The sequence below is a fragment of the Pipistrellus kuhlii genome, unplaced genomic scaffold (genome assembly GCF_014108245.1).
Source record: "Pipistrellus kuhlii isolate mPipKuh1 unplaced genomic scaffold, mPipKuh1.p scaffold_m20_p_14, whole genome shotgun sequence".
NCBI classification, from domain to species: domain Eukaryota; kingdom Metazoa; phylum Chordata; class Mammalia; order Chiroptera; family Vespertilionidae; genus Pipistrellus; species Pipistrellus kuhlii.
Window position 1 is genome coordinate 30,465,188 of NW_023425449.1, and position 136,537 is coordinate 30,601,724.

General features: G+C 38.9%; 3 protein-coding genes and 4 non-coding genes across 9 annotated transcripts; 5 read left to right on the plus strand and 2 right to left on the minus strand.

Moving 5' to 3' along the window:
• The first annotated feature begins 3,413 nt into the window (after positions 1–3,413).
• Positions 3,414–36,213, plus strand: DNAJC5B (DnaJ heat shock protein family (Hsp40) member C5 beta). The gene is made up of 5 exons (XM_036437086.2): positions 3,414–3,530; positions 8,297–8,424; positions 28,180–28,393; positions 31,656–31,827; positions 35,698–36,213. The coding sequence occupies exons 2-5, from the start codon at positions 8,306–8,308 to the stop codon at positions 35,790–35,792; spliced, it is 600 nt and encodes a 199-aa protein (XP_036292979.1). The 5' UTR covers positions 3,414–3,530; positions 8,297–8,305; the 3' UTR covers positions 35,793–36,213.
• Positions 36,214–47,440: 11,227 nt separating this feature from the next.
• On the minus strand, positions 47,441–47,513 carry TRNAR-ACG. Its single transcript has one exon. It is a non-coding gene; the product is annotated as a tRNA-Arg (tRNA).
• Positions 47,514–47,812: 299 nt separating this feature from the next.
• Positions 47,813–47,906, plus strand: TRNAY-GUA. Its single transcript has 2 exons — positions 47,813–47,849; positions 47,871–47,906. It is a non-coding gene; the product is annotated as a tRNA-Tyr (tRNA).
• A 503-nt stretch (positions 47,907–48,409) lies between these two features.
• On the plus strand, positions 48,410–48,498 carry TRNAY-GUA. Its single transcript is given in 2 exon segments — positions 48,410–48,446; positions 48,463–48,498. It is a non-coding gene; the product is annotated as a tRNA-Tyr (tRNA).
• A 135-nt stretch (positions 48,499–48,633) lies between these two features.
• On the plus strand, positions 48,634–48,706 carry TRNAA-AGC. The gene has a single exon. It is a non-coding gene; the product is annotated as a tRNA-Ala (tRNA).
• A 5,801-nt stretch (positions 48,707–54,507) lies between these two features.
• On the plus strand, positions 54,508–95,578 carry TRIM55 (tripartite motif containing 55). 3 transcript variants are annotated; one of them, XM_045581446.1, is made up of 10 exons: positions 54,508–55,329; positions 55,864–56,036; positions 60,659–60,824; positions 63,052–63,147; positions 73,207–73,440; positions 73,784–73,806; positions 73,911–74,035; positions 75,286–75,560; positions 77,120–77,407; positions 78,709–78,848. In XM_045581446.1, exons 1-10 carry the CDS (start codon positions 55,162–55,164, stop codon positions 78,820–78,822), a joined length of 1,662 nt encoding a protein of 553 aa, XP_045437402.1. In that variant the 5' UTR covers positions 54,508–55,161; the 3' UTR covers positions 78,823–78,848. The 3 variants fall into 3 exon arrangements, with proteins under 3 accessions (XP_045437402.1, XP_036292938.1, XP_036292940.1); XM_036437045.2 differs by lacking the exon at positions 78,709–78,848 and adding an exon at positions 94,552–95,578 and having other exon boundaries at positions 54,511–55,329; XM_036437047.2 differs by lacking the exons at positions 77,120–77,407; positions 78,709–78,848 and adding an exon at positions 94,552–95,578 and having other exon boundaries at positions 54,516–55,329.
• Positions 95,579–98,016: 2,438 nt separating this feature from the next.
• On the minus strand, positions 98,017–100,137 carry CRH (corticotropin releasing hormone). The gene is made up of 2 exons (XM_036437088.2): positions 99,852–100,137; positions 98,017–99,078 (listed from the first exon to the last, which is right to left on the minus strand). The coding sequence occupies exon 2, from the start codon at positions 99,066–99,068 to the stop codon at positions 98,490–98,492; it is 579 nt and encodes a 192-aa protein (XP_036292981.1). The 5' UTR covers positions 99,069–99,078; positions 99,852–100,137; the 3' UTR covers positions 98,017–98,489.
• Positions 100,138–136,537: the final 36,400 nt, after the last annotated feature.

The following is a 136,537-nucleotide window of genomic DNA, read 5'->3' on the forward strand; positions in this document are numbered from 1 at the left end:
TGGCTGTATCTTCAGAGGATATATCAGAAGTCATATTTGTATAGGCATATGCTGCCATCCTATGCACTGTGTATGAAAGCATGTCAGCACGTCTCTTTTATTTCTTTAATTTTAGCACGAGGGCCATTGAACATGCTCTTTCACCTGCCTAGAATATATTTGATTCTACCAGCAACCTCAACATCTAATTTTTTTCATATCCCTGCTTGGTTATTTTTGTTCTGGGAGGCTTTCTTTGATCTTGCTTGTTCCACTGATTTGCATGGTCTTGTCTCACTTTTATATTTATTTGACTAATCATTTCATTAATATCTGTCTCTTTTGGTAGGCTGTAACTCTGTAACCCACAAACCCAGAATCTGTGGTTGGGCTTGTTTACTAGTATATATTTCTAGCATTTAGCCCCTGGATTTTAGTAGGTGACTAATTGTTGAATGACCAGATAAATAAGAAACTGTGTTTTTGCTCTTTAAAACATAGCTACAGTTCTACTTCACCTATGAGTTTTGCAATACTTAAAGAAATTTCAAAACTCATTTTTTCAATATTTTACAAATTAAAATGATATAAGAAAGTTAATTTTGCAAAATAATTTTTACTAAATAATTTATTACACTGAATTTGAAAAGCTGTAATTAAAAAAAAAAGTCACCCTTAATCTCATCATATTAACCCATAAACTTTTATTTCATCAAAGGATATTGTCCTAAATCTGCAGAGATCATGGAATTTAGATTTAAATGTCTTGGAATTTAGATTTAAATGTCCCCTCCCCCTAATTCTCTGCATGACAAAGGGCTGCTTCCTAAACTCTGCCTGGAAATTGGGATCTATGAGAAATAGCCTTTTGTTCCTTTATACTGTATCTAAAAACAAAACAAAACAGTGCCATCTAGAGATCAGAATGCTAAAATGTTCACACAGATAGCCCAAGGCTAGGTGTCAAGCTAAGCAGCACCTTTCAACTCTGCTGAGCTTCAGGAGACAGACAGACCTATTGTGTCAAATTTAGGAGTAACACCTGTCTCAGTTGACTTAAGACTTGTTCTGTCCATAGGATCTTACCTAAAATCACAGAACCTATTCTCTCATTTTTGCGTATGAGAGTTGAGTATTGTTTCAACAAGAAGTCCCTTAATTCTTTAAAACGCCCTCAGTCACCTTGACTAAGATGTGAGTAACTGTGACTTAGTTCTTATTGACTAAGATTAGGATAAAATGTTCAGATATAAAAATAGTTGAATTAAATACTGAGCAATTACAGTTTCCTTCTTATTAGTGTTACATTGTCTTTCCAGTAACTTTAAAGCAAATTATTATTTCTAGCCTTAGACCTAAAGAAAAGAAAATCTAGAAGAGCCTACTTTGACTTTGAATAGCAAAAGCAATCTTGAGAAAGAGAAACAAAGCTGGAAGCATCATGCTCTCTGGTTTCAAACTATATTGCAAAGGTATAATAATCATAACATATATTATTGGCATTAAAAACAGACACAAAGATGAAAGAGAATAGAGAGCCCAGACATAAAGCTACACTTGTGTGGCCTATTATTTTATGACAAGGGAACCAGAAATATACAGTGGAGAAAGAATGGCCTCTTTAATAAATAATGTTAGGAAAACTGACAGCCACATGTAAAAGAATGGAACTGGATTCCTGTCTGACACCAGACACAATAATCAACTCAAAATGGATTAAAAAACTTAAATGTAAAAGCTGAAACCATAAAACACTTAGAAGAAAAGACAGGCAATAGCTCCTTGACATTAATCTTGGCAATGATATTTTGGATTTGACACTAAAAACAAAGGCAAGTAAATAAAAAATTATCATGTAGGACTAAAATAAAACCATCAACAAAATGAAAAGGCAACATACCAAATAGAAGAAAATATTTGCAAATCATATATCTGATAAATGATTAATATCCCCAAAATACAAAGACCTCATACAACTCAACAACAAAACCCCCCCAAACAATCAGATTTAAAAATGGGCAGACAATCTGAATAGATGTTTCTTCAAAGAAGACATACAAATGTCTAACAGGTACATTAAAAGGTGCTCAACATTACTAATTATCAGGTAAATGCAAATCAAATCCATAATGAGATATTACCTCATACCTGTTAAAATGGCTATTATAAAAAGGTAAAAAATAACAAAGGCTCTTAAGGATGTAGAGAAAACATAACCATCTGTGCACTGTTGGTGGGATTGCAAATGGGCCTAATCGTTCTGAAAAAAGTATGAAGGTTCCTCAAAATATTAAGAATAGAACTATCATATGATCCAACAATTCCACTTCTTGGTATTTATCTGAAATAACCACAACAAACAGACGAAAAGAAAACACGAATTCTCCAAGATATATGCACCCCTATGTTCACTGCAGCATTACTTACAATAGTCAAGAAATGAAAATAACCTGTGTCCATCAATGGATGGACGGATAAAGAGAATGTGAGAAACACACACACATATACACACACTTACACTGGGGTCTCATTTGTCTATTTAAAAAAAAATGGAAATCTTGACATTTATGACAGCATGGATGGACCTTAATTGCATTATGCTAAGTGACATCAGATAGAGAAAAACAAATAACATACAATCACTTTTATATGTTGAACTAGAAGCCCAGGGCATGAAATTCATGCATGGGTAGGATCCCTAGGCCTGGCTGGTGATCAGGGCTGTTCAAGGCCTTCTTGCTGCTGGCCAGGACCCCCTGATGGTCAACATACATCATAGTAAACAATAGAACTCCAGGTCTCCTGGTTGAACTCCCATGGGGACACCTTGCATATTAGCCTTTTATATACATAGATAAGAAGAAAACTAACCAAACAGAACTCATAGAGAACAGATTGGCAGAGATGAGGGTTGGGGGTTGGGCAAAATGGATGAAAGGGATCAAAAGGTACACACTTCCAGTTGTAAAATATGTCATGGGGATGTAATATACAGCATGGTGCTTATAGTTAATACTATATTGCACATTTGAAAGTTGCTAAGAGAAAAAATCTTAAAAATTCTCATCACAAAAAAAAATTTTGGTAACTATGTAAGGTGATGGATGATAATTACACTTATTGTGGTGATCATTTAGCAATATATGTAAAAATTAATCATTATGTTGTACATATGAAACTAATATAATGTTTTGTTAATTATATCTCAATAAAAATTATAAGAATTCACTTTGCATGTCAGGAGATTAGCATATTTTCTTAAAGTTCTGGTGAAAATCTGGTGGCAGGTCCATTGTAGCATTTGGTTAAACCAAGTACCAGCTGACTAATGAACAAAATAGAGGTAGCATTATTTTGGTATCACTAGATGCCTTGTAAGGGCAACCTTTATGGTCATGCATGTTTTATTCTCTCTTTGTTATGTTTTCCAGAGGGATAACCAATTGGCTGATAGAGTAACAAATGAAAAGTAACTTAACTCCATTGACCTGCTTAACTCCGTATGGGAACGATGGAAAGGAGCAACTGTTTGCTTTGAAACAGTGGAATAGGTATGGAACAGCTCCTTTCGGTTCTGCCTTCCTTTATTTCTTTGCACAGCTATTTCCAGACCAGTTAAAAACGTCACATTGTTCCTGATTGAGAACACAGAATCGGAGTTGTAGGAACAGGTACTGTGCGTATTGTAACATTTCTGAGTTGTGTGTCTTGAGGTTGCTGTTTATATAAGTACCAGTGCAATTAAGAGAGAATTATTTTTCAATAGTAAATAAGTAATCATCCTAAGAATGATTATTATTTTAAAACAGAATTAGCAGTTTGAATGTGTGGCTAGTTTTAAGATACACAATTTGAATAAGGAGATTTTGCTCCAATAAATAGAGACCTATGGAGGAATTAAGGAATTAATAACAGAATAGTAGAACATGTTGGTTTCCCCAATCCAAGCCATTGAAAGTGTTTTTGCTGTTTGTAATGATTATCTCCCCTGACCATTTTCCTTTTCTCAATTATGAAGGGACCCTACCAAGAAAAGTATTGTTTGATTTCCCCCCCCCCTTTTCAGAATTCACATAATAGATATAGATGAAACTTCTTTTACTTTGAAAGGAACATTTCAAGGGAACATAAAGAATTTAGAACAGCATTTGTAGAGCCTTTAAAATATGCGCTTATTTTGAATCAGATACCTATCATCATCATCAGTGTGCTGAATCTTCTTTCAATTATACCTACAAGGGACAAGGTAGCCATATATGGTTTGGTAGTGATGATATAGTAATAAATGCTTTAAGAAATTATGATATTAATGAATTGTAATGCAGCTATAACTTATTTAAGTCCAGAAGATTAAGTATCAAGTACTGGATGGTCAAGATTAAATTAATAACTGCATGACAACATTTTTTACTTCATTGGATAGCTTATACATGAGAGACTATGAATAAATAATAATGAGTTGAATTTTGCATAGGAATATTAGGATTCAAAGGCTACAGAAAAAGAATTCATAAAATTATATTTTATATAAGGAGTTAAATAAGGGTATGATTCCATGATTTAAGGTTATTTAAGGAGAGCTTTTAGGGAATGTTTCCACTATTACTCTGTAGTTTGTATGTTCTCAGAGCATAATATATTTTTACACATTAAAACAACTAAGGTTTTCAATGCATTACTCTATTGAATTTGAAACTAAATGTTGTCTATATCAATAATATATGAAGAGTCTGGTTTCTAGCTCAGCAAGGAAACAGAAAAGGAGGTTGTTGCTGTTGGACGTTCAGAGAGCAATCTTGCAGTCTTTTGGTTGCTTTATTTTTCAGTTTGTAGTTAGCCAACCACTAACCACACTGACCAACTTTAATGAAAGAAATTTATCTGCCTGAAAGGAAATCTTCGGGGAATAAGGTAAAGAAGGTGATCCACAGAATAAAAAATTTCCAAACTCCCTATAACAACCCATTCTGAATATTATTCAATCCACATCACAGAGAAAAATCAGCTATCATATTTCACTTAGGTACAGATTACAATGTCATTAGATTTATAATTAAAGAGATGACTTGAAAAAAAATACATAAACCAAAGGAATAGCCAGTTATGATGTCTTTGCTGGCGTGAGTTTCCATGTATGAAATTATTTGAGAGATGCAATCTGCCGTCCTTTTTTCCATTGGGAAGAGGAGTGCGTAGAGGGATGGCCATTGGACAGGGAAGGATAAAACCCAGGCTGTTTCCAGTACTATTCTCCGGAAATGGTAGTCCCTAACTGACCTCATCTCTGTTGTTCTACACCTGAAATAACTTTGAAGGAGGCAGCGTTAGGGGGAAAAAAGTGTTCCAGTCAAACTGTCAAAACGTCTCTCTTCTTTCAACCCCCAAACCAGAAAATCTTCTTTCATTTAATTACCCAACAGGCATTTATTGCATACCTAATAAGTGCCAGGCACAATGCCAGAACTCAAAGCTGAATCCCTGTCCTCCAGAAGATTCCTTCTTGTTCAGTTTGCCCTGTATACACAGTACTAGTTTAACCCTGAACATTAGTTTTATTATTTGCTTTCAGTTTTGCACCCCATATTAATTTGCAATCTCCCTAAAGACCAGGCCTGCACTACAGATTTTGAAAAGTAAGTAACTGAATTGTCTGCTGTGGGTGTTAACATAATATGTTTAGCAGATTATCTTCAATACTATGTACATCTTTTTCCTGGATTAGTGACAGCAACACCCAAATATGACGGAATCAAAGCTGGTCATGGAGTAGGATGCTTTCAAAGTGAAGATTGTGTATGTCTGTGCCTTGTTAAAATTGATTTTAGGACTATCAGTTGATTTTTGGGAACCCTGACATATGTCTTATTTCATGATACAGATGAAGAGTGAATACATTTTCCCCTCAAATTATGACTTCCTTTTGAATGTTGAATAGGGAGAAAAATAGATAAAGCAAAGGTTACTATTTGCAATACTTTTCTTCTTAGTGCTCTTGACTAGCTATCTATGCTTTCTTTATGGAGGCATGTTGACCCAAATTTATCTCTGCTCCTTAAAAAAAAAAAAAAAAAAAAAAGTATTTTTATTGATTTCAAAGAGGAAAGGAGAGGGAGAAGAGAAACATTTATGATGAGAGAGAGTCATTGATCAGCACACCTCACACTAGAGATTGACCCAGCAACCCGGGCATGCACCCCCTACTGGGAATCATTGCTCTTTTTATCCATACTAGTAATGTCTACCCAATACATCTGAATCTGTTTGGTTTGAATATCTTAGTATACACTTGTAATTTCCCACAAAGTACTCATCCCCAAGTATCTAGAAGTCACATTCAATTGAAAGGAAGAGTACGGTACGTGCATTGATTTAAGAAAAAAACACACACTACAATTATCCTGGTAAGTTTTATGTTATATTTTACCAGAAAAACAAAACAACAGCAACAGAAAAACACACACACATAAAAACTACTTAGATTGTCTGCTCCTCTGACCATAAGTTCCTTGAAAATCATCATTCATATCTTGGCTTTGGGCCTTGTGTAGCAAGTGTTACCAGTGAATGAATGTGAACAAATGGCTATAGCAGGGCCCAGAATGTGGTGTCAGAGATGTGGAGACACTCATACTCAACTTGGGGAATCTATAGAAATAGTGGTGGCAGCAGCAGAGCCCAACGGATACATCCCAGTGTCAGGTGGGCTTGGTGGGAGCCCATTTTCCAGCTCTGCTCCCAGCAGGCTAATGACCAAACCAACACAGGCAAGAGCAGAGCTTTCCCAATGTTGCCTGGTGGATCAGGATGGTTTTAGAGGCCCCTGAGATGCCAGACTCAGTGAACATTGTACAGTGAGTGGTATTAAGTACAATCACTATGATTTTTAACCATCATCACTGTATTTTTCCAGAACTTTTTAATTATTCCCCTCCCCCCACCAAAAAAAACCCCAAAAAACTCAGTATCTACTAAGCAATAACTCCCCATTCCCACTCCTCTTCAGCCCCTGGTAAACTCTATTTTACTTTCTGTCTCTATGAATTTGCCTGTTCAAGTTACCTCATATTAGAGGAACCATACGATATTTGTTCTTTTGTGACTGGCTTAGCATATTTCACTTAGCATAATGTCCAAGGTTCATCCATAATGTAGCATGTGTCATAATTCCATTTCTTTTTATCATAGAAAAACATCCCATTGTATGTATCCACCACATTTTCATTAATCTCATTATGAACATTTGGATTGTTTCCACCTTTTAGCTTTTATGAATAATTCTGCAATGAACAATGGTGTTCATTTTTATTTAATATATTAATTGTATTTAGGCTCATTTTTTATCTTTATTTTTAGAAGTTTCCAATTTTTCAATAATAAGTAAATTACTTACAGATAGGGAAAGTCATATAGCTGGGTCATGGCAAGGCCAACATTCCAACCCAGAGGGTCTGACTACAGTGTACTCTCTGATTTATACACTGTGCCACGTTTAATAAAAATATTTAATTTTCCTTTGAACCTACTATATTCTGGGTATATCAAATGCATTATTTCTAAATCCTTAAGATATCTGTATGATGTATTTTTTATCCTTACATTAGGAGAAGACACTAAGGCTTGGAGAGGTTAAGTGGTGGATGCAGGAATGCCCCTAGGTGTGCTTGCTACTCTGCCTGACCCTTCCTAGAGCCAGAACATAGCAGAAAGATGGTTCCTTGGGACTTGGGATAGCACAACTCTTTCTGGATAGACTTCAGGGAAAGGAGCTATCTCAGGGGCAGAACCCATGAGCACTGTGGGGCCTCTGGTATCACATAGCTGCCCAGCAGTTCTACCCTGGCTCCCAGATAAGGCCAGGATTTTTTTCCTTAATACTTACTTACTTTTTATAAACTCTTGCCCTATGTTAGGCCAACAGGTCAAGGCAAAATGGGTGATTATTTCCATTTTTTGCTATCTTTGGAAAGCAGACAAAGGAGTTCTACAAATTCTATAGATTTATTTTTTTAAAAATCTACACACGCCAGACCTATGAGGATTGTTTCTCAATAATTCTGACTTAGTTGAATACTTATATAACATCTTGCTTCTATTTTGCCATATGGACAAAGCCATATTCCATTTGCATAGCTGCCTGTAGCTTTTCATACTAACTTAAATTCTCCTTATGGCAATCCTAACCCTTTAATCCCCTCATTTTGCAGCTGGTATAAAAATGTACTTCAGGTTGTCATTTTGCAAAAGGTCAGAAATGAACTATCTTTTAGGATCCAGTATGCATAACCTTCATGGCTATTTCCCCCTTTTGGTTTTACAGCTGGAGAAAATGGCATGTAACGTCCCTAACCAAAGACAGCGGACTATGTCAACCTCTGGAGAAGCTCTATATGAAATTCTTGGTCTGCAGAAGGGAGCATCAAATGAAGAAATTAAGAAAACCTACAGGTACAGAGGCAGTTCAATGATGACATTTTCTATACTACTAGAGATAGTTATTTTGTGATTGGCAAGGGCCTTCAATTAAAGATACTTGCTCTCTCCTAAGACCAGGTAATCTCAGTTTGGAAGCTCATGTTCCCTGTTCCATAAACACAGGTAGTTAGAAATAGAGAGGCAGACATTGATTTTATGAAAGAACTATCTCATGATGCTGGGCCTTAGGAAAGGGCAGCCTATGTTCTAAGCCTACAATGAGAGAGGTAGGGGTGAAAGAGGTAGGGGTGAAAGAAGTGGGGTGGGGGTTGGAGAGGGAAAGAGAGAAGTAGGAGGAGAAAGAAGAGGAGAAGGAGGAGGAGGAGGAGGAGGAGGAGGAGGAGGAGGAGGAGGAGGAGGAGGAGGAGGAAGAGAAGGAGAGATGGAGAGAGAGATTTCACTGTGAATGAACAGGAGTTGTGATTAAGCCCATAACCCATATAATATCGTTTCAACAAATCTTTTTTTTTTTTTAAAGGGGGGTTTGTTGTTGTATTGTATGCTATACTTTTTAACTCTTCAGTTTTGATCTTCCATATCTGATCTAGTTTCAGGTTAGCTATTTTTGGGAAAATTTGAAATACCTTTTTAGTTAAACCTCTAAGAATTTTTTTTAAAAAAGGATTGAGTACAAAAATAATTTACTTATTATAGAAAAATTGGAAACTACTAAAAATAAAAATAACATATATCCATAATTCTGTCTCTAATGATAATTATCATTGATATTTTTTCCTCCTAGTCTTTTTTTTTTCTGTTTAGATATTTTAAACTTAAATTGGATTAATCTATATTCTTTTTCACTTTAACAAGGTCCTATCATAAAGTTATACTGGTGTTATTAAATATTTTGATTTTTAATTATAAGGATATTCTCTAGTTACTTTGTTAGCTATTTTTAAAAACATGTAGTAGATTCTTTTAATTTTTCTCTAGAGTTAATTTCCTTGTACATAAAACATGATGTACATTTTCAATTATGTCCTTATTTATTGAGGAATAAAGTTGTGCTGTTAAAAAGAAAAATTAACCAAAATATAAATGAAAGTTTATTTTTAGTCAGTTACTTCTTATTTGACCTTGAATTAGGTTTTTAAAACTTATGGTTTTTGGTTGTTGTTTTTTTTTGTTTTTTTTTAGTATGTAAGTTTAGAATTTTTAAGTAGATAAATTTTTAGTCATTTACTGTATGGATTTTATTTTATTTGTCATGGCTAAAGGCCTTCCCAATTACAATATTATAAGAAATCTAGAGACCTGGTGCATGAAATTTGTGCATGGGTAGGGTCCCTAGGCCTGGCCAGCGATCAGGGCTGATCGAACCTTCCTTCCCCTGGCTGCCCTGGCCTTCCTTAGTTCTGTGCCACCTTCTGGTGGTTTGTACATCATAGTGGGTGGTTGAACTCCTAAGGGGACAATTTGCAAATTAGCCTTTTATTGTATAGGATTAACTCATTTCCTCTAATACATTTATGATTTTATATTTTTTATATTAAATCTTTGGTCAATTTAGAGTTTAACTTGAGGAATGAAGGTCTGATTTCACATTTATTTTTTCCTAAGTCACTAGCCCACCAAATTTTATTGAATTTCCTATTTTTATCTATTGATGAAAAAATTATTTAGCTTTGCATTGGAACCTTCACTATGTGGTAAACTGTAGGACCCAAAAGGCCTTCAAGGAGCATGTGTTGAAGAATAAGTGGCATTGGAGGACATTGCCATTTGAATCCAAACAGTTTTGTGAAAATGGTAAAGTTTGATTAAAGTATCAATTTTCCAGTTTATATTTTATTTAAGGTAGTGGGGAAAGAGTCTTTGCCATTTTATTGTGTCCTAGAGCTATCCAGGTGTGTTCTGGGAGCTGTTCAGCCCTATGCCTGGATATCCTTGGATGAGGATCACTAAAATTGACTTTTAAGGCTTTGGTGCTGAGGCATTGTGCTGGGGGTGGGAGTTGGGAATTAAAGTAATTGCATTATAAGCTTACTATCTACAAAGATTCTCTCCAAATTAAGAAAAAAAGTGATGTCTAACTAACTACCTTGTAAGTTTTAAAATCCACTTTACAAATGTGACTTTTAATTGCCTTTATTAATTTTGTAAACTAAAATTTCAGGTCATATCCTAATTAAGGCACTAATTATGCCGAGCTGTTTGCAAGTTTAATAATTACAACCTAAAGTCTTTTCATGTAGTCAACATCTTCCTATTAATTTTGTTTTAATGTCATACAAATATTATTTTTTCAGCTGATTAGGATACTAGCATGCTGCCAAAAGCATCTGCTTCTATCTAAATTACACATTTGTATTCTGGAAGTTATTCAAAGTGTATGAGCAGGCTGAAAAACTACTCATAATATCATTGTTATATTCAAGGATATGAATTAAAGCAGTCAAAATGTAGTGAAATTAAGAGTCAGTGAAATTTAATAAAATTACCAACTGTTGAATCCATGTGCTGCTTGACCTCTGTTGTAATCCTTGGTTGTGCTCTTGAAAACAAGGCTGAGTTAGAAGACATATTTTTTTCTTCATTTACATTTTATTTTTATTTTTTAATAGATAATATAATCACCTGATTAAAATGAGATAAAACAAATAGGTATATAAAAAAAAAATTTCCCCCATACATCACATCTCCAAGTTCTCTCTTGGGGGAAAGCAATTTCTTGTGTACCCTTCTAGAGAGATCATCTACCTATATAAGCATATATCCAGACTCTCTCATCTGGGCAAGACAGTACAGGTTTGTCTCTCTCTGATCCTCCCTGTTAAGCATGATTAAAAAGTCTTAAAAATAATGCAAGAGATAAGTAAAAAAGAACTCTGAAAGGTAGGAGAAAATGAATTGGTTAGGGACCACAATCTAGAAACTGCATGTTAAATCCAAAGTAGCTGCCCATTAAAATAAAAACATATAAATAGGAATCAGAGTCTCTTAATACAACAGTCAAAATGCCCACATAAATATCACTCATTGTACCAAGAACCAAGAAAATCACAAATTACAAGAGAAAAAATAATCATCTGACTTTCACACTGAGATGAACCAGATATTGGATTTATCTGCTAAGTATTTTAAAGTAATTATAATAAAAAAAGATTCAGCAAGCAATTACAAATTCTCCTGAAACAAATGAAGAAAAAAAAAATAGAAGTTAACCAAAGAAATAGAAATTATAAAAAAAGAACTAAGTGGATATTATAGAACTGAAAAGTAGCAGAAATGCTCCAACAAGCTCGAAGAGCTATGTAGTAGAGGGAGCTGACTGAGGATAGAATCAGCAACGTTGAGGACAGATAGATGGAACTTAGCCAGCCTGAACAACAGAGAGAAAATAAATTGAAAATAAAGAACAGAGTCCCGGGGACCTGTACAGCTATAACAAAAGATCCAACATGTATAGTATTAGAGTCCTAAAAGGGAAAGAAAAAGAGTGTTCAGAGAAATAATGACAAAAAATTCCCCAAGCTTGGCAAAAATCTATAAACCTACAGATCAAGAAGCTGAGTGAACCATAAATAGGATAAATCTAGAGAAATCCATGCCAAGACACATCATAATTAAACTTCTGAAAACCAAAGACAAAGAAAATACCTCAGAAGCAGACAGAGAAATAACACATTATTTATGAGGGAACATCAATTCAAATGACAGCAGATTTTTCATCTGAAACAACAGAGGCCAAAAAGAAGTGACACAACATTTTTCAAGTGTTAAAAATAAAGAGCTGTCAACTGTGAATTCCGTATTTGGTGATACTATACTTCAGAAATTAAGGGAAAATAAAAATATTTTCAGATAAACAAAGGAATCTTGGATCATCAGGAAGAGAGAAAGGAAAATGAAGAATGCAGAAATATGGGTAAATAAAATAGATTATCTTCCTCATGAGTTTTCTAAATTACATATGATGTTTAGTATAAAAATTATAATTATAACATTATCTGATACTCAAGACAATTATATCTAAAATTGAGGAGGATAATGGGACCCAGATGGGAGTCAAGTTTCTGCACTTTACTCAAATTGGTAAAATAACATCAATAGAATATCAGTAGACTGTGATATATATACATATGAAAATTTTATTCAAGTAAGCCACAGGAAGACAAGAAAAGGGAAATGGAGGAGTGAGAAACAGAGGGCACAAACAGAAAACAAATAATAAAATGATAGACTTAAGCCCTGACATAATAAGTATATTAAAGGTAAGTGGTCTAAGCATATATTATATTTTCCTTCCTTGTTACACAAATGGTGGTGTACTATAACTCCTATCCTGTACTTTGCATTGTTATCTTAACTATATACCTTGGAGATCATTTTCAGGAATGATCAGTTCATTAAAAGTTTCATTCTTTTCATATTGCAGCATCATGTACCATAACAAAGATGTCCTGTGATTTATAATCAGTTCCCTGTTGATAAATATTTAGGTTGTTTTAAATCAAGACTTCCTTTCAAAACCAACTTAGAGCTTCTCAGGAAAACCCCATGGTCCCAGAAAAGTAGATAGAGATGGGGAGAGGGAAACTATCTTTGTTCTGCCCACTTTCCAGTTTTTGCTATGTCCCTGTTCCAAATTCCTGGAGCAAGGATCTATAGATCCAGCTGGGTCAGACGCTCAGCCAAGCCCAGCTGGCTCTGACTAGAGCTCTGCAATCACAAATACCCAACTACCTTCACAAGGATGTAGGACCCAACTCTGTGGGAAGAAGAAGGGGCAATGTTCTCTAAGTGTGGGTATAGAGTCGGGAAGGAAATTACCATTATTTCTAGTTCTTTGTTCCCTTAAACATTCACATAAATAGCAGCCTCATAGACCTAGCTCGGCCCCTTCTTATGTTTATTTATAAGTCTTTATAATAAAATCTTTCTCTGATTAAAGCATCTATTTTTCATATGTCATCTTTTTTGCTATAATAGTATAACCATGTTTAATTTGTTAGCTGATAAATAGCAGTCCCCAGCTACCTCAGAGGGTGGCTGGGAGGAGTGACAAGAGGAAGGCTTCTGTGTCAATCCATCATGTACTAAAGCTCTTGTCTCACTGAGATTTTGTAAAGATAAATGAGATCTTTTTTTTTCCCCCTCTCAAAATGTGTGGAGCTCTTTGTGGAAGACTACGGTGAAAATGCCAGGTACAGTTATGAATGGATAGATATCCTCAGCATCCTTAAAAGTCTAAAATTATCCTGCCATTTGCTGCTACTGTTCAAAAACCATATATCTAGCATAAGTGATGTTTTGCTTCATGTCAAAAGTGCCATATCACAGGGTGAGACTCATCGTATGAGCCTCATCCATGGCCTTCATTATGGAATAAATATGCCTTTCACATTGTACAGTATAATAATTCCAAGGAGCTTAAAGTTGAAGGCTCATTTAATCCAATTTTTTCATGGCTGGGTAACACCACTTAATCATAACAGTGTTTGCATGAGATAAGCAAATATTTTTCCCTATTCTCCCACTGCCTAAGAGTCTTTACTCCCCCTTTTCATGCTGTCTGAAGGAGACACATTTTAGTTAATCAAATACACCTGGAAAGGTTAAGCGGTTACTTATCTTGCACATATTTGCTGTAACTTTAAACTGGCATGTTTCCCTCTTTCACCTGATTTAAGTGTCTCTCTGAGGCAACAGGAATTGGAGTTAGGATGTTGGGGAGGAAAAGGAGGGAGGAGGAGAGAGACACTAGTGAATGGTGGGACAACTGGCGAGAGGGTTGGTTGGTGACATAAGAGACTTAAAGCTTGTTCTCTAATCCCCAATACCAGGCTTTGACCCTTTTCAAGTGAGTCAAGAACTTGAGTTCCCTGTCACGTCTTCACCACCCAAGTCCTTTTAAGGGTTTCCCCTGTGAAAGTCTCCCAGGACCCAGGAATGAGTTCATCCTCATGTAGCAGTGTTGCTCCACAAACCAAGTTTCCACTCTGTTTATGATCCTGCTTTCATTCGCTCAGTGAGCATGTCCTTGGTCATTGCAGGCACAACTTGGCATGTTAGGCTCTGCTGCTGCAGCTCCACTGGTTCTCAGCTGGGCAGGGCTACTCTGCTGCTATTCTGTGCCACCCCACCAGGCCCGGCAGGGATAGCAGGTCTCCTTGCTAAATAGACCAAGTCTTCAAATAACTCTTCCAGGCCAAAAAGCCACCTCTGCTATTTATCTGGAAACTTAAGGGAATCACCAGTGCCTGCTGGTCTGTGCGCCACTAAGAGGTAGAGGCTGCCAATAGGGGATAGCTCCCTCCTTCTTGTGATACCCCCTATTAGAGCCTCCAGGGACTGTCAAAGTTTGATACAATAGAAAAGCTCCTTCTATCTTTTCTTATAGGTCTCTTTCTAAAGGACCCAAACATGTGCTCAGAGGTGAGTCAGAGACCAGCAGTAATGACCCTATACTTAGACTCTCCATCCTCTCTGACCCGTAAAGCTTTGCTCCTGGGTCAAGCTCATTATGCTGGGCTCTTTCTTTCCTGAGATGGCATTCTTTTCAAGGAATCTCTGCCACCCCAACTGGTTCATCAGATTTCCCAGCTGTGGCTGCCACAGAAGGGTATATGATGTGGATTTCTTTCTGGAAGGCTCTTTAGGCTTGGGGGACTTCTGAGAAGCTGCCTATAGGCCTCCAAGCATGCCTTGATGTGCTCAGACTCCCAGCCATGAATAATAGTAGGGCTGAATTGGCTCAAAGATGCATGCACCTCCCTACCATAGCACTATAACACACAAGGCTACTTGTTCTATATTCTCCTTAGTAACCTGAATGAAGTAAATACAGTTTGCTGCTCAGCAAGCACGTTAGGTGTGTGATTAGATCCTTCTTTTCTTGATACTGACTGGTACATAAAAATCCTTCAGTCCAAAGTCAGTAGATGTTGATCTGTACCTCATATAGCTACCTGATTATAGCAGAAACCAAGAAGGATGATGAGAGCACTTAGCAGCCACTAGTATGTCTAGAATCTCTCACAATCATTAATGGCCTTGTAACAGCAAGTTCTGTTCATTATGCTAGGCCAGTGGTTGGCAAATTCATTAGTCAACAGAGCCAAATATCAGCAGTACAATGAGTGAAATTTCTTTTGAGAGCCAAATTTTTTAAACTTCTTCTAATGCCACTATTTCAAAATAGACTTGCCCAGGCCTTGGTATTTTGTGGAAGAGCTACACTCAAAGGGCCACAGTTCTAGGCAAACAGACAAAAATCCCTGTACTCCCGAAGTCTATATTCTGGGCTGGGGAAGTAGGAAAGCTTAATAATAAGTAAATAAGTAAAACATACAGTCTATCCAATGTTGTTAAGTGCTGAGCAGAAAAGCAAAGCAGGTAGGAGGTGCTGGGAGTAGTGCTAGAAGTTATACATTCTCTTCAAGGTGTCCCACATAGATTTTAACACCCAAATCCCTTGGTTGCAGTGAATTCTAAGTATAAAATAGAAGTTAAGAACACAGGGCATGAAGTCAGAAAAATCTGCACTTAAATCCCATCTCTTAGACTCACTTTCTTCAAAATACAGATAATGTACTGAGCTCAGAGGACTACTGAGGATTAAGAGATGATACATGTAAAGTGTTTAGCCAAGGCCTGGCACATGGGTACTGGGTGATACAAAGAATACTTAAGAAGTCATACAAAAAATACACAAGAAGTAATAGAAATAGCCCTATAGAATGGCATTCCTCAAACTAGTTAGGGCCTGGGTGCAAGGAAACTTGTGTTTGTGTGTGTGTGTGTGTGTGTGTGTGTGTGTGTGTGTGTGATATTTAGATTTCTGTGACATTTAAATTCCATTGCATACATTTTAAAGGGTATTAAAACTGTTTTATTTTAATATGGCAATGTTTGTACTATGCTGAAAATTTTGTACTCTTCGCATCTGTTTATTCTCATAAAAAATTTAGACACTGCCCTGGCTGGTGTGCTCAGTGGTTAGAATATCAGCCCACACACTGAAGGGTTGCAGGTAAGGGCATGTATCTGGGTTGCAGGTTCAATTTCTGGCTCCAGTTGGGGTGCATGTGGAGGGAGGAAACCAATCAATGTGTCTCTTTCACATTGATATCTTTTTCTCTCTCTCTCTCTCTCTCTCTCTCTCTCTCTCTCTCTCTCTCTCTCTCTCTCTCTTTCTCTCTCTCCCTCCCTCCCTCCCTCCCTCCTTCCCTCTTTTCCTTCCCTCCCTGCTTCACTTCCTCCCTCCCTCCCTCCCTCCCTCCCTCTCTCTTTAAAAATCAAAGGGAAAAATATCTTCGGGTAAACATTAACAAATAAACAAACACAAAAATTAGATAACATGTTTAGAATGTGGAGAGAATGGTCTCTCAAAATTTTAAGGGGCATATAAGCAGAAAGTTAGAATCAAAGAGGGAATGCAGGAGAGAGGTAGGGAGGGACCCAAACATTATACCCAAAATGATTACAAGGGGTTGGGGCAAGGAGACCTGTGGGGGCCTTCTTTGAGGCCCTCTGTGTGTTCCATGGCCCACTGTGATGTCCATCAGAGCATCAGAGAGGTTTAAGTTCCTTCCTTTCCTGCCTCTCCCATTCCATCAGTTCTCTGAGAAAAGGCACTGTGCTTTGTCCTCCTCACTCTTCCAGCCTTAGCACTATGCTAATGGTACCAAATATAAGAATAAATTGGTCAGCAAATAGATTTGGCCTCTGTTTTCTCTCTTTAATTATATTCTCAGTTTCTTCAGGATCATCCTCAAAGGTTTTGTCACCTCACTGGATAGGGAGTTATTTACTGACCCAGTAAATAGAGAGGGCAGACCAGCAAGGAAAGGCAATGGTTTCAGTCTGGGACCTGCTGGGAACTTTGTAGGGTTGTGGGACCTTCCAGTGAAAAGCAGTTAGTGGATAAGAAAGTGAAAACTGTAGAAAATACAGCCAGTTATGCAATTTGGAGAATGTGAATCTTGAGTATTCAAAATCTCGTGTGTAACTTCAATGTTAGTTTTTATTTACACTGATAAGTGCATTGTTGAAGTTAGATAAGAACAAGGAATTGGATGCATAAAAGGGAGGCTGACTGCTTTCCCTTGGTGCAAGAAATTAACAAAATGCTGACTACTTTCTGAATGAGATCTAACTCTCCCTTAAAATATCAGAGACCATAAAATCAGAGTGAACTAGTTTTATACATCAGCACCTGGATCTCTGTGCCTCATTGATGAGCTTAGTTTCTGCTTGTTGGCAAGGTCCCAAATATCCTGGTATAGAGCAGCAGTAATTACATTGATTCTTCTATTCTATTTCATTAAATTTCACATTAAACTTTCTGGAATTCATCTTCCATCTCTAAAGAAGTGAGTTGCCTCAGAGTAGACGAAAGTGAGTCAAAAGTCATTTTCACAAGGATCAGGAAGGAGTGTCATTTCCATAGTGATTTGTGGCAACCCCAAGTGGTGGTGCTTTTACCCATCTTTATTAGCAATTACAGGTCATAACAGAGGCTGATGATGAATAAAGTATAAATGTCAGGGGAATACATAGCTAATAGAAGAATGGTAAATATTTACAAGGCAAGATGATGATTCAAGCTCACAAGATAAATTGAAATTAATCTCTATCAACCACTAATTTGTTTCCTGAATTCTAAAACCTTCCACTAACAACAAGAGAATATGAGGCTAAGTCAGAGTTATCTTCCAGCTCTTGCATACCCTCCCTTCTCCCATGGCAAATTTTTTAAAAATATATATATATTTTATTGATTTTTCACAAAGAGGAAGAGAGAGGGATAGAGAGCTAGAAACATCGATGAGAGGGAATCATCGATCAGCTGCCTCTTGCACACACAAACACCCCCCCCCCCCCCACTGGGGATGCACCCGCAACCAAGGTACATGCCCCTGACCGGAATCAAACCCGGGACCCTTCAGTCCCCAGGCCGACGCTCTATCCACTGAGCCAAACCGGTCCCGGCTCCCATGGCAAATTTTCCTCTTGATCTTATTTTTTCATGCAACTTCAACTTCACTGCTCCTGGGCACAATAATGATCACTGACTTCTTTTTCACTAATTTACTCAATACCTATTTAATATTGGATACTTACTCATATTATACCTATCCATATCTATAGTTTGTACCATTTAAAGAGCCTATCTTATAGAAAGTTAGATTTAGCAAGGTTTAAAAGATACATACTGGAAAACAAGCCAAATAAAGGAGTCAGTTGTGGATACAATGGATTAACTTGAACATAGGATTCATGTTAATCATTTAAATGAAAGTTAATGCTTCATTCCATCATTCATTCCTGTCCCAGGAACTATGCTAGGTTCTGGGATTATAATTATAAGTAAACCATGGTTACTGATCCCATGTAACCTGAGATCTAGAGGATGAAACAGGAATTAATCAAGTGATGACAAAAATGAGTGCCTAATTACAGTTGAGATACAGTTCCCTGAAGGAAAAAGCATGGTTCCACAAGAGTATATAACAAAGACAGCTGATCTGGATTCGGGATTAGAGAAGTCTTCCCCAAGAAAGTGAATGCAGTCTTAATTTTAATAAAGCTTACATGATGATTTGTAGTCATTATTATATTTGATTCTCATATTTCTGTATTATAGGTACTTTTATTATCTTCATTTTACACTTGAAGAAACAGGTTTGGAAATGTAGGTTAAGTAGCTGTCACACACAGTAATTACTGGCACTTGGGTTGCTTTACTCCAGAGCCCACGCTCTTAACCATAACACTTCTGAGTTTAAAACAACTGCCATGAATCCAAAGGATTCAAAGGCCAGAACCTGAGTGATGGGCCATATTGGAGGAGGATGCAAAGGTCAATATCTGAGAAGGAAGCCTGGAGATGAAATTCAGGGTTCTTAGTTCCAGGCTGGGATTTAAATACAGAAGTAGAGAAAGGATCCAGAATGAGCACCAAGCTTTAAGTTCAAGACAGTGTGAGGAAGTGGGGTCACTCTCAGCACTCCTAGGGAATGACTGCACATACCAGGTAATATGACATCTTTCCTTGCATTGAGGTAGACGTGGATTCTGGTATCTATGAGCAAAGTTCATATTATACATCTAATGGTTAAAATAGATCCACAAGGGAGTTCTTATAGGTCCTAAGGTAATGTAATGCACCTCTTGCAGCAATACTACTAAACCGAACTGCTTCTTAAGTCATCTTTTGATTTTAAAAAATCATGGCTTTACTCAGCAGATGTTACTTGCCATATACCCTATATCTTTAGCTATGCCTGATGGACTTGGTGCTTAATAACTAGTTGGTGAATAAATGCATGTATAAAAGCATAAATTAATAAATCAGCAAGAAAAAGCAACGCTTCCTGAGTGCTTTAGCAATGGGGATCAAACCAAATAATCTAATACACCCATAAGGAAATTATGTGAACATAAATTTGAAAGCAAGGAATGAAGATACAATACTGTTTGACCTCAATGAAAATTGTTACACCTTTTGCATATCAAATGTTCCTTAAGTCTGCTTTATGTCTATCAGTAATCTTAAAACAAAAGCATCTATAATAATAAAACCATAATATGCTAATTAGATTGATGTCCTTTCAGACATCCTTTTGGATGAAGCCAGGGCTGTGAGGGAAACCCAGGTCCTGGGTGCCAGAGGAAAGTATGTGCCAGCAGCCAGGAGAAGGAAGGCCTAGTAAATAATAAGAGTATACTTTCAAAGGGATGTGTTTCTATAAGTTCTAATACATTTTAGTGAAATTGATATTAAAACTATTGAAAGGTAGTGATGTCAGTGAAATTGATGGCATAAGAAACTCCAAATTTCTGATCCTTCATAAAAGCTTCTAAATATCTGAAAAAAGCTGTCAAAATAAATCTTTCCAGGATCTGGGAAACTAACCAACTATAAGACAATTTAGAAAGAAATTTAAGAAGACATTCCATGCTTATGGATTGAAATAATATTGTTAAAATATCCATATTGCCCAAAGCAATTCAATGCAATCTCTATCAAATTCCAAAAGCACTTTTCACAGAAATATAACAAAGAATCATAAAATAGGTATGGAACCACAAAAGACCCTGACTAGCCAAAGCAATACTGAGAAAGAAAAGCTGGAGGCAACACGATCCTTGACTTCATACCTTATTATGAAGCTATAGTAATCAAAACAGTATGGTATTGGCAAAAAAAAACAGACATACAGATCAATGAAGAGATCCCAGAAGTGAATGTGCTTGTATAGTTCACTTAATTTATAACAAAGGAGCCAGGAATGTACAATTGGGAAGGGACAGTTTCTTTAATAAATTGAACAGCCATATGCAAAAATAATGAACTGGACCACTATCTTACATCAGACACAAAAATTACTTCAAAATGGATTAAAGACTTGACTGTAAGAGCTGAAACCATAAAATTATAAGACTGAAACACAAGTAGACTCCTTGACATCAGTCTTAGTGATGATTTTTTTTTTGGATTTGACAATAAAAGCAAGACAACTAAAGCAAATATAAACAAATGGGACTATATCAAACTACAATGTTTCTGCAAAGCAAAGAAAACCATTAACTAAATGAAAAGGCAACCTACTGAATGGAAGAAAATATTTGCAAGCTCTATATCTGGTAATAATTTAATATCAGATATATAATACATACAACATAGCAAAAAAAAAAAAAAAAAGACAAAAACCCAACTGATTAAAAAATGGGCAAAGGATTCGAATAAACATGGTTTTCCAAAGACATATAGCTGGTACATGAGGTGCTCAATATCACTAATCATCAGGTAAATAATAATAGCAAGTGGCATTTTAACTTTTCAAAAGTTTAAGTATTTTTAACTCTCATTTAAAAAACATACTCAAGCATACTGCCTCCTAAAGTCGAGTAAAAATCTAGGATTATTTGCCAGGAATCATTGAAGTACAGTGGAGTCACTGTCTTGACCGCCACTAGAGGTCAGCACTTGACTCTCAATGTATTTCTACATGATGGAAAAGATCAATTTCCTAAAACAGATCACCATTTATGGTTCCTATTGTTATCTCATGCAATCTGTCTTGAATCACAAATGTGACTGTGGATCCAAGACAACACCCAATTTCCGGGATGAGATTGTAGGATATTCTATCTATAAATTTGAAGAAATCATAGGACTGTGTAATGTGCCTTCAGGGGGCCCTTTGCTTTTGGTATGATTCAGTTACTTGAGTTGTACATTATGGTATCAGGTGTTCAGAAATAATTGTGTAGCAGAGGTAGTACTGGTATAATTATTTGCTATTTAAATTCTATTATGTCCCTTGACTCTACACTAATCCTGGACCAGTGAATCCTGCTTCCTTGAGCCCCATTAATACTCTTGTTTCAGCTCTCAGTAGCATATTGCTTATTTATTTATTTATTTATTTATTTATTTATTTATTTATAGCTTTTTGTAGGGAATGAAATTGTACTGGGTACAAATACATGAAATGTTTGTAGGGGGTTTGAAAGAGTTGAGGGCTGATCAAGGGAAAAGATGTGATCAAGAAAGCCAGTAACACACAACATGCTTTATTGAGTGGTGTTTCCACAGGAATACGAGAGAGGGGAAGTGTCTCATAGAATGAGACCTTTCAGAGACTAACAGCATGGGGCCACCCTCAGAATGGGAAAAGGGCAAAGGCACTCCCAACGGAAGGAGAAGATGGGAAGGAGATTCACTATCTAGATGGTGTCACTCAGAAGCTTAGTGAGAAGTCTTGAAGTCAGAGAGCTCCAATGGGCCATGGCAGCTTGAGTCTTATAACCACATGGTTGTATCTTATCAGTGGCCAGCAGCTGTAGGGTGAGGTCTTGCAATATACAAAGCAGGCAGGCTCTAAAAAGCTAATAATCTTGTTTGGGTTATTTTTAAAATACTTGAATGTATAAAAATTGGAGTTTGATACAGTAAGTTTTTGAGCTAATGTGTCTTAGCCTGCAACCAAGAAGTAAACAAAGGCCTGGCTGGTGTGGCTCAGTTGTTTAGAGCATTGTCCCATGCACTGAAGGTTGCAGGTTTGATTCCTGGTTAGTGCACATACCTCTATTGTGGGCTTGATCCCCACTGGGGCCCCTATGGGCCACAACCAATCAATGTATCTCTCTCAATTGATGTTTCTATCTCCCCCTTTCCCTCTCTAAAACCAATGTTTTAAAAAGGAAACAAATGAACAACATAGAGGTCAACATAGAGTGCTCTGGCTCATTTATATAACAGTGGTATAAAGTTTTTTGCACAGTTTATATTTGAAAGGAGAAAACATAAACATAAAAAGTAAGCAGAAGTTTCTGAATTAAGACTTTCTGAGTATCACTGGGTAGGTAATTTGTACCAGTTCTCCCTTCTGCTGAGAACAACTAGAAAAACTAAAAAGAAAGTTCTGTTTCTAAATATACATCTTAAAATCAGTTGAGAGTAAAGAATTACTGCTGACTAGGTCATAATAGGGGAGAAAAGAAGCTGAGAGGCTGAGCAGGACTCTACAAAGGGGGGAGTTTTAGACCCTAGCCCAACAAGAATGGGAATCTTGCGATTCTATTTAGACTCCCAACTGCAGCACCCCAGGAGAAAGGGCAGCAAGATAGTAAGCCATCTGTGGTTGACAAAGACTTTGGTGAGCGCCTCCCAAACTATGCCCCCTGGTATTCATGTCTTTGTGGAGTCCTTTTGAATCTGGCTGGTTCTCTGACCTGATTTAACCCATAGAATGTGGAAGAAGTAATATTTTACTACAATTTTAAAAGGTTTAGCAGCTTCTACTTTTGCAACCTGGCTTAAGCTAGCCACTGAAAAAATATGACTATCCTGAGACCATCATGTTGTGAGGCAGCTCTCCTAGCCATGTGAAGAAGCAAGTCCCCAGCCCACAGCCCCAGCTGAACTCTAGCAGCAGTCAATACCACTTCCCAGCAGGTCAGCAAGGCCACCTCGGAAGCAGAACCTTCATCTCCAATTGAGCAGTCCTGGCCAAAGCCAGATACAGCCAGAAAAGTGTCCCCACCAAGTCCAACCCAATTACAACATTATAGGCAAATAAGTAAAATGCTTGTTGTTTTAACTACTAAATGTTACTGTAGTTTTATTACACATACAAAGATCATGGAAACACCAGTATTGCATGCATTGTAACCAAACTTTGAGCCATTAGTTGACCAAGAAAATCTCAATCCCTAATATTGGATTAAAATGATCCCAATTTTGTAAGTGCCTCCAGACATCTGAAAGTAGGAAATAAAAATGCTGTCTGGTATCAGATAACATCTTAGTTCTCCAAATACTTCTTTAAAAGTTTTTAAAATAGATATCTGGCACACAGAGATGATGAGGTACTCAAGCCAAGACAATATGAACAAGAATAGCAGAAATGAGGAAATAGAAACAGAACTGTGGAAACCTCAGGTATTAAAATGATCAGATGTAGCCGAAATTGGCTTGGCTCAGTAGATAGAGCGTCGGCCTGCAGACTGAAAGGTTCCGGGTTTGATTCCAGTCAAGGGTATGTACCTTAGTTGCGGGCACATCCCCAGTAGGGGATGTGCAAGAGGCAGCTGATCCATGATTCTCTCTCATAGATGTTTCTAACTCTCTATCCCTCTCTCTTCATCTCTGTAAAAAAAAAAAATCAATAAAATATATTTTTAAAAAATGATCAGATGTAGATTTAAAAATAACTATCAGGATCAAGAAAAATAAATTACAACAATGAGAATTTTCAGAGAGAATTGAAAATTATGAAAATATTTCAGATTTTAAAAATAAACAGGTGAGTTTTAAACTAAAAAATACAATGACCAAAATCAAGGACTCAAAGGTACAGTTTAACAGATTAGAGAGCTGACTGGAAGATAGGTCAGAAAACAAATAGAAAGAATTTAAAAAGGAGAGGAAACAATGCAAGAAAGATAAAATACATAGATGATCCATTAACATGGCCTTTGATAAATCCAATTGGAGTCTGAAAGGAAAGCAGAAAGAGAATTAAGGCGAAAGCCATTTGAAAGTATAATATATGTTAACTTTGCAGATTTGTCAATGATATTAATCCCTAAATACCAGAAGCCCAGTAAAAGCCAAGCAGAATTATTTAAATATATTTTATTGATTTATTTTTACAGAGAGGAAGAGAGAGGGATAGAGAGCTAGAAATGTCGATGAGAGAGAACCATCGACCAGCTGCCTCCTGCACACCCCCCACTGGGGACGTGCCAGTAACCAATATACATGCCCTTGACCGGAATCGAACCTGGGACCTTTCAGTCCGCAGACCGGCGCTCTACAACTGAGCCAAACCATTTTAGGCAAGCCAAGCAGAATTAAAAAAAAATTATACCCAAGCACATCACATAAAAACTGCAGAAAATCAAAGAGGAAAAGCCTGACATTCCAATCCCATAGAGATAGATTTGGACTAGAGCTACAGCAACATGGTCAGAATCAAGTCTTAGGTGACTCAGAAACCGGTAGAGTAGTAGGTAGATCTCACCTGAGTGTTAGGTGGTGTAAGGAAGAGAATTGGGAGGAACATTACAATTCTTAGAATTATTCCACTGCCTCAAAATAGATAGCTCTTAGGGACCTTAGGAAATTACAGCTATAAACCTATGTTTGTCTTATCTGTCACTCACTGAATCTACTATGAATTTCAGTTTATAGCTGTCATTGGATTTTAAAGTAGAAATAAAAATAAAGGCACTGTTGCTACTTCTAATATTAGTTATAGATGTACCAGTTTAATAGGTGACTAATGGAATAGAGAGATTTAAAACTACAGGCTATGATTTAATATTATGTCACTTTTAAGTATAAAATTAGAAAGTATAAGAAATATATTTAAAGTAAGTGAGTAAAGGGACATTTAAATGTACTCCAAGCACTTCCTTTCAACCCTAAATTCTACACGTTTCTGGCTCCATAGACAATTCCCAAGGGGGTAGTTCACTGATCAGCTATCTCCTTGAGCAATTGTGTAATTTTGGCAGCTGTCTTTGTTAGCCATATTTCCAGAGGATTCCTCAGAGCCAAGAGTATCTGCCAAGAGGAGTCAAAATGCTGCTGGCAACCACGAATTGGACTTGTGACAAATGGAGGTGTTCCAGTTCTCTGACTTTGCCAACTCCATTGTTAGAGGAATGTGATAAATGGTTGAGAGCATCTGCCCTTGTGAGCTGACAAAGATCCAAGCAGCTTAAAATATGATAGGAAGCCAGGCTTCTCTGGCCAACTCCTGGGCGGTGTGCATCAGTCTACAACTGAACACTAGAAACTAAGAAATGTATGTGAAGAGCCATTTTCCAGGGATTTCTTTGTTTCTATGCAGAAGTAGAGAAAGGATCCAGAATGATCTCTCTACCTCCATCTCCACTTGGAAGTCTAATAGGCATCTCAGAGCTGTCCAAAGGAGAATTCCAAATCCTAGCAAACCATTTTCTACTACTAAATAAATAAATAAATAAATAAATATAAAAAATGTCTTGCCAACCCTTTAATAGTAACTTCAAATTTCCCATTGCTCGGGTCAAATTGTTGGTGCATACGTGGGTCCTCTTTTCCTTTCACATTTCACATCCAATCCAGCTAGTCTTCAAAATATAGTATCCAGAATCCAACCACTTCTCATTACATTCTCTACACTACCACATTCGTTTGAATCCCTATAAATTTCTAAAAGAGTCTCTCTGCTTTCACCTTTGTCCTCTCCAAGACTGAATGTTTCTTCTAAAACTAAACTCAGATCATACCACTCTCCTCAAAACACTCCAATGGTTTCCCACATTACCCTAGACCAAAAGCCAAAGTCCTTACCATGGCCTGATAATAATCTGTGTGCCTTACTTCCTTACGTATAAAAATGTATAGGAGGCAGCATATTGGTGGTTAAGAGCATGTGCTCAGGGTTAGATTGCCTGTCTTCAAAATCTGGCTCTAATTGTTAGCTGTGTGAAATTGGTTAAATTATTTAACTTCTTGTTGGTTAAATTTCTTCATTTGTTAAATGAAATTATATACCTATCTCATAGAGTTTGGTGAATATTAATGAATTAATATTTATAACATCCTTACAATAATGCTGGCATATAGTAAATACAAAAGTTTTTTTAAATGCCAAAATAGGCATTTTGTGCTATTAGCACAAGTTCTCAACATAAATTCTGCACATAAAAATGTCTCCAGTGGTTCCATCTATAAGAATTTCTAGATACCCCAAACATTCCTCAAAAAGATAAAAAATGTTTTGGTTAATCAAATTTAAAAGGAACCATCATTTGTTTATTCTGAGTTCAAAGCTAGAATGGATTACATATAAAGATTTGCATTTTTAAATATTTTGTATTTTTTAAGCATCCTGACACTGAGCTACTTTATCATTCACTTCCTAACCTAACAATATTTTCATTCATAAAATTGGTGTGACTCCCCCCAATCCTCCGCCAACTTATTGTATAGCTTGCTATATAAGATATACTTTACTTTTCTGCCCTTATTATTGTGGTAAAATAAACAATTTACTCTAAAAGTGATAAAATAAACAAAACCATATGGTGTATTCCTACATATACCTATGATAGGCACAGAAGGGAGAATAAGTCATGTGGACTTTCCAGGAGAGAATCATAAAATTAATTGTCTTTGTATTGGAAAAACTACTATAGTCTCAATTCTATTCATGGATTTAATGAATATTTAAATCTCTCCAGAGAGGGCTATCAGCCAGAACCAGATTATTATAAGCTCACTTCTTACATCCACTTAACAGTTTTATTTGTACTTGAGTATAACTGAAGATAAAAAATATTCCCAATCAGCATCCCCCCGCCCCCAAACACACACACACACAAACAAGGCAGCACAATGCATACCCACACCCCTGACAGACTGCTTTATGGTCCACAGAGACAGGGCCTTTTTTACTCACAAGCAAATTTCTATGGATTATTTGAAGTGGAAAGACCAATTTGAAAAGAGGTAAAATATACATTTGAATACAAGGTAAGTTACAGTATTCAGAAAAACAAAAGGGATTTGTGGAAGATTTGTTGAGGGGGTTATAATGTATCTAAGGAAATATAAATTAGAAAAATGCTTGATAGGTGAATTTAACTTTTAGAATATGTTGTGTGAAGATTTGTTAATTCTGGAAAATTCTTCCAGTTGAAAATGAAATTTTTGGTGTAAATGGGTCCTGTTGCTCTTAAAGTTCCATGCATGTTGCATGGTGAGATGGGATAGTGATCAACTTCCAGGTAATAATAAACTTCAAGTACCTGCCAATAGCAAGATGTCTCAGCCCCAACAACCATGCATTTGAGAATCCCTTTGAGGATGTGAGAGGAGAAACAATACTAGTGTACCTACACATTACAAATAAGAGACATTTAATTAGCACTTGCTCAGTTAAATCAACGTTATCATTTCACAGTATTTATTTTTTAATCTTCATTCAAGGATATTTTTCCATCAATATTTAGAGTGAGTGGGAGGGAGAGGGAGAGATAGAGAGAAATATTGATGTGAGAGAGGCACCAATGTGAAAGAGATACCTCAGAATAGAACCCAGGACCTTTCAGTCCACAGTCCAACTGACGCTCTATCCACTGAGCCACACCAGCAAGGGCTCATTTCATAGTATTAGGTCAATAAAGGATGTACAAGTGAATAGTGCCCTTCTAAAATGCCATTGTAATTCTTGTCCAATGACATTTCCCTTACTTTTTTTTTTTTTTTTAAAGAAAGTTGGCCCTGAAGCACCATCCAGACAAAAATCCAGATGACCCAGCTGCTGCTGACAAGTTTAAGGAAATCAACAATGCCCACACAATACTTACTGACATGTCCAAGAGAATCATATATGACAAGTACGGATCGCTGGGACTCTATGTGGCCGAGCAATTTGGAGATGAAAATGTTAATACCTACTTTATGCTTTCAAGTTGGTGGGCAAAGGTGAATCATATTTTTTCCCCTTCAAAACCAATTTCCTGTTATATCATGATATTATCCACGCTTTTAGACTCGATTTCAAAGAAAGCCTAACCTTATATATTATTAAACTCTTGTAAATAAAAGGAGATATAGCTTTGATGGAAAATTGTTATTTGAGGATTGTTTTTGCTTTAGCTCATCAAATGATTGTAATATACAGCACAACTTAAAATAATTCCAGACCTTAATTATATTTGCATTTGAAGCTTCAAGTTAATTCTGACTGCCTTCTCTTCCTCCATAGTGACTAATTAAGAACTAACTCATTGCTCAAAACGGAAAATAATTTATTAGTGTGACGACTGTCTAATAAATTATTATTAACAAATTTAGCTATGTACTTTACTATTTATAACACAGAATACATCAGCAAACACAATACTTGGGAGAGTGTGTGGTAATGATGTCATGGGCTCACGTGGAGCCTGCGGTGAGGTAGTGAAGGAAATGAGGGGGAAAGGGGAGAATTAAGTAGTGGAGGAGAGGGAGTTGGAGAGACAGAGAGAGGGAGAGAAAAAAGATATCTGGTCAAGAAAACGCAACACTTTTAAGGACTTACTGCAATCAGAATTGATTTTTTATAGTAATTTTGTGCAGTTTCCTAGTAATCCCTACTATATGTATGTTTGGTGACGGTTTTATATTTGTTTATGAGTTTTAGTATCTTCTGATAAAAATGTATTTGCATATGAACATATATATAGCCCACCAGCATATTATTGGACAATTCACATACATGTGAGCAGCTCACACATTTTGTGAAATCATATGAACTTACACTTATGAGTTGTAATTAATAATTGATACAGCAGCTGATTTTCAAAAAGGCATGCTCTGTAGTATTCTGATTGCTACTTTCTTTCACTAAAATAAATGTTGCTAAATTGAAGAGTTTTATGTATGCAGGAAGAGAATGTTTTTGTACATAAGCAGGGAGAGAGTCTGCAACGTAAAGCCTCATTTGCCTTCTGCAGTCGCATACTTCCTTTTCTTGGGGATAACTAGGATTCCCCACCAAAATCCCCTTTCTCTATTGTTGAGGACTTGGGAGGGAGACAAGTTCTTGCCAAGCAGATCTGGTACTTGGAATGAGAGTGTACTTACTGACAATGTCATTTCTGATGATAGATTAAACGTTCCTATAACAACATGGGCTTTTTGTCGGCTTGCCTGGGGACTTAGCCTCCAGACATGACACTTCTCCCATAGGAAGGTCCATCTGGAGTTCTAGATTATTTGCACACTAGCACTTGATTGCATATGGGAGCCCACATGCATAAAAATTAGAATAGGTTCCTTTGCTCAGGAAATTGACAAAATTGATCAAAATTGATCAAAATTCATAGACAAGCAGATGTCTAATAGTATAAGAGGTATATAAAGTAATTCCTGATGTGGTTTTTTAAAAATAGGGCTACAAGAAATTCTACCTTCCCCTTCTGCCTGTGCCAAAGCCTAATTGCACAGTGCCCATGAGAGTGGCCTGGCACACAGAGATCATGTATTAAGTATGTACTGTACAAATAAATCTGTACTATTAAAATATGCATTTTAAAAATATTGGACACCCACTTGCACCTAGTACTGTGCTAAGCACTGAAAATGGTAAGACAAGACAGACAATCTAGTTGAAACAACTAAACAACAAAACAGTATATGAATCACAGAAAATTTTCAGAGAAGAGAAAATTCTGGGAATTGCATAGTAAACATTTTTAAAAGGATGAGAGAAGGAGCTTGTTGGGGCAATGACTCAAGAGTACTGCACAGGAGGGTCTTAGAGGCAGCTGTTGAGCAGGAGGATGTTACAGGTTTGTCTTTTCAGAATATATTTTTATTGATTCTCACAGAGGAAGGGAGAGAGAAAAAGAGATAGAAACACCAATGATAAGAGAGAATCATTGATCAGCTGCCTCCTGCTTCCCCCACACTGGGGATCAAACCCGCAACCCAAGCTGCCCTGACTGGGAATTGAACCGTGACCTCCTGATTCATAGGTAGCCATTCAACCAAGGAGCCACACCAGCTGGGCTGCTGTTTTATTTTTTTAGAGTAATTTACCTAAGTCTATGAAAATGTAGACTATTCAGAGCAAAAAGATGCTAGGTGTGAGGGTGTAACTAAAGCTCCCTCATTCTAAGCCACCCCAACAACTGAGGCCAGAGTCAGATAGATGGCGTGCTGGCCTGGGAAGCCGGGATGGGGCAGGTCAGGTTCCTCAGCCTAAAAGATTCCACCTTAAGTGGAATTGTAGACACACGCAGTGATCTTTATCCCCTCTGTTCCTTTTATTAGATAAAATTTGCATTCTGATTTAAAGATGTATAAACCACTTAAGCACCACGGTAGAAGTTTGTATAGAGTACAAAGGAGGGGAGGGGATCAGGAAACATGTCAAGGAGAGGATCTTGAGACGACTCTGAAACACAGAGTGGTAATTGTAACATGGCTAGGTGGGTACATCTAGGCAGATGAATCCACAGGGAGAGCAAAGCTCTGGCAGATATGGCAGGAACAGGGCATGCAGGAGAAGGGTTGGCAAAGGCCAGATGACCATAGTAAGGAGCTCCGGCCTTATTGGAGAGAGAGCAGAGTAGCTAGCTGCATGAGTTCAAGAGAATATATATATTTTGGGAAGCTCCAGCAGCAACACATAGGGTGGATTAGGAGGCATGGAAGTCAGTTATAAGGTTACTGAAACATAAAGAACAGAGATAACAGGACCCGTTCTCAAGCCCTACCAGCTAGTATAGAGACAGGGGAGAGTGTAAGATATAATGAGGAGAGAAAGTCTGCAGAGACTAAGAGGAATGTGGGTGAGGAAGAGGGAGTTGTCAATAGCTCCTCTGGTGAGAATGATTCTGTCTCCTCAGTTAGATCATGAGACTCAGAGATTTTTTTTGCTTGTTGGTTGGTTGGGTTTGTTTTGTTTGGTTTACTCTTAATAATGATCACCATAACTTAAGATTAAAAAAGAAAATGTCATGCATCATTACTTTGGCTACAAGCCATTTCCTCTGGGTTTTAACTTACTAGGTAAAACTCTATGTGGAATTTTGTTTCCAAGAAAACTAAAAAGAAAATTGCATGCAATAGGGATGAGAGTGCAGGGTGAACCACAGTGTCTTGAGGTCTCTGTAGGTACATAAGTACACACTTAATTTCTGGAGTTCTCACATACCCCACTACCCCTCACCCGTCTTGCTTTTCCTGTTTCTCCTAGGCCCTGTTTGTCATTATTGGCCTCTTGACCGGCTGCTATTTTTGCTGCTGTCTATGCTGTTGCTGCAACTGCTGCTGTGGACACTGCCGGCCCAAATCATCGGAGCCAGAAGAGGACTTCTATGTGTCCCCAGAGGATCTTGAGGAGCAGATCAAGACTGACATGGAAAAAGGTAGAGTACGATGAGAGCAGAGGTAGTGGGTGTCCCTTCATAGGCCTGGCCAAACATTAGGTCCCATGGTGATGGTTATCACTAAAGTGAGAGATATCCATCAACCATGTTGGGGGAACCCCACAGACTGTCAGCTTCTTTTGCAGAGGATGAAAGAATAGTTACTTTGAGCAGCAACAGAGAAAAACAGAGCCTGACACCATTAGAAAGAAATATGCTGATCTAGTCCAATATGCAAAGCTAGTATAATTCATGGTCTCATTACAGGAGCGTGAGCTCTGGGTTCAGGGAGGATTGGGAGTGCCCAGGGGTAGGAGAACCAAGGAAGAAGTTTCTCCCGGGAGAAGCATTTCAGGCTCTTACTTTAGGATCTTTATTCAAATAGAAGGAAATGGACATCAAAAGTCAGCAACCTGTCACTTTTCTTCTTTTTGATTATTTGATAATGAGTTTTGGGTAGATTTGGGGGAGCATGATCTTTTTCCCTTGAAATGTAGCTTCCTTCCAAACCAACACTTTAAAGCTTGCCCTAAACCAAAGCTTGCTCTGTGGACTGCACTATACTCTGATTCTTTGCATCACAATGAAACAAATTCCATGACATCAAGCAGCAGACTGCTTAAAGGCTTGCATGCATCTTTTATTCCCAATCAAATGTGTTGCTGAGTAGTATCCAGTTATTACCCATTCTGACTCCAGCTTCAAGGAAGGAGTCTTCAATCATGTGAATCATGCTTAGTCTCACACCATTTTAGGAATGGGGGGTCAGAAAGGATGGAAGGGACTTTCCTGTAACTTGTGACCCCTTCTTATGGGGTCCAGCAAATGGGGGTTGCTATTACAATTTTTTATTACTGCCCCTAGAGCCAAAGTGTGGGCCCAAGGTGAAATATTATTACTAATGTTCCTTCCCCCCCACCCCCTTTGCCTTACTTGGGATATAAAAAAATAAGTCTTTTAATGGAGGCATAAATATGAAAAAGCACAAGCAAGCAGTATTACTCACACATGGACTAAAAAGAGATATAAATATGCAAACTCCTCTTCAGAAAAGGGCCAGTGAATGGCCTTGGCATAACTTGTCTAAGAATGATGAGCCCAGAGTATTAATCCCAACTGCTCTTTGAGGCAGGTAAAATGTTGAAAGATCATGTCAGAGGTCTCTGGTCCCACTGTTCATCAGATCTCCCATAATATCCATCAATCCTGTCCAGTACTCACTCACTGACAGAGGATAGGAAGGGGAGCACTGTCATCGTCATCCACTGTAAAGAGCAACCTTAACTTGTCTTTTATACTGTGGAACCCTAAACTAGGTGAATTGAACTTAGATATCACAAATCCAGTGTTCACACTTCTCTGAAAAGCCTCAAGGTTTTCCCTTTTTTAATTTTTAAAATTCGGACTGGGGCTGGGGATGGAATCTGCAACCCAACTACATGCCCTTGACCAGGAATTAAACCTACGAATCTTCGGTGTGTGAGCTGGTGCTCTAACCATTGATCACACCAGCCAAGGCAAAGTTTTTCCTCTTTTAAATTAGATCAAAGTTCCACCAGGTCATTTCAGCGGACATTTTTTTGCAGATTTCTTTTCTGGAACAGAAATTCATCCTTGGTGCCAAATTCCAGCCAGGTTTCCTTCCTGCAGGGTGACTGGTGATAAGTCTATGTGTCTCACTGTTCTCAGTTCTGATGCCCCCCAGAGCTAGCAATTCCATTACAGAGGTCAGATTCTAGACTAAGTAAATTATGATCCCATTTTACTCTATTACTAAGTATCGCATGATCTCACTTATAAGCGGAATATTATGGAGAAAATAAACTGACGAATAAAATAGACCACCCTCCCAAAGAAGACTTAATCAAGAGGAAAAAGTTTTATTCCATTCCTATGTATTTAAAAGCTCCAATGCAGAATTAATTCAGGTTTTGTAGGGCTTGAAACTTATACAATTTGGGAGATAGTCCTCTTTACAAAAAAGAACACAAAATTACAAATGCAAAATTAAATCAGAAAGTAAATATTTATTTAGAATGAGAAAAAGAAATCCCAACAAAGTGCAAAGCTTAAAAACTGCCAAATAACATAAATATCACAAAATCCAGAAAAACAGCAGTAGTTTATTTATTTATTTATTTTAAAATAAATTTTTATTGTTCATATTATTACAAATGTTCCTTCCCCCCCCTTCCATTGCTCTCCTCCACCAGGTTCCCATCCCACCCTCTGCCCTTTCCCCACCCCCCATTGTCCTCATCCATAGGTGCACAGTTTATGTTCAGTCTCTTTCCACATCCCCCTCACCCCTTTTCCCCAAGAATCGTCAGTTCACTCCCCTTCCATACCTCTGATTCTATTATATTCATTCACCAGTTAATATTGTTCATCGGATTTTTTTTTAATTTCCTTGGTTTTTAGATTCACTTGTTGATAGTTACGTATTTGTTGTTCAAAATTTTTATCTTTATTTACTTTCTCTTCCGAAAGAACCCCCTTCAGCAATTCATATAATTCTGGTTTGGTGGTGATGAACTCCTTTAGCTTTTTTTTATTAGTGAAGCTCTTAACTTTCATTAACTGCAGTAAATCCACCACCACTACTCCTCAGTCTAACATTTCATTATGAGAATTCATGCCTTATTTGAAGTGAAGTACATGAGTTAGTCTCAGACTTTTATTCCACTAATTCAAAGACTTAATGTAGTTTACTGGTATAATTAGTGCAATTTAAGGCTTGTGAGGATGAAAATGAAGATTTCATGTGAAGACTATACTTTCTGGATCCTGATCCTATTAATGGGTTATGGTCTCTTCCATTCTGCAAAAGAAGGCCCACTTAAAGTTGTTTAAGAAAGGGCACTTGAAAGTAGCTACTAGTCACTTGGATATCAAGTTACTCGTGACAAATGATAAGCAGCATACATCAAGATTTGAGTCCGTTAGAAGGCACATGTAAGACATTGGAGCTTTTTCATATTTTATTCTATTTATTCTGAAATAGAATAAAATATAGCAAACATATTCTCACTTAGAGGATTTTTTATTATCCTATGTTTAATCTAATCACAAAATCCTAAGATTTTAGGTATCTACCTTCATCTTCCCACAATTTTTCTAACAGACTGAGGTGGGGGAAGTTTTCTGTCACTATTTCTTTCAGTATGTTTTCGATATCTTGCTCTCTCTCATCTTCTGGGACCCCCATATAGAGGGAGTAGGAAGGGAAGTAAGGATCATTGAAAAAGAAGAAGAATTTAATATCTTCCTTGGTGCCCTTTTTCTGGTCTATAAAGTGTGGTGAATGCTGAACAGCAAATGTAGTAAATGTCTCCGCGCCAAAACTCAAGACTAATAAATTTCCTTGCAGATTTAGAGGTGTGGTGATTTACAGAGCACATAACCATTTTGAGTACTGGCTTTATGTAGGGAGCTTCCTATTAGACTCTTTAAGCAAACTCTGGGTTTTGGCCTCTCTCCCAATGAGAGCCTTATATTATGCTATTGTGCACTGCACAATTCTAGTGGACATTTTTCATATAATATATATTATAGTCTATATAGTATGTAGTGGGCCTATCTTCATTCTCATAAGATGGTAAAAACTAAACCAAGTTCAGCAATTGCCTCAAACTGAAAGTTGGGTTCAGTGCTTTGGTTTTATATTTCTAAAGAAGTATATTTCTATAGAAGAGTAAGGACAGTGTCTCCTTCTTTCTGAAGTCCTTTAAATGATAACCATCCTCAATATCTTACAAATTGAATTGATTTGCCAATCATCATTTCAACAAAAATATCTACCACTTGCCCCATTAAAGAAAACATAGCATGATAAGAGGGTATTTATTGTTTTGCTTTGTTTATTTTTAGATTTGGACTTTCCAGTTGTTCTACAGCCTACAAATGCAAATGAGAAAACACAGCTAATCAAAGAAGGATCTCGAAGTTATCTCACAGACTCTTAATACTGAGCCCATTGAAGGTCTGCAGTACCTCCTCTTGGTTCACCCATACCTCCAGGTGGCCATGGGGAGAGGACAAGGGGCATGAAATGCTGTGAAATTTTCCACATTTGTATTTTATTTTTAGGTTAGGGAAAGACAACTTTCCCTATATAACTTTCCAGTATGCAAACTTACTCTTTGAGTAGAACTTCTACTGAAACATTCCATTTCAACGAATAAAGACTTGAAGAGTTGTTTTATGCTCCTTGCATGAGGTAAAACAGTGGCACTGGACAGGCTGTATGAGCTTGCCTTTTTGTGAGCCAGACCTCACTCCTTACAGACTAAAAAATTTTTCTGAAGCAAAGGCCACTTTTCATCTATCTAGCTAAATGCAATATTCATATTTGCCATAAATATCAGCAAAATATATAGGAGAATATAGGAGGAATTTTTCATGTGTGGAAAATATTTAATATGGCTACCGAAACATTTAAAGAGGCAGAAAAATTTATTAGGTAAAAAAGACAAACCATATTATTTTAAAGTATATTTTTGAAAGATTTAAAATTTTAACTTGTTGAAAACTGACAAAACCAGGAAAAAAACAGGTTTTGTGTGTGCTTTTAGACTGGCATAAAAACAAAAACAAAACTCCAACCTGGTTAAATGTTATAAATGATCCAGAAAATCATTATGAGCTCAAGCCAGTCCCAAACAATGTGTTGATTATTTTTATGTAAAAAATTATTTCTGTATAACTGGCCTAGATTAGCTACACTAAAGAAAAACAACAACACAAGAGGTAAAAAGTAGAATTCTAAATTCTATAGCCTAAATTTAAAGGCATATCACTTACCCCATTTTTGGTGGGATTAATTACATTGATGAGAAAATGTTTATCTCTGTGCATGTTAAACATTTAAACTTAGAGGTTATCTTTACATTCACTTATTTGATCCAGATATTCATTATGTGCTATTTCTGAACAGTATAGCAGCAAAAGTGTTTGCTTTTCAAGGTCTTTCTTAGATCTTTCTATGACATTGCATTTTCAAGATTTTGTGTTGTGTTTTTATATGATATTATAAGATGTCTTTTCCCCCCCCCCCCCCCAGTTTCTTATTTCCCTACCACCAAATAACAGTTAATTAAGGTTAAATATACATTGTGAGAATTGGTGTGATGCCTCTTACAGTTCTGATGTCATTAAAACTCTGCTCTAACTCTTGAGTTACTGGATTTTTTTTTTTTTAATTGACAGAATCAAGTAGAAAGGGCCTTGGTTTGAGAGTTAAGAAACTTTCTAATCTCAGTTCTAATTAATTATCCCTTTGATCAAGTGAGATAAGAATAATATAGCTAATCTCCCTATGACTCTGTTTTCATATCTGCTGTCATCTTTAGTAAGACCAGATGAAAGAGTTGAGGTTAAAGAACTCTAACAAGTCAAGTGTTTAACAAATATAAAGTGATCTTGCATAAATTTGTATATGTTGGTACTCATAGAAAAATGTGATGTGAATTTCTTCTGTATATAAACTCTCACTCAACAAGACCTATGAACATACTCAATACTAACAGCCCAAATGACAAGCTCAGAACTCTGAGGTAAATAGCTCTACCTGTGGATAATTTGAACCACTACATTTCTTTCCTGAAGACTGCAAAGGTCAGGCCTATCCTATATATATAATTAAAGGCTAATATGCAAATCGACCAAATGGTGGAATGACCGTTGCTATGACATGCACTGACCACCAGGGGGCAGGTGCTCAATGCAGGAGCTACCCCTGGTGGTCAGTGTGCTCCCACAGGGATAGCACTGCTCAGCCCGTGGCAGTGGTGGGAGCCTTTCCCGCCTCCTCAGCAGATCTAAGGATATCCAACTGATGGCTTAAGCCTGCTAGAGGGCGCAGGCTGGACTGAGGGATCTCACTGAGTGCATGTATTTTATGTACTGGGCCTCTAGTTTTATAATGACAACCTACACATAACAAATCTCAGCTTCTCTTTCTCTCCCAGACCTCATTTTTCTCTCTTACATGGAGTTTTTTACTTCCATTCCCAGCTTGCTCAAGGAGCTGGTACAAGGATGGTTAAGATGAGAACAGGACATGAATCAGAATCAGAATCAAATAGTGAAATTAAATTCCTAAAGGGGTCCTGACCAATATTTCTCACAAAGGCTAGTTTCTAGTTACAAGGATGTGTGGCAAATGCAAGCACATGAACACCGATAAATGAGGAAATGAATTACATAGAATGTCCCTTGGCTACAGACACAAATATCATCAACTCTTAATCTGAGGAGGAGCCACTTAAACATCTTTTGGAAGTCAAGGGGCAGCAGCTGCCGTCTGGAATCACCAGCAGTTATTCTGAATCCGCAAACATCTTAGCAGAGAAGCATCAAGGAAAGAAGGGTTATGCTGACCATGATACTCAGCAATTTTTGCATGGCCTTGGTTCATGCAGGGTCAAATGAACCACCCACTTTAGTGGCTCACTGTTTAATCCTGATCTCTAGGATACCTGCATAGGGGATTTCATATAAAGTTTTATAGTCCATCCATTTATTTTTGCTGTCTTACATTAGAACATAATAAAAATATGCATTTTTCTTCACCAAAATATGCATTTCTTAATTCTTTGAGAATAAATGACATTCTATTTCTATATTTCAAATGACATGTAGGCCAAAACACATTTGATATGGCCTCGCCTGAATATACATGATCATCTCACCTACAGAGAATTCCAATGAAGGCTACATGATCTCTGTGGCAGGCACAATAATGGCCTCCCAAAATGTGCATGTCCTAATTTCCAGAACCTGTGAATATATCACCTTTCATAGTAAAAAGAACCTTGCAAATGTGATTATTAAGAACCTTGAGATGGGGTGATTATCCTGGGTTATAAAACTGGGTTCAATCTAATCACATGGGTCCTTAAAAATGGAGAGAGAACCTTTCCTGGCTATGGAGAGAGGGAAAGATGTGAGTACAGAGGAATGGTCAGAAAAATGTACTGGAAGGAAGATCAAAGAATGGTCAGAGATATGATTTCAAGGGGGAAGAGGTTGGGGCCATGAGCTAAGGTATACAGGCAGCTCTAAAAGCTGAAAAGGTCAAGGAAATGGATTCTCCTCTAGAGCCTCCAGGAAGAAACACAACCCTGTTACCACCTTGATTTTAGCCCAGTGACCCTGTGTCAAACTTCTGACCTTCGGAAGTTTAATAATGAATCAGTGATCCCCACTTATTTCTTCATTGTCTCCTTGTCGCTTCTCTTCCCCATTTCTCAGTACTCCATCCCCTTTCCTGTCCCCCTCCCTCTCCCATTTCTACCTTTGTTCCACTTGACCTTCATTTCTCTTTTTTTATCTCCTAAACTCTCTGCTCACCACTGTCAACTCTCCAGCTTAACTTTTACTTGTCTTCTATTTATTTATTTTTTAATAATTCTTTATTGTTGAAACTTATATCCCCCTCCAGCCTGCCCCCACCCTCTGCCCCAGGCCCTCACCACTCCATTGTCTGTGTTCATGGCCATACATATGCTCAGTGGCCACATTATTATGATCTCTAAACACATAATAATCTGCCCCCCCCCCTCTCTCTCTCTCTCTCTCTCTCTCTCTCTCTCTCTCTCTCTCTCTCTCTCTCTAAGGGGATATGGATGGCTGGCCGGCCTGCCTGCTGATTGAACTCCTGGTAGAGGGGACAATTTGTATATTAGCCTTTTATTATATAGGATATACACTGAGTGGCCAGATTATTATGAGTTCAGAGATCAGTATATGCATACAAGGTCCTTGGTTGATTACCTCCCACTCACCTATCCTCCCTCACCTTCCCTCTGAGATTTCACACTCTGTTCCATGCTTCCATGTCTCTGGATCCACTCCATTCATCAGTTTATTCTGTTACTTGAATTCCACATATAAGTTAGATCATGTGATACTTGTCTTTCTCTGACTAATTTCACTGAGCATGATACTCTCTAGATCTCTCCATGCTAACTAAAAGGCATTTACTGGTCTCTTAGATAAACTGAACTATTATAAATATTCCACAACTGGTGAGGGAGGGAGAGATTGGAAACAGTCTGGGTAATAGAATATTCTTAAAGAAACATCTTTTTCCCCTTCAAACACAAATAATCACCATGCTACCATGTTTCCCCAAAAATAAGACATCCTCCGAAAATAAGACATAGTGCAACTTTGGGAGAAAAAATTAATATAAGACCCTGTCTTATTTTTGGGGAAACAGGATAATAAGCAAAGGGGGAACAAAATTACTTTTCAAACAATTCTCTGAGTGTATTGACCAATAGAAATAATTTATAATGACCACATTCATTATTAAAATGTACAATATTTAAATGTATTGAAAGGTAATTTATTGAAACATTATTTTTGTTTTATCCGTAGTGCTTTAGCAGAGTGAAAGGAATAAGTATTCTACTACCGAGTTTCATCTTTAAAAGTCACTCTCTTATTTCCACAGCATTAGAGGTTTAAAAAAAAAAAAAGTAGCCAGACACCTGGAAAATAATACCCAGGCTCTTGTTTGGGAGCTTGGGCTGTTTAGAAGGTCTATTAGAAATGTGTGCACTGAAATCTGAGGGAGAGAAACACCCTCATCACGAATGGCCTCTAGATTAAGGATGGGTTTGGGAGTTTTGTGGTGTGTGTGTGTGTATTTCCAGAGTAGCCCACACTTGTGTCCCTACAGGGGAGAGCTGCTATGATGAGGTAACACTTGGATATGGCTGGCTGACAAACTTTAGCCATGGCTTTGCAGCTATAATGAAAGATTCCTGTGCCAACATCTGGCTCCTCCAGGGAACCACACAGGGTTGGATACTAAGACCTCAGGGAAAAAACACCACCACCAGATTGAGGCAAGATTGGGGGCTTAAAACTCACTTGGAGGATAGAGACATACCCCCTGCTGATCCCTTACAACCAAAGGATGGGGAGGGACTCTCAAAACCTGGCTGAGGTATATTTCTTGCTATGGTATTTAACTGCAGCTCTGAGTCAGAGTTAGATTGATTTAGAAATGTAATGTACTTAGAGCATGGAGACTTCCCTGGACTTTTTCTGAAATGTCTCCATTTGTTTCCTGGACCACTCTGCTTAGAATTATAACACCCACCTAAACCCATTCTTCTCTATTTTTTTCTCCTTCCACCAACATACTTTTTGTCTTGGTTATTGTCTGTCTCCCACACCACAAGGGCAAATATTTTTTTGTCTGTTTTTATGTCCTGCTGAATCCTCAGTACTTAAAACAGTGCCCGATATAGGATAGACCATCAGGGACATTTTGTAAAATGAATAAGTTAACCTGCGGCATAGAATAGAGAAGTTCCTACTGCTAGAAACACAAATGCTGCCGGAATCCTTAGTTTTTAAGGGAGGCTTAGAATTAAATTAATGAGAAAATTAGACATGTTAGCTTGGCACCCAATCAAGGCTCTGATCCAATTACAGAGTTTTGTGTGTTTTTTTTTGTTTGTTTGTTTTTTTTTTTAAAGTTCAGCACCCTGCCCTCCCTTCTCACTGATAGAAAGAAAAATGTCTATTTCCAGGGTACCAGTTCTTCAAGCAGAGAAACCTCCTCCTGCTCTCCAAAAGCCCCCCTTTCCAGACTGCAGCCCTCCTATGCACCGAAGTCTTAATTAATCTTCACATTGTTCCTGAGCAGTTCTAGACTATGAAGCACAAAAAATTTAGATTATACATATAACCAGTTTCTGTTAAGCACACCCATTTCCTAATCGTAGATGGCTCAGATTGGCATTGATTTCCAGAACTACATTTTACATCTGTATTTTGTACCATGCTAAAAAACAAAGTAGGGAACTAATAAGTGCCTACTAGTTAGTTGATTAATTCTCACAATATATAATATTTCTGAGAAAAGCTTTTTTCCAAAAGGAGACTTAAACATCTTCAATGCCAGATGAATGGGTAGAAGTGGGACACAACTTGGAATTTTCATGCTGTTCCAGGGCTGTCCCCAAGAAGCAGAACTGAATTCCTAGAATCATATTATCAGCAGTTACAGATGTTACACATTCTGCTCACCACTGGGCTGTCAACTGAGCTTTCTAATAGACAAAAATCCAGTTATCAGCTTGCCAATGCCTGAGAGCCCACCAGACACATCTTTGTTCTTAGGGCCAGAAAGAAGGGTCTTACCTTGTGAGGGTTTTTCCCTTTACTTCTGAGCAATCTGCTCTGGTATCCAAGTATCTCTGCTCCTGAGATGTCCAAAATCATTTTTGTCAGTCAAAGTTTCATTTTTCCTGGTGAAGAGGAATTGGGGAACATTTTTAGGGGAGATTTTTACTTCAGTAATGAAATGCCAACATTTCAAGTTTTTTTAAACTATTTGTACACATATATGTTAACTATTTACAAAACTGTCATTTTTCAGGGGTACTTATTATAATTGCAGAAAGTAACATTTTAAAGCTAGTCTAGGTTTAAAAGTAACAAATGAAAGCCATCAGACAATGAAAATATTGACATATTGATTGACTTATTAGCATAACAGTTCTATGCAAAATGCCTTCATTTATAAAGTTTATTGTGCCCTAGCTGGTTTGTCACAGTGAATAGAGTGTTGGCCTGAGGACTGAAGGGTCCCAGATTCTGGTCAAGAGCACATGCTTGGGTTTTGGGCTCGATCCCCAGTAGGTGGCAAGCAGGAGGCTGCTGATCAATGATTCTCTCTCTTCATTGGTGTTTCTGACTATCTCCCTTCCTCTCTGAAATCAATAATATATATATATATATATATATATATATATATATATATATATATATAAACACACACATATATATATGTGTGTGTGTGTGTGTGTGTGTATTTAGAAAAAATAAAAAGTTTATTGTATTTAGGATGAATTTATTTGTAAACACAATAAAAAATTTTTAAAAAATAAAATAAAATGCTTAAAGGCACAGTGCAGAAGTGTTGCCTAGTGTTCCCTAAGTGTAAGAAGTTATAAAGTACCTTATGGAGAAAATATATATGTTAGATAAGCCTCTGTTTGGCTGTGAGTTCAATGTTAATGAATCAATAATACACTAAATACAGCGTTTAAACCGAAACACACACATAAAACAATGCATGTATTGATCACTTAATGAAAATGTTGTGTACAGAGGCTCCCAGGAACTTAACCCTATATTCCTCTAGGAGCAATATTCAGTATTCACTAAATCAGTATTTGTGGTAATTTTATAAAACCTAACTGCAAGTACCAAGAATCAACTACATCTCCCCTAGAGTTCTCCAGAATGGCTCCCTTTCTGATCTCAAAAACAATCTACGGTTTCTCACAAATAGATTTTTTTTTCTTTTTTTTTTTGACACAGCATATATTTACAGAAAGCCACAGATGAGAATTCAGTAAATTTGACTTCAGCCCCACTCCCTCAATCTGGGGGGTCATCCTAAAGAAATTATTATTTCTTGATAGAGCTTCCTGATCTGTAGAACAGTTTCCTTGAAAATGCTTTCTTATGCATATGTGTAAGGTACGTTTCAAGCTGTACCTTGACATAACTTCTGTGGAGCACCACTGTTAACAAAGTAAGAGAGTTCTAGAGGTAAGAGAGTTCACTTTAATAAATGGAACATTCTTTTATTCCCAGAATGTCCTGGTCATCGTCTGACCAAGTCTAGCCTCAAAAGCCACCTTTCAACCTCCTTCCTCCTAGGAAGCAGTCCAGTAGTCCACTCTCTATAATTCAATTGTTTAACTGGGGACAGGGGGACCAAGTAATACTAAGGAGAGAGTCCTGACTGTTGACTCATGATATCTGAGACCTCATCTGCCATTGTGCATTGTTATTGAAGGTAAGTCATTTCACATCTCTGGGTATCAGTTCCTCTATTTTTAAACCATTTCTACTACATGCAAACAAAAATGCAAACAATACAAAAGAATGCAGGAAAGAACCAAATTTCTCTTTCCTCACCATCCCTATATTAGTTTGCTAGGATTACCATAACAAAATACCAGACTGAGTAGCTTAAGCAATAGAAATTTATTTTCTCATAGTTGCAGAGGCCAGAAGTGTAAGATCAAGATGTCAGGGGTAGGGAGTCAGGGGTGGGGAAGGGGGGTTTGATTTCTTATGAGGTCTCTCTCCTCGGCTTGCAGATGGTCATCTTCCTGCTACGTGTTCACATAGCCTTCTTTCTACGTGTGCACATTTGGTGCCTCTCTTTTTATAAAAACACTAATCACATTGGTTTATGGCCCACCAAATCAACTCCTTTTAATTACCTCTGTAAAGGCCCTATCTCCAAAAACGGTCATATTATGAGGTACTGGGAGTTAGGGTTTTAATATTATAATTTGGGGGGTGGGGGATCTCAAATTAGCCTGTAACACATGCTATCAATTGTGCCCAATTTCAGTTTGCTGTCATTTGGACCATGAGCTCTTTATAAAGCTCTTTGTTTCTTTTTTGGTTTTTAGAAATTCCTAATCCTATATAATAAAACCCTAATATGCAAACCAACCAAATGGTGGAACAACTGGTCATTATGATGTTCACTGACCACCAGGAGGCAGATGTTCAATGTAGGAGCTGTCCCCTGGCGATCAGTGGGCTCCCATGGGGGAGCACCACTCATCCAGAAGCCAAGCTCACAGCTGATGAGCACAGTGGCAGTGGCGGGAGCCTCTACTGCCTTCGAGGCAGTGCTAAGGACTCCTCAGGAGATGTCTGACTGCCGGCTCAGGCCTGCTTGGTGGACATCCCCCAAAGGGTCCCAGACTGCAAAAGAGTGTCCCTCCCCCAAGTGCACAAATTTTTGTGCACTGGGCCTCTAGTTATCTTTATAATTACCTATTTGCACGTAACAAATGGCTCCTGTTAACCTCCTTAATGACGGTGAGGGGCTGGAGATTTATTTCATCAAGCTCTGTTGATGTAGTGATTTGGTATATAATCACAGAAATCAAAATCTCAGGTTTGTTGATTGTACCTTCTGTTGTTTTTCCATACTGCAAACGTCTTTTTTCTTTCTGTATATCTTTATGATCTTTTCACTGGGATCCTAGGAAGGAGGGGATACAATCATATATTCCCAACCATAAGCCTAGAGGTGAGCTGCCCTGATGGTTGCATATAATTTTGACTCCGGACACATTTCATGGGACAGTGGTGTGCATCTAACTGAGGCCAGACAAAGAAGAGTTTTGGCTGAAAAAGAGAAGTGAGTCTCTAGTTGATAAAGGTTAGTCCGTTTGGGTTGCTCTAACAAAAGATATACCACAGATTGGGTGGCTTATAAACAATATTTATTTCTCACAGTTCTGGAGGCTGAACGTCTGCGATCAGGCTGCCAGCATGGTCAGGTTCTGGTGAAGACCCTCTTCCCACTTGCAAACTTTTTAACTTCTGCGTCCTCACATAGTGGAAGAAGGGAAGGTTCTCTCTGGAACCTCTTTTATTTTAAAAAAAAAATTATTTTTAAAATCTATATTGTTCAAAGTATTACCATATGTCCCCTTTTTTCTCTTATTGACCCAATATGGCCCACCCCTGCCTGGACCCTCTTTTATAAGCACACTGATCCTGTTGGTAAGGGCTCTGACCTCGTGTCCTAATCACCTCCCATAGGCCCCCACCTCTTATTGAGCATTTGGTTTTCAACACGTGAATTTGAGGAGACACAAGTATCCAGTCTACAGCAACAGACTGAGAGAGATAAAGGATAAAGGTCAGGAACTTTTTTGGGGGGGGAGGCAGCACCATGTTTTCAACTCTGCACTAGAGCAGCGATTTTCAATCTTTTTCATCTCCTGGTACACCTAAACTAAAATTACTAAAATTCTGTGGCATACCAAAAAAAAAAACCACATTTTTGCTAATCTGACAAAAAAAAAATAGGTATAACTAGATTCATTCACACTCATGGCTATTGTTGTTGGCTGTTGTCATATTTTTATTTGACAATGTAAGGGATAAGAGGTCAATGCCCCTAACTAGTCAGGTGTTTGCATGTTTTATAATTTCTTTTTTTTTTTTTTCCCTTTTTCTTGACTTTTTACAGAGAGGAAAGGAGAGGGATAGAGTGTTTGAAACATCATGAGAGAGAAACATCAATTCAGCTGCCTCCTGCACCTCCCCCCTCCCCCACTGGGGGTGGGCCCGCAACCAAGATACATGCCCTTGACCGAAATCAAACCTGGCACCTTTCAGTCCGAAGGCCGACACTCTATCCACCGAGCCAAACCAGCTTTGGCATGTTTTACAAATTCTTGAAGCACATTGTTGAAAATCGATACACTAGAGAAGTTTAAGAGGAACTGAGAAGCACTGGGAGAAAAACCATTAAGAAGGCCCAGTTCTATTTCCTTGGTTTTCCTGGGACACCTTGTATCTTTATAAAAATTGGCTTACACTAACTATGTAAATTTCTGTCACAAGTATGAGAGCCAGGTATCTTTCACCATCTTGGCCCTCTTGGAATGTGGTCTGGCTGGCTGGTGGAGGAAAGGGTGTATCCAAAAGGGGTTAGACAAGGGTCCAGGGTTCCTGCCACATTGCAACCATAAAGTGAAAAGGTACAAATAAGATGGAGGCTCTTTTCTCTCCGCCTAAGTTTACAAGTATCTGTCCATAAACTGAGGGGACGGGTATAACGCATCTCCCAACTTCCCACAAAGATAATACTTTTTTTTTTTAAAACTCTCAGAAACACTACTAACTTCAAAGATATATGAATTTATTACCTGTGAAAATGCCAAAATGTTCAGTAAGAAATAAAACCCACCATTGTTTTGTTCAAATAGTCTCTGTGCTTGTCCCCCAAGCTCTAAAATTTTAACTTCTTTTAACCATATTTGTGTAGCCTGAAAAGGAAATCGTTTTCCCACTTGAAAACCAGTCCTTTCCTTTTCTCTTCCCGAACTTTGCATTTTACTAAAACTTTTATTTTGGGGAATTGCTATCTTCCTTGGAGTGTCTTAAGAAAGAATTCTAAACTCCTCTCCACAAATAAGATGAATACAGTTAAAAAAAGTAAAAATAAAAAAAAGACTGTTTGCTCAAACCAATATAAAGCCCTCTTGGGTTAAAAGACTTGAGAGCAGAACCGCAGCCCTTGGGTGAGTTTCACGTCAGTTTCACGTTGTGTTTACCACGGAGGAGGGGCTCAATACCCTTAAAACTTACATAAACAAAACAGGCCCCAGGTCAAAAAGTCACTTAAATCACCTTCACTTCCGGCCTCCGCAGGGCCGGGACGGGTGTGGGTTTCTCCGGGGACGCGGTGACTGTCCACCTGCACCTCCGGCGGAAGTAGCCTGGAGTGGGACCCGCTGTCACCGGAAATGTGTGCGGGCCTCACCTGGCAGCCTCCCACCTGGACTCACGGGAGTGGCCCGTCCGACCTCGGTGTGTGTGGCCTTAGTGTTCCAAACTCTGAGCCAAGTTGGACGGTGCGAAGGGCCCAAGAGCCACAAATGACTCTGGGCATTTTGGGTATTGGTGGTTTTGGAGGAGGCAGAAGAAGGAGTGATCTCGGGGGCGAGTGTGCGGGGTTGTTTGGATGATCTGTGGCGAGTGTGCGGGGTTGTTTGGATGAACTGTGGTTTTAAAACGTGAGGTGACAAAACGCCGAGCCAGGTAGGAGTCGAACCTACAATCTTCTGATCCGTAGTCAGACGCGTTATCCATTGCGCCACTGGCCCCTTCCGCTGGGGAGCACCGGGGGGTAGGCAGACCATAGAATCGTCAGCCTCATCAAGCCGTCACCACCCGATAGGCAGCAGGAAAGGAAAAGGGCGTCTCAGATACCAGAGTCGGACACCCCAGGTGAAGGGCTCCCGCGAGCAGAGCCTGACTACCTTTCTGCGCACGCGCACCAGGACGTTCCGCCCCGCCCCCTCTTCTGCCCCCGTATCACGCCTGCGCAAAGCCGCCTCTGTCGAAAGTTGGACGCCTCTCCTTTTTATATTGAGTCTCAGGAGGCGGACCCTGGCTGCCCGTCCCTTCGATAGCTCAGCTGGTAGAGCGGAGGACTGTAGCTGATTTCTGAATCATGAGTCATCCTTAGGTCGCTGGTTCGATTCCGGCTCGAAGGAGACAAGTGCCCTTTTTACTCCCTCCACCAACTTTCTGAGGTTTAATTCATTTCCACGGTTACATTTCCCTAATACACATTACATTAGAAAGAACATTTGGAATTTCTAGCACTTGCGTTCCAGTTTGGGCTCCCATGGGGAGCCTTTTCCGAACCCGGAAGCGGGCGTTGCAGTTCAAGTTCCGAGCGCGGCAGTGAGTCTGAGCTGGGCAGGAGGTGCCGGGACGCAGCCTTCGGTCTGTTTCCAAGTCGTCCCGGGCGTTTCCGGGCCCCTGAGTCTCTCGGAGAACCCAGCGCGGCCACGCCGGGGCTCCCGGGGCCTCGGACTTCGTCCTCAGCGTCCCGGCAGAGCGGACCCCCGGCTGCGGGAGGAGGTGGGAGGGCCACGTGGAAGGTTTTATGCTCCAGGGACCTGGGAATCGAAAGGAAACGTGGTAGAAAGTACACAAAAGCCAAGAAATATCTGGAAGTTATGAGAAGAGTCAGGACAGTGTTCCTTTGCTCCCTTCGATAGCTCAGCTGGTAGAGCGGAGGACTGTAGATGTAAATTCGCTGTCATCCTTAGGTCGCTGGTTCGATTCCGGCTCGAAGGAGAAGCACTTGTTTTGTTTCTTTGGCCTCAGTTGTGACGAACGAAGGTCAGGAATGAGATCAAAGATTGTTTATCTTTGTGACTACGTATGCTGACCTCTCTCTAGGGGAAGTGATAAGCCGCTCTCACCAGCAGTGGGGGATTAGCTCAAATGGTAGAGCGCTCGCTTAGCATGCGAGAGGTAGCGGGATCGATGCCCGCATCCTCCAGTTTTGTGTTTTTTTGGTTTTGTTTTGTTTTTCCCCTCTAACCTCGTTTTTCTTTCCGTTCTCAATTAAAATGTTGCTGAAACTCAGCCATAGGGCAAGTGAAGGGTGCAGCTAGTTTGAAGTTACCGCTCTATAAAACTTTCAGACGAGGGTTATGGGTGTTCGACATTTATCCTTCAAGTTTTAAAAGTTTAGACCCACTTATTTGGGAAGTTCACGAAATCGTGTTTTTTTGTTGTTTTGTTTTTCTCTCTTCTAAAATGGTGACAGATTGCAGTCACATCTTGCCATTTCAATTCCTTTGTGATTTCCGATTGATGGCTGCACTTCCAAGGGATTCATCCAGGTCTAAGCTGTCCGTCGTTAGAATAGTTGACAGATGGAAAATAAACACTAGCAAAAACAAACAAACAAACAAAAACCAGAGAACTTGCAAAAGTGTGTTGACTACTTTAAGTTTAGGTTGAGCTGTGGAAGCGAGGACTATTCTGCTCCAGCTCAATTGTGTACAGCAAGGTTGCTGGCTGTAGAGACAAATCTGAATATAAGGTAATGTGTATGTAAGGAGAGGTGACCAAATGGAGAACAGCCTGAACCCAGTGCTTGCTGATGGAGGAGAGTTCTAACGCCAGTTTTCTCCTGGGAAATAACTGTGGAGAGTTAAAGAGAGATCAGCACCAAGGGGATTTAATTTAATTAGAGGAAAGTTAAACAAAACACACATAGACTCACTGAAAGATTCAGAAATTGAGCAGAATACACACAAAAGCTCTTCTGGCAATAAGTTCTCCTTACCCTAATTTTCTAGAATACAGCCACACACACACACACACACACACACACACACACACACACACAGCTGTAGAACTCATACTGCAGTTCTAAACACAAAAATAAATCTTCTAGACAAAGGCAGAGGCATTATAATTTTTTTTTGAGGATTACAATTAACAAATGATCATTCTTTTATCCAATGTCCATTTTAGTGTTCCAGGCAATCTGTACATTTTAGTTACCAATATGTACATTCTGTTGTATTTTATTGGTATATCTTTCATTTTTTATATCATTTTATTCTTTTCAATAAAGTCTTTCAATGAAATGTATAGTGATTCACTTCAAATATACCCTCACCATTTGGGGGGGGAAAAGTAGGGTATCATTTTATCAGATGACATGTCCCAAATTTCGGGTGTTCTAGATGGCTGACAGGAGGAGCTGGCAGTGAAAATATAAATTACTAAAAGAACAAGAAATGATGAATAAGTCAAAAGAATGGGAAGGTATGCATCCAAAAATCCAGATGGAGAACACATGTTTAGGGCAGATGAGTGAGCAAGAATTTAAACAAGATCTCAGTATCAGCAACTCGGATGTGGAATGGAATTCATGACAAAGTGGGATTTATTCCAAGAATATAATAGTGGTTCAACATTCCAAAATCAACATTAACCCATCATATTGAACAGACTAAAGAAGAAAATCCACATGATCATTTCAATAAATGCTGAAAAGTATATATTTGACAAAATAAAACATCCGTTCCAGATTTTTAAAACTGTCAGTAAACTTAGAAAGGAAGAGAACTTCTTCAAACTGATAAGGAGCATCAATGAAAAACACGGCTAACCCTATGCTTGATGGTACGAATGCTTCTCTTCCAAGATCAGGAACAAAGCAAGGATGTCCATTCTACGGTTTCTAGTGAGTGTAATGAGGCAAGAGAAATGAAGCAGAACACTTTTAGATTAGAAAGGAAGAAGTGAAACCATATCTATTTACAGATATCTCATGTTTTAAAAAATATGGATCACATGTTAAAAATGATAATAGTTTATAGTTTGGGGGTTAAGTAGACTATATTAATGAAACAATTCCATTTGTTTCTGATTTTCAATGTGGCTACTAGAAATTTAAATCATGCATATAGCTCATATATGTCACTCAGATCTTATTTCTATTGGATAGTTAGATCAGTGAGATAGGCAAGGGCCAAATCAGGCCTTAGGGACCACAGGGAAAATTAATATCTTTCTCCTAGAGGTAATATGACCATTAATGGGATCTAAGTAGGGAGTGACATATGAGAATAGATTGCAGAAGGCAAGAGTGAATTCAGAGAAATTAGGACACTGGGGTGGAGGGGAGATAGGGAGGAATTATATATACTGAGGACAGAGTCAAGGAGGGCCTGGAGCCAAGGTAAGGAGTTCAGACATGGCCAATGGGAAGCCTTAGCTAAAATATTTGCTTGTTTTTGGTAGTCACTGTTTATTTCTGGCATGTGGATTATGCCAAGGAATATTCAGAGGGAAGTACGATATGTTGGTTTTCAAACATTTCTTCAGAGATATTTATGATGAAGTAAAATTTATAAACAACAGATTTGGAAAAGTGGTAATTGTCAATATGGGGGGAAAAAAATAAAGCTTTCAGCCAGAAGTCTGCAAACTATCTAATGAAAGAAATGCCATAGTGTTGGCTTCTGTTAAGTACTTCTCAAAGTAGTTCATTTCTCTTTAATTTTAGATTTTGTAAATTTTTTTTTCACTAAAACATTTAAAACCACATATACAAACTGTCTATTGGCAGATAGACAGCTAAAATGAAAAAGATTGATACTGGAGACAGAAGGAAATGCTCTGTATTTTCTAGATGCCATGAGTTGAGTCCTCGCTGCTTTACTTCAAACCATATCTATGTTTTACTTCCCTTTAGCTCTATCTGACCATCAGTTCTCTGTTTTGTTTGATGAATTACTCCGGTTCTTTGAGACCTATCTTTCATCCTCTGATTTACCTGGGCGATTGAGAAGCTGCTGGAGGAGGTGAGAACAGTGGTGGTTTTGCTTCAGCTTCTAAATGTCTAAACTCCTGCCCCAGTCTAGTGAGACTTAGGCATGATGGGCAGTTGGGGCTTCCAACTAATTGCTCCCATTTGGCTTCAACCCCTTGTCCTAGTGTGGGGAGGGATGGGATAGGTAAAGAGGAGGAAGTCATGTACCACCTCCTATAGAGTCCAGGATATCCTCAAGAGATTAAGCTGGTTTTCATGTCTACATGGAGGCCCAAGTCCACCCCTTATCCCAATGACTTGAACCAGATTTTAATTCTGATTCCATTCCAGAAATCTACCTGTCTCTCAGACTATGTGAATGATTTGGGAGTGGACTAAGATTTTCTGGTTCCTCCCTAGAACAGAGTGCTACTCCCATGTCCCATTCTCAGCTCACATGCCCACTTTACAATAGATTGCTAGTCTCTGAGAGTAGGGAGGATGGAGGAATGGAGAAAAGCAGATGAGGAGGAAAAGGAAATCATTACTCATCAACTTCACTCATATTTCTATGGGATTCTTTCTAGTTTCCTGTGTAGCCTCCAGAGCCAATTTTAAGAAACAGTAAAAGGCAGAGAGCAAGAAGGGGGAGAGGGGAAAAAAGGAGAGGTTAGGGACCAATTCTACGTTAAATAATCAAATTGGGAATTCTCTATGTCAAAATTAATACTGTTTCAGAGGGGAGGGGGGTTTCCTTACTAATTCTGCTAAATTATAATAGGTTCTGAAGTACTCTCACTTATCGATAAGAGAACTGAAATACAGCTAGGTGAGGTCAGTTGCCTGAGATCACAAAGCAAGAAGGCCATCAGCGCTGAATAGGCCTGTCTCTGACTCACTGCAGCTTCCTACATCATTGCTCAGTTGCTCAGACTCAGGGCATCTGAGTCATCTCTGTGAGTTCTACTTGCGTCGTCAACCCAAGTCCATTTCCTCTTTCCTTCCCTACTGCCATGGCCTGTGACCTTCCACCCATGCTATTGGCAAAACCTCTCATTTGGTCTTTAGCCAGTCACTATCACTTTTATCTGTTCCAACCACCACTGTGAGACTATAATCTAGCCAATGCACAGCTCTCATGGAAACATCCCTCTGAGAAACTTTTAACAATTTTCTGTTGTCTAATTTATTAAGTGTTGAAAACCCTTTAGCCTGGTGTGCCTGGCCTGCCAATGAGCCAGCACTGTGCTCTGCACTCCAGCCCAAAGCATCATACAACTCTGGGCATTCCCAGCTCTCCTGTGCTCACAGTCTTTGCTTCTGTGCCTTCTCTTAGGAAGCCCCACCTATGACCCACCTAAATTCCTCAGTGGATCAATTCAAATGCTATCCCACCCATGAAGTCCTCCTAACTCCTCCAGCTCTGAAATTCTGTAGCTCTTTAAAAGATGTTGTCCTGTACTCTGGTTCTGCATATGCAGGCCTCATCTCTACTATTAGACTGAGCTCCTTGAGGACAATGACCTGTCTACTTCGTCTTTCAATTCCCAGAGCCCAGCACAATGGAAATACATGATAAATACTCAATGAATGTTTTTTGAAAGAATGAATTCCTCTTATAAGGATAAACTCTGCTATACTATAGTATATCATTAGCTTAAGTGCTTTTCTTTCTTTATTATTATTTTAAAATATATTTTTATTGGTTTCAGAGAAGAAGGGAGAGGGAGAGATAGAAACATCAATGATGAGAGACAATCATTGATTGGCTGCCTCCTATAACCCCACCTCTCACCCTACTGGGGATTGAGCCCACAACCTGGGCATGTGCCCTGACCAGGAATCAAACCATGATCTCCTGGTTCATAAATTTATGTTCAACCACTAAGCCACACCAGCTGGGCTAAGTGCTTTTTTTTTTTTTTTTTTTTTTTTTTTTAGGTTGCAAGGGCTTTTAGAATAGAAACTTTATTCTATTGTGCTCAGACCTTCATAGCTCACACAATGATAAACACAATTAACTGCCCAGGCTGACTGAATTAAAACAGTAAAAGATTCTATCAATTCCCTTCTTCACTATAGTTGCTAAATAGGTATTTAAAAGAATAATAAAATTCTCCAAAGATCCCTGATATGATTATGAATATATATAACTTATTATTAGTTAATGGAGCTTTTTAGATTCTCAATAAGCTCTCAGTAAACACAGCATTAAGACCACACTTAGCCAGTCACACCTACCTAGTCTCTACCGGTAATTAAGTGCACATCAGGGATATGTTAACAAAGTATCCTCATTGTTTGAGGTTTTTAAAATCAAAGAGGAATGAAGCTGCAAATTCATCACATAAAAAATAGACATGCATTTCTTTTCCAGTTTTAATCTAATTTAAAATTTTTAATGAAATATATATTAATGAAACAGTTGTTTCACAAAAATCTTGGCAACTAACAGACCAGACCAAGAATATCAGAAACCACCAGGAAACTAGCATTTAAAAAATCAACTTGGAGGACAAAGCAAATGCAAAGGGGTATAGGTATTTCAGACCAGATAAGAAACAGGTATGAAAGCAAGACTTCATTTTCCCGTTAGTTGGCAATGGCACTGATATCTGTCACCCATCATATGTCAAAATGAGATAATGGGTCTGCCTACCCCAGATGCCAGTTACTACCTCATTATTGACAGTCATTGCATACTTTTTTAACCTTTCAAAGATTGTTCCCTTTTCTTTGTATTTTGGGGTGTGTATAGGGGTGGGAGAGAGGGTACAGGATGACAAAAGGTTAAGGAAGAGGAAAATCAATGTAAAACAGAAAAGAACACAATGGAGTTTTATTACACAACTTTTAAAAAGAATTGAAGCATCCACTGTTATTTGGTTTTGTGTGTGTGTGTGTGTGTGTGTGTGTGTTTGTGTCTTTTTTGTGTTTTTGTGGTTTTTTGTTGTTGTTTTTTTTTTACTTTGTAGACACTTTCATAGTGAAAAGATTTGAAATCAGCTTTTAAGTTAGAATGTGTTCCATACCACAACCCTTGCGAAGATGTAATATTTAACACTGAGCAAGTCTTTTCGATGATTGTCCTTATGAAGGTAGGATAATGATTTTCAAGGAATGGTTTATTTTCACTTGAGATGATAACTCACTCTCTAAATTCTCAGGACAGAAATGTCATTCATTTTACAGTCAGGCTCTTGCCTGGGCTGCATTTTTCCTGGGCTCGGAGAAGCCCGTCACCACGTCCTCACCAAAGAATCACAGAGGGCAGGGCTCTGTGACTCCTCAGCATGCTTTTTCGCATTTGTTGTTGACAACTGTCTGCTTCGACCTCCTTCTCCTCACAACCCCTTCTAAATGGAGTTTGTAATCCTCCTTCCTACTCACTCTTTTCACTCCCTGGGGCAGGAATGTTGGCTCCTGTGGTCTGTCACCTGTCAAAATCTATCCTCCTGTCACTGGCTTATATGGGCAAGTCAGCCTTCTGTCACATGACCCCCCGCTGCTAAAAACAGCCCCAGCTCCCACTCCAAGCCTGGGCCTCAAACAATGTCCTCCACTGAAAGAAACATGAAGGACACTTGATCACACAATCCTTGGAATTATTTCCAGGAAGCACTTGTAGAGACCCTTCAGAGTACCCTTTCCCCAGCGGTGCACACTCTGACGGCTAGGAGATGAGCGCATCTTTGAATTATAAGTCTTTTTCCAAAGAGCAGCAGACCATGGACAACTTAGAGAAGCAACTCATCTGTCCCATCTGCTTGGAGATGTTCACGAAGCCTGTGGTCATTCTTCCCTGTCAGCATAACCTGTGTAGGAAATGCGCCAGTGATATCTTCCAGGTAGGTTTGTTTGGAATGTAGGGGTGGAAAAGATTCCTTGGAATCAAGTGCTTAACTTTAAGGTGAATTCCTTTAGAAAACTTTAAAAGGCTGCATTCATTTTCAAGAAAAAAAATTAATGATTTTCTTCGTGCTTTGCTGTTAGCCTCCTCTTATTTCAATGGTACGAATCAAATTGTGTGTGTGTGTGTGTGTGTGTGTGTGTGTGTGTGTGTGTAAATGGAATCTGTTTCAAATTTGTAAATTAATTACTATCCAATACATTAATGTTGGCGTTTCTGACTGGGAACTTTTGTTTATGAAAACACTGGATGGAAAATTACCTCATGGTGAAAATGATACATTGCAATTTACTGTGGATGGGAGCTGGGCCTGTGTTTTAGGACTACTTGCTGATAAGGCCCAAAGGGATTATCTTATGGCAAGCCTAAAGTAGAAGTTGATGTTGTTTGTAGTAACAGAGAATGAAGAGACATCTCAGAAAAGCTACCCATGGCATTTCTCAATTCCTCTTTTCTTGCTTGGCAAGAACAGGCCTCTAACCCATACTTGCCCACAAGAGGAGGCACCACGGTGGCATCAGGAGGCCGATTCCGCTGCCCATCCTGTAGGCACGAAGTGGTTTTGGACAGACATGGGATATATGGACTTCAGAGGAACCTGCTGGTGGAAAATATCATTGACATCTATAAGCAGGAGTCCACCAGGTATGGTTCTTCCATGTACCAAACCCACTGGAAGCTTGTTTTTATTTATTTGATTGGTTCTTTTAGTGGATCACTACACTGAAAGCTTGTTTAGCAATCACAGGCTAATTGCTTTATAGAAAAATGTTTTTCTAAATCAGTCTTTTCCAGTGGGATTGAGAGTTTGCTCATGGGAAGGGAGAAGGGAGATAGTAACCAAGCTTTTGTATCAATTTAAGAATGAAGTAATTCAATACTAATCTAGTCCACATGGTGACATTGAAAGAGGCATAATGCTGATCCACCCAAAGCTTTGTATTATACATTCAGTGTGGCCATTTCTGTACTTCACAGGATCTTTGTAGCTCCAGATTCAACATAGCCAAAAATTTATCGCATAAAACTTTATAGGAAATTACAGAAAAGGCATCTTCCCAAATAGTCCATTCCTAGTTCAGACAATCTCATCTTAAAATTATCTAGATGATAATAAAAACAAAATTCTCTAGCATGTCATGGAATTGACTCTGGAAATTGCAAGGCAAGATATAGTCTTTGCAATTAGTGTATAGATATACACTTTAGCAACTTAAAATGTAGAGACATGGGGGAAAAATAAAGATGGAGTTCAGGTTATGTTTCCCTATCTCTAGATTGCATACTCTATCATTTACCTATTGATTGATATGCAGTATATACATCTGATCATTTAAAGGGGATGTATATAGCTTCTTCTTCATCAAATCATATTGGCTACAGAGTTCTTTTCCTAGAGACAACACTGTGAGAATTCATTCCTAGAAGGCATGGTATGAAGAGCCCTTCTTCAATTGTATGCAGGTCAGGTGGGTCCACAAAGCTTGATAGCAATATTAAGACCATTTAGAAATGACCTCATTGTGATTCTAACTAGAAGGCATGTATTTATGGAACATCTGCATGCCTCTGAGAGCCTTGCACTCTTAGATGGAAAGCTGCTTTATAAATCGAACATACAATTAATATTATCACTATAGCTATTAGTTTCTGCTTATGATTCAAAACTAAATTAGATAGGATATAGATGGAACTGGGGAAGAAGAATGATTGCTGATGACATATTGCAGAGATACGTAGTCGACTATTTCCCTTGAGTCGAAAGTCTCTTGAGGAGAAATAAAGTCCTATTGTTGCTGTTGCTTGGATTTCATAGTATTTAATTAATTTAAAATGCAAATACACACACTATCTCTTTAAAAAAGTTAACCAGCGAATGAGTTATCAACCAGTATTAACAAAGTTTATATAATAACGGATTCCATGCCTACTACAGTACCATCCTACATGTTATAGTTATTGCAACGATTTTCCATTTTTCTACTTGCCAAAGCAAGACCTTGAAACATGTGAAATAATAATAGTTGTTATGAAGTCCAAAGAAGAGAAGAAGTTAAAACTTGTAGCATTAGTAAAACTACAATACACATTAGTTAACTATAAAGTCTGTGTGGTACATGTGTCAAAAATAGTGCCCAGCCGAAACCAGTTTGGCTCAGTGGTAGAGCGTTGGTCTGCGGACTGAAGGGTCCCGTGTTCGATTCTGGTCAAGGGCATGTGCCTTGGTTGTAGGGCACATCCCCGGTGGGGGGTGTGCAAGAGGCAGCTGGTCGATGTTTCTCTCATCGACGTTTCTGGCTCTCTATCTCTTTCCCTTCCTCTCTGTAAAAAATCAATAAAATATATTAAAAAAAAAAATAGTGCCCAGGTGAACAAATTGTATAAAAGCAATGAACCAAATGTCGAGCAATAAAGCTCATAACTGAGTGTACTAAGGGTATTTCTGTGATTATTGAATTCTTCTTATGCTGTTGTTTTTTAAACTTGAGAGTTGCCTTTGGGACATTTTTTATTTGGTAACAAAACCACAGGTTGCACAAAGGGTTCAGATAAATATTTGGGCAGAAACCCAGTTGTTCTCTAGTGGCTAGAAGCCTTGTCAGCTCAGAATCCTGAGTCATTTATAGCAAAAAAAAAAAATGAAAGAGATAAAATATATTAGGTGACTCTGGAATAACCTGGAATATACAGAATGAGATGAACCCAGCTCTGACCCACAGTCATGGGGGTTGGGGGCAAAAAGGGGAGAAGCTGGTGAACTTTGACCTCCTACAGAAAGGCTAGAAATTGTTGGTCTGGACAAAACTTGGCCTTTTTATCTAGAATTCTGCATGATGTTGAACTAGACACAGTTAGGGGGGAATGACAAGAGCAGGAACTAATTTTGCTGATATTAATAATAAACATAAAATTAACTTTAAAATATAGGAAGTAAAACTAATACATATAGCATATATGTCAACCACTGTTCAGGGTGCTTTACACATGGGTCATGTGTAATTCTTGAATTATCACAACAATCCTGTGAGGTTGTGGCTTATTATTATTATTATTATTATTATTATTATTATCTTATTAAAGTTTTGAATATTTTACTAATAGTAATCCATATGTATAATTTTAAACATTCAAATAGTACCACCAGACCTCTTGTTTTAGTAGGACTTCAACAGGAAACATAAATAAGCAAATGCAGCTGAAACTGGTTTGGCTTAGTGGATAGAGTGTCGGCTTGGGGACTGAAAGGTCCCGGGTTTGATTCCGGTCAAGGGCATGTACCTTGGTAGTGGGCACATCCCCAGTAGGGGGTGTGCAGGAGGCAGCTGATCGATGATTCTCTCTCATTGGTGTTTCTAACTCTCTATCCCTCTCTCTTCCTCTCTGTATAAAAATCAATAAAATATATTTTTAAAAAAGAAAAAAAAAGAAAGAAGCAATTTCTTAAAAAAAAAAAATGAACAAATAAACAAATGGATAGGTTTATTTAAATTCTGCCATATTTAATTAGCCCAGTTTTTAAATATGAGTAAAAGCTGAGCCTGAAAGAGGTAAAATTTTAACTTGCTTGAGGCCACGCAGCTACCACATGGAGAAGTTGAATTGGAATTAAGCTTTGACTCTAAAGGTGCTGCCTGAAATGCCTCTTTACGACCAGATGACCACCTTTCAGAAAACTCTAGGATGGTCACAGCAACCTCAGAGACCAGAGAGTGCAGTCTATGGACTCCTTGAGTCTAGCCTGCACTGAATGGCTAGGACCACTGCCAGCATTTGGCACTGAGCCCTGAACCACAACTGTGAGCTTGGCTACCCTCTTGTTAGGAAAGGGCATTTACATCTTTCTTCTACACACCATGCTTGTCGCAAGTTATATCTTTTAAGTTGTCTAAAGATTTTCATTACATACTCATAAGTGAGGAATGCTTGTGGGCCTACATTGCCACCTAAACAAGAAAAACCTAATAAGGGACATGAGAAGTAATTCTTAGTCTATGCAGTGTTTCCCAAACTTTTGACATATGTATACCCCTTCTATAATTTTCGTAATGCCGAGTACCCCTTGTACTCATGAGAACATAGAATTAGGCGCAGCTAAGCACAGTGAAGTGCATATCCCTACCAAACTCCGGTGCAACGTGTACCCCCACCAAACTCTTCCTGTACCCCTGGGGGTACGCGTATCACACTTTGGGAAATGCTGGTTGCATTATGAAAAAACAATCACAATAAAAAACTAAACATAGAACCTATGGCCATTTCCATGTCTTAAGTGACTGTATATACTGAATATACTTGAGATCATAATATCTAAGCCATGCTGACGGTTAGGGGAATATACAGAGTGCTATCATGCGCTATGAATTTTGGAAACTACAGGGGATTCCACAGCTAACAGGTTATCCTTAAGTAGCAATGACTTGTCACCCCTCCCTCATGGTTTCTTTATTGCTTGTTCATCTTCTTTCTAGCATTTACAAATCTGATGCTCCATTATTAGCTGGTATAGCTCAAACAGTTTTAGCTGTTGCTGACCTGCTGGGAAAACTAAAACTTGGGGATTATCTGTGAGATTTGCACTTCCAACGCTCACTATGTTCCAGAACAGTGTTTTGCATTTTTCGGATTGTCTATTGGGTATAACTGTTCACATTCCCTGAGCACATACTGCCCACTCCTAACCACTGCCAAGTCCTCAGGAAGTTATTTACATTTAACTTTCTGGGTTAATGGAAAAAATTCTCTTGAGAAACTGGTGTAGACAGTGCTGGAGCATGCTCCAGTGTTAACTTTCAGGACTTGCACTTGTTTTTTAAATTCTTTATTTTTTAAAGTATTACATATACTATTACATATGTCTCCTTTTCTCCCCATTAACTTCTCCCCATCACCCCCACCCTCCAGCACATCCCCTCACCCCCTCCTGACTGTGTCCATTGGTAATGGTTATATGCATGCATACAAGTCCTTTGGTTGATCTCTTACACACACACACACACACACACACACACACACACACACACACACAACATAACTTGAAATTTGCCATGCTGGGAATACTCAACACCACGGAAGTTGGCAAATGCTACAGATCAGTCTCCACCACCGCAGGCACATCACTATAAGGAAAATGAATTTGGAGGGTTCTGGGAGCCCTCTGGAATGGGTTGCTCTTGCGTACAGGAGCTAGTTGGGATTTGCAATGCTGATCACCCATTTTGGCTGTGCTCCATTGGGAGCTGACACATTTATCTGCTACCTCCTCCCAGACCAGAAAAGAAGTCCGACCAGCCCAGGTGCGAGGAGCATGAAGAGGAGCGCATTAACATTTACTGTCTAAACTGCGAGGTGCCCACCTGCTCTCTGTGCAAGATCTTTGGGGCACACAAGGACTGCCAGGTGGCTCCCCTCACTCACGTGTTCCAGAGGCAGAAGGTAATGGACTCCCTCCTGCCCCTCCTCTGCAGGCCCTTGAGACAGAAAGGATGTGGGAAGGGATGCTTTGTGCACCTGACTTCACGTTTGAGTCTCTGGAGGGTGGTGGGGAAGGCCAGAGATGGAAGGAATTCGGGAGTGGGGGTGGGCAGGGTAGAGGGGCAGTCAAGAGGGGTTTGGAGGGGAAGGGTTGCTGTTTTTGCACCCTTTGGAGGTTGCTGAAGATGAACAGTGTTACAGAAATCTGAGCTCCAGCTGCTCAAACAATTATCTGAAGTTCAGACTACAGATAAGAAAAAGATACCTTTTTATTCCAGCCACAGAATATTTTTCTTTATTTATCAACAAAATATTTCTTCCCCCTCCCCTCTCCACACACCTGCCTTCACCCCCACCCCCATCCCCGATTTCCTCTACTCCTAGTACAGGACAGATACAAGGAATGGCATTTCTTTAAGAACAATTTAAAACATTGGTGGGCCCCAGCTGGTTTGGTTCAGTGGATAGAGCATAAGCCTGCGGGATGAAGGGTCCTGGGTTGGATTTCAGTCAAGGGCTCATGCCTGAGTTGTGGGGTGTGGGGAATGCCATTCCTTGTGGCATTCCAGGTGTGGGGTGTGCAGGAGGCAACCGATCAATGATTCTCTCTCATTACTAAACTCTCTCTCTCTCTCTCTCTCTCTCTCTCTCTCTCTCTCTCTCTCTCTCTCTCCCTTTCTCCCCCCCCTATCTCTTCCTTTCTCTCTGAAATCAATAAAAACATATTTTAAAAATAAATAAAACATTGCTAGGCTGGCCTTCAACACTAGGTTAAACCCACCTTCTAGCATTTGCCTGAGGCCAGTCAATGGAAGGCCTGCTCTGAGTGCTCCCACCCCAGGGCCTCAGTCTCAGTCCCCTCATTCTGACCAAATGAAGCATCTCCACAGTTTACCAACAACCTGCCAATATAATCTCACCCATGGATAAGTAGGAACTTAACCATTTGTTCCAAATAAATATGGAGTCATGTGCTCAAATAGGTGTAGCCACTTTGGACACCTCCATTTTTTAAAATTTATTTTTTCTATTAGAATCAGAGATTTCACATTTGCTCAGTGTTTTACTGAGGATCAAATTTGGAAGCCAAACTTTTGGGCAACACCAGTTCCCACCAGTGAGTACTGCTAAAAATGCAGTATTTCATAAGGCCTCTATAACATTTATTTTTTAATCTAATTGTGATTTATTCCTCCTTTTCTTCTATCCCTAGTCTTAGTGTACTAGAACTTACTAGTACCAGTTTCACACTGCTTCCCTCAGAGCCCTGGAGACTCAGGTGGGATGAACAGAAGGATAGATGTCAGGACTACTATCCCACTCCTGTTTGGCCAAAATAGCTTCACCTTCATCCATTTATTCCATTTGAAGAAAGCGTTCTGCAGCTTTAAATTGTTTTTACAACCACTACTTTTGTCACTTAGAGTGTGAGTAAATTAGATACACATTTTGCCCAACATCATAGAGAAGTTAAAGGCAGAGTTGGACCAAGCAGGGAGATTTCTATGTTCCTTGTGCTCCTTAGCCAACCTTGGGAAGGGAGTAAGTACAAACAATGAAATCTCTTTGTGTCAAAGAGTCTAAGAGGAATTTCTCCTAGAACCAGTTGAATGTTAGTAGTTTCAAGTTACATTGTAGTGACTTAGTCTAGTACATGATTATGTGTACACCTAGCACATAGAAGGTGCATGGTAAATATATGTTGAATAAGTATAAGTAAAGAAGTATAAGTGAATAGATAAATGAGTAATCACTATATACATTTCCCTAGTAAAACTAATCCTTAGCTGCACTCAGCAAATCATTTATTTTCTGTTCCTGATGTTACATATGGGCTCCATTCAATTTATAAACAATACTTAGAATTCTTTAGCTTCAATATGCTATTTTCTATCTATGGCCTATAATTATCATTCTTAATGTTTTTAACAGGGTCACAATCTGGTAAGAATTTGATGAAAGATATGAATTCTCTTTCCACACAAATGCATTTCTATACTCATCCATACAGAATTTATTTACAAGATTAGGAAGTTCACAGACCTCCTGAGACTCTCTGTTCCTCCTTTGGGTTTTATGGATCCTAGGACTAGGTTAAGAACCCATGAGGACAATACTATGATTAATTCACAACCAGTGCTGACTAGAAAACCCCTAAGATCTTGCACCCCTCTTTTCTCTTCATTAGTCTGAGCTCAGTGATGGCATTGCTGTCCTTGTGGGAAGCAATGATCGAGTCCAGGGAATGATCAGCCAGTTGGAGGACACCTGTAAAACTATTGAGGTAAGTAAGACTCCACAGAAGTATAACTTAAGACTGAACTCCTAAGGGCATGGCTTTCTTAGCACCACACTAGAAAACCATTTCAATCTCCCCTTATAGAAGGACCTCATTCCTGATACGTCTCTAAAATATTCTCCTCCTATAATTTTACCACACCTACTAGGTTTTTGTTATATGCATTGTTCTTCTTGTTCAACCCATTTTGAAAGATTAGCTACAGGGAAAGTAATTCCCCGTAATGAAAATGAGTGTTGTCAATCTTTGTAACACAATTTCTTTGTGGAAATATAAATTGTCTTAAGAAATGTAAGTGCTTTAGGAATTCTTGTTCTAGTTTAAGCTGCATATCTGTGCTCTGACAGTGGGGCTGCAAAAGGCCAGCAGGAAGAGAGATCTGCCTGATTGTGCTTAGGGAATGGCTTAGTAACTGGGAGCTCATGGAGGCCCAAGTTCTGGTTTGTTCAACTCTATTTGCCCTCTGCATGGCCCAGTAACTGGCACATAATAAACACTCAATGAAAACTTGATGAACAAGTGAATGAATGACTGGCTATTTAGTTCAGACTTAGGTTTGACATGTTAAAAACATGGGAAATCCACTTTTCCCCCAAGGTCAATTACAAACTGTGTAATTGCTGAAGGCAAAATGCTGGAAGCTAAAAAGGTTTAGCTTTGTAGCAAATATCTTTTCAAGACTTGAAGATTCACAGACTAGTTAAGCCATGCTGCAGAGAGACAGGTGTAAAACATTTATGTCTCTGGCCCTGTACTCTGTAGCCATTTATTCCTCCCTCTCTGTTCAAAGTTTTAGGGTAATTTGTTTTTTAGTTGGACTTTAGGTGCAGAGAGTTGAGGCATTGTACTGCTCAGTTCATGGCTTATTGTCTTCATATTTGTTGGCAAGGCCCCTCTTGTTACCTATTTATTTCCTTTTATCCCTATTTTGCACTCCTGTTCTCTTCTCTGTAAATAACCATTCTAACATGCTTGATGTTCCATTTACCTGTATCCTTATAAAATATGCATTGTTTTATATGCATGTCTTTTAATTTTATAAATGGCATTGTGTTGTATTTCTCATTCTGCTTCTTACTTTTAAAAAACTAAGCACATGTACATTCAGTCATTCAGTTTTCTCCTCTATAAAAGTGGAGTAATCATAGTACCTACTTCATAGTTACTGTGAGAAATTAAAGGAGCATAAGCAAATGCTTAGCATGGTGCCTGGCATATGGTGAGTGCCCAGCAAATGCCCTAGTCTTATTATTTTATTATTAGAAAGGCACATCCTATCAAAAGCCAAAGGCCAGTTCCTAGGTGATGACTTTAAGATATTGGCCATAATCATCTCATTTTAAATTTACAATTCATGAAAATTAATCTTCTCTCTTCTCAACACTCATATTCCTGTGAAAACCCATAAATCTGGGATCCATTTATAGAAGAAAAATTTTCTCTTGGTGAAAAGCCCAAACAGACTCTGAAGTGGACAATATTAACTTTTTACTTTTTACTTGTTTATAGTAAAGACAATCAAATACAACTCAATCAATAAGCCATGCGTCAGCACTCCAGTGTAGTGCCACACTGAGTCTTGAGTGTATAAATAGGAGTGTGTTGCTTGTGGGCCAGTGAGATAATCTCTATACTTGTCTCTGCTTGGCCTTCATCAGAGATACCTCTATTATGGGAGGGCTTTCTGTGAGGGACGTTTAGGTAGGGGACACATACACGAGAAAAGTCCTGTGAGTCAGGACAGTTGGCCTTGAGCAAAGCCAGTGTCAGAGGACACTGAGAGGGCACGGAGGGATTAGACAACAGTTTTGTTCCAGGGAGCTCAGGTGCAATAAGAAGCGGTTGTTTTTATTTCCACTGAGAACAAGACTAGAAGGAACAGGAATGAAGTTATGTTAGCAGAACGGATTTAGTGCAGATATCAGGAAGACCTTCCTGGAAGCCACCATCAGAATTATTATCTCTATATTACTGATAAAAACATTCCTCAAACATAGTACTTTTATAAATACTTTCACAGGTTATTAGAGGATGTATGTGATTGTCTCCTGGAAGCTTCAAGAAGAGACTGCAAATTGGCAGGAGTCTTTTTTGTTGTTGCTAATCCTCACCTGAGGATATTTTCCCATTGAATTTATTTATTTGTTTGTTTATTTATTTATTTATTTATTTATTTATTTTTAGAAAGAGTGGAGGGGGGAAAGGAGAGAGAGAGAGAGAGAGAGAGAGAGAGAGAGAGAGAGAGAGAGAGAGAGAGAGAGAAGCATTGATATGAGAGAGACACCTCTATTGGTTGCCTTCCATCTGAGCTCAGGGATCCATTCTGCAACAGAGGAACATGCACTTGACTAGAATCAAACCTGGGACCCTTCAGTCCACAGGCAAGACTATCTACTGAGCCAAACCAGCTAGGGTGGCAGGAGTCTTAAAAGTGCCTATCTCTTTTATCTGTTTATTTCAACTCTAGGGTTTTATCTTAAGAAAATCCGATGAAAAAGTGGTATATAAAACAATATGGAATGTATATATTAAAAAATAAGCCCATATTCATCTATGGGGGGAGGGGGAACTCCAGGTTAAGAGCAGTGAATAGTGGGATCACAGACAATTTTCAATGCCTTCCTTATATATTTCTGAATTCCACATTTTTCTAAAGCAAGCTTGACATTTTTAATAACCAATAAAACAAGTAAGGGTGAGTGAATGAATGAGTGAACATGGCTCAGATAAGCACAGTTCCTTCAGATCAGTTTAGGTGGCTTATCAGGAAATGCAGGGATTGGCTCAGAGCCCCATGGAAGTATCTGATTTTGGGATTCTTACTTGAAATACAGTGGGGTGTGCAGGAGGCCCTGAGGATAGAGACGCTGCCACAAAATGGTCACATTGTGCACGCATGTAATCTCTAAGGTGCTCTCCTGTAGAGGTAAAACTTTATCAGTGGGCAGAGCACCCACGGCTCTCTTCCTGCTGGCCCAGAAGCCAGCTAGTGAAGCACACAGGGTCCTTGGCTCAGGTGAAATTGTCCTACCCTACCAAACAGGTCAGGGTCCCAAAACTCCTGTGTCCCTGTTCAGCCTGGGGTTGTTTCCCTTTCTGGCTCTGCTCACCACCTGCTGGAAAGCCTATGGTGGCTGTGGACCAAGAGGTGGGGAGCTGTTGTTAAAGAATTCTCCTTTCTGATTGGTGAGGAACTCCTGAGGGACAGGAAACGGAGCAGCCCCTGGAGTGGGCTCTGTCCTTCCCTAATTACTTGCCTCTCCCCACAAGGAGCCTGACATCTGCCCTTTGGTCAAGTGTCCATTCCCTTTACATGTCTAATTCTGTCCCTAGTCATGCAGTGTCTTGCAGAGCTGGTCGGGGCAGGCACCTGGCCCAGGACTGGCTCTGGCGAGCTGCTGAGCTTAGGAGAAATCACATTGTGGACTCCTTGTTATTCTTTAAAAGTAATGTGTTCAGTTGAGGTGAGTTCCCATTGATGAGAGTGGCATGGTCACAGAAGGGCAGTCAGAGCTGTGTGAGAAGGGGAGTGGCGTTTTCCCTGTTGCTGTGTTCTGATGATGGATGAAAGAGCCTTCAGTCCTTCTTGCCCTCCTGGCTGGTATGGCTTAGGCTGGGGCATTCCCAGGGCTCTGTATTGCAAGGGAATGGTCTGGAGCTACCTATCCTCACCTTACCAGGCCCAGAGATGTCCTGGGACAGGCTGGGACTGAGGAGGGGGACTGCTAGTGAGAGTGGAGAAGTGTACTTTGGGAGCTCTCTGTTTCCAGAAAAATGTGCTTGACTTTCATTCTTCATCTCTAGAAAATGTAACTTCCCCCATATAGTTTTTATAAATGGCACTTATCCTATATCACTGGACCCCAAGAGAGCAGACAATTAATATTGGCCTTCCTGAGGCTAGTGGGCAAGCAGGCTAGAAATAATCCTGTTTACCTGGATGCCTGTCTAGAGGAAACAGCCACAAATTGAATAATATATATTTGATTTTGAACATTAGCAATATCTGAAAAGTGTCAACTTTAATAAAATTCTCTAATAATTTTTCAGTGAGAAAAAAATCCACCATATTTCCAAAATAGTGATTTTACCCAAACACCTTTGAAATATTGTCCATGACTACAATAAGAATCATTTTAATAAGCATGCCCTAATTTTTTAAGCAGTATTCAAGTGGCAATATAACATGTGCTTAAAAGAACATATTTCAGAGTTTGATTTTCATTGTATATTTTTGGGAGGGTGACACTGGTTAACAAAATTATGGAGGTTTCAGATGCACAATTCTACAACATATCATCCATACACTGTATTGTGTGTTCATCACCTCAAATCTCCATCCATAGCCATTTATCCCTCCTTACACTCTTCTCCACCTCCCCACATCCCCACCTCCCCTCAGCAATCACCAAACGTTAGTGTCCATGAGGTTTTTCTTTTTTGTTCCATCTCTCCACTCCCCCAGCCCCTACACCCCCCTTCCGCCCCGTACCCCGGACAGCTGTTAGCCTGCTCTTTATTTATGAGTCTGTCTTTATTTTGCTTGTTAGTTCATTTTGTTCATTAGATTCCATATATGAGTGAAATCATATGATTCTTGTCTTCCTCTGACTGGCTTATTTCACTTAATATAATGTTTTACAGGTCCATCCATACTGTCACAAGGGGTAAGATCCCCCCCCCCCCCCCCCCCCCGAGCAGTATTCCATTGTGTAAATGTACCACAGCTTTCTCCCCCCCCCCCACTCATCTCCTGATGGGCACATGGGCCACTTCCAAATCTTGGCTATTATAAATAATGCTGCAATGGACATAGGAGTGCATATCAGAGTTTAATTATGGCACTGTCACTTCACTATACGACCCTGGACAAGGAGTTACTTCAGCTCTCTGTCCCTTAATTTCTTTAACAATACACTGGGGATAATAATGTCTTCTTTGCAGCATGGTCGTGATGACTAAATTGGTGTAAGAGGCACAGGCCAGGGACTCGATGAGTGTTACCTTGTATCATCCTCAGAGTCATTTTATTCTAATGATGTTCATGATCATTTAAACCACTGGAACATCTGTAGCAACTTTTAAAAAGAGTCAGAATAAGCATGTCAGGCTCTTGGTCGATTATGATAGGAGGGTGAAGCAACTCCCTGCAGAGGAAATGTTTGAGAATGAATGGAAGTTCTATCTTTATCTAGGAATCTTTATGGTAACTCAAAATATTGGCAAGCAAGGGAGACTGACCCTCTTCCGGAAAACATACTGACTACCCAGAGCACATGGGACTGAATTAAACAGCTGCTCAGCTTGCCCCAGTCTCGTGGCTTTTACTGAACCATGGGGCTTGAGTCAGGATGGGCTCACCTGGCCCTCAACCTCCAGGGAGATTACTCAAAGAACTTTTAAATGATCAGAACAAATCCACAAAACCCCTAATGCCAAGAACTCCAGGAGTAAACATTAGAATTTTCATAAATTATAACATTATTTTTCTAACATGAAGTGGGGGCAATACAATATGGTAGGAGGGAAAAAAGCATAAGTTTGGGAATCTCGAGGCCCAAGGCCATTGAATAGAGTTGTTCCACTGAACACAGCACAGAGGCCGATGGCTGGGGAAGGGCTGAACTCCAGCCCATGTGCCTGGAGATACAGTGTCTTTCTACCGTGTCCGTCTCTTTTCCAGTGCATTTCTAGCAGAGACCTGGGCTCTCATCCTAGTGCTTGTAATGGGCCTTTATAAGTGAGGAGTTGTTTCTTTGAGAGAATCTTCCTACATTAATATAGTTCTTTCTCTAGTATTATTAACCTGCTGTATACTTTTCAAACCTTCATTTTTGCTTATTGAAGGGAATTTTGAAGCACTGTATTTCAAGCAAAGCTGGGTGGGCACTTACAGACCCAGAGCTGTATCTGGAATGGAGGAACGTGGTAGACACATGAAAACTGGAAGGCTTGGCAGAGCCAGTTGCTCAATGACAAGTGGTGGGGCTAAAAGCTTATCTTCAGCTCTATTTTTGTCACAAAGCCATGCTCCTTACATGGTAAGAGCAGTGGTCACAACTGTCTCAGGTTTTTTTCCTATCGTGACCATGGCACAATGCCAAGCTGACATTGCAGGGCTAAAGCATGCAATTTATATCTTAGGGCTATAAATGACCATTTTGAAACTCGCCAGGAATCAAAAGAGGCATTTGATATATAAAGAGGCATTTCATAAACTAAAATATTGGAGCTGTAGAGAAAGAAGGAATCTGAGCAACTATTTAATCCCATCCCTTAATGTACAGATGAAGAGAGAAAAAAACAAAACTATTCTGAGGTAAAATGGTTTCCTTAGGGTTGCATAGTGATTTTTTTTTCTTTTTTCTTTTGAGCATTGAATTAAGAAGAGGCTTGGGATATCCAGTTAAATACCCATTTTTTTTGGAACAGAACAAAATAGAAACTTTTGAATGAGGACTGACCATTCCTAGATTACATTCATTCATTTAATCATTCACACCATATTTCTCACGTGGGCATTGTCTGCACAGGTAATGCTGGGAAAATATTGGTGAACTAAACAGAGGAAGCACCTGCTTTTCAGGAAGATATTATTCTAGTAGAAGAAATAGAGAATAAACACATGAATAACAAGATCATTTCAGACAGCAATAAGTGCTTGGGGATAAAGTGAGCTGCTGAAAGTCTAGCCATGGGGTAGCATTTCCTGAACTGTAAAGTATAGGCAAATAATAGTTGCTATGAAAATGATAGCAATTTTATTTTTAAAAAAAATCAAAGTGTAAATCATTAAAAAAAAAAAAACAGAATAGAAGTAAAATAACACGTGGTATTCCACTTAAGCCACTAAATAAAAATTATATTGGCCAACTTAGTGATCTAATCTTTGACCTGAGAGAATACACTAGCCATGACACATGACTTCACATTAGCCTCACTGAAAAGAGTGTTCTTACACATATTAAATCAGGTAGGAGAAAACTTTTATGAAATAAAGACATTCTGCTAGTATTACATACTAATATAATACTCATTATTATGAATGTTTTAAGTGCACAATTCATTTTAGAAAAATAAGCTAGAAACCATCATATAGTCACAGTAAGCAGTCTAGCATCTGAACATCAAAGGCATATTTCAGGAATGCAGTGAACACATAGTTGCTTGTAAGCTTAAAACAGGAGGTAATACAGAGAAAGTAAGTTTGATTGGGAAGCTACTAACAGGGTTCAGTTCTTAGGCTGCAAAATAGTCTAAATCTTGAGCTAAAGGGCTGGAAATGGATGGGATAGGGTAAGTCCAGCAATTTTCATGACTGGACATGCTGTGTGGGCCCCTGTCCTATTATTTTGACAGCTACCAAGACTATACATTTTCATCCCCTCCTGTATTCCTCCTGTTCATCCTTTTTGACCAAATTTGGGAACCACTTCCTGAGCTAATATCACCATCCTCATCCTGCTCCCCTTAAATATCCTCCACCCACACAAAGCACATGTGTCAAACACAAGGCCCGCGGGCCAAATCCGTCCCGCCAGGCCTTGCAATGTGGCCCGCACCGCGCTGTCATCACTGCACTCTGCTGCGTTTCCATCACAATGACAGTTTATGACTGTTCAGTAAACCATTCGGCCCGCGATTTAGGCTGGATTTTAGATTTTGGCCCCTTCTCTGATTGAGTTCGACACCCCTAACACAAAGGGTTGATTAAGGCCCCACCTCTATGCTTCTGTGAAGTCTGATATAAATCCTTAATATATTTCAATTATTCAGCCTACTAAGCTATATTATATTATTGGTCCATAGTCTTTTTCATTCAGTGAACTGAGAGGTCCTTGACAACAGGAATTATGTTTAATTCATTGTTAGGTTCCCAGAGCCTTGTGCAGTGAATGGCACAAATGACATGCTTAAGTATCTTTTGTTAAATGAATGAATAGATGGGTGGATGACAGCAATACTATTATGAGAACTAACTATATTATCCAACCAGAGGCCCAGTGCATGAAAATTCATGTACTGGAGGGGGGATCCCTCAGCCCGGCCTGCCTCCTCTCTCATTCTTGGAGCCCTCAGAGGCGGGAGGCAACCTGGCCATCAGGGGTAGGCGACACCCCATCACACCTTTGGTGCTGCCATTGGAGGCAGTGCAAGCCTTGGCCAGCCCTGATTACCTGAGCCGTGGGTAGCTATGGGCAGCTGGGCAGCCAACATCCGAGGCTTCCTGTGCCTCGGGCCAGCCCTGGGTGGCTGAGGGGCTGAGGGGACCGATGGACTCTGGAGACAGGCACCCCAGCAGGGCTGAGGGGACTGGGCACTGCCATCTTGTGTGTGTGGGTGCTGCCATCTTTGAGGACATGGCAGTCTCTCAGAATATTAGCATATTCCCTCCTTGTTGGCTGTGGGTGCTGCTATCTTTGTGATAGCATAAGGGTCAATTATCATATCCCCCTTTATTAGATAGAATGGAGGCAGTGGAATGAAGGATGTATTGTTTGCACATTTGTGGAGCATCTCTTAATCTGAGAATAGTAGAGAAATTGGGGGAAATGAAATGTGATTTTAAAAAATTTATTCAGCAGATATTTACTGAACATCTGACCAAGGTGGTATGTGTCCTAGGCATACCCAAATTCTATCCCTAAGGAGACTATAATTTAGATATTTAAGAAACTCATGTAAAGAAAGAAATATGTGATATCAAAGAGAATAATGTTTACTAAAATAAAAGAACAGGTAATCAGGGTCATTCAAAGGTCGGATATGTCAGAGATACATTGGCTGGATCTAGGAAGCACCCACCAGGCAGGAGAGCTAGTTTGGATCATCATGGCTTAAAACCTGCTCTCGGCCATAAAGGTCCTAGACCCAGATGGTCAAGTCCAAGGAGACAGATATACACACACACATCAAGCTTACTGGAGCTTAAAACACCAAGAGGCCAATGACCAGGCTAACTGGATTGAAACAAGGATTCAGAGTATAAAGGGAGCTGGATGGTACTGGAGATGCTTTAGTCACACAGTGCAAGTGGATGAGGCTGACTTCCCATACAGCCTTTCCCCCTAGGAATCCAAGACTAGATTCAATAGTTCACTGTCTTAGACAGTATTGGATAAATAGAGCACCTGAATGCAAGTATATGCCATAAGTGATAAGTATTATGGAATTTCAGAAGATTAAAATTGACATTTGACCATAGAGATCAAGGAAAGCTCCATAAAAGAAGTGATATTTCAACAAGTCTTCAAGATAGTTTAGGGTTTGCAACTGTGAATTGGGGAAGAACATTCTAAACAGAGGGAGAACATGAGAAAAGAAAGTAAGTGATTTATTTTTGCTGGACACAGGTATGGTATGTGATGGAGAAGAGTAAAATGTGGCAAAGGAAAGCTGGCATCAGGTTATAAAAAGATTTGAAAGCCGGCTGTAAAGTTAAAGTGTTATTCTTTAGGCAACAGGGAGTCATAACAGAGAAAAAGCACTGTATCCCAGGAAAATGAATTTGGCAGCAGTTTGTTTGTTGGCTTGAAGGGGTCATCCCAGTTGCCAAGGCCATTGGAAGCTTCAGAATCTACATGGGATGACTGAACAACAACAGTAGTGGTATAGACAGGACAGAGAAAGATTGAGGGTACAAACCAGGAAGTACCATAGTTTTTTCCTTACAAACACACACACACACACACACACACACACACACACACACACACACACACAATCATTTCAAAGCAAAATATAAACCTATAAGCTATATAACCAATATATGATTTAAAATAAAACCTGTCTTAATTTGTATGAAATTATCCATTTATAAAGAACAGAAGGTGGACAAATAAGTGATCTATTTAGCCTATTTGAATGCTTTTGGATTGGCCAAGTACCAAATTTGATAAAAGTGGGATTTTCAAAGTATTAACACAGTAGGTATCTGTCAGCAATAGCTTAAGGGAAAAGTAGCCTACATAAATAAATTTTCTTATCTCCCAAAAAAGGTGATTTTTCCAAACACTCTCTAACATTAGCTAACCCAACTAATAGGAATGCTGCAAAAAACAGAAACAGGAACTTTGTGAGAAGTTTGACTACCTATATGGCATCCTGGAGGAGAGGAAGAATGAGATGAGCCAAGCCATTACCCGAACTCAAGGGGAAAAACTGGAACATGTCCGTGCTCTGATCAAAAAGTATTCTGATCATTTGGAGAATGTATCAAAGTTGGTCGAGTCAGGAATCCAGTTCATGGATGAGCCAGAAATGGCAGTGTTTCTGCAGGTAAGTCTCTTTTTGCCATGAGAGGAAACTAACCAAGCAGATGGGTGTTGGAGAAATAGTTGTTATCACAGTTTTGTTATGTACATCTCATTCTGATCTATTTTACCAACTAAAATGTAAGTTCAGTATGTGCTTATTCTCCATCTGCTTAAGCATGAGCATAAATTTAAGGGACCATGACATTGCTTAAATATAAGATGGTTCTGGTATAAAGGAGCAGTTATTTATGGCATTTAAAATTTAAACTATGAGATTTTCAGAGTCAGCAAAGGAAAGAATTAAGTCTCAACATCATGTTTGATGAAAAGAATTTAAGTATGCTTTCTTTTGTTTGCTTTCACAGAATGCCAAAACCCTGTTACAAAAGTAAGTAATTTTCATTTTATGGAAAAATGCAATACTTTTCATTTCTATCCAAGGCTATCAAATTATAAACAGTGACAGAAAGTAGCAACTTGTCTTTGTTGCAGAATTTCTGAAGCATCAAAAGCATTTCAGATGGAGAAAATAGAGCATGGTTATGAGAACATGAACCACTTCACAGTCAATCTCAATAGAGAAGAGAAGATAATACGCGAAATTGATTTTTACAGAGGTTTGTTATTCTTGTGACCATTTGGCCAAAATTGCAAGTGCATGAAAGCTGCAGAGGAGTTCAGTGGGAGGAAAAGCGGATTCAGAGTCACTTTTAGAATGGATGGTGACAATTTTACAAGGATTATAATCTAATGTGAAGTTCTATTTCATTACAAAATCATACAGTTTGTTGACTGTTAATTTAGCTTTGCATATCACCAGTGCCCATTATAATGCCATTATTGGGCATTTGACTCTGGGTAGTCAAACACTTAATAGTTGATGGTGATGATCAAATCTCAACTTCAACCCTACACAAGGTGTTAGCCACAATGATGTAAGATGTCATCAGGTGCAAGGTTAGAGATGAGATAAAAATAAAACATAGAAGACATCTGGATAGATAGTGTAGCACATCCACTTAATCAAACTTTCAAGGGCAAGAATAGTAGCAAGTCAAGAATAAGTCACAACCTGATAATAAAACTTGGTCCATGTGACCAGATGTACTCCATGAGTTATAAATGCATCCCTGCCATTTGGCCCAGAAATCCCACTCCTGGAAATTTGTCCTAATGAAATCACCGAAAAGAGGAAAATAACCTTAAAGCTGACTAAGTCTTTGATGATGTTGATCCATCCTGCCCATTTAGGTGATGAGGCACCTCAGTTAGATGACTGTTAATGCCAGGAAGCTGTATTAGTGTCCACAGATATAACTTTAGAAGCAAATTTTCTGGATGGATCTTTTGAAAAATTAATATTTCAAAATATTAACAATACTCTCCTTAGTATTGTCTGAGGGTATATTAAGAGTAATGGACTAGGAAAAGATGACATTAATTGTGGCAAAAGTCAGCATTCACTGACCAAAGTAAGAAAGAAATTACAATAAGACTAGATAAAGAAGAGAGTTGCATTTTCATTTGACTCGATGGAGATAAATAAGTGACAATCCTAACCTTTCAGGAGCTTGTAGATGTGACAGTGTGTGTAATAATGTGAACAGGCTCTGGGGGTCAGGGAGATGGTGCATGGTGGTGGTGAGACCTAGACATCATACTGGGGAGGGGAGCAAGGAGGATAGTGATTTGACACCCTTCACATTTGTCCTGTCCACATTTAACTAGAAGCACAAAACTCCAGCATGATGGTGTACTTGGGCGATAGTCAAGTTCTGTTAGAGATGATTTCCCAAGCCCTGGCCATTAATTGTTTCCATGGCAGTAGTGGTCATTGTAATGATTCAAAAATACATTACCTTACCAGAAGAGGAAGAGGAAGAAGAAGAAGGAGAAGGAGAGGGAGAAGGAGAAGAGGAAGGAGGAGGAGACAGAGAGGGAGAAAGACAAGGAGAAGAAGAAGTAACATTTGAAGAGGTAGAACATGTTCTAACAGAGCCATCAGAAGAAGATGAAAGTCTAGAGAAAGCCTTGGAGCCCTCTCAGCTGGCCTCAGAGGTCCAGGATGCCCCAGAAACACTTGTTTCCTCTCCAGAGCCACTTCCAGCCCTGCCACTTGCTGCAGATGCCCCAGTGACACAGGTAACTGTTCATGAGTTTTCTACAGGACATGCTGGTGTGCTTCCTTGATCAGCCTAAACAATTTATTCTGCCTTGAGGAAAAGATTACTATATGCCAGACATTTGTATGTGAAAGACAAAAGATTTCAGGGCAGTCATAATGTCTGGGAGAAAAGTCCCTGTACGTTATTCAACAGATCAGTTGTTATAACTGATTTGACACGGTTTTCCATTAATAATGCCCTCAATTTGAGGCAATCTTCTTTTGGAAATTGTGTATATGTAACATATTCACAGAGAGCCAATATCATGAAGATTAGGTCTGCTCTGAATACAGATTTATGGTATATGGTGACAGTATGCAATTTGGGATGAAAAATAACAATGAATATACTTTTGAAACTCTGCATTTTCTACAGATAATATAGAAAGTGAATAGAGAAGCCATGGTAATTTACATCCCTTACTTACCCTAAAACACAACTTTCATTCAGTGTGCAAATATAGCCTCATTTTCTGTGTATGTCATTTGATAAGGTTATGTGTTGACAGAATTATTTAAAAATTTTGTAAGCCAATTAGCTCATCCCAAATGTTGTACCCTGATTGGCTGACCTTACATTTCTAAGATGTCACTGGCCAGTTTTCAAGCCTTTGTGCTGACTACATGACACCTTCAGCAGATGGGTTCCAACCTGCTGAATTTGTGGACAATGCAGACTCATCACAAGTGAGCCCTGTTTTTGCACCTGCTTTCAAAGTGGATTAAAATTACCTATATAAACAAAACCTCAGAGCAAGAACTGGGGGATGGAAGTATATAATCTCTGCTCTGCCTCATAGACAACCAGGCTAAAATACTGTTATTTACAGTTCCTAAAATCTTGAAAATCTGAGTATACCAATTGCACTGAAATTGAAAGAGGAATGATAACTAAATGAGAATAAGCTCAATGGCTGGTTTTATTTATTTATTTATTTTTATTTTTTTAAAATATATTTTATTGATTTTGTACAGAGAGAAAGGGAGAGAGACAGAGAGCCAGAAACATCGATGAGAGAGAGTCACCGATCAGCTGCCTCTTGCACACCCCCTACTGGGGATATGCCCGCAACCAAGGCACATGCCCTTGACCGGAATCGAACCCAGCACCCTTCAGTCCCCAAGCCAACACTCTATCCATTGAGCCAAACTGGTCCCGGCTCAATGGCTGGTTTTAGAAAAGAGGTTTTGGGAGCCCACATATATTAAAAATTAATTTTGGTCAATAGTTTGACCTTTTCCCCATATCAAATGTTTTGTAAGTCACCTTCATTTTAGGGTTCCTGGTCAGGCTACCAACATGTGGAAGACAAGCCCAGAAAAGAAGAAGGGTCACTGCAGAGGCCACAAAGAGGGTACTGTTAGCATTTCTGCCCTTAGCGCTTGCCAAGGGTGGGATGAACTAAGCATGCACTGAAGTAGGCACTGCACACACAGCTCACAATTGTCAAACCTGAAGGGAACTAAAATCGACTGCCTTTTTTCCCCTCTTCTTCTTTTTCTTGTTTTACTTTTGAATGTACCTGTCCTGATTAAGGGGGAGGTTGTATCCACTGGCTCTCTGCAGACCACAGAGTCTGAAACTCCAGTCCCTACAGCAACGGACACTGCGGATCCCTTGCTTTACCCTAGTTGGTATAAAGGCCAAACCCGGAAAGCTACCACCAACCCACCTTCCATCCCAGTGAGCGAAGGTCTGGGGCACATAGGGCCTCCTGGTTCTGAGGATTCGAGTGTGCAGAAGGCAGAAGTGGCAGAAGCTGCAGCCAGTGAGAGGGCAGCAGTGAGTGGTAAGGAAACTAGTTCACCTGCAGCTACTTCTCAGGTTAGTGTTGATGCTCTTGTGTCTGAATGCTCCCCTGTGCCACCCAGGGTCCTGCTAGTAACCAGGGCTTCCAAAGGGGCAGACAGAAACCATGGCCTTGGTAAAAATCTTAGGAACAGCTCAGCCCCAACCCTGGCTTATTGTTTAAGCCTTATGTTGACTTGTTTTTTAAACCTTACATAAAACAAAAAATAAGAAACAATTTGACCTCACTCTGTGCATGAGTGGTGACCTCACACCTGGCTTCCCAGGGGAGGGGGTCCAGAGAGCCTGGCCCATAGGCATGCAGTTGAAAGCTGCTTTGCCTGAAGTGACTGGTTGGTGTCCCTGTTCCCCTTTGCAAGGCCACCTGCCCTTGCTCAGCCTACTCTATGACCGCCTTGGGCATCCAAAGACTAATAACCTGCTTTTGTGCCCTTTCCAGCAATCCTCAAGGAGTATGTTTGAATTGAGTTCTAAGTCTGCTCTGGAAAATAACCCGTGATTCATGGATTCTGGGAGTGTGCTGGCTACAGCTAGGCAAAGATAGTCTTGGCTTGATTAAATTAGTGCTTCTCCTAAGCATGTGCCCCATGGGAACAGAAAAGCACAGGTTTTCTTCCATCAAATTTAAAAAAAGGAACACTTACTTATTTTTTTTCCTTTTCCTTATAATGAAAGTTTGACATCAGTGTCTCCTCCTAACACTGATAGATGTTTGCATGGCTCAAAGATTCCCCAGAAGAAATCTACAATTTCTTCCTGAAGAAGAATGTTCGTGGTTACTCAATACTCTTGAGCATTCTTAAATGCTGTGTGGGTGTGAGTGTCATTCAAGGGGGCCGTCAAACAAATACTCTCGTTTTATGCTCCTGGGTCATCAGGTGATTACGAACAACAAACAACATTTTTTCAAAAATTAGAAAATTGGTTACTATCTTGACTGTATCTGCTCAAGTGAACCTTCTTTTCATGAGGTAAAAAACCAAGTGAGTTTTGGAAAATTAAAAGTAACCAACAGGCTTTTGTGCCATATGTTTATTTTCACAGATGAAAATGACAAAAATAAATGTTTGGTTTGAGGAAAACTTTTGAAGTGGATTTCAGATTTAAAAAATGGAGTGGGCATTGATTATTCTTAGAAACTATGTGGGAATTCTTACAGCTTTAGTGGAAGTTGAGTGAGGAGGAGCTGTTTTCTGAACAGACCCTGAGAGGAGCACAAAATAGGGCTCTGAACCAAAATAAAAAGTCCATCTGAATGATGTTGGGAAAATGATTTGTGATAACATCAGTGAAGTTTTCTTCTTGTTTCCTCACAGGAGTTAGCAATCTGCCTAGCACTTTTGGCTTTTCTTATACTTCACTACATCTGGAGTCAGATTCAGTGCTTGATTTTTACTTTAATGGGTAGGAAACATTTTTTTCCCCCTTGACTAACATCTCATGTAGTTTCTTTTATCATGTTTCTCTTCTGTAGGCCCAGAGATGAATGTCTCCCCAACCTTGAGGCTCAGCCACCTAAAAAGAACCAAGTTCCTAGACAATACTGTGGCATCGAGCTCCCACAATGCAATCACCTCAAGGCACCTTCCTGAGGAGAATTGCTCCATTATCTAATCCTGCATGGAGGGGATCCTGATTCAGAAGTGACTCCGTGGGCAATTATTCAGTAATCCAGTAACAATGGACCCTCGAAATGGCCATTAAGGGTGGGGGGTGGGGGGGGACAGTTTCAAAAGGCATCTATGATGCTGTGGGAATTCACTGCTCTTAAAATACAGGGAGGAGTAACAAAGGACTCTGTAGGGTTTCCATAGATTAAGTAGCAGCATTTCATCTGCTTATACCAGATGGGTCCAGGAGGTGGCCTGATGACTCCTGTTGGGGATACATAGGCAATTCTTGGTCTAGTGGGCAGTTGGACTAGGTGATTTCTCAGTTGTCTTTGAACCCTCAGACTCTACAGTCTTTCCTGGGAAAGAGGGTCCCTGAGGGAAAGGTGCCCTGGGTACAGCAATATTAGGGGGATTGCAGCCAGGTGAGTTCTGAATGAGTAAAGAGTCAGAGATCAATGTTCACTTACCAGCCATAAAGAATTAGAACCAGAGAAAAAGTCATAAAGCCAATAAACAGCAGGATGTTTTTAAGACACCTCTCTCGTAGTCAATCCTTTTCTTGATTACTGTTGGGAGGTTTGCTCAGGGACTGACATCTTACTCCTTTAATAATCCTTTGAATGTTACCAGTTTAATTAATAAAATTTAAAGATTCAGTGAACTTTTAGTAAATGACCCTGCTGAACTTAGACCCAGCTCCCCTGTGCCTATAACCCAGAAGCAATTCAGGGTGACTGTGCTGAAAAGCCTCAGCTATTTCTGGCTCATTGACTTTTTCCAGGGTGGACATCAACTCTTCTGGAAGCTCCCCATCATACAGTTCCCTTTTGCCTCATTAGCTGTCTTCTCAGCAAAGCAGGATTCCTGTCATGTCTTTAACTGTGTGTGAGTGGGACCTACCCCCCACTGGTTAATAGTTAGCCAGAAACCTGTGCCCCTAGAATGTTCTGAGTGCCCTTATAGTCTGCTCAGGTGCTTAACTCCTCCTGCTGTCATTATTTATGTGGAAGTGTAGTGGGAGGACGAATTGGCCATGGAATCAGTGGGGGCAAATGGGGAGAGAGAACACTCCATGTTTTACTGGAATAATCTAAGTGTGGATCTGAATAATTGTCTGGAGAGTCTAGCTTACATTCTGAGAAGTCAGATTTTGGGCATGGTTGTCATACATCCTTGTAATACTTCTCTGAGTCTGCAGGGGGAGAGTCACGCTTCTTGTCTGCCATCCACTGAGCCCATGTCATGTACACTGACATTCATGTGTCTGTTTGGTGGGATGAGGGGTGAGATAAGTGGGGACAAGGGGAGGTAGGGTGAATTGACATTCAGCTTTGCAAAGAGCCCTGCTTGTGTAGTTCTTGGTGTTTGAGAAAGGGCCTTTTACATAGAGAAGAAAATGTGTTTATGATGAAGTATCATTCTTTGACCCATGAAAGAAGATATGGACAGATAGCTAGAGACCTCACTAAAGTATCAGACTCCTGGCCTCGGAGCTTTTTGCAGGCCTGATTCACCTTCATCACCTCAGAACCCAGCTCACTAAATTAGTATTTGTCCAATAAAAGGTTAGCTTGTTGGAATTTCATACTTCATCATTAGTCTTCCCCTGAACATTTAGAGTGTGATACAAAGTTCTCCTTGATTCACTGGTCCCATGTCAGGGAAGGAGGTTGCCTCAGAAACCCAGAAGTATCTCAGCTCGCTTGCTCATCTGTAAACTCACTTCAGACTTCATCAGCCAGACTGCAAATCTTTTAAGACCAGATTCTATTACCAGGTGCTTTCCTCATGGCCATTCACCTGCCTTTACTTTTAAAGATGCCTGTGATTTCATGCAATCTCTACTTTATCATGTACCTTCTCTCTTCACCTAATCACATAGGCAGATTATGTGTTAGAAGCTGGTCATGGCAAAAACTAGACATCAATTCCCTCCATGAGTCGGGAATGGGGATTAGCTTTTTGATAGATCAGAAGAGCATTGTTGCCTTCCCCATCCTCATTCTCAAAGAAAAAATAATTTCTCAACAAGGTTTGAATTCAGCCCTATATCAAGTTGGATCTCATAGAAAACATCCTTCTGCGGGATACACTTTGAAACTGTTCACACCCCATTCCTCCCAGAAAACCTTGTGAAAGAGGTCACAGGTCAAATTATGCAAAGCCTCTATACATGAACTGGTCTTTAGCTACAAAATTGCTCTCTAAGTTCCACCATTCTAGGCCATGACTGCTATATACTCAGTCAACGCAAAGAGTTTGGTAGAAATGATACTAATGTATGTCATGTGTTGATTTTAAATTTTATTTTGAAAAAGTTACACCAGGCCCTAGTTAACTTCAGAAGACATGATAATAATAAGGTGGGGAAGACTTTGTGAGACAGGTTGGCTTCCCTTAGAAAGCAGTTTCTTGAGCCTCACTTCCTGGGGATGCCTGATTCAATCTGCTTCCATCTGCTGCCCTTCCTCTTTCTACACTACTTATATGAAAATTATACCTGGGGGTTAACACAGGGATTGCCTCAACTCCCATCACACCCCCATGGACAATTGGGTATTTTATTGGGAATGTCAGTGGCAATTAGATTTTTTCAGAAGTGGGAGCAGTAATGTTTCTGTTCCCCTTTCTTTCTTCCCAGGGAGGTTTAGTGGCCTTGGGTGAAAGAATTTGTCCAAACCATTTAATAGGAGCTGTTCTGAGAACAGGAACTTCCAAATAAATGTCTCCTTATTTGGTAGATTAACTTTGCAGCTGCTCTGGCTGATACTTGATCTTGACCATGGCAGCTGCCTCAAGGTCAGAAGACCACCCCATCTCCCCCATCTCATCCTCTACACCACACACACACACACACACATACACACACACACTCCACAAACAGCTAATTACTTTGTTAATAGGGACTTGGACATTAAAATTTCTGCCTCTATCAAGAACCACAGCTCATATATTTTATCAGAGCATGAATCTGTAGTTATATAAGACCCAAAAAACTTTATAGCTATTTGTTGTTTTCAATAATAGAATATCCACTTGTTACATTCCATTCTTCAAGTCTGAAAATAGACAAATAAGTTGGTCAGACATTCTCCTAAAAGATGAGGCACTGAAAAGATCAATGATATTAGGAGAAAGAATTTAGGTTCCAGTCTTTCTGCTTCTACATCTGACTCTAGGGATATTTCTTTGAACCTCAGTTTGCTCACTAGGAAAATAAAGTAATTATCAATGAGAAGATTCATCTATTTACCTAATGTTAGTACTAAAATTTTAATAAATTGTTTCAGGATGTTTTCATTGGGAGGATTTATGGATTTAGGACTGATACAAACCACTCTGACAATAACAACAAAAGATTCTCACTAAAATTGATAGCCCCTTGCATTTTCCAAAATATATTTCTTATCTTGAATCTCTTATAAATAAATCCCAATTTCCCAAACTGTTTTTCCAACACCCATTTAACGGAATGCTTACACAACTCTTACTACCCCTTTAGATGCCATAAACTCCATAAAAGCCCATGATGACTCAACTCTGAAGTCCACCAAAAGACATTTTTAGAATCCATTGCCCAGTAGAGCAAAGACAGAATGTACATATTAGAAACAGTCACAAAATATTAGGTGAATGAAAAAATGAAAGATGTGATTCTTAAAATTTTACGTGTAAAATTCAAGAACTTTTTATAAATATGGAGCATTGTATAGCCACTACCACAATTAAGATACATTATATTTCAGTTATTCCAAAAAGTTCCCTCATGTGTCTTTGCAGTTAAGTCAACTCCCTGTATCCCAGCTAATTTTTTGCTTGTCATTATAGTTTTGCCAATTCTAGAAAGTCATATAAATGAAAAGATGCATTTTGTAGACTTCTGTGCTTGGCTTCTTTCACTTAGAATAATGCTTTTGAGATTTCTCTATTTTGTTGCATGTATCAGAAGTTCATTTCTTTTTTTATCCTGAGTAATATTCTATTGAATGGATATGCCACAATTTATTTATTCACCACTTGATGGATGATTGTTTTGTTGTTAGCAGTTTTTGCTATTTATAGGTAAAGCTTCTATGAACATTCACATATAAGTCTTTGTGAATGTATCTTTCAATAAATACTAAGGAGTGAAATTGCTGGATTATGTGGTAAATTCATGGTTAACTTCATTAGAAATGGTCAAACTTTTCCATACTGGCTATTCAATTTTGTGTTTCTCCCAGCAATGTAAGAGAGTTCTAGTTACTCCACATCCTAGACAGAGCTTGGTATTATGCTAATCTTTTACATTTTTGCCATTCTAATGGATCTGTATGGTATCTTCTTGTAGTTTTAATTTGCATTTTCCAGATGACTAATGATGTTTAGCATTTTTTCATGTGCTTCATAGTCATTTTAAAATTTTACTTTAATGAACTATCTGTTCCCATATTTAGCTGACGTCTTTTATTCAGTGTTTGTCATCTTGGAGAATTATAAAATTCTCTATATATTTTGTATAAAACTCTCTTATCACTCATGTTTTGCAATATTTTATCCCAGTCTATGGCTTGCCTTTTAATTTTCTTATTTTGAAGATCAAACATTTTTAGTTTTAATGAAGTCCAATTTGTCATTTTTCTCCTTTTGATTTGAGATTTAAGAAATCTTGGCTTACCTCAAAATCAACAGATTTTCTCCTAGAAATTTTTATAGTTTTAGCTCTTAAATTAGATCTAAGATCATTTTAAGTTAATTTTTATATGTGTGGGGTAAGAATAAAGGTTTTTAGTTTTTGTGTGTTTGTTTGTTTGTTTTCCATATAGATATTCATTGTTTCAGCACTGTTTATTGAAAAGACTATCCTTGATGATTGTAGAAATTTAAATGACCACATATGTGCGGATCTACTTCTTGACTCTCTATTTTGTACAATTGACCTCTATGCTTGTCTATCTACCAATATCACACTATTGTGAATACTATAACTTTATAGAAGTCTTTTAAGGCCTCTACTTTATTGGTTTTATTTGATTTTTTTCTTCTGTTTTTGTTCTATTTCCTACTGCATTCATTTTTGCTCTTCATTATTTTTATCCTTTTTAAAAAATATATATATTTTGTTGATTTTTTACAGAGAGGAAGGGAGAGAGATAGAGAGCTAGAAACGTCAATGAGAGAGAAACATCGACCAGCTGCCTCTTGCACACCCCCTACTGGGGATGTGCCCGCAACCAATGTACATGCCCTTGACCAGAATCAAACCTGGGACCTTTCAGTCCGCAGACCGACGCTCTACCACTGAGCCAAATCAGTTTCGGCCATTATTTTTATTCTTATGCTTACTTTAGACTTCATTTATTTCTTCTCATTCTAGTTCCTTAGGGTTAAAGCTTGGATTATTGATTTTAAATATATATATTTTTCTAATAAAAGCACATAATGCTATAAATGTTCATTTAATCACTGCTTAGATCATCCCACAAAATTTGATATGTTGCATTTTTATTTAATTCAAAATATTTTCTATTTTACTTTCTGCTTTCTTCTTTTAGATGAATAGTATTTAATTTCTAGATATTGGGAAATTTTCTAGACATATTTCTGCTTAATTTCTGGTTTGATTCTGTTGTGAAGAAAGAGTATTCTTTATATGATTCCAATCCTTTTAAATGTATTAAGATTTGTTTTATGGCCAAAAATATGATCTAACTTAGTGAATGTACCATGTGCAATTGAAAACATTGTATTTTCTGTTGTTGTTGTTGTTGGGTGGTGTGTTCTACAAATATCAATTAGGTCAGTTGATTTGTAGTATTGTTCAAGAGTATTATAACCTTACCAATTTCCATTGAACTTATTTTATCAATTGCTGAGAGAGGGGTTTTGAGATATCTGAATATAATTGTGGATTTATCTACTTATCTTCTAAGTTCTATCAATTTTGGAATTCTGTTAAGGTATATTCACACTTAGCATTGCTATATTCTTACATTTTCTTGAAGAATTAATCCCAAGGTAAGTGTTTAAAACAAGATAACTTCTATCTTTCTTCTTTTTCTGTCTGCTTCCTTGAATGGCTATAAAGAGGGGTCTAAAATATACTGTTTTTTAAGGCAGCTTAGAAAAGAGAGGATGCAGGTGGGAAGGAACTTGTGCTGACAATCCTTAAGGCATTCCAAATGGCCATAGGGAAGGCCTCATGACCTAAATCTAACAAGTCTGTCTCCCCTTCCTTCTCCAGCCATGCACAAAGTCAAATATAGCAAAGGCCGGGATGGTTGAGGTTCCCGATGCTTTTAAGTGACTAGGCTGAACTTTACAATCTGGTGATCAGTTGTCACTGGCCTGTGGGTTCCTATTTTTAGCTTTGATGTAAATTGCTTTATGAGCTAATGGCTCTGTACACTTTCATGACACACCTGCACTCTAGTTCACTCCTTGTCCTGTCTAAACCTGTTTCCACAGAGGTGACCCTGTCAAGAGCCAGGGATTTCCAAAACAGGGCTTATTTTCTTAGAAAAGAAGGTTCAAGATTCCAAATCTAAGGAAATACAATTTGTCCTTTCTGTCCTAAGTGTTTCTTTCTACATATCATAAGATGTGTAGACAGAACCTGAAGAACAATGTGGATCACCCCAACCTGTGAGCTCTTAATTCTAAAATAGCAGAAGGATGTGTGGAAATCAAGGCCAGTATGAAAAATGTCAACAAAATTAGCCCATGACCATCTTAGTTCCCAACCCATGCTCTATAAAGGTACTTCCAGAGGAAAAAAATTTTAAACAATTGAGAAAGAAAGGAGGAAAGAAAAGGAAAGGTAAGGAAAGAGAAAGAACTATGGTTTAAATAGTTAAAAAGACACTTGGGAGCTAACAAAGATTCTTTAGTCTTCTTGAAGCTCAGGGTTTAGTTCCTAGGCTCTCAGAAACTATGTGTCCAGAGACCTAAGACCTTAATCAAATGTTATGTCATCCTAAGATTCAGTCCCCTTGAAAATATTCATTTTTTCCTAAACTAGAATGAGCAACAGGCCCAAGTATCCTTGGGGAACCCTGGGTCTCCACAAGGTGTCACACACAACTAAAACCATTTTCATGCAAATAACCTTTGAAACCAGGTCTTTGACTCTGATTTCAAGGGCAAATATCAATCCCAGCTGCGACCAGAAACTGAGAGGTGGGAGATACCCAAGGCTAGAGGGCTGGAAGTCTTCTTTTCTGAGCAAGATTAATTTCACAAGTTATTATAAGAACATTAAAAAAAATAAAGCAGGAAATAAAAAACATGATTTCCCATGAGTGTGACTCTAAGTTCTGTGTTTTTTTGAAATGATCTATTTAATTTTCCAGAACAGCAGAAATGAATGAAAATGTAACTGTGTTCTCTAAATTTAATTGAGGAATTCAGGGTGTCGAACTATTTTTTAACAGAAATCCCTACCGAGAGTGATTGAATTAGGAGATTCGAGCTTACAAATCACTGATATGCCCTGTATCCTGACTGTGCTGGAATTTCAAAGATTATAAAAAAATAGATAGAAAACTGACCAGTGGTCAGGACTGGCCTGCATTTACTGCTTAACATTGTCCAGGATTTAGTAATCCTGGAAATCATAAGACGTTATAATAATGAAATAGACGCGTTTTTACATAGAAAAATTATAGAAGAGAGTAAGGTTTTTCTTAAACAAGTAAGCATTAGTGAGGCCATTACATTATCATTATTAATGCTCTTTCATTTATATCCTATAATTACAATTTTCTTTTTCTGGGATTTTTTTTTTAGTCTTGCTGGAAAAGTGACATTCTAATAACTGTCAATTGGGGGCTTTTCTAGAAGGACAAAAAAAAACTATACTAGAAAATATAGAATAAATTTCTCAGGATCAAATAGCATCCTTAGTAAATGTCACTCTAATAGGAAGCTAAATGGATGCATCCATTTTAAAAGGGAAAATATAATGTAAATTATGTGTGAGCAATATAATGAATTCATCTCCCCTGGCAACCTGTGCTTACAGCTCTACAATTCCATGAAAACTGCAACACAGGTACCAGGGAGAGTTCTCTGGGGAAGTTGTTATGACATTGCTAATTGAGTTTTGCTTCCTGTGTTTTTAAATTGTTTTATTATTTTCATTAAATCTAAGACCTATATCAGTGTTGTACATCCTGTGGATTTTTTCCTGTCCTTATTTATGTATCTCGGTGATTTCCATGAAATGCCTTTGTCCCCACTGCAGCCCACAAAAATAAGAATTAATCCACCATAATGTTAACTCATCTAAAAAAAACAATTCTATGTGGCAACGGCTGTAACTGATGTGTACATATTGCTTTATCATTTACAAAGTCTTTCATAGAGAGTCTCTCATTTAAACCTCCCAACCACCCTGTACATAGGAATTGCTAAACTTCCCCCCTTTATATTGAGGGATCATAGAGGATGAGTGACTTGCTCAAGATCACAGAGCAGTTGGAACTTGGTGCCCAATGATCCCTCGTCTTTCCCTATGGAGTGTGTGTGTACAATACAATAGAGGCCAAGCCCACATCCAGGAAAAGTGGGTGAATCCCCACTTCACCTGGGCTGATGTGACTGAAGCAAAAATAGTGTGACCAAAGGTTCCCTTGGTTTGATTCGCTACTCATGACATATTGGCACAGCCTCCGGAGGGCAGAGGTCATTTCTGGCCTCCACTGCTTATAGGGATGAGACTGTCTATTGCAAATGAGAGCATTCCTATACTGTGGTTGCACCCCATGCTGCTGGCCAACCTGCCTCTCTAGCTGGCTTCCAGGATGGAGTGGGCCATCCTGAGTCTCAACTGCTCAACAACACGAGCTGCTCCTTTTCCCTTTGAATTTGTGGTCACTATTAACAACTCTCAGCACTTTATCTTAGAATTACTTGGAGCAAGTTCTTCAATCTTTCTGAGACTGAGTTTTCTCATCTGTAAATTGGGTATAATAATACTATCAACCTCCCATAGCTCTTGAGAACCTGTCTGACCTATTTGTCTAACACAAGACAAAGAAGCCCTTGACTGAAGAATGATCTAATTAGCAGTTCTTTGTAATTCAGTTCTTTCAGAAACAGTGAGGACACACACACTCAACACTGGACTCACGATGGTCAGGTCCATATCTGAGAAAAGAGTTGGCTTTAAGTTTTTGCTAGGCTGTGACATATATGTTTTACCTCCTTCCAGATTCCCATCTGACCCCATCAATTCCTAGACACCATGTTTAAAACAAACCACACAGAATACACCATACTTCTTCCCCTGGGTTAAGAGCTTGTTTCATAAGCCTGAGGAAATTACTCTGGCTTCAATTCTTCCCTTAGCAGAGGGAAGTGACTAATGTCAACGAAGCTCCCAAATTAATTCCCTTCTCCCATCCCCTCAATATGTATAGCTATAAATCCTCTAAAGAAAAAAACAATGCTCTTTAGTGAGCGTTTTCCTTCCAGAACTCCTTTTGGAATAGGGGAATACCTATTTTCTTCTTCCTTTAGCTTTCATGGAGACTGTGCTATATTTTCACAGTTCTGGGCTTCATTCCTAACATATCTTGGTTGCTCTGTCACCAAGCAGGAGTGTCTGCGTTCCTGCAAGAGAAATGCCCACAATGTCAGACCTGAAAGTTTCCAGGGCTTAGCCTCTTGCCTGTGTGAGTCACAGAGCTGCCTCAGTTACTTCTCAGACATAACAACTGGCCCAGGCTCTTGGCTGTGCTTTCTTTTCCAGTATGGAATTCATAATGCTTGAGCTATCCAAGGGTCTGAGGTTCAAGAATGCTAAGTAGGGGAGCAGGCCAATGCTTGGGTTTAGTCTTTCTGAATGAGCATTCTAAATGTGGCTCATTCAGAGTTCCCACTCACACCTGTTTCCAGCATCTGGCTTTGATTCTGTGACACAGCCTAGCAGGTGCAGTGTGCTTGCCCACTTTGAAGCTTTAAGTCTAACCTTACCCCTCCTGTCCACATTTCTTTAAGGCAAATGTATTTCATTATAAACAGGCAAGGTTTCTTCTGATTGGCCTAGAAAGGCTGGCATTTCACATGCAGTGGTTACCAGATTTTGCTGTCAGGTTGGATTTGTGATTGACAGCAACAGAGAGGGGACATAGGCCCAAGAATAAGGGGTCTGTACACAAACTTCCTCACTGTCCCTAGCATCCCTGTCAGTAGCCTAGCATGGTGGCTAACATGTCTACAACAGTCATGGTTACAAAGTCCACAAACAACCCAAACAGAATACAAAGTACATCTTCTCCTGGGTTAAGTAAAAGTGAATGAGTTTCATAGGATAAGACATGGACATTTCTAGGCAAAATGTTATCTTGCAGGAGTGTACATCAAGCCATTGTCACCCATTAATATATTACTTGCAATTCAGTTAATTGGATTAATTACTATCGCTTGGATAAGCCCGAGGGAAGGGGACAGAAGATTGATAAATTTTAATGGGTCAGGATCAGGGGTGATATAGGGGATGATCATGTGGGGAAGGGCTGAGGCTGGCACCTCATGGAGTCTTAGGAAAGCTTCGAGGCAGCCTGAGGGAACTGATTACTAATCAAAATGACCTGGCAAAGCTCACCCTTTTACTTTGGATCAGTCAAAAATATAATAATCCTCCTCCTAAATGTGGCTACCCAGACTTGTGCCAAAATGAATGTCAGGAAAGCATCTGTTTAGTTTTGTTCAGTTGGTGGGCCATTTAGGTAAAAAGGGGTTGCTGGCATTGCCCACAAGCCAAAGCAAGAGCATGTTCACCAATCTGCACCCAGTTATATTCCTATATTAAGTGCCCAGGAACACATCTGGCCTCAGTTGAACAACGAAAGCAGTTTCATGCTTTGATTTTCAAGAATCTTGCCACAAGAAACATGTTGGATTTTAAAAAAAATTCATCACACTTAGCATGAAAATCAAGTCAAATATTCCACTGAGCATTTTACTCTCTTTTCTTTGACACCTTCCTACTAAACCTAGCCTTCTATTAAGAGCAACAAGCTGGTATTGCCCTTCTGACTAAGAAGGTAACATTAATGGAAAAGCAGGTCAAGTAAAAGAAAATGTTGACAGATGCATAAATACAAGATATAATTTGCTTTCCTCTTAACCCTGTTCTAAGCACAGCAATTGTACAAGCACAATGATAAGTAGCCACTGAAACCAGGCTTGCATCAGGGAGGCAAAAGGGGGTTGTGGGCACTGTGGAAAGCAAAGCAGGACTGAGAAAGAGAGAGAGAGAGAGAGAGAGAGAGAGAGAGAGAGAGAGAGAGAGAGAGAGAGAGAGAGAGAGAAACACACTAACTTATTTCAAAGGAGCATCACTGCCCAGCACCCCATGCAGATTATTTCTGGGTGCTATATTTCCATTTTGTCAAAACTTACAAATTCAGATTTTAATGTGAAGTCTCCTAATTTTAAAAAAATATGGTAAAAATATATAACATAAAGATTATCATTTTAACAATTTCTAAATTATATTTCAGTGATGTTAAGTATATTCCCTTTGTTGTATAACTAATCACCAGAACTTTTTCATGCTGCAAAACTGAAAGTCTGTACCCAAACTGAAACAACCCCCATTGCCCTCTACCCCTAGCCAATGTCAACCACCATTCTACTTTCTGTTTCTATGAATTTGCTACTTTAGATAGCTCATATAAGTAGAATCATACAGTATTTGTCTTTTTCTGATGGGCTTAATATATTTAGCCAGTGTCCTCAAGGTTCATTCATGTTGTAGTGAAATGGATGTTCCTCTGGTCAGGATGGGCTCTTTGTCCACGGACGGAAGGTGGTATAGCAAAGGTGGAAATTTATTAAATAACAAGTACAGACTCCCATGTGGGGAGGGGGAAGACTCCCATGTGGGCAGGGGACTGAGTTTATAAAGGCTGTAGATCTGTGTGCCTTGATATCCCCTCTGATTGGTCACTTTCCCCTTAGAATGGTTACTATAGTAACTTCTGAGCTTCAAGGTCAAACCTCACATAGGACATGTGAGATTTTCCTCCCCTCTTCCCTTTTTTTCTTATTTCCTTTGGGCTTTCTTCTTCTGGATGAGAAGCTTCCTTCCCTTTATTTTATAAATATAGATCTTCTGCTATTTCCAGCTCCCTCATTCTATGGAAATTTACCTATTGCAGCTTTTCAGCTCCCCTATTCTATGGAGACACACCTGCTGCTGCTCTGCAGCCCTGTGTTCTTCCATGGTCCTCTTAATTTCTAAAATTTCCTAAACCTGTCTTTTTTCAACCCTAAAAATTCCTGTTTCAGTAGCATTGTTACAGAGAACCGAGAAGAACAAAGCAATATTTAGAGAGATGGAGTTATATTTATGACGCCCGGGTCCAGAGGAAAATGTCGCTCAAATTCTGGGCCCCAAAATGCAGGAATTCTCCCTATTTATATGTTTTTACCTTCTTTGTCTCCCAAATATGGTTTTTTCCACCCCCTTTTGTAAATTCTTAAAGAGCTCGTATGTACTAGGGCCTTGAGACCTCAACCAGAGGCCTGGCCTGGCACCACACTGATAACCTTGTCTGGGGAAGTTTTAATGGCCTCTCTGAAGTGGGAATAGTCTTAGCAAGCAAGGATTTACAGAAGCCAAATAGCAGGGTTAAAATTTCAAACAACAGTTTTTATATAAGATGGATGCTTCAGCATGTGCCAGAATTTCCCTTCTTTTTAAGGCTGAATAATATTGCACTATATGTACATGCCACGTTTTGTTTATTCATCCAGGGATGGACACTTGGGTTGCTTCCACCTCCTAACTATAGTAAATAGGGCTGCTATAAACACAAGTGTGCAAAAACCTGTGTGAGTTCCTGCTTTTAAGTATATATCCAAAAACGGAATTGCTGTGTGATGTGGTCATTTCATGTTGAATTTTTTGAGGAACCATCTTACTATTTTCCACATAGATACACCATTTTAGATTCCCATCAACAGCAAAAGAGTTTCTTTTTCTCCACATCCTTGCCCCTGATTTTTAAATATTTTTCTTCCAAAGATATTCTGGATAACCTCTGCTGTGGACCCCCACTCTAGCACTGGCCTTTCTTCTCTGAAAGACAGCTTATCTGAAAGATAAGTTCCATATTGTTTGGAAGGAAATCTCATAACTGACTGAAAACATGAGGGTGTGAAAGCAGCAGACTGTATAATATCAAGTTTTGAAGACTATAGGGTATTAGTAACTAATAACATTTAAAATGAAAGATTTTAAACTCGAGTACAGAAAAACCAAAAAATATATGGAAATTCTGAAAGCAGTTTCAAATGGTTAGCAACCAGCAGTTTCACACAGACTACATCTCTCTGCAGAAAATATGTTACTGAACTAGCATCATCCTTTAGATATTTTATAACAGCTACTGTGGTAGTTTTTTAAAATTAGAAATTGTCTTCAAGGAAAAGAAGCTACAAAATGGACTTGTTCTGTACCTCTAGGCAGAATTCATATTTACTCCTTCAGAATGATTTTATACGTCAATTATATGCCCAGTTTACTTAGTGGTGGTGGTGGTGGTGGTTGTTGTTGTTGTTTTAAGATTTGTGAGAATAAGGTGATTATGGTGGGGAGACAAATTTGATGTGTGTAAATAGGCACAGGATTCTGTCAAAATTATGTTCATTCCACCTCAACTTCAAACACATTGAGGTAGCCAAGCCATTACCAACAGAATCCAATAGCAACCTTTTTTAAAAAGCCCAACTGCAGTCGATGTCTCAACTGTTCCTTCATAGAAAACCACATGCCTCAGTTTTGTTCTAGTGTGGCTAATATGATTTCATCATCTTAGGGAGCAACATAGCCACGGAGAGATAATTCCAAAGTCATAAGGACTTGGGATAATTTTGCTGAACTTGAAACAGTACCCCAAAACATACCCTGTTTCCCCGAAAATAAGACAGTGTCTTATATTAATTTTTGCTCCCAAAGATGCGGTAGGTCTTATTTTCAGGGGCTGTCTTATTTTTCCATGAAGAAGAATATGGTACACATTTATTGTTAAATGAAAATAAAGGAAATTTATTACCTGTACGATAGTACGGTAGTTGTCAACACAAACCAGACAAACTGTGAATCCTACAGTATCAAGAATTTACTCATTTATTCAATGACAATCATGTCATCATCTTCTGGAACATCATCATAACAATCCAATTCCTGAATTTCCTGGTGAATTTCTTGTGACTCCATTTCTTTCAGAATCAGTGGACCAAATCTCTCATGTTTAGCCTAGGGGGAACCTTATTTTCGGGGGATGCCTTATATTTCACTCAGAAGGAAACCTATAAGTAGGTCTTATTTTTGGAGGATGTCTTATTTTCGGGGAAACACAGTATATTTAGGGTAAAATCTGGTAAAGTGCAGGACAGGCACTCATTTTTCACTTGAAATTATTTTGAGTGGTAACAAAACTACTGCAAACTAGTATTTATGCAAGTTCTGCTTTGCCTGTGATAGGTATTGTCCATTCATATAGCAGCTTCATAAACTCACAAGGAGTATCTAAGTTGAATGCAAGTGTGTACCTCATTGCTTTGAAATCAATGGCGTTTTAATCCAGTGGGATAATCTAAGTCATCAGAATATGTCTTAGCCTGTCTTTGTTAGCTCTCCTAGGAAGACCTGTGTTTGTCATGGTCCCTTTAAGTATAAGGAGTTTGAGTTTATACATCAAATTGCATTTCAACAAGACTTCTTTATAAACTCAAAACAACATAAATTCAGGGTGTGGCAAAAGTAGGTTTATAGTTGTAAATATGTGAAACATGGAGTTTATTCTTGTATTATTATTTGATTATTGTATTATCTTCTATACATATAACTGTAAACTTACTTTTGACCTACCCTATAAATTTCACTTATAGATTAGATTGAACAATTACTTCAAAATTATAACTTGTATGTGTCATGTATCTATAAAAGAGAAGTGTTTTTTTTTATATAGTGGTAGCTATAAAAGACAAATATTTCTTTAGAAGTATTGATGTTATTAGATTTTATGGCCTAAAGAAAAAAAGTCCTTTCAGTCATGATTTGTTCAAAACTAAGCCTGCATTTTTGCAAAAATTATACTATATATATTCACATCCTAGTAGAAATTCTTACTTTAGCAGTGCTGAGATTTCTCCTGCAATATCATGTGATGTAACAATGTAATTTAAAATGGGATTTTATTTATTCTACAGATTTTTCTACATCCAAATTCCCCATTAGCTTCATAACAATTTCCTTTCAGTAAATAATGTACAAGTGGCCTTTGAAAAAAAGTAGAATAGCCTGGACTCTTTCCCAAGAACTTCCCACTGCATGCATTACTGCTGCCCCTTTTTGGATCATGAGTGTGCATTTTTCATGGCTCTTGACCATGGCCAAAATAACCTGAGCTTGCTTCCCATCCCTAATAATAATTATGTTCTATATAATTATTATGATGATGATCCTTTCTCCTTGGTAGAAAAGTGACTGGACCAACCCAAAAAGGACTAGCCTCTTCCTTCTCTCATTCACATTTCCTTCTGTTGCAGATTGGATTTGAGGACCCTCCCCTCCAGGGACAGGCTGCAGCGTCAGGGAGTGGGAATGGAGCTGATTCTGAGCCAGCTCGCCATATCTTCTCCTTTTCCTGGTTGAACTCCCTGAATGAATGATGTTCATTCCAACTGCTGTCCCTCTGTCTGCCTGGCTGAAATGCACACAAGTAGCAGGGAACCCAGATGAAATTACTATGATGTAAATGATGAAAGGGACCTCAGAACAAGATTTCTGCAACAGAAGAAAAATCTTTAATTCCAGATGATTTATCTAACACATTAAGGGAAAACAGTTGCAGAAAGCATTGGGAAAAAGAAACTTGATATTATGCAAATCTTTCATTGTGTGGGAAACAGTATAAAGAATGTGTCAGTGTGGTATATGTGAGCATGTGTCAGTAACAAGTGGCAAGCGTTGAAAAAAGTGAGCACTACACTCTTGTCTCTAATAGGCACTGGCTTTTGTTTTTATATAATAGCTCTTTTTCTCTTTCCTTGTTAACAATGCAGATGGTCAGTGAAATTCACTATTAATTTAGAAATGACTAATTTATCAATATGTGAACAAAAGGTAAATCATTGACCAAAGGTATGATATGTTTCACAAAGGTTTCCTCTTTTCCATAATATATGTTGCTGGATGTATATCTAGAAATGTTCTTTGACTCTGACACTTTCGTAGTCCAGAAGGCTAAAAGCCTAGGACATTTCTTGTGACATTTTTCTAATCTAGTTTTAGATATGCAGATAACAAGCACTTTAATTGGGAGAAAATACCTTTCTACAAGAACCATCTACTTTCTCATGTATCCAATGAGACACAACTTTATGTATTTAAATATATATGTATGTATACACACACACACATATATATATATACACATATAAACATATATATATACTACATTATATATGTGTGTGTATATATATTTAAATCATGTTTTATTTGTGCCACCATAATGCTTCCTTCAGAACATAAATACTTTACTCTGTATGAACTCTTAAATAAATGCTGTTTTTAGCAACTTAGTCTTATAATGATTTATTCAGTGTTTTATCTTATTAATCCATTAGTCAAGTATTTAAAAGGTCCCAAGGGAAGAAGCATCTTCATACATCCAAATTAATTTTGAAGTATTAAACAATCAATTGATTTTTTTTTTAATCTAGGAGTTTTATAGTCTCACTAAAGGCCTGCTGCAGGAAGATTCCTGCAAGACCAGAGTTTCCAGAGGGTTTCCCTCCTGCCACCACCACACTTCTGCCGCCTGCACTTTCCCTCCTGCTGCTTTCCCTCCCCCCACTTTCCCTTCCCTCCCACCGCCTCTGCTCTACTCCCTGCACTTTCCCTCCCGCCCTCACTGCTGCCCCATGATTTCTCTCCCACCACCCTGCACTTCCTCCCACCGCCGCATCTCCTCAACCCCCCTTGCTTTCCCTCCCACTGCCACCAAAGCCTCACTTTCCCTCCCTCTTCCTTCTATGCTGTCTTCAGTCTTCACTCCTCACTCCCTCTGTGTATGCAAATTAACTGCCATCTTTGTTCGGTTAATTTGCATATTTGCTCTGCTTGACTGGTGGGCATAATGGAGTGATGGTTAATTTGCATGTTTCTCTTTTATTAGTGTAGATATTTTACAATTAACTCCATGGTTAATTTTGTGTTAATAATTGTGTAAGATGTTAAATTTTGGATGAGGTTCTTTTTTGAAAAAATATTTTTATTGATTTCAGAGAGGAAGGGAGAGGGAGAAAGAGATAGAAACATCAATGATGAGAGAGAATCATTGATCAGCTGCCTTCTGTACACCCCCCACTGGGGATCAAGCCTGGATCCTGGTGTGTGACCCTGACTAGAATTGAAAACAGGACCCTTTAGTCCAGTGGTTGCCAAACTTTCGTACCTAGTGGACCACCAGTTGGCAATTGCTGCTTCAAAGGTTTCCTTAAACCAGTGGTCACCAACCTTTTGTAACTCATGGACCACTAGTCCACAGGCTGATGCTCTATCCACTTAGAAAAAACAGATAGGGCTCAATTGCATTTTTTAAGTTGTAACTAAACTACCAAAGGTGAATGCATTGTAAAACTAACTAGATGTGTTGTTTGAATTCAGAAGTGAATAGAGATAGTTTATATTACTAAAATGAAAGTGAATACTGTTGGTATAGACATAATGAGGAAGGTATTTGTGGAGGTATTAAAGCCAAAATATTTATAGAAATTGTCTCAAGAGCCATTTCATAGCAACTAAATTTAATTGTTTTAAGTAGAGAGGCTATCAAGTTTCTCCTATTAAAAGTAGGCATTGACCAAAACCAGTTTGGCTCAGTGGATAGAGCACCAGCCTGTAGACTGAAAGGTCCCAGGTTTGATTCCAGTCATGGGCATGTACCTTGTTTGTGGGCACATCCCCAGTGGGGGGTGTGCAGGAGGCAGCTGATCGATGTTTCTAACTATCTCTCTCCCTTCCTTTTTGTAAAAAATCAATTATATATATATATATATATATATATATATATATATATATATATTTAAGTAGGCATTGGAAAAGAGCTTAGAAAAATTATTTATGATAGCAAAATAATGGCTGAATAATGTATGAGACTTTCTCATAGAAAAAAAAAAGAGAGAGAGAAATTTGGCTCTATAGTTTGTAAAAGTGCCCTTCCTCAACCATTCTCCTCTTTCCCTTTCCTCCTTCCTCAACTCTCCCCAATTAGTTTACATCTTATAGTTAATCATGGCTAAATGTTATTTCCATTATGAGTAGACTTTCCATGTCTAGAATTAACAAGTCTTAGACTGGAAGCAACTTCTCAAATTTTTAACTCAGTCTTAGAAGAATAATCTGAGGTACAGAGATGAATCCAGGGAGACTGCAGAATCTGTGTTAGCCATGGCTTATCTTTGTATTTATAGTAGAAAAAAAATGCAAGAGATTTTGTCTTTACTTGTTTCTAAGTAAGTGTGGAGGAGTCCAATAGCTGAGACTATTTCTACTACTATTATTGAAAAGAAAAAGTAGTTAGGATTACCTTTGCAGCATTTATTAAAAACACTTGAGGTCCAGTGCATGACATTCATGCACTGGGGTGGGGGTGGGGGAGGAAATATCCCTCAGCCCAGCCTGCTCCCTCTCACAGACTGGGACCCATCAAGGGATGTCCACATCCACCTGCTGGCAGTTAAATACCCCACCCCCCCCCCCCAGAGGGGTCCTTAGCACTTGTGCGGAGGTGGAAGAGGCTGCTCGCCTGCTGTGAGCCTGGCTTCTGGCTTAGTAGCACTCCCCCTGTGGGAGCACACTGACCACCAGGGGGCAGCTCCTGTGCTGAGTGTCTGCCCCCTGGTGGTCAGTGTGCATCATAAGCAACAGGTCCTTCTGCAGTTTGGTCAATTTGCATATTAGCCTTTTATTATATAAGATAACTATTGAACATTCTCTTACACAAACAAATTGACCAGGGATTGTAAGGATGTTTTATTACTGAAACATTTACAAGAAAAAGTTGATTTCAAAGAGCTTACATGATTTCTCTCACCCACCAAAGAGAATGACATTCTATTTGATTCAGACCACAGCAAAATCATATTGGTGATTTCTGTCTTCTTCTTCAAAACGTTTCCTCCTGGGTCTATACTCTTTTAAACACATTAAAGACACCTGGAAATGGAAACTAAAAGTAGACAATACAAATACTATTTTGTCGCTATTACTTCACATGAATACACTTTGTGCATTCTAATTAAGGAGAACAGGCGCTCTTGCTATACATCCTCTACGTATCAAGCTATATAAAAATAAACAAATGGTATCAGAGCCACACTATGGTACAGAATACTGTATTATTATTTTTTATTTTTATTTTTGTGCTAAATGCGGAACCACTTTGGCCAAACGCAGAATCGCTTTGGCCAAACGCACCGTTTCATTTCCCAACAAAATCCATCAGTTTCCTGTTGCTTTCAGCTTGCTGTGCTAACTGCTCAGCCTTGGCCATTTTCAAGACTTCTCGGAGGATGTGGAAGGTGAGATCCAGTGAGGTGGTAGTTTCCCCGGATCGCCTCTCCCTTTCCGGGGCCTCCTGTGGACCGCGGAGGGCGCTCTCAGCACCACGCTCAGGGGGACCCGCAGGTCTCTCGAGCGGGCGCCGGGGAAGCGACCGCAGCTGCCTCAACGCGCGGAAAAAGTTGGTGGCTACCTCTTGAGGGGAAAGGTGGCTGCTGCTGCGGCCGGCGAGGGGCGAGGAGGCTGACCAGAGGGGAGCAGCGGGGCTCTTATTGAGGCTACCTTGGCGGAAGAAGTATTCTTCCCCCAGGATGAGCGGGACCTGCCGAACTGGAAGGACCTGCGTCGGCGGCGGCTGGAAGAAATCTAGGGGCTGGGGAAGTTGTGGGGCCTGTCGGGCGCCTGGGACGGGCCCCCTGATGAGGAGAGCCCTGCATGGCGGGCAGGGCAGGAGAGCCACGAGCAGGACGCCCGCGGTCACCAGCAGCGGCAGTCTCATGTTAGAGGCACTAGAAGAAGGAAAGAGAGAAAGAGTTGGTCACAGTTTAGCGCAACTGGGAGGTGCGCTGTGTGTGTGTGTGTGTGTGTGTGTGTGTGTGTGTGTGTGTGTGTGTGGCGGGGGGTGGGGGGTGGGGGGATCGTCTTCCCACCGGACTCGCAGACCTGGCTGGGCTCGGGCGGGCGCTGTCCGCAGTGCTGAAGCTCCCGAAGTAGGACTTACAGAGCTGGAGTGAAAAGGGGAGCAGGAAAAACGAACGCCTGCGGGGTTAGGCACCAAAGCTCAGCCCCTCGCCTCGCCAGGCTGGAATGGCCCCTCTCCTTCCGAAACCCCCAAAGGGACAGTCCCCGAATCCCCTTCCTAACGATCTCTAAAACTGATTTCCCGAGCTCTAGAAAGGATCTACAAATTGAAGACCTCAGCCGCTCTTAACTCCTACTCCCTTTCAGATGTTTCAGCCTTTCCCTCCAAATTAAAAGCTGCGCCTGGTCCTCCTCCTCATCATCCATCCCTGCTCCAGCGCCCTTCTTTCGGGGATCGGGATCCATGGGGTGCTCCTCCACACAGCCAGAAAGGAATAATTGGAAGTTCGGGTAAGGATAAGTAGCCGTCTAAGTTTGCTTTTGCCACATCCCAGCTACTATCGGGATCTTCAGGCAGTCAGCAAACACACACACACACACACACACACACACACCACTGGAAGGGCAAGGGCAGGGGCAGGGCTCTGCAGCGCGCACCGTGGCAGCTCAGGCAGTGCAAAGTTTCCGTCTAGGTTCCTACCTTCTGAGGCAGCTGCTGCAGATTAATGTCTCCCGGCTTCTTCAGGGGTTTTCTTTCTCTCTCCTTTGTTTCCCCTGTGGGTTTTTTCTCCCCTCTTCTCTTCCTCTTCAGTCTCTCAACGGACTTGGGCTCTGAGTTTCTCCACACCAGAGCCTGGAGTGGGATTTTATAGCGTCGACCCTCTTCTGAAATCACGCAGCATTTGCCTAATAAGCTGACGCTCTCTTGACAGCTCGATTGCGTGCTGCCTCTGCTCCTGCATAAATCATTGGGCCCTGCCAGGAAACCAGGGGCAGAATTTTTGCTATCTCAACACTGAATCTCACATCCAATTATATCAACAGATATTTATCGCCTCCTTGGTGACGTCAACCAGCCCTAAAATGGAAGAGCTTCTTATGACTTGTCCATTGACAAAAATTCTTGAATGAAATTTCTCAAGCGTGAAAACATATTGACCTTTTACTAGGAAAGGCCAATTTAAGGATCAGAAAAAGAGACATAGAATGGGAGGGGGAAGGAAGGGAGAGGTGGGGGAAAGAGAAGTCTATCAATGCACAGTCCTGCAGGGAAAGCAGCAACCACTTAACTTCTCTGACCAGTTGTCTTGTGCAATACCTCTATATCTGAAAATATTCCTTTGCTAAGAGACAAAGTATCCCATGGCCTTCCTGCCTGGATAAGAATGAAGAACAAGAAGATGAGAGTGTAGAGGCACTCAGCTTTTAAGCCTCTGTTTGCTTTTTCCTCCTAAGAACAGGTAATGGAATTATAAGTCTGTAGAGGCAAAACCAATAATACCAGTAAGTCTCTTAAAATGCAGGTCAAGCTTTTTAAATGATGGCAAGAGCTACTCCCATGATGAAGGGGAACAAACCGGGGCCAGTCTGGGGTGCAGCAAAGATTTTAAGTTTTTCCAGAAGCTTACTGTTCCTCCTTTGTCTCCTCTCTCAGTAATTGAGGCCTTTTTAAATTACCAAATTAGAGAAAGGACCAGTACGAGGTGCTTGAGTTAAACAATCTTTATTTAATTGCAAGCCCAATGAGAAAAGCATCAATTAACTTCCTATTCTATATTAAAAAAGGTTTAAACTGCTTGATAACAGGGCATGTTTGCACTGATGCCTACTGAGCCTGTTAAAAGGTAAATTCATTCATTTTACTTACAAATACTATGATAATATCCATATCAAGGGTACCCAGGTTATGTTTAATTAATCATTTCTTTTTCCAAATTCAAATGTGCTCCACAGGAGCCTGTTAAATAAATGTTCTCTGACACTACCACAGAATGGAATGACTATAAACCCACACTCACATTTGGAATTAAATTGATATCATTATCTAGGTGGGAGGCAGTTATCTCTAATAGTGCAATTCAAAAATGCAGTGTCAAATTCTGATATCTATGATTCAATTCACTTTCTAGATAACCATCAGAGTTGTTTATCAGAAATTTCCTCATTTCATTTCCGGTACCTCTGCTGCTTCCTTTGTAGCTAACATGACAAATGATGCAATGCACATTTCAACTCCCATTTTGGCTCTATGCCAATCTACAACTGCTATTAGAAATAAAAGGAAGGTAAAAAGAGAAATTCTGGCAGTTTCCAGAGAAATCAGCCCATAGTCGGATCATTGCACTAAGGAACATGATTATAGATAGATAGATAGATAGATAGATAGATAGATAGATAGATAGATAGAATATTGATTTCAGAGAGGCAGGGAGAGGAAGGGAGAGATAGAAACATCGATGGTGAGAAATAATCATTGATTGGCTACCTCTTGCATGCCCCTTACAAGCCTGCAACCTAGGCATATGCCTTAACCAAGAATCAAGGTTCTTGTGACCTCTTGGTTCCTGGCTGGACACTCAACTGCTGAGCCACACCTGGCTGGGCTGGAATGCAGTTTTGACATGAGAGAACAGAGAAGTAAATGTGTGTCCATGAAAGATGTGAATTGTTAATAAAAGATTAGGATTATGAATAATAATTGAGATTTTAGAGAAAAGCTGTGTTTTATGTTGGTAGGGAGCATATAAAACCACAATTTTTGCTTCAAGTTGAAATGAATCTCAAGTTTTTTGCTGACTGTCTTTCATTAACCCTTCTCTGTCTGCATTGGCAAATATCAGCTTGGATGTCAATCTAGAGGTGGAAGTAGATTAGGAAGGGGAAGTTCAGATAAATGCATGTAGAAGAAGAATGAGGAAAGGGATAAGACTAGGGCATTAAGCTAGGGAGGCCTGGGAGGTTTCTCCAGAGAAGACACATGCTTTGGACTTATTTTATTGGGCCAGATGGAGGATGTTGTTTTAGTATTGCTCCCTCATCAATGTTGAGTCCTTGCAGTGAGGTTTTCCTAAAGTAGGTATAGTTGGTTAGGGACAAAGTAGCTCTGACTAAAAGTGAGGAACAAAAGCCCATATCCAGAGGAACAGGGACTGTGTAGAGTAGTTCCTACCTACAATTTATCCAAAAGATAGATCTCATCAAATTACTGAATGTGCACTTTAGAAATAACTTGAAGAGATCATTTGGTTTAAGTGAGAACCAGAAAAGTTAAAATGACTTACCTGAAGTTACTCAACTAGTTACTGGTAGTTCTTTTGACTACCAGCCTTTTGTAGCAGAGACACATGAACAAACTAAAGTGAGAAAATGAATTTAGGTAAAGTGTCATATTCACACACCAATGCTAAGGCGTCTTTTCTTAGAATTTCCTTATAATAGTAAATATTATCACATGTAAATCTCCCTAGGCATGAAAACACACGTAAGTTTCTGTATGTATATACTGCAATTTACCTTTAAGCTGAATCTTGTAATTATATCAATAGGTTTCAAAAGACATTGCCAACTTAATACGTTTACTTTGATTTTCCACATAGTTCACCTTGGAAAATAGAAATCTTTTGATAAAGTATAGAGTTATGTGCTTCTCAAAATAATTATACAGATGTGTGGCTGGAGATATAACATGTTGTAGAGGACTTACATGCACAGTAAGCTAAAGACCCAAGTCCATAAAAATCGCCACTGACTGATTTTTATCTTACATGTAGAAATAATTTTTTAAAAGGAGTCTTTGGAGAATCAATTTAAATAAAACATAATATAGAGTATGGCCAAAACTTAAAAAGATATGGCACAGCAATCCCATGAATAAAGAAATATCAGAAATAATAGGTAACTCCTGGACTTATTCCTGTTGTCTGCATCTCCTTGGCCTTTTGAGGAATACCCCAAAGTGTGCTTCAACTAGCAAAGTTCATAGCAAAGGCAATCTTCAAGTTGCTAACTGAAACATTTGTGTGTGTGTGTGTGTGTGTGTGTTTGTTTTAAATATATATTTTTATTCATTTCAGAGAGGAAGAGACAGGCAAAGAGAGATAGAAACATCAATGATGAGAGAGAATCATTGATTGGTTGCCTCCTGCATGCTTCACACTGAGGATCAAGCCTGCAACCCGGGCATGTCCCCTAACTGGTAATTGAACTGTGACCTCCTGATTTATAGGTTGACCCTCAGCCCCTGAGCCATGCCGGCTAGCACATTTGTTGAAATGAATCTACATCTTCAATGACTGTCCAGGTTGGACCAGTGGCCTGGTAACTGCTTGTAACTGTGCTTTAGATAGATAGATTAGTAAACTACCTTCTACTTCCATAGGAAGATCTCAAATAGCACAGATATCTAACTGCTTCACAGGTAACAGTAACTTCTAATAATCTCTTCTGATTATCAAAGCTATTCATCCTCCTTGTAAGAAACTTGGAAAAATTACAAAAGTATAAAGAATACAAAATTACTCAGATTCCAGATTCTAAAGATAAGCTCAAATAATATTTTATTGTTTCCCTTGAGAAATTTTCCTGAGCTCATTGATTTTTATCGATAGTAATTGAGGTAATACTGCTCCTAATTGTGAATCTCTACTAAAATACAAACAAACAAACAAACAACAACAAAAAACAAAACACCACAAATAAAAAACTCCTCTCTCATTTAAAAGAAAACTAATTGTTTGAAGAAATCTTTCTCAGATTCCTAGATTAGGTTTAGGACCCGTGTTCTATGTTCTCCTAACATCATGAATCATAAAGATCCCCCCCCCCTTTTTTTTTAAGATCACACTTTTAAATAATCACTGGTTCAATGTGTATCTTCCTTGCTGAAATGTAAACTGTGTAACAGAGATTTGATTGTATTTATAAACTATCATATCAGCCCCTAGCAAATGTTAGGTACCCAATAAACCTTTTGAATAAACTATAAAACTTTGTTGGATGAATGAAGTATAAAACAACCATCCATAAGTCTACTATCCAGAAATAACTAGATATTTTATAACAAAAATTTTATAACTTTTTTACACTTAAAATTATATTTCAAACATTTCCTATGTCTAAATACATCTAAATGAGATGTATTACAATTTCTATTCATTCCTCATTGTTGACCACCATCCTAATAACCGGTTTTAAAATTTCCTTTGCTATCTTACTTTTGCACCTTTAAGTAATATTCCCACAGAATAATTTCCTGATCTTTCAAATATAAATAATATCTGTTAATTCCCCAGATTACAAAAATTGGGGAATTGTTATAATCTGGGAAATAACCTACCACCTTCTCCCTTGCATGTCCACTCCTTTAAGCAAGTCCTCAGGACAAGGAGGTTCTGATCAGCAACAAGTAATCTTAGGAACAAAGCCTCAGGTCTGTTGACCACAGAGACAGAATTTTGGTCAAATTAGAGATAACATCTAGGCCTCAGTTGTGTTTCAGTTCCAGACCCAGAAAAGCAGCAAAACCAGAGGAAATGATACCATGGCTGACATCAGGACCAGATTCAATGACTAATGACCCCCTACCCTAGCACTGACCAATCAATAGAGACCACAACCTTGATTTTATATGCTTATTTTTATGAACCATCATATTAAAGGGCATAGGGAAAGCTGATGAATATTCTTTTAAGACCCTCCCCTAAAATATCTGCCTTTACTTAGAGATCCTTAAGACAAAGGACCTAGTGCACACTTTCTCTCCAGAGTATCCCAAGTGCCTTCTTTCCTCAGGCCCCTATCTTTGCTTTTTCCTAAGCTGTAAGGGTCCCCATGAAATTTGCAACCAGGGGAGCAGTGGGCAGCAGCAGCTCACTCCAGGAAAGCCCCCTGAACCTGTCTCCAAGGGCCCTTCTTTTGCCTCTGTAACTTGTTTCCTGAGTCCATGCAGCCCAACTGGCTTACTTTTGTCTCCCCAACATTCTTTGTAAAAGGCCAATGCAGTTCTTTGAGTAACCTAGTCTAATCTTTTCTTTGAGTGTGCTTTTGCTTTGCATGCTAAATAAACTTCCTCTTGTGCTAGAGTTCTTGGCTCTGAATTCTTTCTTTGCCAAACTCAAGAACTGAGAGCCAAAATCACTGGTAACAATCACCAATGGACCTCTATAGAATGAGTATTAAATGCCAGTTGTGATAGTAGCTATACAAGACAATGCTAGGGTCTCCTGTGGATTGCTCAAAGAGTCCAGGACACTACCTTTGGGCAACCACACTCCTATTCAGGGGTTTGTGGGGCAGGGCTTCCTTTCAGTTCCTCATCAGTCAATAAATATCTCAGCATCCAGAAATTATCATTGGGTAGTCTATATCCTTTCCTCTGTAAATGGCAAGGACTCTGTTAGCTGTCCCTTTATTTTTGCAGAAGTTAGGAAGTAATCTACCCTGAGGAGATGACTCAGAGCATTAGAAAAGGGGCATAGCTCTGTTTCTCTAACAAGCTTTTGTCTTGATAGACAAGATTGACCTTTCTGTTTACATCGTAATACATCAAATTTTCTGTTTTAGGCTCCAGATAATGAATGGAGGGCAGTGAGAGGATGTGTGTGAACTTTCTGTCAAGAAGAGCAATTTGCAGAAACTGATTCTCTTACAATAGTTGGTCATGAGAAAGAAATCCATCATCCAAGCATCCTGAATAGGTATTTATATTCATGAACATTTCTTAACTCTAAAGGACGATTCCCAAATAACTCTCCTAGAAATGTTACTTGTGTTACAAAGGGGTAAAAGGGTGAGTGTGGTGCGGTGTTAAACAAAGGTTAAACATTTTTTTTACTGTGAATTTTCTAGTGTTTTAAAATATTTTTTCTGCAGTGTAAATCCCCAAATTTTTCAAATTTTCCAGACTTATTTGATCACAGAACATGTTTACTGTGGGACCAGTTGGGAAATATAATAAGCCAAGGCATCTTATGAGAAGTCCAGCTATACTTCTTTTCTTTGCCATTCATATGAAAGAGCTATTGAGTCATTTACCACTTTTAGGAAAAACTTTTAAAATGACACTTTTTACCCTTGAAGAGATAGTTTCAAGCTCTACTTCTTTTCTTTGCCATTCATATCAAAGAGCTTTTGAGTCATTTACCACTTTTAGGAAAAACTTTTAAAATGACACTTTTTACCCTTGAAGAGATAGTTTCAAGGTATGAGAGACATCTATTTCCAGGGCTTCTGAGGATTACCCTGGAGTCACCTTACAGCAAGGAGCTGCTGAGCCCTCCCTCGTTACCCGAGAAATGGTCAGGTTTGTTTGCACACTTCCTCGTCAGGGGAAGGAGTTGGTCTCTACAGTAATTTAGTCCAGTGGAAATCTGTGGGCCCATCTTGCATAGGAGGACCATCTTTGGGGCGTGAAAAGGCAGAAGTGTTCTAGACAGAAATGATTGCAATGGGTGACCCTGGGTTTTTCATAAAGAATATTCAGTTACTCAAGAGACAGTAGGCAATAAGGGTTGCAGGGGTGAACAGAGATGTGGACTGCCAACCTTTAGGAGCTGTGGATTTCAAAGATGTTGCTACTGGCTGTAGGTTCAGACCTTTTGTGAACCTTACTGCAAGCTCTGTTTATCTCTGAGGCTTCTGTGATCCATCTGTGGGAAATGTGATGTCAACTATCATGATAAAAGCTACAGTTAATCTTCATGAGTATATTTATTTGTCTGTCTCCCAGTTTGTTGTGAGCTTACTTCCCACTTCTTTGTAGTCTGTAACTTCTATTAGTCTGCTTACACGTGATAAGTGTTTGTTGGTTGTTGGAGATTGACTATGTATTTGCTGAACTAAGAGAAAGACTATATCAATTGAAGGTGGTTTCATAATGGTGAGTCAATGAACTTTTGAAAGAATGGTTATATGAAACCAACCTATGGGAAAAAAGGATCCGTCTGATTTGCCACATTCACTGTACTCTTTTGCTTAAATTTTAGAAGTGACCTGAGCAAGAATGTTCCCAGGATAATGGAAAAGACTTAACAGCCTAAAGATGCAGCAAAGTTTAACACTTCTATTTATATAAAGTTAAATACATATTACTGTATATAACTTAATTTATTTTTATCTTATCGGCAACAACAATAATTGCAATGAAGGGATTTTATTTGAATGAAAAAATGCAATTAAATAATTTGATAGACTTCTTCTATAAAATAGTTATTCAGCTTTTTAAAACAGAATACCATATCTGATTCCTGTTTATGATAGAATTTGTTCTAATACATTATAAACTGATGAACCAAAAGATAGATATAGAGACAGTAAAGCAACAAGCAGACTGTCAAATTACAGCAGAGAGGGGAGGGAGATCTGGGGGAGATAATAGATCAACCAAAGGACTTGTATACATGCATATAAGTACAACCAATGGACATAAAACTCTGGGGAGGGAGGGTATGTATGGGAGGGAGGGGGGCAAAAAAATCAATAAAATATATTTTTTTAAAAAGACTTTGTTCTAATATATTTACTCAAAGACTTTGCTAAGAATAAAAATTATCAGTGTAGCCTTGCAAATAAAGTGTTACCTGGCTGCCTTTCCCAGTGGGGACACACTAGATTTCAAAGGATGGCAGTTGTCTAACTACCTTAGTTCTGTTTTGACATGATTCCTTACTAGCTAGGTGATCTTGGACAAGTTATTTAAGTTTCCCAAACTTGTTGCCTTATTTGTCAAAATATTATAAAATATCAGTTTCCTTTTTGTTCCTCTTAGGTTTGTGGGGGTTAAATGAGATAGTGAATTCAAGGCCTAAAATATAAGAAACATTCAATTAACATTAGTCACTGTTGTTGGGCTAGTAATATGGTTGTTGTTATGTTTGAAGGTATAGAGCCTAGTATTGTGCCCACTATTTATTAGGCTTACTGTATGTTTGTTAATGAAATAATGTGTAATCATTAATGTTTTTCTTTTAAAACCAGAGGTTTTTCAGTTATCCAGCTGATATTTTTAAATTTAATTAATGGACTTATTTCATAAGAGCAGTCTTAGGTTTACAGAAAAATTGATCAGAAAGTAGAAGCAGTTCCAATATAATATTTCTCCCCCTCACCTATCCTCTTCCTAGTTTTTCCCTCTATTAATATCTTACACTGGTGTGGGACACTTGTTATAATTGATGAGCCAGTGTTGGTGCAGTATTATTAGCTAAAATCCATAGTTTACATTAGGGTTCGCTCTGTTATACATTCTGTAAGTTTTGACAATGCATAATGTCATGTATTGACCCTGATAGTTTCACACAGAATCCAGGCCTAAAAATACCCTGTGCTCCAACTATTCATTTCTTTTTCCTTCCATTCCAACCCTTGGCAACCAGTTATCTTTTCACTGTCCCTATATTCCAGAATAAATTATAGTTGGAATTATACAAATTATTGCTTTTCTCAGACTGGCTTCTTTCATTTAGTAATACAATATGCATTTTAAGTTCCTTCCTGTCTCCCTATATTTTTACAGTACTTATGAATAACATCATTTTGACTTGGGAAGTATCTTTTGCCTGTTTCTCTACTTAGTAAATGTCTGCTTACTTAAGGATTATTTCTGTATTGAAACTTCTATCCTCCGTCTAAGTCTTTATTGATTTAACTGAAAATAGGTTACTCAAAAGGGAATTTTACATCCTTAATTTAAATTTCTAATTAAAAATAAAATACTTTTCTATGCTAAGATCAATAGGCCCCACTTCCCGTGGAAGCCTCTCTTGCCCCACAGGCTGCTATGGATCTATCAGATTGTCCAAGTGAGACCAGGATAACCACTGCCTTTAAGCTGGCGGAGAGTTCAATTTTCTCCACACCCCAAATGCTCCTAGACAACCTTACTATTGCTTCATTCTTAGCCTCTACTCTTAAGGCAGGCAATAGAAAATAATCATTCACCATACATTTAAAAATTTGACTTTTATTCATCTTGTCTGTCTCCCTGAATCAATCCTTGGAAGGCCCACCCTCCAACCTGAGAGAGGAGGCCAGAGAGCACAGGTACACTGCCTACCTGCCTTTCCTGAAGGCCAGCCCCCGATTGGCAGGCCTCTTCTGGACTTCATTTCCTTGATAATTTTATGTTCATTCTATTCCACAGAAAATTCTGAAATATAGTCTCTTCTGAAACTCTTCAGTTTTCTTTTACCTTAATGTTTGGACCTTTCAAATACTTATAAACAGGATATCTCTCCATTGGGCTAAATTCAGAAAATTCATAATTATATAATATATTTGGCTGCTTCAATGCTTTATTAAAAGCCATCTTCCTGGGTGCTTGAACTTCTCATAGGGATTTTTGCTGGGGAGATGGATAAGAGTAGGCTTTTCACCAAACCCCTTTGAGCTGGGTGATTTGGATTTCTCCAAAAGATCTGTTGTATTCATTCCGTTTCCATTTCTGTGTCTAATTGTGGGGGCGGCTCCTCATCATGGAGTGCAGTACCACTGGGACCTCCATTCCCATCTGCCCAGGTAGATTTCCCAGTTCAGGGCTAGGGGGTGAGACTGGTCTAAAGGTATACAGCATATAAAGAAGAGGACAGCTCAAAGCAGAGTCCTGTGTCTTTCCAAGTCACAATAATATCCCCAAAGCAATGTCAGAGCCCCTGAAACCGTGTCACCTTTTTGGGTCAACTCTGTACTTGACTAAGAATCAAGCTAAGATTAAACATAAGCAATGGCTGTAAATTGGGACTTTGGGGTTTTGATGAAATATAAAAATACCAACCTATGTTTGTATCTGTTGGGGTTTTATCAGCCATCTTCTGGGGTTTGCTGAAAGGGGCTGCACAGGTTCCTTGTTTATGCTCCTTCCAGAAACCCTACTGCCCTATTTCTAATCCTCACTAGAACCCTGCTAGGAAGTAGATATTATTATCCATGTTCCATAGTTGATGAAGCAGAGGTTCAGAATGGGCAAGTAACTTGGCTGATGTCTCCCAGTTGATATGTGGAAAGGTGCTGGGATCCCCAAAGAGTTCCTCTGTTCTCTCTCTCTCTCTCTTCTCATTGCACTCAGGTCCCCCAGGAGCTCTGAGAGGAGTGGGCAGCGTTACATGGTTGTGAAGGATCAGGTCCCATATTTACAGCATATTCCTGGGTTGTCTCTTCCATCAGCAGTAACCACAAGGTATGACATGGAAGAAAACCAACCATACTGTTTATGTTCAATAGAACACTAACTAAAATGTCTGGGCTGAATGAAAGTCCCTGAAAACGTGTCCAGGCATTATCCATAGCTATTTGCTGTTTGCTTTTGGTTTCTCCTCTTTAATTTTAATCCTCACACCTCTTTCGTGTACACCATGCTCAACATTACATTCCATCCATTCTTCACTGCCATTTCCAGGAGCAATTGGAACAATCTACTCACAACTGTGCTTATGTATTTCCTCAAAATAGATTCCAACCTCCCCAAATCACTGGGCCTTGAAAACCTGTGCACAGTTTCTCATTTTATAATGGATGATATAAATTGATGCTTATGCTTCACACCAGTTTCTATATTAATATTTGCTCTACGGAGTCCTGCTAATTAACATGTACCTTTCCTGAGATTTCAAATCATCTATCTGAAATGGGAAAGAGGCAGAAAGCAACTTGTAAATTCTGTGCATAATGAAGTGAGGAACAAGCTCACATAATGAAGGCAAACAATTATACAACATTTGCATGATTCTTTTTTTTTCTTGCAACATGAAACAAGACACAAGGAGCTGATTAGCATGCTGTCTTTGCTGAAAGCCTTGTTTCTTATTTCCCTACCATTTGGTAGAATTCTCAAAGCTACGGGCAGGTCATACTATTTAATTATATTATTCTAAGGACTGTCAGGCAGCCAAGATCAGACTGCCAAATTCAACCTGACACAAATGACTTCTGTTTCTGTGACTGTCTCCAGGGGTGTGTACCTCAGCTGATACACCTATGCCTTGAGTTAGGTTCCAATTCATGTTCTAACCACTGAACTCAACTGGCCATAAAGTACTAAAACAATTCTTACTAGTCCCCAAAATATTTACTGAACATCTTCTATGTCCCAGCCTCCGTAAAACCCCTGCTGCCTTTAGATGTTTACTGCCCACCAAGGAAGACATGTCAACAACAATAGCATTTGTAGTGAGTGCTCTGTGAGAACAGAGAAAGAAGTGTATCTGATGGGGACAGGAGGAAGGGTTTTGGAAGAACTTCATGGAGGGAGAAATACCTGAGATGAGATAGGTAGAAAAAGCTCCTGGTGTTCCAAGAATGCAGGTGGTTTCCTGTCATGTGTGAAGATGTGCAAAGAAGAAAGTGCTTGAAGGCAAAGCTAGGAAGGTCAATAAGTGCCAGCTCCTGAAGGACTCTGAACCTGAAACATGATCCTGGACTGATTGGAATCCACTGAGATTTTAAGCAAGGAGATGGCAAGGGAAGATTTGCATTTTAGAAAATACACTCAGGCTGGTTGGACTTGATGGAAAACATGTAAAATGATGATGATGATAAATACTTTTAGGTCCCTTCTGTGCACCAGGTACAATGCTGGACAAGACAAGAGCAGATGCACCAGTCAGAAATCTTCAGACGTATTCAGCTGGGATAAGTCCAAGGTGCTTGGGAAGCTATCAAACAGCATGGCTAAGACCCTGTCTCCCCAGATTTCCAATTCCAGATCAGTTATTTACCAGTTGTGACTGGGTAGGCAATAAAAAAACTTCTGTGCCTTAGTTTCTTATTCTGTGAAATGGGGATAATAATAGGACTCACTTCACAGTTATTGCTGTGAGGATTAAATGAGTTTTATGTAAAGTCCTTAATAAAACTTGAAGATCAGAGTACATTCTCTATAAGCTTTTATCATCTGAACTATGACAGGGGCTGAATATGGAAGCTATTGCCTCAAGAAATGTTAAATGCAAGAAAAGGCAGGATGTGAGGGAGAGGGGAAGTCCAAACCAATCTGATCATTTTGTCTGAAGCAATGGGGCAGACAATGAACATAGCAGGAGAGCAGTTTGGAATGAGAAAATGACAAGATTTATATGGGAAATATTAAGATTAAAGGACCTGGGAATAATCAGGTAGAAATATCTAAGCAACAGGTGTAAACAGGAGTGTGACCTCTGGAGAGAAGTCTGAGCAGGGTTGGGAAAACTGGAATCCTCAGAAAAAAGGTATAAAGCCATTGCTCAGAATGACCTATAAGGAGCAGTACGAAAAGACCAGGGAGGGAGCTAAGGAAAGCCAGGAATTAAGGGGTAGACAGAGATAAAAAGTCATTCAAAAGTGAGAATGAGAACCAAGAAAGAATGGCATCATGAAAGCAAAGGCATGGGAGGCAGGAAACTGCCAGCCTGCAAGCATCCCCTTCTCCCGACACACACACACACACACACACACACACACACACACCTCAAGATGAGCCTGTGGTCTGGTTCATATCTGATTACAATGACACTCAAACTATCTGAAGTAAAGGATAAGTTTTTCATTTTTGTTTTTTGTTCTTTTTTTTCAAACTTTGATACTTTGTAAAATGCAATGAAAATAAAATGCTTGAATACTTAAAAAGATATTCTAATATTCCCAGAAAGAATAAAAGTTATTGCATGAACAAAATTACCAATAGCCAGCAGTAAGAATTATTGTAAAATTAAAATCTGACTCTAAAATTCAAATAGATTATAAAATCTAATAAAACCACCAAGTAGTAAAATAAAGAGATATGAAAAAATAAAAGGTAAGACATACGGAGGATCAATCCAAGAGGTCGAACATCTAATCAAAAGAGTGACAGAAAGGAAACAAAAAGATAGAAATTAAAGGAATATCACAAAGGATTTTCCAAGATTCAAAAGACACAAAGGTACAAATTAAGATGCTAATTAAGTGTCCAAGACAATGAGTTACCTAAGTTACTTATATGCATATACATATAGACTCAGTATTATAAAAATTCAATACCTCAGAAATAAAGAGAAGATACTAAGAAGCTTTAGCAGGAAAGAGAGAAGTTTAAAAGTTAACTATAAAAAACAAGAACTCTGACCAGTTTCAAACATCTCTTCATTAGCTACACTGGATCTGAGAAGACAGTGGAGCAAAAGCCTTCAAAGTTCTGAATTAAAATGGTTGTCAATCTTGAATTTCATACTCAACTGAACAATCAAGGATAAGTGTGGAAAAGCCATTTTTAGAAAGGCATAAACTGAAAAATATTACATTTCACACTTGTAAGCAACACTATCTTGAAACTCCTATCTACTTGAGGTTATTTTTCTTCAAGTTTAATGTCCCCTCCTGGGCCTGGGACTTAGCAGTGCTGGATAAAACAAGCTCACTTACGTTTTTTCATGAGAGCTGGTCTCCAAAAATATACTAAGGCCTCCCTCCTCTGGTGGCTGGGACCAGCCAGGGCCAGAAGAACCAACCTGATAGGACATCCTAGGATACATATGGACTCCAATTCCCTTTATCCCCTTACCAGTGCTCTCCTATAATATACCCTGCACCTGAGTTTGTCCAAATACACCAAGGAGTTCTGGACTCATGCCATGGGTTTTCCTGAGATCATGAACTAACCCTGGTTCCAGAAGGGCATCTTGGGAAGTAAATTGCTCCTGCTGCCTGGTGTCATCTTTCTTTCACCAAATCATGTGAGTCTGGGCTGCCAGAATGGCACTGACATGATTATTTTAAGTGACTTTCAAACATTGAATATAGGACAAGTTCTAGGTTCAACATTGTGGACCCTTGACTTGTGCTGAATGTGTGAGCCCATGAGTTTGTCAACTCTTGCCCGGTTTTGTGTTTGGTACTGCCTCCAAGAGCAGCCCATGGTGGAAGGAGTCATCCTTCCTTTTGTGTGACCCTAAATGATGTCCTTTCCTGTCTCCAAAGCTATGCCTATGAGGGATAGACATCCCTTGTTGCCCATAAGGCTGCTCTTCTCATTCCTCCTACAGTCCTCTCCACTAGTGGTAATGAATGGAAGGTAGAATGAAGTTAACACTAAAATAAAAATCATTCCTTTCTAGGAATACAGTAAATACCACATAAAGATAAAAAGAGAGACAGAGTTCGAAGACATGCTGTTCTATATTTATGTTATAAAATTGTAAGTGGTAAATTTAACATAAGCAGGAAACAAATGATTGTTCACATTTTCCTGCATATTCTGGATAAGACTTGCACTTGTGGTCATCATCAATGAAATACAGCAACAACCTCTGAAAGAGTCATTAGAAGCCAATATTCATGAGGGGCATGATGGATGATGCAGCATCTTAAGTAAAAATAGAACCAGCATTCAATAAATGGTTATTTCAGAATTGCAGAAATAAAGATCTATATTGTTTCAATGCAGTAAGTTCTCAAGCAAGAGCTTGGCATTTTGAGTAATAATAGTATTGCTATTCCTTTCTCATGGTGGGAAATAGTCAGGAATAATGCATTTGACAATAAAGAACATGGGACAAGTCTTCATATACAATGCAAGTATCTCATCTTTATCCAATATTCTAAATTAGGTCCAATAAAAACACTATACTCCACATGAGTCCATGGATTTTGTAATATTTTTAAAAATCAAGTTATTTATGTTACTTGATAAAGAGGACCCACAAAAATTATTTGTCTGAGGTAGTCCTGTTTTTAGGAAATTATTGGAGGATCTGCTTTACCCCATAAGATAAAATTTTAAAAAATAAAAACAAAAATTAAAAACTAAAAGAAATATATTAAGTCTTGAGATCCAGAAAGTACAAAATTCAACCCAGAAAAGCAAAGACAAGTCTAAGAATAACAAATTGGAACATATAGAAGTCAACTACAGGAGAATGGAAGCTTCCTGGGGGGGAAAGAGGACTCGAGGAATAGCTAATATAATTTAAAAATTTTGAAATAAACAAATGACAAGAGCAAAATTGTGATAAAGAAAAAAAGTTCAATTAGAAACTCCAGGAAAAACAAAATGCTTTACATGAGGCAATGGAATCACTGTCTTCCACTTTACTCTACAGTACACCACATTTACTTAACCATTTAGGTAAACAGTTTACTGATTTTAAGCCTTTGAAAACAATCTATAAACAAAGCATGAGACACTTAATTATAATTATAAAACAGAATATAAATGTCACCAACTTTAGCAACATAGACATAAAAATTCAAATGATAGAAACTAGGAAGTGGGAAGCAGTGAAGAGGGGTGAACCGAAGGGAGGGGTGCCAATGGCCTCATCTTTTGAAGTGTGAAGTCAAGGATTGTAGCCTCACGATAAATTTAGAAATAAAACTGGTTAATTTTTGAAGTTACAAAGTTATGCCTTGAAGAAACTAAATATAGAGATAAGTCTATATTGGGAGGACAGGTATGAATGGTGGGAATAATAAAATAAATATTCATATATCAGAGCAGCAAATACAAGATACTGTCTAAAATTAAATTTGTCACTGAGGTGCACTGAAGGTAAGAAATTATTGTTTTTATTATATTTTATTTTAAAACTATATGCAGGTATTTCTTTAACAAAAAATAAATTTTAAATATTAACTGAAGTATGATAATTGGACAAGATGATTTCTAAGATTCCTTTCATATCTAAAATCCCAGGGAAGTGCTCCCAAAGCTTAGTCCACTCAGGAGGAATCTGAAAAATTTCCCTTCAGAAAGGCTGACTATCTGATCAGAAGCCAGTCCTTGCCCCTGGGAATCTCACAAGCATTATTTTAATAAATGTCAAATTTTCACTCCTGACCTTATTTTATCTTCGCAACAGCTCTATGAGGCAATTATTTTAATCTTCTGCATTTTAAAGATGAGATTCAATTAGGCTAAATTAATTGTCCTGAATGACAAGAGTTTTAAATTGCTACACTGTTTCCCCGAAAATAAGACAGTGTCTTATATAATTTTTTCTCCCAAAGTTGCACTAGGTCTTATTTTCAGGGGATGTCTTATCTTTCCATGTGCTAGGTCTTATTTTCGGAGGATGTCTTATTTTCGGGGAAACACGGTAGAATGCGATTGGATGCATGGCCTCCTCACTCTAAGTTTTTACTTACTCTTGTTGGGAAGAAAAAGAAAAGTCAGAAAATCCTCTGCCCCAGAGCCAATCCCCCAGTGAGATGTTTATATAAATGCCTTGTCCCGCTGTCATAGGTTCGCTCCTCTGGGAATCCCTTGGAAGAGGATGGCGACCTATAGCCTTCTTCTCTACTTGGGCTCATGAACATCAGTGATCTGTCAGCACTTTTAACCAAGGCTCTAAGGGCTCATCAAGAACCTGGAAAGATCCACTCTAAGTGACTGGCACCAACGTAGTGTGCAGCCTACCAAGGGCTCTGACAGTGATCATTTGGAACCCCAACTAGAGCCCTTTTCCTTATGTTTGACCCACCCTCATTCTTGACATCTTTTACAAGTCCCAAGACATAGGAGATACTACTGCATTTCTTGCTCATGCTGCAGTGGGGAGGATGTTTCCAGGGCAAGTGGCTGTCTGGAGTGGGGAACTCCAGGAAGATTCTAGATTAGATGCTGCTCTTGGCTGCTAGAAAGAAGCTCCCAATACCTGTCTTCATGGAGCTGGGACATTCAAGTTACCTGAGTCAGACTCCTGCTGTGCCACAGGGCAGCAGCGTTTCTAAAGAGGGCATGTTTTATGTTAATATAACAGCAAAGTCCTTGACCTGTGGAAACTCCATGAGAAACTGGAAAGAGCTTATACAAATTTCCTCTGAGATATTACTTATTCTATGTGGCTCTGACAACTTGGAAACTGCAGCCTTATAGCAGTGAAGTCACTGTGTTCCCCCCTCCCTACCCCCCGCTGCCACCATCTGATTCTTCCTCCTTCCTTTTCTTAGTGTCCTCCTTTCCCCTCCCCCCAAATTGGCTGCCCAGAGACAGAAGGTGCAGTACTCCCTCCATTTGGGCCAGAACAAAGTTGCCTCTCTAGATCTCCTTCTCCTTCTCCTTCCTGTTTTCTCTGAGTCACACTTAGGAGACAGGCCAGTTAACTTGATGACTAATGATATCAGATGCTATGTTCTGATGTATTGTTCCTCCCAGAAACATGTTTGCATTCTGCAGGAGGCCTTCAGTGCCTAAGTCTTGACAGATGGAGGAACATGTGTGTCCTGTGGAAGGTATACTGATGTAGTGGCACTTGAAAGCAAACAATTCAAAACTCCTCAATTTACCCCAATGAGGCAGATGCCAGAGCTGTTCTGGTACACACTATGGATGACATAGGCCACTTAAAGATCCTATTGTCAGCTATGCTGTACTGTAGTAATATAGAATATTTTTCTTTTGGCTCCTATGTATTTCTTAATTTTACGTTTTAATATTATGTCAATTTTATAGTCGGGTCTCCTTGGCCACAATAAGACACAATTTATCAAAATTCTACCATTTAGAAAAATAAATTCAGTTTATTGATAGTGGTCACCTCTCCACTACAAAGAAATAAGTGCACAAAGTCTTCTTGATATATGGACTTATGTTTTTAATTGATGTTTTTAAAAATATTCAAAAAAAAGACATAAGAGGAAAAAACTCAAAGCTCAAATTCAGACTTAAGAAACATAAAAAATAACAAAACCGTAGCAAAATAAATATGAGGAAAAGAGCTTACATATAAATCTTGTAGAATAATTTTTTATATTAAAATAGTATATTCTAAATGAAATAGGAACCAAATGTTTTAAATGAACACATAGGCTCTCTCTTTTAGTGGCTAGGACATATAAGCGTAGTCTAATAAATTTCTTAAATGAATATGCAATAAACTATTTATGATACTTTTTCCTGTCCTACTTAATTTATGGCTAATCCTAAACAATTAGAGAGGCATATGGCTAAATATTTAAAGAAACAAACATCCCAAATAAACAGAGGGTCCATTCTACCTGAAATGTGGACTCCCACTCCCCTTTAGATACATGACTATGGGCTGCTCAGCAATAGCTACAAACGGAAGCTACAGAAGGAATCCTATAGAATCCTGCAGTCTGAAAGTAAGGAAAAATGAAGGCCCCTTAAGATCTGGATAGCACAGTCATATGGTGGGGCCAGGAGAACTCCACAGGCACCTCTAATAACTTGAAAAGCAAATTTCAGTTTTCTACACATCGCATGATATTCTACCAAGTGGAGCCTTCTCCTGAAAATTTGAGAAATAAAATCTACATCTACTGCTAATTTTTTATGATGCCAACACCACTAAAATCCCTCACCCCACCTCCACCAACCCAAGCACCAAGATAAACCTTTTATAAAGCAAGCCTGGGTCTGCCCCAAAAGCCTATCATTTCACTAATGCTTAAAATATTTTATCAACATTCACAATGTTCAAAATCAGCCTGAAAAAAAAAATATATATATATTTATCATTTTCCAATTCTCAAAAATCTGACCTGTCACCAAAGTACTTCTAAAAATATCAGGACAATAATGATATCCTTTGTCATTTCCCTTCCAGCTTATGGCTGCATTACAGGAGTTGGATTTTCATTTATTTCTGAGAGTCCTCTCTGAACACAACACTCATTGTTTCATTGCTTCAAAATGTGGGACAGAATAGCCAACTTGGGAAGATGGCTGACTTTTTCTTCCACCTTTAAAGATAAGTTGTTCAGCAAAACATTCAGTTTCATTCATTTCCTGCCTGTCTTCATAAATCACATTTTTGAGTTGGAAGCATATTGGATCCTAAAAAACAAATGCTGACTGATAAGTATTTTGTTTTTTTACTTTCAGCAGCAGCATTATCAAGTACCTACTATGTGCCAGGAATATAAAGATGAATAAAATACTCTTTACGCCAGAACCAGTTTGGCTCAGTGGATAGAGCGTTGGCCTGCGGACTGAAAGGTCCCAGATTCGATTCCAGTCAAGGGCATGTACATTGGTTGTGGGCACATCCCCAGTAGGGGGTGTGCAAGAGGCAGCTGATCAATGATTCTCTCTCATCGATGTTTCTAGCTCTCTATCCCTCTCTCTTCCTCTCTGTAAAAAATCAATAAAATTTAAAAAAAAATACTCTTTGCCCTCAAATAGCTCATGGCTTACCAGGATAGACAGTTCTAATAACAAATAACATTATTAAACTGCAATAGAGCGATAAATTGTATTGTTGTTTGTATAAATATACAAGAATGAGAGCACCAATAAGGGAACAATAAATATTGTGTGGGGCATCAGAAAGGAAATGTAATGGGAAATCAAATGCTATTTTAGAGATAGACCTCAACAATCTCTTGTTGCTCAGAGATTGTTTCTTAATCTTGATATATCTGGGTTAGTTTTGTTTTTGTTTTTGTTTTTTGTCTTTTGTTTTTTTAACAGTTCTAGACAGTTTTTAGAAGCGTTTTGGGTAGAATTTAGAATACATTCTTGAGGGTAAGTAGTCTCCCATTTGTTCTTAGTGGTTCATTTTTGTGAGATGTCTATAATCATGGACAGAGAGAAGTAGCTACTTGTTGCTCTTTCAGAGCCCTGAATAGAAGGAATCCTGAACGTCAGATGTTTTACATGGATAATGTTTGTTACTCCAACAATGACAAATTCTATCTTTTGATTGGGCAAGATCTGCCAATTATATTGTCAACTATTATATCATCTATTACATTGTCAACTTGTTATCCCTTACTTTGACTGTAGATCTGGGAACACAAGATAAAGGATATTTCCAAGCATGAAGAAAAGCAGACCCTTGTTCCAGGGGCAAGAGGTGAGGGGCAGATGAGAAAGAGAACCAGTAGGAGATTGTCTACCATGTTCAAAGGGACATGAAGACGGAATCTAAAAATAGTGATATAGGGTATCTTGTTTTAGGTTTTCCTTTTTTTTCATTATACAGTTTGTTGAACATCATTACCTCATATTGTGTTAGTAAGTATTGGAGAATGAAGAGAAGCTTCTGTATCCATGCTTTGGAGTAAAGTGGACTAAAAAAAAAGCTGTGGCAAATTCAGAAAAATTCTTATGAGAAGGCCAGATGTGATTGTGGAAAAGCTGGGAAAGAGGTAGCCATCGGGCTAAGTGGTGAGTCAGAGACCTGGGGTCTCAGTGCTCCTTCAGCAAACTCTCAACCAAGCCTCCTGCTTTCAGCCTTGCTCAGCACCCTTGCCTTCAGCAGTTCCAGGTATTTCCTTTTCTAAGGCTTTCCAAGATTCCACATCAAAATTTGCTTGCTTGCTCTAGTTGGTTTTGCTCAGTGGATAGAGTGTAGGCCTACAGACTGAAAGGTCTCAGGTTTGAATCCAGTCAAGGGCACATGTCCAGATTGCAGGCTCAAGCATCAGTAGGAGGCGTGCAGTAGGCATCAGGGGGCAGCCAATCAATAATCCTCTCTCATCATTGATGTTTCTATCTCTCTCCCTCTCTGAAATCAATAAAAATAATTTAAAAATAAAAAAATTGCTTATTTTTCTCTCATTCTTTCTTGTTGGCTTCTCCTCTCCACATACATGCAGCTTTTAACTGTCCCTAATCTACTAAGCAATGTTACTGCTTAGTAATATTTGCTTTCAGATTCCAAATTTTTTTCTTTCGCATCATCTCTCCCCTTCTCTTGTTGTTATACATTCATATATTTAAATGCCTTTACTCTAAAGTAAAGGCATTTAAAATATATACAAGTGTTCAATATGTGGTTTTCTTTCACATTTATATCTTATTTATCTATTCATTAATAGTCCACCTAATTAAAATTAATATGACACTAGGATCTTGCTTAAAATTAGCATTCAACTCCTAAAAGGGCTTATAAAATGAAGACCCTCAGGATTAAAATGAATTGTAAGGTCAGCCTGTCTAAGCTCTTATCAAATATTTAATCTAGGAGGTTCTTCAGCATGCCTGATATAAATTTAATGTATTGAATGAAAATGTGTAAAGCTATTATTTTGCTTATCATCACACATCATCTTATCTAATCAAAGGGTAATATGCAAATTAATCATCACTCTAGCTGCTAGCACAAAGATGGCAGTGCCCATAGCTACAAGATGGCAGCACCCAGTCCTCTCGGCCCTGCTGGAGTCTCCCAGTCCCCAGGCGAGGGCCTCTGAGAGTGGGAAGCTTGAGCAGCCTGGAAGAATGCTTGCTTCATCGCTGTGGCCACGAGGCAAGTGTTCCATGCCCAGCTGCCAATGGGCCTCTGAGCCGATGGGCAGTGCTCACAGAGTGGCCAGGCCCCACAGAGAGCTACTGGACCACAGATTTGTGTGCAGGGCTACTAGTATTTAATAAAAATAGCTTCCAGTTACAGTACATTTTCTATGTGCCCAACCTGTGCTAAGAGGCATTTATCAATCTTATCAGGGAGGTATCATACTCTTCTGTGCTCCACCCCCATGCACACCATTTTTCAGAGAAGGAAACTGAGGTTTAGTTCAGGTTTCACTCACTTCCTAGTTGCTTGTAGCTGATACATGACAGGCAGAGATATTTTTGAACCGGCTTTTTCAGACTTGACAGCTTATCCTCTTAGCTGTGATGGTTCCCAGATTTAGGACTGCATGACTCTTAAAGAACTTAATAGTTTCTGCAGAGTGACTGGTGTGTGCCTTTTCCAATTTGATGTTCTAGACATTAATATTAATATTACTAATATTATTATTATTGTATACCATTGCTGACATATAATCTACCATATTCCCAGTCTGACTTCTGCTATCTAGATTACTTCTTTTCTGAATTGATATAAGCCAGGAAACAACAGATTTTTCAGTTAATTTTAAGCAAATAACGAAGGTGAAATCTATTATAAAAAAAGATCTGTAATACGTTTTTGGGGTAGACTATAAATTGCATTGCATGTACTATCCATTATATCAAATCACCATTATTATGTGTTGAGTATAGTTAAGTTAGAATTTTGACCAAAGATTTTGAGTTTGATGAATTTTTTTTCAGGTAAAATAATCACATAATTTCAGTGATTGAGGGTACACTATTGGAATAGGCAAATATAGTAGAAAACTACCCAGCAGACCCAAGGTCAAGTCACAGTTCTGTGTTTTTGTTTATTTTGAACAATTCACCTAACTTCTTTGAAACAAAATTTCAGGATCTGTATGAAAGAGAACCTAACACACAATGGTATTTTGAATGCAACGGAGACAATGTGTGTGTAAATGCTTGCTTGGCAGAGAGTAGGAGCTTAATAAAAGTTCATCTATCAGCTTGTTTCAAGAGTCTCCAACAAATGTTGAAGGGATACTTGTTGAATAAATTAGGGAATGGGAGATAGATCTTGAGAATGTATATAAAGCAAATAAAAGAGCTTGTATGTCTAAAATCTCACCTTTCAAAAATAGCCTCAGGATTCCCAGAGATGGGCCATCTACCTCTTATAGCTGCACTAGTTATAGGAATGGGCTCAGAAACTCAGAATTGTCAGGTTACTTAACTGTGCAAGTAGCACACAGTGTTGGCTGCAACTCCCTTTACCTCTACTTCTATTAACTATAACCCTGCCTGGCAAAACTCTGATCATCTACAGAGCAGAAAATAGCAGAATCTTCTGTTGGACTCACTGTGGATGTCTTCTAAGGATAAAAAAATGCCATGCGAAAGGCAATTTATCTAAATAAACACTACAGTCTCCTAATGTTCAAATTCTGCTAGACTTAAATTTAAAACTTAGCTGGAAGTCTCTGAGAGGTTTGCCTCTATCTTAGGTCTTCCAACATCAGAAGGACTTTAAGGAGAAGGGGAGACATTTTTATTCTCTTGGGTATTGGGAATAATTGCACAGACTCGGGGTGGCAGTGGGGCGTATCCCACAACGAATTGAACCCCTGAACTTAAATCAGAACAGCCCCCAACTACAGATGTTTCCTAAGACCCCCAGGGACCCTTATACCAGCAATGGGTCAGGGTACAACAACTCTCTCAGGGCAATTACAGATTGAAGCAGGCTCCTTAGAGGTCCTTGGCGTTCAGTTCCAGCCCCACAGTGGAGCTGAAAGTGCCTGTCAGTCTCAATTTGTGGAGGAAAAAAAAGGGCATGGGGGAAAATAGATTCATCTTATTTCTTTCCTTATTATCTCCTAAATGGTCCTCATCCTAGAGGACCTCTCTGGCAAGAAGTCAGAATGACACGGAAAAACTTCTACATGAAATGGATCATCAGAGTGGCACAGTAAATAGTCCTTAGTGAATTGGGGAGGTGAGTGCAAAGTTGAACCACAGTCCTAGCTCCGTTGCTGATGTGATACTTCAGGCAAGTTACTTAATCTCACTGACCCTAGAATTGTTTTTTAACTTGAAAAAATTTTAATGGGATTCTCTCTGGACCCTTCTAATTCTAAATACCTCTAATATATCTATTAATCTGACAGGAATGAGCAGAGCTAATAGAATCATATGACTAATAGGGAACACTCCACACTACAGCCAAATACTTCCTGTTTCTTTTGCTAAGTCTATGACAAAACTCTGAGTTATAGGCTGGGGCTTCTGGATCCTGTCTGAGCTGCCCATACTAGAAAAAAAAAAATACAAGAACTGTAGCCTTTAAACAGTTGAAAAGATATATTTCTCATAATCTAAGTAATTGTGACACTACTCACCATGGTCTGACAATTGATTTTTTTTTTCTCTCTCTAAATTCCAACCAGTGAGTATGTTACATTTTGAGTTGAACTGTTCTGATGTGAAGACATTTCTTTTCTCTCATCAGAGCCTGAGAAGCTGCCAGTGCTAGTAAACAATCTGCATGATCAGACGGTTCCTCACATTTTATACCAAGTGAAAATGCTGCTGTCCGAGAAGAGCAAAGCAAACACAGCTGAGGAATGGAGAAGAGTTGAGTGGTTTGCAGAAGGCTTCGGAGCTGAAGTTAAATGTGCTGCTCACCTAACTAAGACAGGAGAAGCAGAGTGCTGCCCAAACCACGGGGAAACTTTTCTTGTCAGTGATGCAGTGCCCTGGAGAACATTTTCTATGGCTTCATTTGAGGAATTGATCAGCTCAGGCCTTAGCCTGTGACTGCTTTTTCCTTTCAATTGGTACTCTTTTCAATCAGCACAAGTGGCACAGTTTTCTCCAAGGGAACTGCTGCCAACTTGACAAAATTACCAATGCTCCCCATTCCTTCCCTGCCATTGCATGGGAAACACACCACATGCCATATACATCTTACCTGTGACTTATCTCAGGGCAAGGGAATCTGGAAGCTTGGTCTGCCTCCCCAAAGACGGTAAGGCTCTTGAGCAAACTGGTCTCAATGAAACCTGCTGAGTGTGGTTTGTCACAAAAGACTAAGACCCCCCAAGAGAGTTGGCCATTGGTCCCAGTGGAGAAAGTAAATAAGGACACCCAAAGGAGGAACGGTTTTTACTGAATTCTATGTGAATATACTGGGGGTGTAGAATATGGGTAATGGAAATGAGGGATGGAAGGTAGAGCAAAAACTGGAATTCTGGGGGAGGGAAGTGAATGGAAAGTCAACAAGGTCCATGTTTTAAATGAGCATTTTTATCTTCTCTGTACGCCTTCTCTCCAGCTAATGTAGCCAATGGTTCTCTTGTTCTGCAGTCTTGGATCCCTTCAAAGTGACGAGTGAACAATTTTCTGCTTTTAAAGGCTCCTATATTACTTGACTCACCCTTTAAGCAAGGAGCAAAGTCAAACTACCTTTTTTACAGATTTCAGTGACAGAACCTATTTTACTGTAATAAAAATAAAAATATCTTTCTAAAATAAAACATATCATCCAGATGGCCAAGAAAGCCAGCCATTTGGATATGAGCACTATAAGTCTCAACACAAGTTCTTGTGTGTTCTCTAATAATATGTATTCACTCTTCTGTCATAGCCAGATGATTGAATGATTGAATGCAGGTACTTTTTTTTTAAGACAATTTTTAAAAAATATGCTTTTAGTGATTTTAGAGAGAGAGGGGGAGAGGAAGAGAGAGAGAGAAACATCAATGGTGAGAGAGAATCATTGATCACCTGCCTTCTGCACACCCCCTACTAGGGATCAAGCCCACAACCTGGGCATGTGCTCTGACCAGGAATCCAACTGTGACCTCCTGGTTCATGGGTTGACACTCATCCACTGAGCCACATAGGCCAAGCAAGTGCAAGTACTTTTAATTTTTTTTTTTATTCCAACAAAATATACATCCAGAAAAATGCACATATCAGAAGCATAAAGCCTCATAAACTGAACTTGCCATGCAACCATCATCCAGATAGAGAAACAAAATCACCAGAAGCCTTTTCCCTCATTCCTTCTAGGCAATTCCTTGAAGAGTAATTATTAATTAGCCTTACAACTGCATAGATTAGTTTTGCTGCTGGATTTGTACTTTATAAAACTGAAATTGTACAGATTCTTTTTTGTATACATTATTTTGCTCATCACCATTTGTGAGATTCATCTACATTGTTGGGTATAGCTGTAGATTATTCTCATCACTATATAGTACAGTATCCCACTGCTAATAACCACCCTTTACCTATCCTGCTGTTGGTGGGTATATTGGTAGCTTTCAATTTGGGGCTATTTTAAATAGTCCTTCTATGAACATCATGATACATGTTTTTGGTGAATATATGTAGTAACTCATATTTTTCAGTGATATCTGGCCCCATAATAGATGGTCATGTGTCTGGCCCCATTTTAGAAAGCTCAATAAGAAAGTATGTGCTGTGTGTATTTAGGAATCTATTAGAAAAAAAAAGTAGGATGATTTGATATTCACATAATCTCTCCACAATATTTTGATAGTTTCTTCTCTAAAATCAAGCAGCAATGAGTAAGCTTATGCCACAGCCCTGATTCTCACTGCTGTGGGATTGCAGAGTTCTTGCCTGACAGACTCATCCTGCCTCTTGACATCAGCTCATGTCATGTCATCTATTTTCAGCTCACATAAATTTTTTTAAAATTAAAAATTAAAAAAAAGTTTTCAAAAATACTTCCTCCTAGTCTAATTTTTTCTTCTTTAAAATTCTTTGGTAATTTTAAAATTAAAATATAAAGATACACTAGTTCAGCCTAGTATCCTATCTCAAAATAACACTGCAATATGTTTTATGGAATGTGAGAGAGAATAACTTTTCTATTTCCTCAGAGGAGATCCTGTGTTCTGTACTTTAAAATGGAAATCAAATGAGCAAATTTAGAAAAACTATTCCAAGGCTATGTGTGTGGGGGGAATAGGCGTGTGAGGTAAAGTATAGCTCCAATGCTCCTTGACAGTCCTCCCATGAAGTGATAGGATCTGGGTGGACTGTGATTGGTTTGACCAAGTGAGTATGGCAGAAATCACACTGCATGACTTCAGGGCTGGGTCATAAATAGACAATTTGGCTCCTATCTGGTTCTCTTTGAATGCTTACTTTCAGAATGCTCTCTCTCAGAATCTAGCCACTAATATGTGAGATGTCCAAGCCCGAGAGACCACAAATAGGTGCTTTAGTTGATAGTGTCAGTTAAGCCAAGTCTTTGAGTCATCCCAATGGTTATGGGGTTGAATTGTATCTCCCTAAAAGATATGTTGAAGTCTAACCCCCCCCTCAATACCTCATAATGTGATCTTATTTGGACACAGCCATTGCAGGTATAATTAGTTAAGATGAAGTCATATTGGAAAAAGGTGGAACCTTAACATGTCCTTATCAAAGCGAGAACACCCTGTGAAGACAAAGACACACAGAGAAGATGAGCATGTAAAGGCAGAGGCAGAGATTAAAATTATGTTGCCACAAACCAAGAGACACCTGGAGACTACCAGAAGCTGGAAGATATAAAGAAGGATTCTTCTCTAGAGGTTTTAGAGGGGGGAAGAACCTGACAATGCCTTGATTTTAAACTTCTAGACGCCAGAACTGTAAAAAAGTACTTTTCTATTAATTTAAGCAACCCGATTTTTAGTATTTTGTTACAGCATCCCTAGGAAACTAACACACCAGCCCAGGTGCCAGGCATGTGAGTGCCAAAACCTTGGAAAAGCCAGCCCCAGCCTATCACATCTTCCCAGCTGAAGAACCAGGCATTGTAGAATAGACAATATCCCCACTGTACTGTGAAGTCTTGCCTCAAAGAATATGTGAACATAATAAGATGGTTGTTATTTAATGCTTCTAAGAATTGAATATTTTTCCAGGTGCCTCACTCTACACTATACAAAGGACCAACAAGTCACGTCTACTCTGAAAGTATGCTGAGCATCAGAGGTGTCCATCAACAAAAAAGAGGAACTCAACTAGCTGTCCTGTGGGAAGTATGGGCATTGAGCCAGAAGTAACAGATGCTATAAGCTAGACAATGCTATAAGATTTCACATGTATTGTCTCATTTAACCTTCCAACAGCTCAAGGAAGTAGGGTTATTTTAATAGAAGAGGACCCTGACACACTAAGAGGTGAAGAGACCTGCCAAGTCACACAGTTGGTATGTGGCAAAGCATAGGCTTCATTTACACTTAGGAAACTGACACTAAGAGTCAAGTTTAGTCATTGAAAAAAGTGGATGTGCTGCAGCTAGTTTTCAGTGGCCCACGTTTTTATTTGCTTACTTAGTGGACATTAATGAGTTCTGCTCTGTGTCACCATATCCCTTAGGGAAGGCATGTCTAATGGAAGATTCAGACATACAAATTGATATCTTTTCCTTTTCATTCAGTCCAAAGTTGAATTACTTCAAAAGAAACTGTAGTGATTCGGAAAATAAAGAAAATAAGAGAAAAGGAACAATGGAGTTTCTTTGCAGATAGAAGCAGAGAGAAAGTTGAGGTCAAAGGTAGTTAAAGTTCTTAACTAGTAAACAGAGGTTTGGGGTAAATAAAGAAGTGGAATGTGAAATTCAGCTGTGACCTGGTCCTATGAATCTAAGAAATGTGCCATCCTTGATGCCACATGGCATCTGATAAGATCAGATTCAGCACAGCTGAGACAAAAACATTTATGACTACATCTAGATGAGTTCACTTTTGAATGCATTTCCCCCTCACTCAAAATGCACACTTTGAGGTCCCAAAGGAAAGGAAAAAGGAGGAAAAGGAAAATAAGTTCAATAGGAGCAGATGTTCTCCTGCTCTCCTACTGTTCACCACACTGCCTCAGAGTGGTCACCTGGCAGATGTGTAGAGAAATGAATTCCAGACGCAAGGAAGATGCCTGTCATGGACCGCCCTGCCTGTCATCCAATCAATCCAGGGTAAGAGTGTTGCACTTTCGCAAAACTCGCAGAATCATTAAGTCCCTAAAACTTGAGCTCCTTGTGGATTTTTGTCCCCTCAACCTTAGTCACAGTTACTTTACTTTTTTTTTTTCCTTCAAATGGAATGTTCCATCAGCAACTTAAAATAGTTTCAAAAAATGTTTCACAGAAAAGAGAAAAGCTCAAGGTTACATGAATCTGACTCAATCGCTTTGTGAGCTGAGAACTTTAATTTTTATTTCTGGTATATTATATTGCTGCTTTAAAAGGGAGAGAGTGAAAGACATTTGAGGATGTTAGGTCAGAGAAGGTACGGCCTGAACCAATCCAGAATTTATGCAGTCTTTCTCATATCCATTACCCACTAGTTCTCAGTAAGAAATGGAAGAAACTGAAATTTCTAAAAGTCAAACAGCTTTCTCTACTTCTGTTCACCAGACAGCAACTCATTACCTACTGGGTACAGCGTGAGGGAGACATATTTCTATAGAACATACCACCTCTACTTTTGAGGACCTTCTACCACCTTAATTGTCTTCATTGTGTTTAATAGATATGCAGCCAGGACTACAACCACAGCATACCTGGTTTGAAAATTCTTCCAGTTCCCAAAGAGAGATGCTTTAAAACTCTTAATAATAGTTGTCCTTTTTCCATGAGTTAAGCAAATGAGATTGGGATGGACAAGTGATAAAAGATCCACTGGGAGGAAGACCTCTTTGAGTCTCTTTGTCACATCTCATAGTGAGTGAGGATATGACAGACAAAGGATATTTCCCTCATTGGATTAACTTTAGTGTGAGAAGCAGTGAAGGTGGAGCCTTCCAGGCTAGAAATTTTGGGATTGAATTCCAGCTCTGCAATTTGCCAGCTGTGTGATTTTAAACAATGACTCGATCTCTCTTGGTCCCTCTTCCTCATCTACAAAATGGGAAAAATAATAGCATCTACCTCCCAGGGTAGCTGTAACCTTGAGTTAATATAGGAAAGGCCCTTAACTGTCATAATGTGTTTGCTATTATAGTATTCATGTAGAAAATGGAGGATAAGGTGGGACAATTGAGATCCTAAGAGATAGAAACCTAGTCTCAGATTCTGGGTCCTCCTTCAGAAACCACTTTAATCATTAGCATCTATGATGATTCTCCTATCCTTGTGGAAAACACACTCACAAGCAAGAAAGAACTCTTAATACTTATTCTCAAATCACCAGAAACCTATAGGAATTCACAGAAAACCAAAGTGAGAACTCTATCTTATTTGGTAGGATAATTAGTTAAGGATTATTTGACAAACATTTGATAAGAAAAAAATCAAGGGGTTGGTAAGGTTCAGTAGATTTGCCTACCTGTCAAATTCTTCAATGCAAAAAAGTAGAGTGAGTAGTAAATAGATAAGAAAAGGTAAACCACGAAGGTTATACTCTTTCTGATCCTGTCCCAGATCAGTCCTTAATCCATATAAGTGTTCTTTTAAAAATCTCCTCTTTTATAAGTCTATATCCTTTGAAGTTTATAATCTTTCTCTGACCATAATGCCTGACACATAGCACTCCTGATTTTTTAAAAAAGAATGACTGGATTGATGGATGGATAGATGGATGGGTGGGAGATAGATAGATAGATAGATAGATAGATAGATAGATAGACAGACAGACATTTATTCAAATACATGACCCATTTGAAAAATTAGTATCTAGGTTTTTTTCACAAATTCCCAAGATCTTAATTATGGAAACTTCTAGAAATTACCCAAATCAGTTTTCTGTATAGACACAGGCTTCTTGTGCATATCTTTATAACACAAATTGTCTTTTCAATTTCCACTAAAATTTTATCTCTCTCTTGATGAGCAATTTTTGTAGTAGCTGAGACCAGCTGAAACTGTTTCAAAAAGTTTTTTTTTTTCTTGAAAATATATGGTGAATTGCTTATATTCATAGAACTGGTTCACTGCTGAATTTCATATTCCACTTCTTGATTTACCCCAAACTTCTGTTTTCTAGTTAACAACTATAACTGTCCTAGACCTCAACTTTCTCTTTACTTTTATCAGCAATGGGTTAACTTTCTTTTCAAATGTTTTTAAACCCACAGAAAAATCTAATTCTTTTTATTTCATGAATACTGTCATGAGATGTGTAGGTCTGGGCGGTTGGTTAGGTAAACTCAGTACCTAAAAGTCTTGATCTCACATACCAGTCTGGAAATATAACATATCATAGAACTTGCTCCCAACTTGAGTCCCCATGATCTAATATCTTGCAGGTGATATATATATCTTGCAGGTGATATATATATATATATATATATATATATATATATATATATATATATATAGCTAATACTTGTATGACTTTATCATCACAAATAAAACACCTAAGTACCATCCAAATTTCATATATACAACCATCTAAAGAATGTGACATCAGTCTGGCCAGCATAGTTCAGTGGTTGAGTGTCAACCTATGAACCAAGAATCACTGGTTTGATCCCTGGTCAGAGCACATGTTCAGTTATGGGCTCTATCCCCAGATGGGGACATGCAGGAGGCAGCCAATCAATGATTCTCTCTCATCATTGATGTTTCTGATGTTTCTATTTCTCTCTTCTTCTCCCTTCCTCTCTGAAATCAACAAAAATACATTTTTAAAAAATGTGACATCAATATCATCAATATTTCAAAAACATTTTCTATAAAGTAAGACAATATTCGCTCAATCAATGAGGAAGGCCTTCACTTTTTTTTTCAGTTAAGATAGTGTCGGTTTGGAAATAATGCCATTTACTTTAAGACTTATAAATGAGGAAACATTTTTTATAAAGAGTGATATCAAGTAGTATATGCTATGAGATAGTATGTGTAGCTAATGTATATATATCCTTGCTTTATGGGCTGGTCTTTCAGTTCCTATTTCAGGAATTCAAAAACCAGCTTCTTAGATTTCTGGACTTGATTTTGAGGTTTGAGCAGATAGAGCACTACCTACTTTTCTGGAATGACTTTGCTTGTATTGCACCCTGTGAAATATTCCAGGTATTATCTACTAATTCTGAACCTATCTGTATATTAAAATATATTGTATATCTCTAAAGATACTGTCTATGCTACCTGAAAAATAGATTAAACTTATATTTAAAGTCTGCTATTAAAGCTACAAATGCTACCATAGAAAATCTCCTTCAAGATCGTCCTTGCACAACGGAAGATGCTCCTGGGTTGAATGTTCTTTTTTCTTCCCTGTTAGATGTTGCTCTTCTTTCATCTTAGTCTCAGCCCAGTCCATGCTTTATTAAAGCCAATTCATTGTGGACTGGTGAATTAAAAAGAAACCAATGACATATAAAAGAACTTTCTTTCTCACAACCCTGGCTTCATAAAAGACAAAATCTCTTTATTGGTAACAATGCCTGATGTTGAAGCAGTGCTTTAGCTTTTCAAAGCCTTTGGTTCCACAGGCATTTTTTCCTTGGAGCTCTCTGAGGTTGACAATTATCACAGCGCAGTGCTTGTAATTATCTGCTCAGGCCTCTTAACTATTGTGAGATAACTCTGGGATCTTCATTTAGGGCAATAGATGTAACTAGTCTTCAAGTTATCCCAGTACACAGCCTTGAAATGAATTGAAATTTTCATTCAATTAATATTTTATTCAATTAAGAAAATACTCTGTAGCCCACTTAGAGATGCAATACCTGCTTTAGTAGCTAATGGCTCTAACCCAATGATAGCAAGATGGCAATGTTACTTATTCACACTATCTGCCTCTTCCTGTTGGTCATTTTCGCCAAAAAGGTTGGACAGCAATATGAGTCAATTATTAAGAGGCTGGTTTAAATCTATTCTTTTTATGCAACAGATACCCTTATATACTAAGGTGGGGGGGGGCGGGGGGGTTAAGCATCTTTTGAGTTTATAGCTGTTTTTCTAAGTATGAAGATCATCATGTTCAAAGTCGCTACTCCAGATCTACCAAATTAGATTTTCCAAGGGATTCATATGCCTAGGAAACTATGGGAGGTACCAGTTTCAAAACAACCTTTATCTAAGACACATGTGTCAAACACAAGGCCCGAGGGCCAAATCCGTCCCGCCAGGCCTTGCAATGTGGCCTGCACCGCGCTGTCATCACTGCACTCCGCTGCGTTTCCATCACAATGACAGTTTATGACTGTTCAGTAAACCATTTGGCCCGCGATTTAGGCTGGATTTTAGATTTTGGCCCCTTCTCTGATTGAGTTCGACACCCCTAATCTAAGAAATGATTGTAAAAACATGATTCAATTTTATTTCAAACTAGAGACCCAGTGCACAAAATTTGTGCATGGGGGGGGGGGGTGTCCCATCAGCCCAGCCTGCACTCTCTCCAATCTGGGACCCCTTGGAGGATGTCCAACTGCTGGTTTAGGCCCAACCCTGGGGATCAGGCCTAAATTGGTAGTCAGACATCCCTCTCACAATCCAGGACCACTGGCTCCTAACTCCTCACCTGCCTGCCTGCCTGATCGCCCCTAACTGCCCCCCCTCTGCTGGCCTGGTCACCTCCAACTGCTCCTTCCCTCCCCTTGTCCCTTGTTTGCAACCCACCTCAGGGAAGAAATACACTAAGTGTATCTTCTATAGGCAAGTCCAGATGTTGGTCATAGTGGGACCCAATATAAGCAGGGGTCCAACCACATTGCAAATGCCATGGAAAACTTTATTTCATGTTCTCAAGTAAATTCTGATGTATGTGAGATTGTGAAAACCTCATTTGAAATGGGCTAAATTGTTCATGATAATTTAGATGTTCAGGCCTCTTCAAAAGTTCCAGGCCATCGGTCACATTGTCTGTTCCATGAACTTGCTCTCACTGGAGCATGAATCTGATGTGTGGCCCTTTGTGTGAGGCTCTATAGGGTCCTAAGGGGAAGGCAAGTGCTCTCAGAGGGAATCAGATGTGGTGAAATGCTGCTCAGAGAGGCAGGACCACTTCTCTTCCCATGGTTGCTTTCAATGTTTCTTTGAAAAACTTTACACCAAGATTTACATGGAATGGGAACAGGCCTTAAAATAGTAAAATGATCGAGTGGGGTTTCACTTCTACGTCCCTTCCTTCCCTTCCTTTGCACCCAGTATCTTCATGCTCCCAGGCACCAAAGCCTTCTGTGGGGCCTAACCCAGGGAGCCAGGCTTGTGGTGTAGAACTGTTTCTTTCTCTCTCACTTCTTTGCAATCTCTCTCATCATGACATTTATTTCAAAAAATTTCTGGAGAATGGGATTTTGAGATCAGGGTGCCAGGGTAGTGGGGTTCTTGGTGAGGGCCCTCTTCTAGTCCTCACAATACTTTTCTTGGTGCATTCGGGCATGCGCATGCGTGCATACACACACACACACACACACACACACACACACACACACACACACACACAATTTCATGTCTCTTCTTATAGGGGCACTATAATCCCATCATAAGGCCCTTACTTACCCTCATCTAACCCTGATTACCTCCCAAGGACCTCGCCTCAAAATACCATCACATTGGAAATTAGAGTTTCAATATATGAATTTGTGGGCAAAGGGACACAAACATTCAGTCCATCATACCTGTGGTCCTTGCCAGGGTGTTAAATACCCATCTCCCTAGAAAGTGCCCCCAAGAAAGTAACTTCTTATTGATCTAGTCATACATTCTAGTCCCCTTGATCAAGCACCCTCAAAATCTAGTTTCAAGAGTACTTGTTCTCCTGATGGCAGGTACATTCTAGCTAACTTTTAAAGCTCCTTCAGTGTATAATCTCTTTCCTCCTTTAGCAGGCCCACCATGGTCCATCAGGTTATGCTGAGATTTAAACTGTTATCCACAAGGCAGCCACGTGAGGAAGTGGGAGCAGCTTCTGTTGTTTTGTGGAGATGAGGTCTCTTCAGCATCTCTTAGCACAGGGGAAGTGCTAGCTTGTACTAGGAAAACTCTGAGGAATCTTCTGAAACAGCCATTGAGATGGCTCCCTGTGTGTTTCAGATTACTAGGTTTTCTCAGCCAGGGCCCTGACCTTAGTGTAACAGACTTGCTTCAGTGAACATTAGATGTCTCTGAGCTCTGCAATCCTCTCTAGAGATACTGCTCAGCAAGATCTCTTTGAAAGCTACCAAAGGCTCTTAAGTTAGCCTTTAACTGCTTGTCAGAGGCCTCCAATTTCTCCTAGAAAGGCGGCCATCTCCTCAGCAGGAACCAGTACAACAGGCATACCTCAGATATTGAAGATTTTATTTCAGACCACTGCAATAAAGCAAATATCGCAATAAAGTTGCACAAATTTTTTTGTTTCCTAATGCTTATAAAAATACACTATACTATAGTCTATTACATGTGCAATGACATTATGTGTAAAAAATATATACATAGCTTAATTTATAAATACTTTATTGCTGATTGAACCTAAAGAATTTCACTCTTGGAAAAGATCTTAGAGTTACAGCTTCTAACCTGCTGTTTGATTCTCCTTTTCAAACCCCAGTGCAATGACCTATTATTCCTTAAATGCTGCCATATTCCAGGAACTCACTACACCAATAAGCCACACATTTCATCTTCAGTTAAGTCTGGCAACCAACTTCTTCCTCAGACTGAGTTGATAAGTCTACCTATGCTACTTCTAGCCTCCTGAATGGTCTCCCTGCCCTGGATAACCCTTACATTCATTCTAATCACTGCTTCCCAGCTGGTATATCTTATAAATATTAGTAGCCCATTAAGGATTCTACATCAGGAAGCTAGTGCTGAAGGCAAGTTGAGCTCCATCCTATTTGGGACCTCTGAAGGACATTTCACAGTCAGCACACCTGAGGGGCAAGGAAGTTAGGGTATTCACCAAAACCCACCTATTATTGGTCAAAGGTTATTTTTATGGGCACACTGATTCTCTGTCACTTTCGTTTTGCATTATGGGCAAAGTTAGTGTGTTGCCACAGTCAGAACAAGTGCATAGTAGGGGAGCCTTTGCATGTAGAAATCTGTGTCTGAGAAGGTATGAGCAGAACACCAGCAATATCTGCTATAGGGAGTAGCGGGTAGTGGGGGGTAGAAAGTGTTTGTTAAAATAATGATCTCAGCTACTGAAGAGCAGAAACAGGAAAAAAAAATACTTTATTGCTAAAAAATGCTAACCATCATCCGAGCCTTCAGTGAGTCATAATCTTTTTGCCTTTAATTTGCAAAAAGTGCAACATCTGTGAAATGCAATAAAGCAAAGCAAAGCACAATAAAACAAGGTATGCCTGTAAGTAGTAATGAGCCAAGTCCACTGCCTTTGTAGACATTTCCCTCACCCCAATCATATTTTAAATGCTGACAAATTGCTCCCTAATGTAAGTTCTCCTCACTAGAGCATTTTCCCATGTCCCCACTCGCAAAAAGTTTAGTCCTTGAACCTCCATCCTATGCCAGGCATTACCCGTTCCCATAAACTACTCAGGATGGTGCCGTCTTTGCTTTATGGGCTTACAGCCCATTTTACAAGCCCATCTTAACTGTTTTTTTCAGACCACTCCTGGCATAACTTGTGTTAGTTTGGGTCCTTCAGGGGTTAGATGTGCAAAAGATTTGAGGGAAATGGCTCTGTCAGAATGCTTCACTCTCTCTTCCTGCTCACAGCACAACTCCTAGACCAGAAGCGTTAGCTTTACTTAGGAGCTTGTTAAAAATGTAGACTCCCGGGCCCCATGCCAGTCCTACAGAATCAGAACCTGCACTTTAACAAGATGCCAAGTGATTCTGTGTGCACTTTAAATTTTAGCTGCTCGAGTCTCATGTACCTTGAGCAAGTGATTTAATTACCTCAGTTTCCTCATCTATCAAATGAGGAACAAGGATAAAAAACTAAGAGCCCTATAGCTCCTAAATCCTCAAATTCTCTGCTTCCACTCCTCCTTACTTTCTCAGGTGCCTTGAACTGTGCCCAGAATTATCCCACAGTCTGACAATGAAGGCAGGGGAAAATGGATGGCTGATACAATGATATATCTCATCTCTTTCAATATTAATAGCTATAAATGAGAATCATTAACTCAGGAGGGGCGAGACGCTGGTTTTGCAGCCTGGAGTCATTTGATATCTCTTCTAATAGCCAGTTCCAGAAATACAACACTAGCATAAAGACCCATTCCACAAAAGGGCTCTGAGATGTGTC

Excerpts from the sequence above, each read along its gene's own strand:
- CRH (XM_036437088.2), bottom strand. The coding sequence starts at position 99,068 with ATGAGACTGCCGCTGCTGGTGACCGCGGGCGTCCTGCTCGTGGCTCTC.
- TRIM55 (XM_036437045.2), top strand. The coding sequence starts at position 55,162 with ATGAGCGCATCTTTGAATTATAAGTCTTTTTCCAAAGAGCAGCAGACC. Across the intron at positions 55,330-55,863 it reads GCGCCAGTGATATCTTCCAG|GCCTCTAACCCATACTTGCC; the intron begins GTAGGTTTGTTT and ends TGGCAAGAACAG. Across the intron at positions 75,561-77,119 it reads CAGATGCCCCAGTGACACAG|GGGGAGGTTGTATCCACTGG; the intron begins GTAACTGTTCAT and ends GTCCTGATTAAG.
- DNAJC5B (XM_036437086.2), top strand. The coding sequence starts at position 8,306 with ATGGCATGTAACGTCCCTAACCAAAGACAGCGGACTATGTCAACCTCT. Across the intron at positions 8,425-28,179 it reads GAAATTAAGAAAACCTACAG|AAAGTTGGCCCTGAAGCACC; the intron begins GTACAGAGGCAG and ends TTTTTTTTAAAG. Across the intron at positions 28,394-31,655 it reads TTTCAAGTTGGTGGGCAAAG|GCCCTGTTTGTCATTATTGG; the intron begins GTGAATCATATT and ends TGTTTCTCCTAG.